Source organism: Trifolium pratense, linkage group LG7 (assembly GCF_020283565.1).
Source record: "Trifolium pratense cultivar HEN17-A07 linkage group LG7, ARS_RC_1.1, whole genome shotgun sequence".
NCBI classification, from domain to species: Eukaryota; Viridiplantae; Streptophyta; class Magnoliopsida; order Fabales; family Fabaceae; genus Trifolium; species Trifolium pratense.
In genome coordinates, this window is record NC_060065.1 from 44,542,138 (window position 1) to 44,685,394 (window position 143,257).

Consider the following 143,257-nt stretch of genomic DNA (forward strand, 5'->3'; position numbering starts at 1 on the left):
GTGGCATGCATATGCCCAGCCTCATTAGCAATAATAGATTTTTTTTTTTAAACCAAAAGTATCTTTCGTGCAACCGTTGAAATTAATCATTTTAAGATAATTGAAATTCATTTAAAGGATTGATTCTTCCGGATAAATATTTTTTCATATGCATTAACTAGAGATATTAGATTTTTATTTTTTTTTTGATGATGAAGAGGGCAAAAGCCCAAGCGAGATATTAGATTTTACATGTTACAGAATCTTGATATATATATATATATAGATAAAAATTAGTAATTAGTTAGAGATATGACCACCCTAATTAAAAAAATGCGTGAACAATTTTATTTGTCATTCTTCTTATAAATTCAACTTAGGAGTTGGTTATGAAGGAAGATAAAAGATGTCTATATTCATAAAAAAGAATAAATCACCTTATTTTAATTAGCAAGCATGAAGAACGTCCCTTGTTAATTGACAACACGCGCCGATAATACCTATTTTTTAAAGAAGTTTAGTGACTATAATTTCACCCTTAAAAAGTGAATAAAATTGAATGTCCAAAGTTCGAAGTTTGAATTCCGAGTACTCTTGTATATGTTTACGATATCCCCAATTGAACTAAATTCATGGAAACACACCGATTCCTACATATATTTTAGTAATACCTACATATTTTCACTTGGATGAGATCGTAAGAAATCTATTCAAGCTTAAGTAGAGGTCTCAAGTTCAAATCCAGCTCTAAAGATGTAGCGATGTTAAATTTTCTTATAAGAAAGCTTTAACATCATTTTCGATTTTATCTGACTTACATGGTTAATCTCTACAGTTATAGGTAGATAAATGATCGATTTTGAACTATAACACTTGAACCGATAGAGATTGACCCAATTAACTCGAACTTAAAAAATCAAAATTAATTTAATTTGTTTTTATTAGATCTTTGGATTCATCGTAACTGTTATGGTTTTTACATTATTGCCAATTAAATATTTTGATGAACAAAGCACATTTTAAAAAAACATAAAAATTCATTATTTGTCAAAAAGAAACATAAAAATTCATTAAAGTTGAAATAATCATTCTGAAATTTCTGCTCTAAATATTAAAAATATTAATTTTGAAAAATAAATTTATTTATTAATTAGTCTTTAATTTTCATCGTTATTTAAATTATTAACGGTAATTAGTAAATCATTAACGGTAACTTGCACTAGAGTTAGAGTAAATTAGAGATATTTTGAAAGCCATGCAGCTTCCAAGAGACAACTAAAAAAAGTAGTACCATCTAAAAGAGAAATATGAGTCAGACATAATAAGAGATTGAAGGTGGCCAACAGAGATATTGTTCGGGTGCGAGGGTGAAGCCATGTGCTTAGGTTAATTAGGTTACATATAAATGTCATAACATTTAATACACGTAAACTATACTTTATAGTACTACTTGCTGGAAAATGCTCATGTGTGAATTGTGATGAATCATGTACAGTACCTTAAATATCCTTCATAATCTTTATATTTATATAAACATACAAGGAATGCTTTGTCTATTGTGTAGACAAGTAGAATGATATTGGCATATTGCATATATGTATGTATGTATTTAATCAATTAATTCTTTTATATCTTATTTGATATGATGATAAATTTCATTGATCTAATGAAAACTAACATGTGTATATATATGATGCAATACATGTTTTACTCATGTACTATAAAGTTTACCTAAACTAAAAAATTGGACTTAAATGGTTAATGAGTTATCTCTAGTATGGATCGTTCGGCAGAATCCGAGTTTGATTTCTAGTAAGAACAATTCGTAGCCAAACTTTTTTAACCTCACGGTCGAACTAATTAGATGTTGGATTTAAGTGTTGATTGATCATGATAGACACTTAAAATGTTATTAGGAATTTTTCATCACTCTAAATGATGAAGGGATTCTAAAAATTTATTTATTACGATTTAATCTTGTTGATGAAATTATTTGGAGATGTGATAATAAAGGAATTAACACTATCAAGTGCTTATATAGAGTTTGTAATGGAAGGTTAGTGAATGGTGATGAGAATAAAATATTTGGAGATTTGCCTAAACATTGGAATTTACTCATTCCTCTCAAGATTAAAATTTTTATGTGGAGACTTGGTAGAGTAATTCTTCCTACGTGACCTAGGTTGAATGTAAGGGTGTGCAATGCCCTTTTAATGATCATTTGTTGTGAACATGATTTATAAAATCTTTGGCACATGTTTCTTGAATGCCATATAACATCCGGTGTTGTTGGCTGTTGTTACAATCTATTATGCATTAGACCGAAGTTTTCTCTAATATTTTTATGTAGGTTTTACATAGTTTCAATGAAATCTCAAGTGTCTATATTGTTCAACATGATAACATAGAGCACATGTCAAAAGAGGGATTTGGATTGATGCAGTCAAAATTGCATGCATTCATGCAATTATAGGATATATTTGTCCGTCTGATGGATCTGCAAAGGAGAATGTGAAGTTGTGGGACAACAACAATGAACCAATGGAAACCACAATTTTACGTGTTTAACATCTACTCAACTCTTGGCAATGTTTTCACCAAGTTAACGATAGCATCCGAGGAACACTTCATCACAACAAGGGAGACAGTGTCCACCGCCTCATGTTCAAATGCAACGTTAATGATGCCACCTTCCAATAACAACAAATGCTCATATATTGGAATGTGCAAGAAATGAGCGAGGAAGATTTGTTATGACTATGACGAATTTGTGACTTTGATACTTCAAACGGTCGAATATGAATCATTGTTGTCGGACAAATTGTTATGACTAGGACGAATTGCTGACTTAGGGTTTGTTTAATGTCTTTTATTCAATCATTGTTGTCGGTCTTCAAGATTTTATCTTTTAACATGATTATAAAATGTTGTAGATGATTTGCTCCGACGCAAAACTATATGGTTAGAGTATAGTTCTATTATTCATGATTATAGAACTATATTATGTAATCACAACAATTTTTAGATTATTTTTACCAGACGACAAACTAATAATAGTGTCCATTCTCTAATAAAGACGTCTATCTGGTATACTCATCAAAGTAATTTTCATTATTCTCCTATTGTATACCTTGGTATAATGAATAAAACAGATGTTTTAGGTAAAAAATGACAAAAATTTAAGTAGTAAAATAACAAAAAATCTACAAAAAAGTAGTAACAAAATTTATTACACCATGAACAAGAAACCCTCTTATAACTATGGTGAAAAGCTAAAAACTGTTGATACTAATCTTTCATCAGATTTCAGATCATCCAACTCTCCCTTCCTGTCACTCTCTAAGCCGCGTTAAATGGACCCCACATATCGTTGAACCCAGCGCAGCACCAAAAAACTATATTCCTTTCCACAAACCATGTTCTTTTGTTTTTCTTTTTCTTATTTTTCTCAAACTTCCATAATACTTTTTTTATTTATCCATAATATATTTTATTTAATAATCTACTTTTTTTTATATCACTCACTTATAGTTTCAAAGATTCCACAAAATCTTCACAACCAGCTGGTTTTGTAAGAATTTGAAGCTTCATTCATAAACCTTTTTTTTTTGTGGGGTCCTCTTTGACAGCCTAATCAACAGCCTGGAAAAGGGTGGTTGCATTGCATTGCAACCACACTAAAAACTTCAACTTGATTCATTTTTCAGTAATGGGTTTCACGTAATATTAATCTTGGTCACACCCTTTTTCTTCAATTCAACAATTTTTTTTTTGTAACAACAAGCACATTTTGCTTCATTCATAGGTAAGTCAAGTGTACTTTTGATTTTAATTATGACCCTTTTTGAGTAAATTTATGTTTATGTTGTGTTGTGATGTGTTGCAGTGTTAGAAGAATCTTTGTGTGTTGTTTTGTTTGGTTTTCTGCATTGAATTTGATAGATCCGAGGTTGTTTTTGTTTTTGTTGCAGGTTTTTTTTTTTTTCATCAAGTTTGTGGCTTTTGGGATTTGAAGTTAAAAGGGTATTGTAATTGCTTAAAATCTGTTTATGGGTTGGTGTTGTTGAAGAAGATTTGAGAGAAACTTACAAACTAACTACAATGGTGATGATGAAACTTGTTTTGGTTGTTGTTACTCTTATTACATTTTTGGTGAATGTGTCATTTGCCTTATACACACCTCATGATAATTACCTAATTGCTTGTGGTTCATCTAAAAGTATCAATTTTCAAGATCGTGTTTTCGTCCCCGATTCACAGCATTCATCACTTGTGTTGAAAACTGGAAATTCAATTGTTGTTGCTAGTTCTAATTCAAGTGTTGTTCCATCTCCAATTTACCAATCAGCTAGGATTTTCAGTGAGAAAGGTTCTTATAGATTTGATGTTCAACAAGGTAGGCATTGGATTAGGTTATATTTTTATCCTATTCCAAACACTAGCCATAATTTGACTTCAGCTTCTATAACAGTTGTTAGTGATGATTTTGTTTTATTAAGCAACTTCACTTTTAGAAACTATAGCGGTTCTTATATGTTTAGGGAGTATGCTATCAATGTGACCTCTGATACTTTGACTGTAACCTTTATTCCTTCGAATGGTTCAGTTGCTTTTGTGAATGCAATTGAAGTTGTGTCGATGCCAGATGACTTGTTTGTCGATCAGGCATTGTCGCTTAGTCCATTAGCCCCTTTTAGTGGCCTTTCGGAACTTGCTTTTGAAACCGTTTACCGATTGAACATAGGAGGAACCTTGCTCACTGCCGAAAACGATACATTGGGAAGAACTTGGGAGAATGATCAGAAGTATCTCCATGTGAACAGCTCGGTTACTAATGTGTCAGCTAGCCCTTCAAGCATTAGGTATCGACCAGGCATTACTGCTGAGACGGCACCTAATTGGGTTTATGCCACTGCTGAAGCAATGGGGGATGCAAATGTTGCCAATTCAAATTTCAACATTACTTGGGTCTTTGATGTGGATCCAAGTTTCTCCTATTTTGTTCGGCTTCACTTTTGCGATATTATTAGCAAGGCAATGAATACGTTAGTTTTCAATGTATTCATAAATACTGATATAGCTATTGGAAGCCTTGACCTATCATCTTTGACTAATGATTTGGCTTTGCCTTACTATAAGGACTTTGTTTCCAATGCCTCATCGGATAACACTTTGACGGTAAGCGTTGGTCCTGATACAATGGCGGACATTACAAATGCAACTATGAATGGATTGGAGATAATGAAAATCAGCAATGCATTGAAGAGCTTGGATGGACTTTCTTCGGTCAAGAGTCTTCTTCCTAGTTCAAAATCAAGCAAGAACAAGATAGGAATCATCGTTGGTTCCGCCGCTGGTGCTTTAGTTGCCTTGGCTTTTATTGGTTTGTGTTTTTGCTTGTTGGCGAGAAGAAATTTGAAATCTCCTCAAGAGGGTGGTCATTCATGGCTGCCATTGCCCTTATATGGAAATTCTCAGACCATGACAAAAATGTCAACAACTTCACAGAAGAGTGGAGGAACTGCAAGCTTCATTTCTTCGACGAATCTTGGGCGGTTCTTCACTTTCCAAGAAATCCTAGACGCAACCAACAAATTTGATGAGAAGCTTCTTCTTGGTGTTGGTGGTTTCGGAAGGGTTTATAGGGGAATCCTTGATGATGGTACCACTGTAGCTGTCAAAAGGGGAAATCCAAGATCTGAACAAGGTCTTGCTGAATTCCGAACGGAAATTGAGATGTTATCGAAGCTTCGGCATCGTCATCTTGTGTCTCTAATTGGTTATTGTGATGAGAGGTCAGAAATGATTCTTGTCTATGAATATATGGCTAATGGTCCCCTCAGGAGTCATTTGTATGGAACTGATCTACCACCTCTATCGTGGAAACAACGGCTCGATATTTGCATCGGAGCAGCAAGAGGACTTCATTATCTCCACACCGGTGCATCGCAAAGCATAATTCATCGAGACGTAAAGACAACAAACATCCTTTTAGATGATAGCTTTGTTGCTAAAGTTGCTGACTTTGGCCTCTCCAAAACCGGTCCCGCGCTTGATCAGACTCACGTGAGCACGGCTGTTAAAGGTAGTTTCGGTTATCTTGATCCAGAATACTTTAGAAGGCAACAACTCACAGAGAAATCAGATGTTTATTCATTTGGAGTAGTTTTAATGGAAGTGCTATGCACAAGACCGGCTTTGAACCCTGTCCTTCCTAGGGAACAGGTTAATATAGCCGAGTGGGCGATGAATTGGCAGAAAAAGGGAATGCTCGATCAAATCATGGATCAACAACTTGTCGGGAAGGTCAATCCTGCTTCGCTCAAGAAGTTCGGGGAGACGGCGGAGAAGTGTTTGGCTGAGTATGGAGTGGATAGGCCATCTATGGGAGATGTTTTATGGAACCTTGAATATGCTTTGCAGCTCCAAGAAACCTCATCAGCACTCACGGAACCAGAAGATAACAGCACGAATCACATTACCGGAATTCAGTTGACACGTCTTGAGAATTTTGATAACAGTGTCAGTATGGTTGATGGAAGCAACTCTGTCACGGACGAAGATGCAGAAGACGCTGCTACAAGTGCAGTGTTCTCACAATTGGTAAATCCACGTGGAAGATGATTTATTTTTCATGTATCCGTCATTCTGGGTATACGCATTTGAGTATAGTGTGGCTGTTCTGGCCTTGGACTAATTGAAAAGTCCTGCTCGATAAATGAAAGGTTATTTTCGGTTTCGTTATCACTTTTGTAATCCTTTTTGATTTATTTTTTTTCCCCTATAAGCACGTTACTATATAATATATTTGAGCAATTAGTTGGTTAGAAATTGTATGTAAGTTATCTATAAAGTTCTGTTGTACTTTGTATAAGGAAATCAAGAGTTCTTTCACTTTACAATAAAAGTTCCTCAGAAAACAAATCAACTATTCAAAAGATACTGCTTCTGATAAGTTAGTTTGCTTTGCTTTTCTCTTTTTTCTAGTAATTCTCAAGAGATATATTCAATATGAAATCCAAGAAATGAAAATGAGAGAAAACTGCTGAGAAGATCTTTAACATGAATTACTGATCTAGAAGCAAAGAAAATGAATTCTAAAGACAAAATCAAGTTTTGAAATAACTTGTGTTCAGTACATTGTTCTCCTAACAATGAAATGTTTGACCTTCGCCCGGAATGTGAGCAAATATATCATGTCAATTGCTCAATCGTACTTTGGCTATCTTACACGTACAATAAGAAATGCTGTAAATAGATAAAGGTTCATGCAATTTTTTCTATCAGCTGTTGGTAGTCTCTCACAAATTGCAATTCAAGGTGTTTTCATAATTTCAAGTTTCAACAATGATTTTGATCTTATGCACTATGAAGCACGGACATAGATACCAGACACAACATTGACACGTCGACACTGATAATAATTTAAGAAAATGACATAATTCAATGTAATCATATATGTCGGTGTTGGACACTCATGTGTGTCCCACACTAGGATGCGCCTAGTCCGAGGAATATTCGTGCTTCATAGCTTATGCATAATATCATAATGTATGAATTTAGGAAACCTTTCATATAATCATCACAATATTCAATCATTTATAAGCAAACAAATTAATACACTTATTCAAAAGGAAATATGGTTACAAAACAATAATTTTTTAGCCACTGAGTAGTGAGTACATTACAGAAATATTTTTTCTTAGTTACAACATTCAATCATTAAAAAAAGGCGAACAATAGAAACTGTCAAATTTATCTTCTGCAAACTATACCGTTACCACTGCTGGCACCACTAGTGCAATCCATCATACCAAATTCTATCTCCATGCCTTCCTGCATTGAATCTTTGGCAGAAGAGAATATACAAGCGTTACAGTCGGCAGAAACAAGCGACGTGGTTCTATACTTGTCTTCCCCGCCAACTACCGGCATTGCCACACCTGGCTTTGCCGGATTTTGAAAATCTGGCTGATAAGTCCTACCAAGAATTCCTTCAACTTTGGACGATAAACCATAGAATTTGAACTGCACCTCCAAATGAGCAAAGCAATCATCATTAGGAATCTGATAGTTATGGATTCTACTGTCTTCCTTGGTCACAGGCACCACATTGACAGATATTTCAGCAACTTCTGGGATGGTAATCATGACACCGTTCTCATTCGATGTTCTCTCGACTCTTAGTTGATTTTCCTCGGATTGCCATGTAGACAGGTGACCTTCTGGAATTACGAGTTCCTTTCCGTCAAAAGAGAGCTTCAAATGGTCAACGTCGTCATCCCAAATTGAAGATGGCGTGGCCTCAACAGAAAAGTTGTGTGAATCAAAGAGGACTCCCAATGCTTGAATCCAAGTATAATCCCTTGGTCTCCCTGTTGGCCTGAGGCCGATAAAACGAGCGTTGATTTGAAGGTTGACATCAGATACCAAGCTGAAATGCTCATTTCTCCTTCCATGGAAATAGAAAACAATGCCATCCGCACCAACGAACCGAGGATCCAAGCATGCAGATCCGCGACCATTACAATTTGGTTTACGACCTGTTCAAATCCAAAATATCATGAATGGTAAACAAAAAAATGGAATCAAAACACCAAAAATATGTTTTTCTTTTATGAAATTCACATGTATCCTATTCAAGGCCAACAGAACAATAAAGATAAGATCTCTCATAATTATCTTGCTAAAATCGCAATGTGATTGTGATTGAGATTGCGTCAGTCGCATTTGACTGTAACTCTCCACAATATCAAGGATCACAACGCGACCGCAACCACTATAAGATATAAGAAAATGTATGTAAATCTTACTTTTGCACTGAGTTTTGCACAAAGGAGAATCACAATCAAGATAGCAAACTTTGTCTCTTGGGTTAACCGGTGATTTTGAAGGACACTGAGCCGGACAAGGCATTTTCTTGAGAAAACAACTGCTCTTTCGGTTGGTGCATGTTTGAGTATCAACATTGATACACATAACACATGATGATACAAATACAAATAAAAACAAAACAAACATTAAACTTTTGTTGCTTAAGACATCCATGATTAATCTTTTGTTTTGTTTGATAGATCAATGAAAGAGATGAATGTGGCCTCTCTTTATATACTATCTTTATGCTAATAGAAAACTCACCAAGTGGTTATTTTTCTAGTGATTTTTAACATGAACGTGAGTAAGATGAATTGCTGGAATTCTTTGTGGCATCTTTTACATTGTCAAAACAATTACAATATAACAAGAAGAGGTAATGGAAGTTGACTTTGTGCTTTAGAATGAGGACAAAGACTTTCATGAGCAGCTTCTATACAGAAAGATTATTATTATTATTGACTTTCACTAAGTTATTCAAGTTCAACCATGAAATGTGGCTTAATATTTTGGTATTAACTCTCTGGTTCCCATGGGAACGATATCCAGGTGATCAGAACTCGGCCGCGAGATAAGTAAAGTCCGGCCAAGAATTGTTCCCATCAATAATGGAACTCGAGTAAATGTGGCTTAATATGATTTTTTGTAATCATGAAATTTTGTATGAGAAAATAAAGTGCAATTATAAAAGTATAGAACATTGAGTATGTAATTTTTGGTGTGGAAAATGTATAAAACATTGAGTTTTCTTTTAAATTTCTTATGAACAATTCAACATACATTCGAACTTATGTGTTAAGTGATGTAGCTGTCAAAATATTTAAAATTAATATTTAGCTAACTTTGGATCCTTGACTACATTGATACGTTAGGGCAAAACGGACAGTGTCAATTTTTTAGATTTTGTGGACCAAAATCTGCGTTTACTAACTTTGTGTCACTTGTAAGTTTTAATTAATTAATTTAATACTAGAGACTAAGGATGTGCTGTTTTTTTTACTTAGTATTTTTATTCTTTTAAGATCAATATGCAAAAGCATATTGATCAAGTAGTTCATACACTATTATCAAGTAGTTTATACATGATCGTATCATATATGATACTCATACTCCAAAGGAAGATGCTATAAGTTTTAGTAATTTAGAGTTTAAGCGCGTAAATAAAATCTAATTAATGAACATTTTAGCTATAGATCAATGTGGATAGCTCTTCTCCAAAGGAAGATGATTTATTAGTGGTTTTCGCGAGACGTTAGTAACTTTGCATTTAGCCTGGTCTTCTCTTGTTAGTGGTTGTTTAAAGCTAAATCGAGATGGTGCAGCGACCAAACACGGTGCCAATTGCAGCTTGTCGAGGTGTGGTTCGTGATCGTGACCATTGATTTATGGAAATTTCATTTTTGGCTATATATGTTGCATCTTTTGGTATTTGTTCCATTATTATGATAGAATTGTTGGTCATTTGCAAGGGGTTGATGATGGGTTTTGATCAATAATGTTTTAGAGCTATAGATGTTAAAAAAAAAATTGAATAGCGAAAGATTTATTAACCAACAATCCGGCGAATCGTCGCACCACACACAATTTCCACCCGTGTCTTGATTAATAATAGCACGGGTGGAAATTGATTAATAGTTGTGTTAGTCATATTTGTCTTTTGATAATGTTCATTATTCATTAATGACTTGAACTTAGTGGTTTAAAAAAAATACAATTGAGAGGGTGGATACTTCTATTGGTTTGATTTAAGAGTTAAAAGGAGTTGGAAGTCTCAAATTTAACATAGGACGACGAAAGGAGAAAAAAATATTAATCTAATAAACTAACTAAATTGAACATTTTAAAAAAATTGACAAATGAAAGTAAATAAATGCATTATCGTCTAAAAAATTTACATTAATATGATAATTATGAATATTTTTTTGTCAAGTAGTCTAGTGGCTAGAATTTCATTTTTTAATATGAATAATTGAGAGTATCAAGATTCGAACATAATCTCTGCATATTACATGGTATGTTCTTACCGATCATTATGATTAATTGATATTAAAAACACATAATATAATTACATAAATTATTGATGTGTTTGTTTTAGCTTTAAAACAAGTGATTTTTTCTTTGTATTTTTAAAAATAATTTTTATGATAAGTCAATTAAAAATAGTAAAAGTTGTTTCGAATTCATCTTTTTATGGTCTGTGAGCTTAGCTCTCAATTGGTAGGACATTGCATTAATTATGCAGGGGGCCGGGTTTCGAACCCCAATCATGAGGGTCATCCCACTTATCCACCTTAAGGATGAAATTTATACAGCTAAACTACTTGACAAAAAAAAATTATCTTTTTATGAATAAAAAATAATTTTGACATTCCATAACTTAAATATTCATTTTAGAGATTTTAACTTAATAAAAATCACAATTTTAAAAAATAGTATCTCTCTAAAATGATTTTTATGAAAAACTATTTAAAATAGCTTGGATTTTAAAGATTTTTTTGAAATTTTGTATCAAAATGTTAAAATACTTTTTTTTGGACACAAATGCAAAAGGGGGTAAACTTGGAGGGCCAAAATGGAGCAATTGAAACTTGGAGGGCTAAAATCGAGTATTGGAGGGCTAAAATCGAGTAATTGTGAAATTTAGAGGATTAAAATCAAGCAATTAAAACCTGGGGGCCAAAATCAAGCAATTGTGAAACTTGATGGCCAAAATTGCATTTAAGCCTAAAATAAAAAGAGGTTGTAAAATATTTTCTTGACTTGGTCGAGTAGTGATTGACACTAAACTTGATAGGGATGACTATAGTCCGATCTGCTGTAACTGCGATGGTAAATGGGCTGAAATCACTTAATGACAGAGCTGACTTCGAATGACATTAGAAAGTTTAGTGAGCCGATAGATAAGGTGAAAAAAAAAATAAAAATAAAAGTATTTGATGGAAATAAAAAGGTAAATATAAAATGGGTTGTGGTCACTATAGTTTGTGTGTGGCATTACAAAGCTGAGACCTGAGAAGTGAGAATCAATCAATCAGACAAACAAATCAGCACCGAAACATGGCGGCGTTGACAGCGGCAGCTCGACAAGCCATCAATATCGGACGCCTCTCCACACCCAAATCTACTTCACTCCTTCATCGCCGTGGCATGGCTGGCTCTGCCGGTATTTTACCCTCTCTGTTCTTCCTTCATTCTATTTTCCTCATAGGGTTTTCTGTTATTATTGTAAATTTCAAATCTTTTGATCCAAAATTTACTCTTCCTAGTAAATTGGGCATTTGATTTGGATTATTAAATTGCTAATTTCAATATTGTTGTTTTTTTAATTAAATTTTGTCATTTTAGTGTGAGATTTGTCAAGAAGATGATTCTTAGATCAATTTTATGTGTAGCTTAATGATCTTCAGAAGTTATACCAATAATTGTGGGAAAAAATGGGATTTTTGTTATACCAATTATTGTGGAAAAAAATGGGATTTTTTAACTTATTTTTAGAGATTGTGCTTAAATAGGGTTGTTTGGAATAACTTATTTGAGCTTATATCGCTGATTGTGAAAATTTTATGTTTGTTCAAATTCTGTTATGCCACATTGTTACACCTCTTCTATGGTTGTTATCGACAACATTTTGTACTAAATCGCATATTCCTGCAAGCGGGTTTGTTATGCCGTGGTTGTCTTCATCTTTAGTTAAAGTATGTGGTAAAATAAATTTGTGGAAAATGGAATTTTTAGTTCATTCATAGAGATTATGTTTACATAAGGTTTTTTTTTCTAGATTACCCTTGAAGAATTGCGGGTAATTTACCCTACAACCAATAAAAATTAGCCACATAAGTAAATATTCAAGGCGAATATATAAGTTAGTTTGTGGGTACCACTTGCAAATTTACTCATGTGGCTAATTATCATTGGTTGTTGAATAAATCCACAAATTTTTAAGGGTAACCTATGCCTCACCATACATAAGGTTGTTTGGAATAACTCATTTGAGCTTATATCATGGATTGCGAAAATTTGTTGTTTGTTCAAATTCTGCTATGCTACTAATACTACGGTATAGCTCTTCTATATTTGTTAATCGACAACACTTTGTACTAAATTGTGTATCACATAGCTGTAGCGGTTTGTTAAAGTTACGATACGCTATAGCATCCTATGTGATAACATTAACACTTGTGTAAATATGTGGAAGAGCTTGTGAAAATAACTTATATGTTTGTAAGTTGTTTGCCATTTATTTTCGTATGCTACTCTATATGGCTCATTCTCAGCTGTTCCGGCTTATGCGGGAATTATTCTTATTTACTTAATCTTTGATTGTAGAATAAGCTTCTACCACTCTTATACAATAAGCATTTAACTAAGTTGTATATTATTCAAATGCTCACATAGTGTCATTTTGCATTAACATGCATTACGGCAGCGTAATCTCTATGTATAAGCTCCTATGAAGATTCAAAATCATTGATACGTAGTTGTTTATAATAAGTTCTGGCATTGTGTTATGTGTTTGAGTGTTTTTTTTTTTTATGTGTTTGAGTGTGGTCATCCTGGCGGTGAGCATTATGTTATATCGAGTTTAATGTTATATTGACTGATATTAAGAATGTTTTTAGTAAAGGTGTTGTAATTTAGGCTCTAGTTTATGCGGTTTGAAAGTTTTAATAAGAATGTGGATTTGCATGATGTTTGGCTATGGAAGTGGAACTTAAAGTTTCAAAAATTGGTTAAATTGAATATAAACTAGTGCTGAAGCTAATGAAGTGTTTGATAAAGTGAAATATTTCCCCTTCTTTCCTTAAGAATTAATTGCCTATATTAACTTGATAATGTTGACATGTTACAGATCATCATGGACCTCCAAGGGTGAACATTTGGCAGGATCCACTCTCCCCATCTAAGTGGAAAGAAGAACATGTGAGTAACTTACGGTTTTTAGAAAGTCTTTCTCATGCTAGTTTAAGATCTCTTCCAGATTGACCACATTTTGATGCTGAGACATTTTAGTATTGACAAAAAAAACCCACCGTGATAGTATCTTCTTAACGGCTTTTTGAGGAATTAGACATGTAACTGAAACCAATCTCTCTGATAATCACTTTTATTTTAATCTTAAACAAACGGGCCCTTAAGGGAACTTGCCTCGTTTAAAACAGCACAGACACAACACACACACACACGTACTCCTAATATAATTATTCATACACAAAAATATGATACAACACATCTGATAATGAACAACATAAACTAGTTTTTCAAGTTGTGTTGAGAGAACTGATTAGCCATTGAACTACTATACCAAGGCAGATGGTTGAGTAATACAATACCACTTGTGAACATTTTGATTGCCTCACTCATGGCGTCATAAACCTGTTTCTCTTTATATTTGGTCATACTAAAATATATTGAATGTTTCACCACCAAGTTTTCTGATGTTGCAGTTTGTGATTGCTTCTTTGACCGGATGGGGTGTACTCATTTACGGTAGTTACAAATTCTTCACTGGAGGCAAGAAGGAAGAGGTACACAACTTTTCCATATAAGAAGTTCAATATGACTGTTATTCATGTATCATCAGAAATTTTTATTTTTTGATATAATTTTTGCACCTTAAGTACTTGATCTGTTCATGAAGCTTTCTTACAAATTATTTGCCATGTCTTACTGCAGAAAGTTGGAGAACCAAACAAGGCCTGAGGCACTACTTGGCTTTTGTCGGAGTTAGTGATTTTTATCTTTATGAAGGGGAAGCCAGTTTTGGGCAGTTTTATTAGTGGTATTTACATAGCACTTAAAGCAATGGTTTAGGATTAATTACATCTATTCTATTGATGTTTTTATGTATTTTATGTGTCTTGGTAATAAGCTATAACACTTTGTGGGATACAAGCCTGCTTGCTGATAAATTGGCTTGCCTGAATTTGGCTTTTAACTTTGAACTTTCTTGTTTTTCTACCACTCAAGTTGTGATATGATTCTATTACTTCCCTTATTAACATGTTAATAGAAGCACAAAATAAAAATGTTAAAACAAATTAAATATGCATCTCTGATCTTCTGTTGCAAATCTCGACCATGGAATTAATTGAACAGTCTAGATATCGGAAACAAACCATCTGCAGTGCGGCCCTCTTGCTGTTTCTCCCGCGCCAGATTTTAAGGATCACAACAGAATTCTCAGCAAACCTAAACCTAATTAAGTGGAACCCTATCTCTCTTTTGATTTCAATCTCACTCTTAAATAAAAAATTAAAAAAATAATCATGAGAGAGTGAGTACAAGGTAAATGTGGACACATGGGTATGATGTTACTTTCATTACACCCCAGAACGTCTGTACATAAATCAAACATTGTTCCGGGTTATTGAAGTTCTGGGTTATTTCTTATTTTATGTACACAATTTGACGTTGACTCTGTTTGGCAAAAATAGCTTATGGCTGATAAGCTAGCTGTAGCTGATAGCTTATGGCTGATGATTGATAATTTTTAACTGATAACCTAATTGAAGTGTGAGTTGTCTGACATATACCCTAACCGATGCAATCTACATTCCTGCTGATTTTGTAACAAAAATAAATAAATTGAAGAAGCATTTTTATAAACCAAAATAATAGTGTGATATCTGAAAGAGAAACATCACTATCAAAACTTATATTACAATTGTAATGCTACTCAGCTCACTATTCCTATCATTTTACAATGTGTTACTCTGCTCACTACACTCTTCTCTCTAATATGTGGCTTCACTCGTTGCGCCTGAAGCACCCAGAAAATGCAAGCCACGACACGTTTAACTGAATGAGACATGACTTCAGTATACTCACCCTGAAAAATGAAATATAAATCTCATTAAGGTATTTGGTGAGTTATTGAAGTAAGAACCACAACATCAACAATATATCTGCTTTATATTAAGGACATACTCAACTGTGACTTAAAATCCAAATGGTTGAATACAAATTACTACCATAATATCAAATTAATATTTAGTCCTAATCACTAAAATGCGCTGATATTCCAGATTCTTCGTAACTGATTTCGGAAATAGTTTCACTTGGTTCACATTACTCCAAAATTAAGCCATGAGGAGATAGCTACATAGGTACGAGCATTGGATAGTTTATAAGAGGAACGAGCGGATAGATTCGTATCATAATGTCACATTGAGAAAAACATGCTTCACATCAGAACTAGAATCCTAAAATTTTAAGTCTGTTTGGCGTGAGAAAATATTATCTATCTTCACTTTTAATTACAAAAATATCAAAGTGTTCTCATTATGTTTGCATAGGAAAAATCTGTTTTTGTTCTATCCTCAAGTGATTGCTAAACATAACTATGAAATTTGCAATTCAGTGAAAGTGTTAGATAAACCATACTCTGTGAAGACTCAATCTGCATCTTTTATTTCGGCTTCAACATCGATTGCTCTACCAGAATCGTTGTCTGCAATAAAAGAAACAAGGACATAATAAAGACTAGGGAGACAGGGAAAATCGATTGCTCTATCATCATCAAAAAATATTAGGGATAATAAAGACTAAAGAGACAGGGAAGAAAGTTTCATTTAAACAAAATGTATATTTAAGGGGGAAGATAACAAGCCTTGTGAAGAATGTTACCATTTCTAGAACGTGAGAAATTGTCGAATGCTTGTCCAAATGTTGTAGATTGGTTTGAAAACTTCACAGATTCCTTTACAAACTCATCGCCATCAACTGAGATCAAAATAAAAGTTCTTCAACAGTGAGAAATATGCATATTTTGATTTTTAAAATGAAACACGTCGAATAATTTTCTAACCGCAGCTAGAAAGAGTTCCTCTTAATACTGATAGAAAGCGAAGGAAAGAAGAACATAAGAAAGACATCCAGTCTTACCAGAAAAAGGCTGACCGCAAAACGGGCACAGCTGCAATTCATCATTCAAAGTGGATCTGTAAAAGAGAATCACTATAAATTATAAAGTAACCATGACTAGTTCGAATTATTTCAAAATAAATCATCTATAAGTAGCTTATTATGAGGTATATAAAACATATCTTACTTGAAAACTTGAAAATCATTTCCACAGTTTGGACACTGCATATACAACATAGACACAACAATATCTAATTAACTAAATCAAATGTAAGAAATATATTCCATAAGTTAAAAAGTGTAAAAGTTGAAAGAGCAAGAAGTTTTTCAAAGCTAGATTTGAAGAATCCTCACAGTGCCTTTCATTATATCTCTTCCTGCCCACCAGATGAAAGCAACAAGACCTACTATCGGTACTAACACTACAAAGATCTGCATGTGAATAAAAGAAAAATGAGAAAAAAAATTCAAAACAGTTAGATGATTGAATTACATGTATAAATTTTGGAGCAATAAATTTACTAAAAGACATTATAAACTAAGGACAAAAAGATATAATTTACGTTGAAGAGGAAGAATTTACATCAGTAAGATGATAGCAAGATGATAACAAGAAGATTTTACATCACACAATTTTCTAGATAAACATTTAAGATGTAACACTTACTTCCCTTGCTGACTGACTGTTCTTCCCCTCCCCTATTCTTTTTATTTAGTTGACACACTGATATTTGTGTTGTTTCTTGCTTTTTTGGATATGTTAGATGAGATTTGGATTCATAACAAGTTTTATCAGAAGATTTAGAATGTTGTAATCAGGAGAAGGGAAGATTCTACAAGTAGTTTAAAATTGTAAACCTATTTGATTAGCTCTAGTTCAGCCAGTTTCTGACATAAACAAGTAATATAATACTCCCTCTGGTCCTTTTTATAAGAGACAAATTGGTCAACAAAAGCCGATGTATTTGGCCCATATTATAAACCAAATACATCAACTTCTGTTGACTCATTTGTCTCTTATAAAAGGACCGGATGTAGTAATTGATTGAGTATTCTCATTTGTTTTTTCTGTTTATCTGCTAATAATCTATCTTGTTGCAAGATGATGGACCTTAATACAACAGTAAGGTTTCTAGCTCTTAAAATTTGGGTTGGGCCTAAATAAACTCTACAAAACCAGCTTCTAAGATGATGAATGTCTTTCAATTCTAATCACTTTTCAGGTCATATCTCATCCAATATGAGACTCTCAACAACACTAGTGAGCTAGAGCTAGTGGTCATTGATTCTAGTTGCAAAAACAGCCTTGATTCATACGGCAAGGCTATCTAAACCACAAATAGTGCGGAGCTTCTTGTACTGTATTGAGAAAAACCCAAGTCTCACATAAAAAAGTGTAAGGGAGCCAATCATCGGGACAATGATTGATGAAGATATTACAATCATTAAGGTGGGGCCAAATGCAGAAAAGGACAAAGAACACATGGCACAATCTCCACAAGGGGTGGAGGTGAGGAAAAGCATGAGGGTCAAGAAGCCCAATCCCAAATATCTTTAAAAAGGGAGGTGTGATGGTTCTTATTGGGTGTGGAATGATTAGTTGAATTCTCTCTTCTCTATCCTTTGGGATAATTTCTCGGTTTTATGTCAATTCCACCATAGCTATTGATTGTACTCTTCTCTTTTGGTACTTAATAATAGCATCTTTTCCCTTATTCCTTTGTACTTCACTCTTACACATTACAACTATCGAAACCCAGCTAACACAACTAACAGAAACCATAAACACTCAAATTCAAATCCAACTTTCTCACCTCACTGAAACCGTTGCAAACCATAGCTCCTCCATCATTGACACCTCTTCTGTGCTTCAATGCATGGAAACTCTACTCCAATCGCTAGCTTCATCTACCATCACCCATGGTCTCCACGCCAAACTACCCCCTTTCACACTCGTAGTGTCCAACTTGCATTTCCCAGATTTGACGGTTCACATGCGCTTGAATGGATTTTCCGTGCGAATCAATTCTTTGAGTATTACGACACACTGGACCCAGAACGTTTGACGATCACTTCTGTTTACTTCTATCAAACAGTGATACCCTGGTATCAAATGCTGAATCGCGCCCACCCAATCCTTTCATTGCACGCGCTTTCTCGAGCCATTGAACTGGAATTTGGTCCATCTGTGTTTGGTCGTCCTCGAACGACTCTGTTTAATCTCTCACAAATGGGTTCCGTGGATGATTACTATCTGGAATTCACGGCGTTGGCCAACCGTTCCACTGGTCTCACACCAGAAGCTTTACTCGATTGTTTTATCAGTGGATTGCAGAAGGAATTAAAACGCGAGGTAATATCTCAAAACCCCCTACTATGGTTCAAGCTGTTGCGATTGCTTGCTTATTTGAAGATAAGTTTTGCTCTAACCCCAAATCTGTCACGTCCACACACCCTCGTTCCAGCTACACCAAAACCATCACCACAAATCAACCACTAAAGCAACCACCCATTTTACCTACTCCCACCACTAAACCATTCAATTCACCTCTCAAATCCAAAACCATCAAAAATATCAGTCCTGCAGAGATGCAACTCCGCAGAGAGAAAGGAATTTGTTACTATTGTGACGAAAAATTTAGCCCTCAACACCGTTGTCCCAACAAACATCTTATGTTGCTTCAATTAGATGATGTTGAATCGGTTGAGTCTGATACGGATTCAGGGGAGCAGTTTTCACCTTCAATTGAGCAAAACTCTGATTCCCTTGATCACAATTTGTCCTTGAATGCTATGAATGGTTGTTCATCATTGGGTACATTGAGATTTACTGGGCAGGTTCTTGGCAAAGATGTGCAGATTTTGGTGGATGGTGGCAGTACTGATAATTTTTTTCAACCTAGGTTGGCCAAATTTTTGAAGCTTCCTATTGAACCAGTTTCCAATTTTAATGTATTGGTGGGGAATGGACACAAAATGGTGGCTGAAGGTAAGATTTCCAATCTCAGTGTGTCAGTTCAAGGTCATGATATGCAAATTCCTGTATTCTTACTGCCTTTTGCTGGTGCTGACTTGATACTTAGTTCATCATGGTTAAGCAACATTAGGGCCTCATGTGGCTGATTATAGTGCTTTAAGCCTTAAGTTTTTCCTCAGTGGTAAATTTGTCACATTACAAGGCACTGCACCGCATTCCCCAGGTCCTGCACAATTCCACCATTTAGCTAGGTTGAATCACACACATGCCATTGCTGAGTTTTATACTATGTTTTGTTTCAACATGGCGACTGAAACTACTCCTCCCTTGGAATTATCTCCCTCTTTACCACCTGATTTGACTGAACTTTTCCTTACTTTTGGTCATCTGTTTCAAAGTCCCACCACCAACCACCACAGAGATTACAAAATCACTCTATTCCTTTGCTTGATGAGTCCAAAATTGTCAAGATTAGACCTTATAGGTACCCCCACAGTCAAAAGGCTCAAATTGAAATCATGGTGGAAGATATGTTAAAACAGGGCATTATTCAACCTAGTACTAGCCCTTTTCCTTCACCAATCATTTTGGTTAAAAAGAAGGATGGCACATGGTGTTTTGGTACTGATTATAGGGCTCTTAATGCTCTCACAATTAAAGATAGCTCTCCCTTACCAACTGTGGATGAACTACTTGATGAGTTATATGGTGCTAAGTTCTTTTCTAAGTTGCATTTAAGGTCGGGATATCATCAAATCCTCATGAATCCTAAGGATAGATACAAAACTGCCTTTAGGACACATCATAGACATTATGAGTGGCTTTTTATGCCTTTTGGATTGTCCAATGCTCCTTCATCCTTTCAGAGCTTGATGAATGAGGTTTTTCAGAAAGTGCTGAGAAAGTTTGTCCTTGTTTTTTTATTATGATATATTGGTGTATAGTTCTACATGGACCAGTCATTTATGTCATCTTGAAACTGTGTTGAAACTGTTGACTCATCGCAAACTTTTTGTTAAACTTTCTAAGTGTTCATTTGGTATGTCTGAAGTGGATTACTTGGGCCACACTGTATCAGGCATGGGCGTGACTATGGATAAGGCTAAGGTTCAGGCAGTTTTACAATGGCCTATTCCTACTACTTTGAAACAACTTAGAGGATTCTTGGGATTGACTGGTTATTACATGAGATTTATCAAATCCTATACAACCATTGCATCTCCATTAACCGATCTTCTCAAAAAAGACAGTTTTCAATGGTCTGATAGTGCAATGAAGGCCTTTAATGCTTTAAAAATGGCTATTACTTCTGCACCTGTACTTATTTTGCCAGATTTCTCTAAACCTTTTGTGTTAGAGACAGATGCTTCTGGCATGGGCATAGGAGATGTACTCGGTCAACACGGTGTAACAGGAAATAATATTAGATTAATAGTTTATTTTAAATAATGGTTTATTTTATGTCATTTTACATTTTTATCCTTTAGGGTTGTATTTAAAGGCATTGTGCCTCACTTTGAAAATCAATCAATGAATGAATGGAAAATTATCTTCTCTCAAAACTCTCTCATTTATGTTTGCATAATCTCATTTGTACCGAATTCTATTCCATTCATTAGAATTCCTACTTTGAGACTTGATTCTATATTGCTTATTTCTCTAGCATAAACAGAACAATTGATATACACACAACCAATACTTCAAGAAAATTATAAGCTCATTAAACTATAGGATTTAATTCATTAAAATTTTCAATGTAAAGATTTTCTACACATTCAATTAATTGTAGTACTAAGTCATATCATTAAAAACACTTGACTTTAATAGTAACAACTTCTAAAATCACGAAACCGGTCAAAATTAAACTCTAAACTAAATATGAGCCAATAAAACCAAATCAAGAGATATAAACATACCCAAATGGAGACAATAGCATCCAAAATCCAACCAAATTGTCCAGTCATTGAAAGATAAGTTAACCCAACAGCCAAAGCAAGATTTCCCAAAATCTTAGCAGTGCCACCATCATCTCTTCCACCACCACCACCACCACCACCACCATTGAAACCAAACCCTTGATTATTTTTCACCAAAACAACTCTCTTTTCCTTCCTGCACCTCTTCTCCTCCAACAAACCCCCATTTTTAAACACTGTATTTCCCAAAAAGGAGCTTCTATTCCTGCATACTCTGATTGCTCTCAGCCTGAAGCTGCCCAGATGAAAAGATGTAAACTTTGGGTGTATATGAGAGAAAGAAAAAGTGGGTTGTGTTTTGTATATACCATGATGGAGGAAATTGAAGTGTGAAAATTTGATTGAGAATTGCATAAGGGTGGACATGGGGAATATTGTATATGGGAGAAATAGAAGCTTAGTGTAATGGTGTTTGAAAAGGTTTAGACATGGCCAATGGAAGCTTGTAGGTGTGTGAAATATCGATTTTTAAGGTTTCAACTTAGAATTAGAAGTGGATAAGACGATTAAGAATTTTAACATTTAATTTTTTTTGAAAATGATAAGGCAATTAAGATTTTAACATTTAAATTTTTTTTAAAAATGTGTGAAGTTAATATATTGAAATTGAAATATTTAATTTTTTTAATAAATAATTTATTAAATAAAAATTTTAAAGAGTTTTTTGGGACAAATAGAGCAATTTTTGGTATTAACCGACTTTAATAAACTAATAACAGACTAATATAAAGACTAATTAAGTGAAATAGAAAGGCTAACTAATTGAAGAAAAATCTAGCTAACTATTTATATTCTTAACATAAACCCCTCTAAAGAAATACTTTTTCTCAAAATATAAGTATTTATGCAATTTATTATGTTATTAACATAACATTTTTTTTTGTAAATTATAGAAAAATAAGCAAGTAAATTAGATGTACGTTGATAAAGAAATAATCAATATAGTTAAAAATTTAAAGAATGTCTTATAAAAAGGCATAAAAAATTCTTAAAAGGGTTTTATATTTAAGACGAAGTAATATTTCTTAATAATATCCCCCTTTCAAATTTGACTTGGGGCTAGTAAATCATAAAATGAGTAAATTTGAGGGGTCAAAATCACATAGTTAAATTATAAGGGGCCGAACTCGTACAATTGATAAATTTGGGGTGTCAAAAGTGCATTTAAGAAAGAAAAAAAATAATTAAGGATAATTTTGTAAATTAATTCATAATTCCAATTTTTCAACTTTTTTTTAAACCTTTTTAAACTTTTCTTTCTCATATTTTCATTTGCTATATATTTGTGGAGGGAGTGAATGTTTTCAAACGAGTGATACTCTTTTAAGCATCCTTCCTCAAACACTCACAAATACATTCCTTTACTTGCTGAGAAAGAAACAAATATGGCCAAAAAGAATAAGAGAAAAAACAAGAACAAGAACGTTGCCGGAGCTCCACCGGAAAACCCCATTTCCAGCTCACCACCACCGTCACCTGTTCCCTCCGAGGAAACCATCATTCCCAACATTGCTGAAGTTGAAAAAGAAGCCTTTGATTTTGCCACTGCCGTTAGTTCCTTATTCATTTCTATATTGTTTTGGATTCTCTTTCTGGGTTTTGCTTTTCATGGTTTCTAGTTTCATAAAGTCTTAATCTTTTCTTCAAATCATTGTTATTGAATTAATCAGGCGTTTAAGAAGCACCGTTTTGACAGAGATGTTGCTGAGGAGATGAAGAATGAGTTTGATAACAGATATGGCCCTACTTGGCATTGCATCGTCGGTCGCGATTTTGGTAATTAATCCTTTCTTTGATTTTTATCACTTGGAGTTAGTTAATCTGTGCTTATCAAGTTAATTAGTTCTTGTTTGTTAGTTAAATTATGATTATGATATTAATTAGTTCTTCTTTATGTTTATGGATGACACATTTAGTTTACAATTGAAATGCATTCATGGACTTTTGCATTTTTTTTGCAGGCTATTTTATAAATCATGAAACAAACTGCTACATTCGTTTCCAAGTGGGTCTGAAAAATGTTTTACTTTTTAAAAGTGGATAAATAGCTATATGAATTTGTGATGATGGTGGCAAAGTTGACAAGAATTGTGATTATGCTGCTGTGTTGGTGTTAGTTAACTTAACTCCATCATCATGTATTAATTGATCCACTAGCTGAAACCTTGCTCTTTGCAGGACATACTTGATTCTTGTGGTTTTGCTTGTATATTTGATTTTGAGATCATGTCATGTAAATAAACTAAGTTTTCAAATATGAAAATGAATCCAAGAGTTATTAGACTGAATAGTTATTCTATGAAGAGAGACACTTTACATTGTGAAACACCACACACAATACTAACTTGTCGACATCGAAAATAATTTGAGAAAACATAATTATTGAATATAATCACATGTGCCGATGTATTGTGTTAGTGTCGAATATCGGGACCCAGATTCCGTGCAGTCGAAGTTTTCGTGCAGTTATGCAGTCGGTCACTTTATGGCCGTCCGATCAAGATTTATTTAAACTGTCTGATCGTGATCGGACGACTATCAAGTGACTATGCTGAAATTCGAATGCACATTCCCGAATATTGACATGTAAATGAATTTGTGATGATTAACTAAGCGTGTGGGCCAAAAAAACCAAAGGTGACAGACAAATTAAATGAAAATGAAATACTAAAAAGAGTCAAAGAGTGAGTGCGGTATGAATTTGCGAATCACTATTTTGTTCCCATTTAATAATAATATTAATAATACTCCTTCCTACTCCAACTCCACTTTCAGAAAGAGAACGCTAAAAGACCAATTTGACCTTCGATCTTCTTCTTCTTCTTCTTCCTCTCTCCGATTTGACTCTTCTTCAATCCATCATCATGAACGGAAAAGCCAACGTTACCAAAGAACTTAACGCAAAGCACAAGAAGGTTTTCTTTTCATTAACCCTTCGATTTCAATCCATCATCGTCAATTTGTTTTCATCGCTAAAATTTCAACTATAACTGTTTCATTTTTTATTTTATTTATAGTTTATAATTATAATATTATGTATTGTAATGTTATATGATTTCACTGGAGGGATAGTTTTTCTGTGAATTTGATCTGCTTTGTTACTCAATTCTGATCATGTTCGTTTATTCATAGTTGATTCATTGATTTATAGTGTTGCTTTCACTTTGTTGGGATTTATCAATCAATTAGGATAGTTTGCAATTTTTTGTCACCGTTAGTTATTTCATCGAAAATAACGAATACCAGTTGGTTCAGTGGTGATTGACGCTGAAATATTCATAAAGTTAGAAAGATCTATTTGAGAGTGTCTTACAGAGTCAACCACTAATTTAGTGGTTTACTCAAGATTATCTGGTTATTGGGATTCTTCAAAATATGTCCTTTTTCCAGATGTTATGAGTTCCACATTCAGGAGTCTCGCCTAATACATTAGGCGTATGTATAAGTCTACGGGGTCTCCTATTTAATGACTAATCTTTTAGGATGGACTCTCTGGGCTTATATATTCATAACACCGGAAAATTCTAAACTGTTTTTTCATATGACCAGATGAATGGTTTTCAGTCATATATATTGATGACAAGAAAGTATAAAACATTGCAAGGATTTTCTGTACTTTTAAAAAATTTGCATTGTTTTGTTTAATTCATAGTTTGAGTGGAAAAGGATTAAACTTTACCTGTATGTATCTTATAAGTTATTCATATTTGGTTTTCCTTACATGAAGATCGATCCAGTTTAATAGGTTGGGAACAAGTTTACCTTGCAGTCACAAATATCTTAATTCTTTATAGTTTATGCATGATTCTGAGTAACATGTATTTGAGATCTTGATTCCTCTCAACATATGCACTACAATGATTTAAATTCTGTCCTTTCATTGAACGTGTTTGTTTTTTAACTTGTCACATCTTCTGTTTCCCTTTTCTCTTTGGCTTACATCTTTTCTCTTTTTACTTAACATATGTAGATACTGGAAGGACTTCTTAAACTACCAGAGAATCGGGAATGTGCTGACTGCAAAGCTAAGTATGTATCTGTCTGGGTCTGAATGATGCTATCCGGATCTCATGTCAGTAGCAACTGTTAAACCAATTACCTAGCAATAGATACAAATTGGTTCATGCAATGTGGATAGCCTTTTTATTTTTTCATTTCCAGGATTTTATTTTTATTATTATTCAGTGTGCACTCAACTTTCTATGATAATTTACTGTGCAGAGCTCCAAGATGGGCTAGTGTAAATCTTGGCATCTTTATATGCATGCAGTGTTCAGGAATACATCGAAGTTTGGGGGTACATATATCAAAGGTGATGCTATGCTCCTTTAGTCCTTGTGGAATGTCTGTCATACTGTGAAATATCAAAAGTGGTGGAGATTTGTGGGTTTACTTATAATGTTGATGCTAAAATAATTTTAGTTAAATCTATAGTAAAAATTTCATAAGTGGGTAATTGTATATTATGGTGATGGTAATGGTGTTTGTAATTATTGTTATGTGTCTAGTTGAATGTGTTGATTTTCATACTTAATAATTTTGATAGGCACTGTAACTTTTGTATCATGCTTATTTAAAACCCTTGCTAGTAACAAGAAACAGATAGTTTGTAAATGTGAGTATCATTTTCCTTCTTTAACAGGAAATTGGCATCTTTTTTTCTTTTTCATCTGTATATTATGAGACAACCCCACCTAGTGAGGGATGACATAGTTATATTGCATATTTATAGGTAAGTTGTGCTTATGAGTCAACTCCACCTAGTGAGGGAAGACATGGTTATTGCATATTTATAGGTAAGTTGTGCTGCTGTAGGGCATTCTCTTGTTAATTTATAGTAGGGCTGTAGGGCATTCACTTATTAATTTATAGTAGTACTGAGGTTATTTTATACTGCGACTCTGGCAGTGTTTATGGAGATTAGTTTTAAGTTTTACTCTGATGAGTAGTAGGCTGACAATAGCTTATTGTTAGAGAAGTTGTTCAATATGGTTTTATTGCTTTTCCATTTAAAATCAAATATTAGTATTGACTTAAGTTGACGTGAGAATTACTGAAGTATGGTATCTTCGTCCTAAATGTTTGCTTTTTATAGTAATTAAAGACTGTTTCTATTAAGTTCCAATTACTTCTGCGATTCCTTTATTGTATATTAACGTAATGGCTTGCCTTTCAGGTTCGTTCTGCAACTCTTGACACTTGGCTTCCGGAGCAAGTTGCATTCATCCAATGTAAGTGAGTTTGAAATTTGAATGGTCATGAATCATGATCTTGTTATTGTAGTTAATTTGAACTTTGTTGATGTATGTTAGTTATATAATCAACTCATTATTTTAGAATTTCTTGTTTTGGTCCCGTTCAGCAATGGGAAACGAGAGAGCAAATAGTTACTGGGAAGCAGAATTACCTCCAAATTACGATAGAGTTGGAATTGAAAATTTCATTCGTGCAAAGTATGTATGATGATAAACACTTAGTTTCAATTACATATACTGTATGCATCTTCTTTTCTACACCTGGTTTCAATTATTGCATTTACTTAAAGGTATGAAGACAAGAGATGGGTTTCAAGGGATGGGAATCCGAAAACACCTTCTGGACTGCGTGAAGATAAATCTCCTTCACATTTGCAGAGGCCTGCGGAAAAAAGTGGGCATAGTTATGCCACTGTTCACGAGAATACTTTTGAGGAAAGGAAGAAAATCCAGCCATCAAATGCAGTTCCTGCTACAAGACGTAGGGTTCCTGCTCCTCGCAAAGTACCGGAGCAGGTAATTGCTTTTTTGCATGTGAACCGTTTTTTTCCTTATTCTGATTTGACATGTATGTTACATTACATGTGTATTTCATTTATAATGCATGTTAATGTCATGAAATACTACTTCTTTTGGCACTAGAATTAATATTGGAGGGGAAAATACAGAGTTTTATATTTAAAATATTTTGCATATGATAGATAAATAATATATTATATTGTTATGAGCAATTGATATTCTAGTTTTTTTATCAAGGAAAACTTCCTCCTTTTTCTACTTGAAATTTTGAGATTATTATAATTTATTGTGGTATGAAATAATCATTTTGTAAACAGGTAACTCCTGCTACCCAACCTCAGCACACTGAGAAAGTGGAACCCGTTGCCCCACAACAACCAGCTGAAACTTCAAAGCCGGCTACAGACACAGCTCAAAGTACCCCTCCCAAAGTAGACTATGCTACAGACCTTTTCAACATGTTATCTATGGATGACCAAAATGAAAATGGCTCCAAAGCAGCTGGTGCTACTACTGATGATATTAACTGGGCAGGTTTTCAGTGTATGTCTGTGTCCTTAAAAACGAAAAGGGAAAAACACACACTCTACTTTAGCACAATAATATTTTGCTCGACATTTTGTTTTGGAAGATTTGGAGATGCCTCTATTGTGTTGTGAAGAACTTGGGCCTGTTTACTTTGAGAATACGCTGTGTTTTCTTTTTTGTATTTAGTTCTAATTTCAAAATGTCACTTTGTTTTCAACCTATTTTCTGTTTTAAAATATTTGTGCATAAAACACTAAATAGAAAAGAAAAGAAAAAAATATACTGTTTTTAGTGTTTCAATACAAATATTTGAAAATAGGAAACAAATTGAAAGCAGTGACAATTTTGTTGTTAAAAATGAAAAAACTAAAATGAAACAAAATATTTTCTTAAAGTTAGTGAACTCAAAGATTGTAATTTTATTATTATAATTGTTTCAGCTGCTGTGGAGGGGTCAACAACCGAGAAGACTGGCCCACCAAACCCAGTTGAGAGTACTCAGTATGCACCTGGAATTGAGGATCTATTTAAAGATTCAATTTCTTTGACACCAAGTTTAGCTCCAGCAAAACCACAGAAAGATGTGAAAAATGATATAATGAGCCTCTTTGAGAAGGTATGAATCAATGTTTCAATAGGTTTGTGTAAGATTGTGGAATTACTTTTTGTTTGAAACTTGGTTTGCTTGTCTTCTTTTTTACGCAAGTCTTATTTATTAAATATATATAAATTCTTCTATTCCTGTTGGATATCTGCAGAGCAATATAGTATCTCCATTTTCAATGCATCAACAACAGCTTGCCATGCTAGCACAGCAGCAGTCTCTTCTGATGGCTGCTGCAGCTAAATCTACTGGTGTGGATCACAAGTATCCAACTGGCATACAACAACCGAGTCCCAATGTTTCTGTTCAAAATTGGCCGGCTACTGGATTGCCGATATCTGGAGTAATGCCCATGGGTGCTCAGGGAGATATGCAGAAACTTATGCAGGTAAATGACTCGAGCAAGCCAGAAATTTATATTGATTCATGATATGTTTCTGTGGCCAGCAACTGACTTATTTCTTACCTCTCTGGATCAGACTAGAAACATGACTCCAGCTATTCCAGCAGGGAACTCTGTTCAATATCCACCATCTGGGTATGTCATTAGTTAGCGTTTTTATAGACAACTAAAACAACTTAATGTCAAATCGGATGACTAAGGAATTTGAATATATTACCTCCACTCCACAGAATTCAGATTAACCCTGGATTGTCAAAAATAGATCGTCGGTCGATCATGATTTTTCATTACTTGCATTTTCATTTCAATTGAATCAAACGCTACTTTTGCTGCTACCACACCACACACGTGCTGATATGATTTTTATTTTTTTTGTGGAGAGGATGTGCTGATATGAAATTAATTTGAAAAGCAAAGATATTTTGTTTGAACAGCTTCCCATTAATTTACCAGATTATAGCTTTTATTAATGAAAACCATCTTATAAACAGGGCATTAATCTACAAACTGCCTGAAAATGACTTGCATCAATTCAACTTATTTAGATGTTATGTTATTATTTGTTCTTCTATCTTGTTACTTCTTTCTACATCATCTCTATTGCATTTTCTGTCCGATAACCTTCCATCTTGATTGTAGTATTAACAAGTTTCCATCTGTTACAGTTTCTATGGTATGGGACAAGTTGGTCCAGTCAATGGTATGATGACAATGGGAGCTAATAAACCTCAATCAACTCCAGTGTCGTCAACCACTTCCAAGTCTGCGAAGGAATATGATTTTTCATCCTTAACACAAGGGATGTTTGCGAAACAATGATCGGTTTGTTGAACATTGCTGGCTGTCATGTAGCATAATAGAAAGATTAGATGAAAATTACAGGAACTGCACTTTCTTTTTCAATTTTTCCCTTGGCCAATCCGTGGGTTGTAAACCATTTGTGTAGAGCTAGTTCAGTTTTTACCACTCCTCTTGGGTGATTTATTCATTCATCTGAAGGTGTATTCACTTTTTACATTAAAAATGATCTTTATTATATAATCCTTTCTTTGCTTTTAACTATATTACTCTAATAGTAGTTCCCTCTTGACCAAAACTATATTAAAATGTTCAAATAAAAAAATTATATATGTTTTTTTGGTCAAGACATCGAAAACAAAAAATTTAAAAGTTTGAAAGCAATTTTTCAATCCTACTAAAAATATAATTTTTAGGAGGATGAACTTAAGTTTAGTTTTTTCTTTTTAAGTCACATACAATATTTTAAGTTCAAAAACAAAAAATTTAGAAGTTTGAAAGCAATTTTTAGTATAGGATTGAAAATAAAAACTGATATATTTAAAAGGACAAAATACATTTAACTCTTTATAGTATTATACTCTCTACGTTCCTTTTTATTTGTTGTTTTAGAAAGAAAATTTTGTTTCGAATTATTTGTCGTTTTGATAATTTAAGGTTATATTTTGTCTATTATAGCCTTCTTTCAGTAAAACTAATTAATGTTATTATGTTATAATTTAATAGTTGAAACAACTCATTCTTCAACATGTTTACGATGATTTAGTATGTTATTAGTATAATTTAATATTTCAGCTTTTAAATTAAGTTAAAATTTTAAATTATTGATGCAGTATAATATTATATAAGTATATATATGTCTTGTATATAAATTTTATATTATTTTAATATATGTCGTGTATATAAATTAACAATAACTTGCATATGAGTCAGTTTTGATTCTGCATAAATCTACTAATCATTCCCTCACTAGTAATATGTTAATCCTCTTAAAAGAATTTTTCAATACACATGTTAATACTCATGAGAAATAGTAAAATTCAAAGGCAATCATATTAATTCTAGAGATAATTGTCCGCCACGTATACATATTAAAACAAATTTAACTTCAAAACCATATAAATTTTAGAAAGGGTTAGTGATACTTATCTCTTTAAATTTTTGTGACAAAGGCAATATCCCATTCTCTTAAAATTTGCAGCACAAATACATCATAAATCGAACTTAAAAATTGTGAGATCTTGTGTTGGGGGAATACTGCAAATGACTTGAAAAAGAAGATGATGAAGAACATGATGAACATTGTATATAAATTCCAAAGAATAATGCTAACAACACACTATTTAACAAACACACTCCAACACACTCTCTTTTATTGGTTGAAATTCACATGGGTCCCATAAAAAAATATGGACCCATATAACTTTTATGGGACCCATATAAATTTTAACCAATAGAAGAGAGTGTGTTAGAGTGTGTTTGTTAAAGAGTGTGTTGCTAGCACTCCTCAAATTCCAAAGTACCCCCACCAGTTTATACAAACCGGATACAAATGGGTTAACCGACAAATCATCTTCAGATACTTTGAAAACTTTGACATGGATTGCACACACATATCAAGTATATCAATAGTTTACAGAATAAAGTTCTTCGATTCCTCTCTGCATTAGACAAATGAAGAAATGACTTAGATATTTTAATTTCCGAAACTCATGATTATATGTCCTTTTCTGCCTCATGTCTCGATCTATTTATAGAAAAACTTATACCAAATAATAAAGGAACACAACTCGAAAGATTTTTAAAAATGTAAATTTGCATTTCAAATTAATCATTGCAATTTTTCAAATATATTTTGGAAATTCTCCGACACAAAGTCACGAGTGCAACGGGTTGGATTTTCAATGATGTATATTCTATCCTTGCATGAATTGTTTTTGAGAGCCCATTCGTCATTGCCTTAATTTGTTGGTAGTATATATCTACTTCTTCACATTTTCAATTTACCAAATCAATACGACAACGATATCTGACTTTGGTGCAATCATATATATGATAAGAGATAAATTTCACAACCATCATCTACGGTCGTGGTCCTTTCTAATATATGCCTTAAGTAACTAAATGTTGAAATATATATTGCCTTAAATTACAAGGTAGTATTTAGTTCTTCGGCACAAAAATTAGGCCACATATGTTATTAGTAAAACTTTTTTTTATCATCATATTAATATGAAGATTTCACCGATCATTACGCTGAACTTAGTTGAGAGGACTATATATGTTTTAATTTTCACAACTGTAATTGAGAGATGACTGGAACTATGTCAGAACCGACCCCAAATCAGATTAGATGATCCAGTAGACCGAATACTGATCATGGTAGGAAAAAAAAACAAAATTCCCACTGCGGATTAGTGATAAATGTTTATCAGAATAATCATACCAATTTAAAATCCATAACCTTTTACACCTTAACATATTTAACCCTTAGATAATCAGTTGAGTTACACATCCTAATTGAGGTTGGTACTTGCTTGATAGTATGCCACAAGTTCAAATGAAATGCAACCACATATATGAAAGTGTGCTTATGTCGGAAATGGATCATGTGCAGTCAATTTTCAATGCAGTCATTTTATAGCCGTCCGATGACAATCTGACGGTTTAGATAAATACAGTTAATAAATACAGTTTTAAATCATGACCGTCTGATCTTGATCGGACGGCTGTAAATCAGGTGACTGCACGACTGCACCAAAAATTTGAATGCATGGAATCCTGGTCCGCTTATGTCGCATTCTATGAATTTTGTTTTGGTTAGTGAAACAGAAAATCTAGTGGACCCTAACTTAATTTGTCAATGGTTGGCGATTGGGATTGTTATTAACCATTCATTATATATACACAATCCCTTTTGAGTTTTGACCGTAGAAAGTACTAGTAGTATCAAACATGTGATCACTTATCACCCTGGACATATTTTTTCAATGCAAGGATATGATTAAGAATGGATTTCGTCGACATTAACATTACGTGTTTAATAACTTATTCGATATATACGGTAAGACTAGTACTAGTATACTAGCTAGCTAAGAACGAACTTAAGTTTTTCATTTTATAATAACATATGCAATATATTGATGGCTTTGGCTAACATGCACAAGTGCACCATATGATGCACGGTGCACAAGTTAGCGTGTTCATTATATCGAATACGAATTTTACAAAATCTATCATTGGATTGAAAGTTTATCATATAGATCATTCAGAAAAAAAATTTGAAAAAATTGAAAATCATTTGATATGTTATTGAGACTCGTCAAAATTAACGGTTTATAAATTTTTATTAAATACCGTTAATCTTTATGAGTCTCAATAACATATCAAATGATTTTTAATTTTTTTAAATTTTTTTACGAATGATCTATATGATATAAACTTTCAATCCAACGGTGGATTTTGTAAAATTCGTATTCGATATAATGAAAACGCTAACTTGTGCACCATGCACCATATGGTGCACTTGTGCATGTTAGAACTTGTGCATGTAATTAATGCATGCAAAACAATTACGTATACTACTAATATTCATCATCATATATTGGAAAATATTGTAAATAGTCAATTGTTTTGAGCTAATTAGGGTTAAAGAAGTGGAAAAGACGTTAAAATATAGGGATTCGAATTAACTTTGATGAAGGAGAAAATGTATTAATATAGGAATGAAGTATTCAAAAAGTTTAATATATCATCATATGATTTTATCTAAGAAAAGTAACTTATATATATGTCATATTATTTTATTTTTTTTCATTTCTTAATTAATTGGTTAGAAAAATCATCGGCGCTCTTCACCAATACATATTTCGTTAAAAATAGCTTATGATCCCTATGCAAACAGCTTATGCAATATAAATTAGATTTTATGTTATTTTATAAGTTCACACTAGTGAAAATTGTATTTTTATAATCTATTTTATCATAAACTACATTGACAAACTTATAATATATAAAAATTGCATAAGTTGTTTGCATCAAGTAGTTCTAATCCCCTCCCAATTACAGTTATGAGAGATCGAACTGTGGTTCTCGTTATCAAGTTAGCGTCAATCATCATTGAATCAATTAAGTTGTAAATTTTAGTGTTAGATTATTATTTCATCTACAGAAAAAGAAAATGACAGAATTAATTTTGGTGGCTAGTGTGTAAATGCAATGGATAATCTCTCACACTAGTCAAACTAGTTCCCATTAAATTCAACTGGTCGGTGCGGTGGGCTTATTAGTAGGCCACATGAAAATCAGGCCCGCAAGAGCTGCAATAGAATCCATCAACTATCCATTTGCTTGCTTTGCTACCGCACCAACTTCAACGGTCATATTCTCTAGCCGTTGCTACCCTCTCACCTAATAAAATAAAGATTAAATGCTTCTCACACACTTACACCATCCAGCTCATTCTCAAAAGGAAAAATATTTTCATCAGTTGATAGGAAGGAACATGGTTCGATCCCTGCAATTACGAACAAGAAATGGCTAAAATCACTTGATACCAGAACTGACTTCGAACTGGATTAAATTGGTGAAAGGGAAAAAAAAGAATATTTCTCATTATTAAACGAGGAAAAAAAACTAAAACATCGAGTTCAAGTTTTAACAAACAATTCTGAATTCAATTTTTTATGAAAATAATTCTTGATTAGATTTTATTTATATAATAAACTAAACTCATACTTGTTCTCATTAGAAATCTAAAATTCCCACGTGAAGTAACTAAAATCTAACTAGAAATTATTCTCGCTAGAAATTAAACTCGAATTCAGGAATTCATAAGCACTTTGTTAACATGCATGAGTCTCTAGATACAAAATTTAATCGATTAAATTAAGATTTTGTTTGGTAGAAGAGAAAAAGATAAATAAAAATACGAAAATCAATGCATGCACTTAGATTAAAATTAGTCCAAATATATAAATTGATTTTCGTATTTTTATTTCTCGGTTCTCTTTTTCCCTCCTATCAAACAAAGAGAATAAATTATTAATGCAGTGATAATTTAGTACGGATTGTGATAAGTATAGTACTATTAATAGAAAGCATGATGATGTGGGTGTTGATTTGATTTTGCTGCGTTCAATGTGGCACCGGTGTCTTTCATCGTCACGTCTCGTGGGAATTTTTTCTATTTTAAAAAGCTTAGCTCCAAAGTTAAGCAAACAACTCAATCAATGAAACCGATCGATTTAATTAACCGTCCCCATGCATTACCTACTTCTAATCTAATTGTTGCAACTAATAGTGATTAGTACTCCAATTTTGTTTTTATTTTTTGGAAAGCCAAATCTAATTTGAATTACCAATATAAATATAAAGGAAAATTATATGGACTTTTCTTAAAAGGTCTTTTGAAATAAGTGGTTCCTTTCAATAACGCTTTAACAATTTTAGATATCAAACGATTTTAGATTTTTGTAAAATTTAACATGGATGATCTATACGATATAAGTTTTCAATCCAACGGTGGATTCTGTAAAATTTGTATTCGTTAAAGCGTTATTGAGCGGTGTAACATTACTCAAATGTTACACCGGTATAATTTGATCCCTCCTATATATATATATATATATATATATATATATATATATTAAAGATATTTTATATTTATTTTAATTTCTACTTCTTTTCTACTTAATCTATTATTATCTTTAGATTTACATAATTGAAATAATGTAACTACATCTCACCCTCATTATGTTTACATTTAGTTCTTCTATGATTTGTTGCATTATATACGAGTGTTGAACTATTTAAAATTTAATTAGTAATTTTTGGATAATGAAGTTTTAAATGGAAACAAAGTTTCAACCTAACCCATAATAACCGATCCGTTTCACCCACCACTTACACGACCAACACCCAAATAAACTGACAATATAGACGGTCAAAAGTGTGTTTTAATTAAATAGTTACGATTTTTATCGAATTGATAATTTTTAACCCGAACTCGACCGAAATCGACCGATGATCATCCCTCCTTGTCATCTTCCTACCAAACTTTAAATTGCTAAAATCCATTTTTTTTTGTTTAAATGAAGGGTTGGCACAAAAGTTAAGGAAACAAAAAAACTTTATTATTTTTGTACTGGCCCTAAAGTGAGACCATACATTTTTGTAACACTTTCTCCCTAATTTTTCCTTTACACGCTTCATCAAACGGTCAAGATTTCTCATCACACTTAGCTTATAAATACCCTTCTCCCTTCTCTCTCAAACCTTCTAACAGTATCACACACCACAGAACTAAGGTAAGTTCAATTCATCACTATTCCAAAAAAACAGAGAAAAAAATAAATAAAAATGAAAATGAATTTTCTATCACTGAAACTGATTCTAATCTCTTCTGCAATTTTATCAACTGCAATGGCGTTGAAACTCACAGTACCAATCGTTTCACATTTCATCCTCAACGAAGCTCCAACTATCTGGAACTTCATCCTTTCTTGCTTCACACCACCTTACCTCTATCTTCTCCTCAACCTCATCATCCTCACAATCGTCGTTACTTCCAAATTTCACAATCACCACCACCATTCCCGCCGGAGGAGCTATCTCCGGTTCAGATCCCTGTACCGGAGCCAGTTCAGATCTCGGAAATAACCACGCTAACGAACTACAACGGCTTCGTTGAAGAAGGATTCGGTTATGAAATGAAAACTGATGAAACAGTTGTTGTAGGTAACGAATCTAACGATTCTGTTGTTTCCGGCGTTGATGAGAATACTCCGACGAAAATAACGGTTGTTGAAGATGAGGATTCTGTTGTTACTCCGATTTTTAAGAAGAACTCGTCGGAGTTTTCGTTTAACGATGAGAACGAGAAACCGCCGGTTTCTTCTAGGTTCAGTCACCGGAAAACCGTTAGATCAAGTCCAGAAGGTACCGTCACGTAACCGTTTCTCTCTCTTCTCTCTCTCTGTCTCTAGTTTTGTAACCGTTTTTTTTGTTTCTAATTTTTGAAATTTGAAAATTATTAATTATTATTTATTAATTAATTGAGGAAAAAGAAAACTGAAATTCGAAATTGTTGTGTTATATTATAGGAGGGAAGGTGAATGCGTTGAGAGTGACGAAGATGAAGAAGCAAGAAACATTGGAGAGTACATGGAAGACGATAACGGAAGGGAGAGCAATGCCGTTAAATCGGCATTTGAAAAAATCCGAGACGTTTGAAACGCAACCGCGTCGTAACGGCGTGCCGTTAGCGGATTTGAACGGTGGATTAGGAGGTGGAGGCGGTGTTCAGGCGATGAAAATATCGGAGACATTTTCCGCAAGGGAGAAGAGTGTTTCTCCGGGATCCGGTGGGAAAATGAGGAAAGAATCGTCACTGAGTCAAGATGAGTTGAATCGGCGAGTTGAAGCGTTTATTAACAAGTTTAATATGGAGATGAGGTTGCAGAGGCAAGAATCGTTGAGACAGTATCGGGAGATGAATGGTAGAGTTTGCTGACGTGGCAGATATGATATGATCCAACGGTCGTATTTTTTTTGGGGAAAAGGGAAAGTTGATGGTGGAATTTGCTGACGTGGCAGATATTATCCAACGGTTCAATTTTCTTGGGAAATGGAATAGTGAATGAACAGTGAACAAAAGTTTTATTTATTTTTGGTAATGTTGCAGTTGGTTTAATGAGAAAAAAATAATTGAAACATATAATAAGGTTTTTTGTTATGTTTTTTGAAGGATATAATTCAATTTCCTTCAACTGGATTTTTTAGTTCTTTATGATGTTAATAGAGTTCTTTGCTTGGTGATGCAATTTTGTGCTACATGATTTTCTTGATAATAGGGTATTCGAATTATTTTCTTGTTTGTAAAAAATACAAAAATGATTTATGATTTTTAATCTATAACAATATATAAAGGGGATAAGGGAGTTTGAGCTGGATTTTTTTTGGTCCATTTTGCCCTTAACTTCCTTTATGGTTTTTTAATTATTCCATAATTGCCCTTAACTTCCTCTTTTTTTTTTTATGGTTTTTTCATTTATATATATTCTATACTATAATCTATAACAATATATAAAGGGGATAAGGGAGTTTCAGAATTGGTATGAGAGAGAGAGTGGACAATCAAATTCGTTTGTTGTCCAACAAATTTAACCTCAAATTTGTATAATGAAAATAAACAGCTTAAATAGTAAGAACAATAGAAGTAAACTTTGAATTCATTATACTATTTTTTTTTATAATAATTCATTATACTATTTAGTAACTATAGAATTTACTTAAGTTTGAGAATCACTTCCTTCCAACATTGTCAAATTTAAGTAACTTTTATCAAGTAAATTTTTTGGTAACATGCATCGAATAAATAAAGTTTAATTTAACATACCAATCATTAATTGATTCAATAGTGATTGACGTTGAACTTGATAAGAAGGACAACGATTCGATCCCTCGTAACTATAATCTAGAAGGTGTTGGAATCACTTGATGTCAGAACTGACCCTCAAACCAGATTATGCGGTCAAGTGACATGGATACTTAAAAAAAAAAATTCAATTTAACATAACTATGATATTGGACTTTAATGAGCCCCTAGAATGTAGCGTTCGCAAGAATTTGAATTCGATTTTTTTTTTTTTTGGCTTTCACCACCAGTTTAATCTGGTTCGGGGATCAGTTCTGGCATCAAGTGGTTTCAGTCCCCTCCCGATCGCAGTTGTGGGGAATCGAACTGCGGTCCTTCCTTCCTACCAAGTTTAGCGTCAATCACCACTGAACCAACTAACGATTAGTTAATTTGAATTCGATTCTTGTCTTTATGTCTAAACTAATGACATTATTGGTGCCAGTTTAATACACGTAACACTTCTGTTGTTTTAATCGAGCTGATTTCAATCAAGTTATTATCTCAATCATAAAAATAAAATTATCTATTAACTTATACTTACAACAACGATATAATTTAAAATTTTAAATTTAAATTTTATCTAAAATACAACTTTTTAAATTTCTAATTTTAAACTCTGACTAAAATTACCAATCTAAAATTGTTGCGCAGAGAATTAGGTGGTTAAAACATTTTTCTCACAAGTACTGCAAAACAAATCAAAACTTTAAAATGTAACCAAAAAAATCAAAACTTGAATGATACTAGTGTTTCGTGGGACAACATTTGTAAAGATATTCTTTTCTCTCTTCACATGTTCCCTCCATTAGCCACTGGTATTGTGGCTAATGTTCCTTCCATATTGAGGGCATATAGTCAAAATTCCTTGTATTGTGGGGGGTTGAAGAAGCTTGTGAATAGTTTCACAGTGAGCGCATATAGTAAAATTTAGACTTTTTTTTTTTTTGGGAAAAGCCAAAAGGAATTTATTAATGATATAAGACATAAGCTATGCCAAATACAAACCAAACAATTTAGTGTCATCTTTAAATAGGCAATAGTTACATTTTACAAATGAATACAAAGCCCAAATTACTTCCAAGGCTACACCTCAGGCGCAGATATAACACCAAAACATTGTAATGTAATTAAGCTCCCACTACAATAATTTCAAGGCTACAGAGCAGATTAAGCCGCATAAAAGAAATCAAGCTGCATTTCTAGTAAAATTTAGAACTAATTAGTAAAATGGTTTCTTAAAGATATTTTTTCTTTTACATTGGTCCCTTAAAAAAAGTCTGAATAGATCTCTTAAAGATAAAAAGATTCGAATAGGTCCCTTAAAGACATATTCGTTAATCAGTTTGGTCATATTCAGACCTTTTTTTAAGGATCAAACTGATTAACGGAGATGTTTTTAAGGGACCTATTCGAATCTTTTTTTCCTTTAAGGGATCAATCTGAAACCAAAAATATTTTTAACGGACCATTTTACTAATTAAGCCTAAAATTTATCATATTATTATGGCTCTACCAGATAATAAATACATTTATGATGATGTCATGTCATATCTTCGAGTAATTTGAGTACTAATCTAACCAAATTGGTCTTATCTACTAGCGTTACATTACAAACATTCTGAGATCATACATAAGACATAATGAATTGCATTTATTTGAGTAGTTGAGGATCATGCTTATTTATGGATGAACTTTGGGGGGATAGAGAGTTATCCAGCAAAATAAAGGACACCTCACAGCATCACCCAACAAGAAACTTGTCATTAGGGAAATTTGTGGTTGGTTTAGATTGATATTGAAGTAACACGTACACGTTCAAACCAAAGATTAAAATAAGCATCCTTATAAAAATCTGATTTTTTATCTATTCATTTAGCGATAATATAAGCATGTGGATGGCTGTGAATTAATTGAACACCCAAAACTAAAAAAACTATAACTTTTCATTTTCAATGAAAATATAATGAACAAAACTCTACCATAAGAATAAGGATGTAACAATATTCGAAGATTCGATCTTAAAAAACACTTGGCCTAAACAAATAACTGAATTTAGGTAAACTAAATTACAAAATGTGTATACTCGCCGCATGCAACATAAAGTATCATATTTTAATCAGTGATGATATGAGCCATCCAGCTAGTTATTTATTCATAGAGTGTTTTGGCAGATAGAACTCTACTTTTTTTGTTGTCATGCTTTGAAACTTTCTCAGCAGACTTCTCATTTGCAGATATAGCCTTTGCAATTTTCTTCATCTTTCGAGCATTTTTTGATCTCTTCATAGGTCTTCCATTCTGCTTCACCTTCCTGTTTCAGAAGAGGTCCATAATAAAAAAGAAGCAATTTAGAACAAGCTGTATTGAAAGCAAAGAAGCTTGTATTTGAAAATGCGGTTAGAATGCAATACTAATCATCATGTAATTTCAATAAGTGTGAGTTGAGAGGAACTTAAGCATTACTATGTATTGCAAATGAATGGAAACAAAAAGCAGGTACGAAGTGTTTTCCCCACTTCAAAGTAGGTACAAAGCATATTACAGATGGGAAATTTCCGGTGATATGTTACAATATTTTGGAAATTCCTGTAATTGAAACTAGATGAACAATTCACAGGCAGTTTGAGGAAACCTGCGATTTCCCATACAACTATTATTTGACAAAAGATGACTTCTCTCGACCAAATTCTCCTATTAACAGACGCCCTACCAACTACTATTCCCCCTATTTTTAACCCTTTATTTGGCTTCCTCCTAACATCTATATCTTGCAACAACAATAAACTAGTTAAAGGGGAGACAGCAAATATTGCTTTAGATAACACTCTAATGGACACAGAAGGCAGAAAGGTTAAGATTTTGTCTTAAATAGTATGCATTACACGCAACTGTAATAAGCAAGAGGGAACCTGAATTTGTCAACAAAAAAAGAAGAGGGAAGCTGAATTGTGCCGAACATGAAAAAGGAATAAACATGATTCAACAGCTCTACATCCGTCAAAATATTGTGTTCACAAAGAATCAAACTCAATAGTCTATGCAAACTCGTGAAATGTCCATATATTTGACTTGTAAGAGTCTATTTAATTCCCAAAAAAATGTTTGAAATTTCTATGTGCTTAATATATTCAACATTCTAAGTTAGTAATAAAAAACAGCCACAACAACAAAGATGGGCGATACAATGGGACCGTACCCAAATACACAAATATTCATGGACAAATTCACAAATCACAGGATAGGTTTGAAACTCCACACACACAAAGTTCATAATCAATGGCTAAATTGATAGATCAAAATTACTAACGTGAAGGATGGCAGAAAGGGTTTCCCTTAATAGCACTATATTCAGATTCATAAGAGCTACTAGTAGGTTTCAAGTTAATAAGAGATTCAGAGTTAGAATCATTCACCCTGCTTCCGTCTGCAACACATCTACAATAGATCTGACCCTTCTCTAGACACCTCTATGGTGCGAGCTTTATAGCACCATGATGCCCTTTATTTAGGGTTATCCATTGTTATTTATTATTTATGTATTTTACGAAATCTTGGAGAATCTTATCTTATTTCAGCTTAGATATAGGAATAACTTATGAAAATGTTAGGCCTTTACGGGTATATTAAAAGCCATTCAGTGTAGTAAACAATGGAGACATTTATATTATTATATCATATAATTTTTCTTCATACAAAGTCTAGATATTTGATTTTGAGCAATACTGTGGTATAAAAGTACTCGAGGTTTATCAGAGGAATCTCTTCCGTAAGGAGTACTCAAATGATCTACATTGAACTCCCTATAAAACAATTGTATCTCATTGAAGATGAGTGCAAATGTAATAAAAAAAATAGTGCTTTTTGAGAAAGAAAAGAATTGTACATTTTGCTACCAAGACCACCAAGTCTTCCTCTGATTAATCATACAAACTGTACGCAAAAGTTATGATTCCCTTATAGTGATAATCGAATCAGATACTTGTTGATATTTGTGAACATTCTCTATCAGTGAAACTACCAAGCACCTCCCCTGTTAAGTGACCTACTTAGATTTGATCTTTCTATCATTCATATTTCAGACTTAAGGCAACAAATGCATTCTTTAAAGAATACACTTCTTTAAGATCTCGACAAACCAAGTAATTGAAAGAGAGTCTAGAAACTAACAACCAGTGCAAAAGTAACTCTGTGATTGAAGATACTGTTGTTTTGTCTTGTTGTTCATGCAAATTTAAAGTACAATGCCATTGCTATAATGGAAAAATGGCAGTAACATGTGAATGGTTGAACACAATTGTAGAAGGGACGAGGATCCAGATTTCCTATACCACGACACGTAGTCAACGGATCTCACCCGTTGGAGGAAGAATGAACAGCTCATATTCTATCTTCACCAGATTGGATTTAAAATAAAACTTAGAATATGGGGAGACATTGAAGGAAAGTTAACATTGATCCAAATCATAGATATGAAGCATAACATATTATTAAAACAACATCGATATTTAATTATTGTAACCGTGTACCTTGAATGCTTGATAAAAGAATCCATGGAGTGAGATTAAGAAGGTTCTTCTACCTCTATTGATGAGCAGTTACATATTTTAGTTTCTGTCAGAGTGTGTATTAACCTAATGGGATGGTTAATATATATGTTCATCAGTGGAGGTAGGGACCTCTCATTGGACTTAACTGAATGGTCCAACCCATCACGGTCAATTCAGAAACAAGAGCCCAATTATATAATTAATCAATATTAAGTGCTTAATAACAATAGACCATAATTTATATTAATAATAATTTCTAATAATTGATTATTGTCAACCCATAATTGATTAATTAAATAATTAATCCAACAATCTCCCACTTGGATGACAATAATCAATTACTAGAAATTATTATTAATATAAATTATGGTCTATTGCTATTAAACACTTAATATTGATGAATTATATAATTGGGCTCTTGTTTCTGAATTGACAGTTGGACCATTCAGTTAAGTCCAATGAAAGATCTCTGCCTCCACTGATGAGCATATATATTAACCATCCCATTAGGTTGATACACACTCTGACAGAAACTAAAATACGCAACTGCTCATCAGTAAGAGGTAGAAACACCTTCTCTGGATTCTTTTATCAAGCATTCAAGGTACACTGTTACAGTCATTAAATATCATGTTGTTAATAATATGCTATGCTTCATATCTATGATTTTGATCTCTGTTAAATTTCCTTCAATGACAATGCCCAAATCACCATCTAAACACAGAATTATTAATTAATATTCAACGACATCCGATAATCACTTGCGTAAATGGACGGTAATTATGTTGCACCAAATCAACCTTATTCCATTACGGGTCTGTTTGGATTGGCTTAACTGAGTTTATCTACTGGCATAAACACTTGTCAAACTGTTTGGAGAACTTACTAAAACAACTCATGACATGTTCATAAGCTTTTATCAGCTTATTTCCATAAGTAGATAGCCTACGAAAACAACTTATAGCTTATACAAAAACAATTTGACTTTATAATAACCTACAAATTAAGTTGTTTATCCAAACAGGGTCTATATTTCAATGATTTGGGAAAATGTTGACATCATTCACAAGTTTCCACCCACCAAAGCATTAAAAACACATAACAATTAACCTAATTATAACTAGGGTTTTAAAAAAATCCGCGACCGGGATTAACCACAATTAAACACCATTTTCTACAATATCAAGTATCACAATGTAATCAATCACCATTTAAAATTTAAAACCTTGCCTAAAACTATAAGGGCAATAAAGTAAACTTACAAATTGGTAGCACCAGCAACCTTGATTTTAGCTACTGATTCTGATGTGTCCATTGCTGCAAATAATAACAAAGTCTCAATCTTAAACCACGCAAAGAACAAAACAAAACAAAATTAAGAACTTCACAAAGTTAATAGTAATAATATAAAAAGCAGAGTGAAATATGAAATAAAAGGAAAATAAATACCTTGAGGTGCTTCCGAAACGACGATGTCGGTTGTGTCCATTGAAACGACACCGTTTTTCTTCTTCTTGTTCCTGTTTTTTGCCATAGTGACTGACGGGGAGAGAAGGAAGAACGGTGAAGCAGCAGAAAGGTTTGAAGCCGCTGCTGCTATTTTCTCAAATATTCATACACGGTGGCATTACTTTACTTTCTAGGGTACATTAAATTAATTAATTTTAATTTAATTGACAAAAAAAAAAAACTATTACTTTTTTTTTTACCAAAAAAACTAGTATTACTATTACTTTCAGTTTATTTATTTGTTTGTTTATTTATGAATTTTTTTTTGATTAAATTTATTTATGAATTAAATAACTTTTTTGTCCCACAAATATATTAAATTTAATTTTAAGTGATTTAAAATATTTCAGTAAATTTTGATTCTCAAAATGTTCTCCGTCAAAAAAAATTGTCTCTATTTTTAACTGAATTTTTATGTGTACTATTTATATTTTTGATAAAACTTTTCATCTAATTTTGAATAACTTTTGTGCCCATATTTATAATATCATAATAGATAACTAGTTATTAAACTTTTTGTTTGAGGTTTTTGATATTATTGAAAGTTACTCTATTGCAAAAACATGTCTTCTTACTTTTGTGTCATCGTAACAATTTAAACACACTCTTTAAACACAATATTACATCATTTAATAAATTATTTTATTATTTTTTCATGTATTATTTCTCTTTGTGTGCGAGACTTACTCTTGCTAATACACTAATTAGTTGAGATTCAAATGAATCTTCCATTTGAATTTCAACCAGTTAAATAGTACATGCTGAGAAGAGTGTGTCGATCTCTACATATAATTCATAATTATGTGATAGAAAATAATTTCTGTGCACCAATCAAATCATAATAAAGCCTTTTCATGTAAATACTTTATATTTATTGTATAGATGTTTATTGAGAATTCATCATTTCTTGATAAATCTCAAAGAATTTAATGCTCAAACATGTATGTATTGCAAAATGATTATTCTTTTTGAAACAACAAAATGATTTTTCTTGATGGTTGTTTATAAATATATGTGAGTTCTCAATCCAGTTAGGAAAAAGCTCGATCTACATTATTTGAAAAAATACTATCAAACTGAATATATAATACAGGATCATATAAGAAAACATAAAAGGGGGGACGGCCGATACAAGAATCCCTGAAAAATTTCAATAATGAAAAAACCCTCCTCAAATTGTAGTTGATGGGACGAAAAATCTTAGGTCGCTAATCAACCTCTCCCAGAGCAGCAGCCAGACACCACATAGGGCTGCAATACAGCAGTATCAAACTCCAGTAATCAGCAAAATTTGACAATGACTATGTTTGCATCCGAAAAATCAATCTAGGCTGATCCTGCAGCAACCTTTTTCCGCACAATCCTTTTCCGACGAGGTTTGGGAACTGAGGGCTCTGCACCAGACACGTCTGCATTCCCTTGTTTAATGCCCAAGAGCCCAAGACCAGACACGACTGCATTCTTTGATATAAACCATTTTGAATCAGATGATGATGACGATGGCGTTTCTACATTTTCAGAAGTCCTATTGTATACTTTCAAGAGCTCATCTGACTGAGCCAATGGATCTGCCTCAACTCCAAGCCAGGCACGCTTGGAAGTCTCTCCTAATTGAACGTTCAATACCCTGTATAAAATTTTGAATAAATCTTCAATAAAACACATAAAAATTCAACAATAGTTTATTCCTATACATATAAAACTATTGGCAACATTCCTTTACATAAAAATCCAACAATAGTTTTTGCCAATATTATAAGCATTGTTTCCTTTCAACAGGATGCAGGGCACACGTTACAAAAACAGACACATAGTATAGCAAAGAATGTCGGATTTATGAGCCATTGAAACAAAAGAGGAAATGTCAAAGTCATGAATAAATGCCAGACAAATACATCCACATAACTCTTGAACAGATTCAGTTCAATCAACAGCTCATTTGGTAGGGGGGAAAGCTTACCTAAATGCTGTGCTGAAGAACAATGCGACTCCAATAACATCAAAATGACGAACCAATCCTCTATCAAATCCACATAGCAGTTGATATCTCAGGTTAGCATAGATTCCAAGAAAAGCACCATAGCCAAGTGCATTACTGCTCACACTTGGGACAGTCACAGATAATCTGCAATGTAATTTATGTGGCATGTTTAAACATAAAATTAGTATGTATCAACCATAGTTTGACCAACACAGGAAAAACTCTGGATCTATTAAAATAAATGAATTGAATACTATTGAACATAAGCTGGGTTTGGACCCTGCACACCTTCCTTCCTTTTTCTTAGCCAAAGTGTTTGACAATGCACCCTGTACTGCACCCGCGCCTAAACCAACCATGCACAACTCAGCAGCCTTGAACAAAAAGCATTGAACTCTCTTTTGCAGGTCGAATTCCCTAAGAGGATAGCTCATTTCAAATATGTTGTTTGGAAGCTTCTGCAATGTATTTTGTAAATCAAATTGAAATGTGTTTCCATATGATCGAGAAGGAGCAAGGGACCAAACAACTACAGCATTGCATGCTGCTGCGGTGAGCACATTGATAAGTGCAAGATCCCACTCTTGCTTTATCCTAGAGTAAAAATAAAGTCAACAATTATTCAAATTATCAACTGAAAACACCAAAAAAACTTCCATATCTTTTAAAAATAGACAGCATACCTATCTTTCCGATTTTTAAACTCCCACCACACAGAGCAGCCTATTGTAGCAACTTCCTCTAATAGAAATCTATACATGAAAGCAGGATCTGCGAGCATCCTGTGCAAAAAAAAAGATTTGTCAGAAAATAGTATATACAACAATACACTCCAGAAAGAAAGTTCATCAATTTCCATGATATTTAAGTTTTGGTGACAAACTAAATTATCAAGTCTTATCAAACACGGGAGTACATCTATTCCATGTTAACAGGATATCCCACAAATCATATTTACGTAACCATGTAAGCAAAATATATATATCCCTGCTATACTTTCAGGATAAAACATAAATGAGAACTCTGATATTTAAACAAAAATGGGAAAATTCATGATTCATTAGCAAGGACATGGGGTTAAAGTTTGAGATACCAAATTGCCAAATTTTCTTATATTTGAAGTCAACCAAAACATAATTAAGATTACCTGCCAATGAAAGATCTTGATAGTCCTTGCGGTAGTTTTCTGGAAATAAGCCTTTCGGCGGTTGGCCTGGCATTCATTGCTAAGAATTTCACCATTTGGGCTGAGCTAACCAAGCCCTAAAAGCATAATTTTAGTCAGTACGCGGCCATATGCTTTACAGCCTAAACAAGCATAACCTGAAAAGTACTGTACCATTTCATAAGCTTGACGGAATCCAGCAGGCAAATCCATGATAGTCCTTTGCCATTCACTCAACACAGCATCCACAAATTTACGGTCAAATAGCTGCCACAAGGAAAAAATGGCTTTCATTCCTTCAGGAGATGTCAAATAAAAGCGACAAAACATAAAGGGAAACAAACCTACTTTTTAATAACATAAATGAGATGTCTAACCTCTTGAAGAAGTATGCGTCTTCTAAACAAGCCACCCTCATCTCCCTCTTCACCATCATCAAAATCATCAAAGTAGTCGTCGTCATCCCCATCATCATCACCTCCATCACCACCACCAAAGCTGATTATCTTTCCAATATCTCCACCACCTCCCCCAGTGGCTAGCTGTCAATAAAGCATAAAGGAATTCATATATACAAACTTCCAAATAATGAAAACATAAAAAAATTAACAAACACTCCAATGGTATTGAGTAGCCACAGGTGTGTAGTACATAGTATGTTACTTGATTAAATCTATAATATATAGGAGATACTGGGTTGATTCACCAGTTGGATTCTTAATACATATAATACATATTAAAATTTTAATTGCTAGGCTTCTGATATAAATCTCTTCAAGAACTGAAAATTTACATACTACTTTGAATTAATACATTTGTCAATTTTAACTTTCGCTTTATTTTCATATTAGCTCACATGTATTGTAAGATATTTTTCCTTCCTAATAAGTAGGTATGCTTCGAAGAGACACTTCCCAGAACTCATTCCACCAAGTATTTCAGTTTTTATACTTCCGGTGCCAAGGGTCCCAAGAGAAACAAAACTGTAAACTTCCTCCACTTCCCCTCTTAAATTGTCCTGTGGACCAGGGGCTATTCCTTCCTCTTCCCCATTCCCTCCCTCTTTCCTCTCTCCCCCTCCCACTTGATGTTCTTTAATTTATATAGCAGCAAAGAGACTAACAGGGACTCTACCTCTAACCCTCTCCTTTCCCTTATTTTATCTGTATTGCAAAAATTGGCCCTCCCTATCGCTTTTCCCTTCACCAAATAAGGCACTGCAAACCGGAAGCAGTGTTGTCACTGACAGACCATGGCGGATAGCCAAAAATCCGACATAACGGACGACATATGGCACCACCATATCCTAGTAAAGCGTCATAGCACCGCCATCCTTCATAAAATTGGCCGTGGCAGAAAGTCAAAAACCCGCCACCGATATCCGCCATGGAGCCGATATTTGACAACATTTACCGGAAGGAACAAGATAGGAGCTCAGCTCACAGTTGTGTCCCATATGTCCGAACACATCTTCCACAAACTAGAACAAAAACGAACCACAAACTGGCATGCACGGTGACACGGACATGGGACACAACTGTCAATTAGTTAAAAAAAAATCATATTGACATTAGTTAACCTTTATAATAATATATTCTTTTCTAAAAAAGAAAAGTATTATTTTGAAATTAATAACTACGTTACTATCTTAAAATCAACTTATACATCAAAATAAAAGATTCAGGACACCGCAACATGCTATTGCTGATGCAGGCTTATTGTCGATGTAGGCATAAAAAACTATTTACCAGGACTTCATATATTCGGCTAGGGAAGCAACACCTCTTACAATAAGTCTTGCTAGATGTATAACTTATTGCATTGATAATGCGCGGGAGCAAATGATTCAATTGAGGTAATTCTTGAGCCATAACATGTGGTTATCTCGCAACAACAAAAATAGCACAAAACGACAACAGAAGTATTAATGCGAAGACCGGTAAATCCGGACATGATACTCCTCACGTGTAATTCCCTAAACAAACAACTTATTTTTTGCATAAAAAACATTCATTCAATTCTCATTTCAGACACGAAACCGGCCAACATCTCAAGTCTTCACAATTAACAAGCAACCACAATTATATGCATCCAAGGCCAACACATTTCAGCACGAACCTGGCCAACATCTTAAGTCTTCACAATTAGCAAGCAACCACAATTATATGCATCCGAGGCAACGCAATTCTGACACGAAACCGGCCAACACCTTAAGTCTTCACAATTACCAACCAACCACAATTATATGCATCCAAGGAAACACACCATGCCCAACGTGTATTCTCCCATAACAATCAACTTAACTTTAGGATAAAATACATTCAATCAAATCCCATTTCAGACGCAAAAAACACCTTCAGTCTTCTCAATTAGCAATACATCACAACTCTTAACGTGTTTTTGTATATGCATCCAATGCAACACATCGAGAAACATGAGTACTAGTATGCACACATTTGCATTTGCACGTGCATACAAACACACAATTAGTTTTTCAAGCACACTTCTTCATCACTACTGATGAAAACAATATGATTGTATTGTATCAGACACAATTAGACGAATGAGAAACGGGAAAAGCCGTAAAAAAATAGTACTCCCCCATCCGATAATAATTGTCATATTTGCAACAAAATTTTGTCCCAAATTTATTATTCTCCAATTTACATTCATTACAATTGAAATAGATAATTTCGTAAAATCACCATTCTCTTTTCTCTTATTTATCATCTTTTCTTAATTCTTTTTTTTGGTCAAGTAACCTAGTGGCTAGAATTCCACAATAAGTGAAATGTTCGTGGTTTGAACCTCGGCCCTGCATATAAAATGTCATGTCCCTACCAACTAAGCTAACCTCATGGGACATCTTTTCTTGATACTTAATATGTGTGAAATGGTCAAATGCGACGACTATTGTGGGATGAAGGGAATACCATTTAGCCATGTTAATTCAATTGTCAAAACCAATCCTCTACAAAATGTTAACTATCATTATCTAAATCTTCCTTCACTCCAGTATTATCACTATGTTAATTTCCCAAGCCATTGAAGTCCAATAATTAATCCAAATTTCAGATACAAGTTCTCCTAGTTGTACCGTAAACATATATACATCATAATTCAAGTATTCAATCATTTGCTAATTTTTCTCTTATTCCTCAATTCAACCACAAATAATCAGAATAAAACTGAAATAAAATTAAAATTAAAACTAAAACCCTAATTGTACGAAAGAAAGAGTGAAAATATCACAAACCTCAGGAGAAGACATTTTAGTTTGCTGTTGCGAAAATTCAACTTTGGATTTCTCAAGCGTAACAGCACCAAACGCACCGTATTTACCTTTCATAACCGGATTAAAATCACGCGAAGCAGAAGGAGCAGACGGCGCAGCCAAACATCGTTCAAAAAGCGAAGAAGCGGATGAAGTATCACTGTTGATGTCGGCGGGGGAAGCGAACGACGCTCGGAGAATTAACTGGCGGCGACGGTTGCGAAGTAAGGGTAGTTTAGGAAGTGGTTTTTTTGGTGTTAAGGTTTTGGCGGAGATATGTGAGTTGATAGGGATAATTTGCGCTGTTTGAAACAGCGCGTGAGATGACATGGTTTGAGAAGGGATGAGAGTAGAGAGAGAAAGTTGAAGATTGTTTAGTTAGAGAAGTGAAGTGTGGAGAAGGTGTGGAAATGGAGGAAGAGGAAAGAAGAAGATGAAGATAGGCCCATCAAAGGGAACAAAGCAACCAACCCAATCCCAAAGAGACTTCTCTATTGCCTGCCGGCCCCCTTATATATTTTGCATTTTTGTTTTTTTTTTTTTTTGACGGATGCATTTTTGTTTTTTTTCTTTTAATATAAAAGCTCAAATTTTTCGGAGAAGGATCTCGATTTAGAATTTGATTTCGAGTAATTAAAGTCAGACAAAAAATTGTTTTATTAGGAATCAAACTAATTTTCTTTTCTCTAACTAATTTGTTCTAAGAGGATCTCGGTCTAGAGTTGAAATTCTGGTTCTCTAAATGATTCATTCTAAAAAAAGTTTCTTAATCATTTGAGTTCAATGTATGTTTTTTTTTTTCCTTAAATTATTTTTGACAAGTTTATTTATTTATTTTTATTTTAATAAAAATAGTTTTTCATTTCTTCATATACTTTTTGTGTTAGTCTTCTTCTACAATTTTGGCTATAAATTTGAAACAATAACAAAGGTTTCTCTAAGTTTTGTAAGGTGTGATGATAACTTAATTTCTAATAATATTTATATTAATAAAAAGATATTGAGTTTTTCTACCAAAAAAAAAATATTGAGTTTTTCTACCAAAAAAAGAAAAAAGATATTGATGTGATAAGAGTAAAAAAACAATGATTTTTAAATTTACATGGACTGAATCCAAAAAAAAAGCTTTAAATTATAAAATGTTATAATTGCATGAATAAACTCATACTTAAACTTTTTTAAAAAAAAAAATAATCACTTTAATATAAATAAAATATAGTATTATTACAAATACTAAATACTAATAGTATGACTAAAATCATATTTAATTTCACCGTAAACATAATTCAGTTGGAAAAAAAATCACATTATATATTCAGGAATTAGTGTTCTAAAATTCTTCGATTATTCACATGTAAATCTTCGGTGCTAAAACTCTTCGATTATCACTTGCTGCTAGCTGCAAGGAATAGCGGGTACGTGGACAGTCTCCATGTTGATGGTCGGTCATTCGCCAAGATCTTTTAGGACTTCTATTTTTCCTTAGGATTATCTAGAAGTTGGTATGTTCGTGTTTCAATGTTCTACGCGCTTATGTGTGGACTTACTGGGTTAGGTTATGTCCCCCAATTTTTGTATATATATTTTTTTTTCTTTTTTTAATATAATAAAGAGATATAGATAAAGAATGAGGGTGAAGCCTGTTTTATCTCCTAATATCTAGACTAGATGCTATTCATCTTATAAAAAAATTAGTACTCCCTCCGTCCCAAAATATAAGCAAAAGTGTGTCAAATAAACTTGATGTACATACATCAAGTTTATTTGACACACTTTTGCTTATATTTTGGGACGGAGGGAGTACTTGACAAGAACCTATTTAATTTATTTTTTAATAATAATAATCACTTTATTTTGTCAAAAAAAAAAATCACTTTATTATAAATAAATAAAAAATATGATCTTTTTTCTTCTTTTTGTGGAACCGGAGAAGGAAAGAAAATGGTTGTGCCTCGACCATTTCTGTCACCGGTTTGCAAAATGGCTCCTTACCCACTTGATATCATTGCCACCGCCGCGTCCCTCCACTTCAGCCACCGTGTCTCCCACCGTCTCCGCCTTGAGTTTCTACTTCGCTCCTGTTTCAAGGTCTCCTTTTTATTTACTCTTTTTGCTACAAATTGCAGAATTTTGGAGTTGGTTTTTTGTTCAAAATTTTCAAATTACATATCTTTTCCTCATTTAGGTTATAAGAATCACTGAAATGAAGGAACTTAGTATCATATGTTGCTTAGTTTATAACAATCATGAATTCCTAGTTGATCATATCATACTTTAGTTAATGCTGATGATGAAAATGGGAATAGGAAGTAGGTCATGTTTGGATAAACGACTTAAGTAAGTGCTTATAGCACAATTTCTTATCATATAAGTGTTTATGTATAAGGTTTGTACAATTTTCATATAAGCTATAAGCTATTTTCATAAGCTATCCTGGAGAGATTATGAAAATAAGCTGAAACAACTCTTTGTAGTAAATAAGCTCAAATAAGCTGAAAACATAAACTCGTTTATGAAATATAAGCACATATGAAAATATAGAATTTTTTAAACAATATGCTAGACATGTCATATGTTGTTTCTATAAGCTCTCCGACCGTCTCACATGTGTCTATGCTAGTAAATAAGCTCAAATAAGTCAATTTCAAATGGACCTATAAGCTATGGTGATTGTGGTGTTGAGATGTATAATGCTCTTTTGTCATGCAATTGTCTTGCTCTGGCAAATAATAAACCATTATGGGGGATGGTAACGGTAGAAGAAGCCTTTTCTTCCGCCTCTACTTTCTTCTATTAGTATTTTTGGTGTCTTTGAAATTGACTAATTGTGTCTCTATCTTTTGGATATTGTGGAAGCTTTCACCGACTCACACGTCCCCCTCTTGTTGAACAGAAACTTGCTCCCGTGTTTAGATTGAAGGATAAATGGTGTCAAAGATACCTTCAACTCAAAGGATTGAATTATCTTAAACTGTCAAGTGATGGTTTGACTTCCACGTGTTCAACTAGTTTCTCGTTCTTTAATGGGGGAAGACCTGAAGCCAGCTTTGGAAATGCTGACTCGAAGATGTCCCAAAAAAGTCCATTTAATGGAAGGAAGTGGACAAATATTCTCCTTGCTGCCAATGTTTTGTGCGTACAAGCATATTCACTTGATTACTGCCATTTTTCTTTCTTTATTTTGCCTAATCTAGTTTTATTAGCTGATGTTACCACTTTTTGCAAATTTACATACCACTTGGCACTCGATGAGAGGGCTTATTAATTATTATTTATTAATTGTTTACACAGATTTTATATTGCGCAACTTGCAACCGAAGGCAAGCTTTTGTCGTGGGGGGCGAAGGTAAGGTTGCAATTAATAATCTGATCTACATATATGTAGGTTACATATATGGATTGTTACATGTTAGTTATGTATGCTACTAGGTAAATAGTCTCATTGACAAAGGACAACTTTGGAGACTTGTTACGTCTTCCTTTCTGCATGCAAACATTGGACACCTTTTGGTAGGATTTGAATTTAATTGCTTGAACTTCGAAGTTTGTTCTGCCATGCCTCTTTTAGTTTGGTACTAAGATTACTACAAATTCTCTGTAGATAAATTGTTATTCCTTAAATTCAGTCGGTCCCACTGTGGAGAGGTTCAGTGGTCCTCGAAGATATCTTGCAGTTTACTTTGTCTCTTCAATTGCAAGTAACCACTTATATTCTTCCTACAATAGCCAATAAAATTACTTAATCCAAGTATTCTAATTCTATAATTCCTAGAATATCAGGTGCAGCTATGAGTTATTGGTTTTGCAAAATGCCTGCAGTAGGTGCTTCAGGAGCAATTTTTGGACTAGTGAGTTCTTTTAATATTTTATTTGTCACAAATTTGCTTCATCATTTCACCTTATGTGCTTCTATCATAAAATTAGTCATACTTCATAAATAATAAGGGACATCGTCCGAGATGTTGGTATTTTTTTCTTCAGTCTTTATTTCTAATGAGCTGTAACGATTCAGGTTGGATCAGTTGCAGTGTTTGTTTTACGGCACAAAGACATTGTAGGAGGTGGTACAAAAGATCTGCAGCACATTGCACAAGTAATTGCCCTCAATATGGTAAGTGTCTCATTCCCTGTGTCACTTCTGATTCTGCTAAGTTGCTACTTTTACAATTTCATTGGATTAAGTTATCACAAAACAGTTAGTGTGTGATACATGCTTCTGATTAGCTAGGACGGAACAGATATCTTACGATAATTTTCTGTGTAATATGTTATATACTTTTTGTTGTCCATCGAGAAATTATAGTTGGGTAGAAGTGTTGTTGGGGTGTTGTTGGTTCATGCAAGGGTTATGTAATTGTAAGGAACTTTTTCTGCTTTTAACTTAGATCATCACTCTATGAATGCGACTTATACAGAGGTTATTGTTTACTTTCATCATTTTGTTGCTCTAATAGTGCAAATATTTCTCTTGTCATGCAGGTTATTGGGTTATCATCGACTGGCATTGACAACTGGGGACATGTAAGTGTAGGAGTTTATCGTCTGTGGATTTGTTTCATTTTCTTAGTTCCTTTAGTTTGTATAAGTTTGTTGGCTATGCAAACATATCCTACATGCTTGTTACTCTATTCTTCACTTTTAAAAAAATGGCATGACCAGAAACAGCTCTTAATTTGGGAATAACTTAATATACTAACCATAACTAAAGCTTTGTATGGATAAACAACATAATTATGCACTTATAATATAAGCACTTTTCACATATACACTTATGCATAAGCACTTATCCCCTATAACAACAAAAGATAAAATAAAGTCAAACTATTTTCATATAAGTTGTAACTGTTTTATAAGCTATCATGAAGAGCTTATGGAAATAAGCTGAAAACAGCTTATGATTTATATGAACATGTCATAAGTTGTTTCCATAAGCTCTCCCAAAATGTGTCACAAGTGCTTATGCCAGTAGATAAGTCAATCCTAACAGGCGCAACAACTATGTAGATCTATAGACATAAGATTCAAAAATAATCCTCAATTTATATTCAATGCATAAGACTGCCCATTTTGTTAGGGATGTAGGCACTGGTGATCTTATGTTCAAGTAAATAATGAAAACAGTGTAACCTGTGCATAGTTTCTTTTTTATTGCTATCCTTTAACATATACATTTTCAGTTTGGAGGTTTGATTGGTGGAATTGCTGCATCATGGCTTATTGGACCTGCATGGAAACATGAATCCACAACTATAGATGGAAGAAGACTTTTCATTGACAATGCACCAATGAATAATCTCTTAAAGATTACAAGAGTCCCTAAACAATGGAAATAGAAACATTATTGACCTATTGGATTACAACCTATAGTAAGTAAACAACAAATAGTTGTTCAATGTGTGTATCTGTATAATGATAATGATGCCTTGTTGTAAGCTTCCCTTAAGAAAATATTTGGATGGTGGTTTCTAATTATTTTGCATTATGTTAAGATTTTCATGGTTTGGGGAAAATGAAGGAGAAGTGCTTAGAAAGTCTTCAAGATAGTAAAAATCATAAGGATTCATATTTTGATAAAAGATGATGAAAATAGTACAATGATAGCTCTTATACAGAGCAATTTGAGGGTAACTAACTAAACTAACTATTAATCAACTCTAACAAACTAAAAACAGACTAATGGAAAAACTAACTAACTAATGGGAGCTTTTGGCTAATTATGAATATTCTTAACACATTACATAAGAGATCATTCAATTATACCTTTCACAGGTCATTTTTTTTCCTCAATGTTTTGGTTTATTTAATGGTCTGAACCAGAATAGGCATCAGTGGTTACACTAGCATTTCCTGATTGTTTTGCAAAGGAGAAATACCCCATAGCAGCCATGTCTAATATTTTCAGAAAAACAATTTTTGTTAAGCAGAAAAAAAAAACTTCAACTTAGTGCCACCTTGGCTCAATCCAACTACTATTCAAGTGTTCTCTCACATGATAGAAAATTCATAACTTGATTTTCAAATGTATGGTAGTTCTTTGTTACTAAAGAATAAAACACAATACTCTGACTTGCTTTTAATGATTTAAAAGAAAGGAATTTTCAAACTTTGATTGATTACAAACCCACTCTTGAGATTGTAAATTTGAGCTTGTGTATATTGTGATTTTACCTTTTGTTTGAGGACAAACAAAGTCCTAAGTTGGGGAGAGTTGATAAGTGCTAAATATTGATAAAATCACTTGTGAAAAATAAGCACTTATTAACTTATTTTGAAAAGAAATTCATGAAAATTCATCCCCTTGGTTTGTAAATATTGTTTTGATTAGAATATGTTAAGTACAATAAAATCCCAATCATTTTGATAGGTTTTGCTGAATAAAGATAAGAAAATTAAGGTTTTGAAGCCTTCGCTCAGCGAGAAGCAGCGAGCTGCAGCGAACCAAGTCAGTGCACTAAGGTTCCATAGCGAGCAGTAGCGAACAAAATCAAGCAATGGTCGCTCAGCGAGCTTCAGCGAGAGGTAGCGAGCAAAGTCAGTGAGTTTTAGTGTGGTGGCGAGCTTCAGCGAGCCTCAGCGAGAAAGTGCCGAGTAAGGCAATTAAAAGGCACGTGTCAGCAAACCCTTCCTATGAAGCAACTTGGTCGCTCAGCGACCCCTCTGTTCGCTCAGCGAACATGTAATTACAGAAAGTCTATAAATAGCCATCAGATTATGTTTTTAGAGGATGAACCATTTTTTGATAAAACTTACACGATATTTACATAGTTTCTAGGGTTTCATAGAGGTTTTCAAGGTGGATCCATCACAACTTGAGAAATTTCTTTCATCTTTCATTTCTTCACTCTTGTAAGTTGATCATGGCTATGAGTAGCTAAATCTTTCTTTGTTGGGATTAGATGTAGTTAATTTATGATCATGTACTTCCTTTAACTTTGCTATATATGTTTTATTCATCAATCAATATGAGTGATATCCTTGTTTACTTGTTTATTTCAAAGATTTGAATGATATAAACATGTGTTGTTTGAATCAAAGATCTAGGATGATCACTTGTTGAATTTCAAAGTTTAGATATAGATTTTGGGTTTAATATTCACTAAAGTATCAAAGCTTAATGCTATTATATCGATTAACGATTCGAGATATCGAGAGTTAATAGATACGATAGATTTCACGGCGTATTCCGGACACGGATATGTCCGAAGAGTGATACGTGATAATATTGATTGGTAAATGAAACATATATATCATTGTTAGAAGTCCCACATTGACTAGAGATATGGTAAAGATAGCCTTTATAAGTGTAGTGCAAACCTCAACTCTCAAGCTAGCTTTTGTGGTTGAGTATAGGCCTCTCAAATTCTAATATGGTATCAGAGCCTATCCTAGATCCATTTGTTGTTTGTTGTGGAGACCTCCCATATTTGGGCCACCCGTTGTTGTTGATTTCACGTTCCAGCTTGTTCAGTTCTGGACGTGAGGGGGTGTGTTAGAAGTCCCACATTGACTAGAGATATGGTAAAGATAGCCTTTATAAGTGTAGTGCAAACCTCAAGTCTCAAGCTAGCTTTTGTGGTTGAGTATAGGCCTCTCAAATTCTAATAATCATTAGTTGGGTGATACATGTAAATGAATTAATAAAGTATAATCCCGGCAATTTCCTTTCTCTGAACTTCTAACAAATTTTATATCGCACTTTTTATGTTTCAAAACTAAAATCATCTAAAAACCCATACCTAAAATCATGGTTATTGTGGATCGACATTTAATATCGCACTAGTCCATGTTGATACGATATATTGAAAATACTTACTTTTAATATTTCATCACACGTGAAGGTTTGCTTAGACCACCTCATCAAAATCCTCATCCGACAATATCACAGTATTTTGCATTGTTTCAGGTAAAACAACATAATATTTGCTTGCGGATTGTACCACTTGCGTCTCAAGCACATCCTTTGAGTCATTTGACCAATCGGAGCAAACTTAAACCTTGTCTTATTGTCCCGCAGAGACCGTGTAACCATTCTCCGTATCTTGCTCATTATGTATGTTGTCAGTTTCACGCTCTTGGTTTTGAACAATAACTTCAGCCTTATCCTTATGAATATCCATGGTAAATGCATTCTCCTTTGTGATCAGGTTATCACGGGGGGCTGCTGTCAGGTCCGAAATTGGACATTGCACGGATACTACAGAAATGGATTTTGTAGTCTTATCAGTTTCTATGTTTGCAGCTAAAACTATTTCAACCTCCGCAGACGGGGGATAGTATTTGTTTCATCACAGATCAATTCTAACTTTTTATGATCATCATTCTCAATTATAATTGGAGTTTCAGAATTACCGTTGGTTTTAGTTGGTTCAGTGGCAATCAGTTGACGTTGTTCTGACGCTCTTGATTCTCTATCGATAGCTTTAATAACATATTCTTTTTTAGTAGCCTTGTGCCCACCTCTCTGTCAAAAGTCATCGATTTAAATTACAAAGAACATCAACGCTAAAAAATAATTTTTTTCACTAATATATAAAAAAACTTTAATGAACAAGACAATGTTTATCGCACACCTCTCTATTTTATAAAACTATAGTATAACAATTAACTATAAATAATCTAAAAAATTTATTCACAATAGAATAATCTCTTTTAGGACCAAAATCTCAAATATTTGAACTGCACAATCCATTATTTATAAAAATTTAAAATGAAAGAAAAATAATTATAGAGTTTTTTTTTTTTTTTTTTGGTTTTCATCCTCTAGTTCCTAGAGGAAGGAGACCCTAATAGTCCAGAGTTCGGGGCGAGTTCTGGCATCAAGTGCTTCCAGTCCCCTCCCAAATGCAATTGCGGGGATCGAATCGTGGTCCTCCCTACCAAATTCAGCGTCAATCACCACTGAACCAATTAATTTTACCATTTTTCGTCTCAGTTTCATCTCATTTGTCAACTATATATAATTATAATCTTTCTATCAAGCATAAGTTCTATTACAAGTACTTAGAAGTAATAATATAGCCTATAAATATATCCATTTCGAATTTTTCATATAAATTAAGAATCTATTTATCCTTTTTTATTTATCATTTGGAAGTTTTTTTTTTCTTTATTTTTCATATAAATTGAGAATCTTATTTTTCCTTTTTTATTTATCATTTGGAAGTTTTTTGATAAATAATTATAGAGTTAACCAAACACTTTTTTTACAAATGCCTAGGAATAAAATGTCTGCCATTATAATCCTGGGAATAGATTTTCTTGGAAAGAATTTGGAATCCGGGAAACAAACGCATATTTATGACTAGAGGGAGTAATGTTAATATGAGAGGCATTTGATTTTTTTAGGAGTGAGAAGTCAAAAGTCGGAAGTCAAAACCCTCCAAACATTGTTTGCGTCGTGCGATGTTGTAGCTAATTCTTCACTCACACTCACAACTCACAACAACACACATTCAAATTCGACTTTCTTCAAACTAATCTGTGAGTTTCTTATTTCAATTCTTCACCTTGATTCTATCATAGCACCTAGGTTTTATAATTTAATTCTTTATTTTTATTTTTATTTTTTAAAAAATGCTCTTTTATTTTTATTTTGTAAAAAATGCTCTTAACCATGCATTAACATGATTAATTTCTTCCTAATTTAGGTTTTTGCATTATGGATTTCAAAGCAAAAAATCTTTGTTACAAGAGAAAATCTCTCACTATCAAACCAACAAACAACAACGTTGTTGTTGTTAGTGACAGAAAATTTCTCATTGATTTCATATTCACAACTTACCTAGGACCTGATGTTAAATCTGATAATCCAAGATGTTCATCACTTCAAAGATTAATCACTGGATTACCACCTTATAATTTCAATGATTTAGGTTCTTCTTATGTTACAATTTCTCTTTTAGAGAAATTGTATTACTATCTAGTTAAAAATGCAGTTCCTGAAGTTATATTAGATCTTAATATGTTTCATATGTATTTAAAGGGAAAATTGGACTTGCCCGGTTCGGAATTTTTAGAGGGTAGTCAACAATTTACTAGCATTTTTCCTTTGGATCTTCATCCACAGATTTGGTATCCTGATAGCTTTAGGATTGTTAAAGGGGTTGTTTTGATTGATGATCCTATTGTATCGTCGTGTGTTAAAGAGGAGGATTTGAATAGGTTTAGGTTGTTAACCGGTGTTGGTAGTTTGAAGTTGGATTTAAGTGAATGTTTGTGTTTTCGGATTGATCCTCGGTTGAGTAAAGAAAGTGATAGTGGTTGTGTTGACAAATTGTTAGAGACTAGTCCAAATGAGAGGTGCAAAGAAAGTGATGGTGATTGTGTTAACAAATTGAGTAAAGAAAGTGAGAGTGATTGTGTTAACAAATTGTTGGAGAGTAGTCCTAATGAGGGGTGCAAAGAAAGTGATGGCGATTGTGTTAACAAATTGAATAAAGAAAGTGATGGTGATTGTGTTAACAAATTATTAGAGACTAGTCCAAATGAGGGGTGCAAAGAAAGTGATAGTGACTGTGTTAACAAATTGAGTAAAGAAAATGATAGTGATTGTGTTAACAAATTGTTGGAGAGTAGTCCTAATGAGGGGTACCAATCGGGGAAGTTTCGAGAAGAGTGTAAGAGAAAGTATGATGATGTTGATGTTGATGATACTCCTTCCATGTCGGAATTTCCACATACTGCTACTACTAATGGAGATCCTTCTTTTAACAAGATGTGTGAATCTGATGGGCCTTCAATGATGCCGCTTTTGTCAATACCTGACATTGACGATTGTGTCCAAGATTCTTCTGTTGTTTTAACAGGGACAGCTAATAGAGGGCTACTTGGTCCGTCTGTTGGTGTTGTGGATATTGGTATTAGTAAAGCGGCGTATCTATTTCGAGTTTCCTTACCTGGTGTCAAGAGAGAGTACAGTATGTTTCTCCTCACTATTTTACTCATGTTTCTTATTCCAGTTTTTTTTATTATCTTTGATTATCTGCTGTGGAAATGTCCCGTTCATGTATTATAGAGCCAATGCTTTTGCTTTTTTTTTGTTTTCATATATCTTGGTAAAAACTCATGAATATTTATTAACAAAGTAACCCTCACTATTTGCCATGTCTGAATCGAATGATTTTATTATATTTATTAGAATTGTTCTGTGTGCAATTGACTCGTTTTTCTTTCGGATGTTTTGATTGGTGTTGAGTGCTGCAAAGAATACTTAGCACCTTCAGTAGTAAAGTGGATAAGTCTAGGGAGTGACGTTCAGATGAGTTATTATATATGTTACTATCTGAGAAGTGAGAACAACTAAGGACATATCTTTGAAAAGAATTCAAAATTTAATGTTATGGCATTTCTTTTAATATATGAGTAACATTTAATAATTGCTAATCTGGCATCGAACAGGACATTCTATTATTGTGACATGCCTCTATTACAGCTCCATTCATTTTATCGTTAATTTCAATGCTTGTTCTGCACAATTGAAATGGTTTTTAAATTTTGAATATGATTTGTTTTTTGTTGTATTGAAAAACCAGACATAGTCAGGTATCTACCGTGTTTATGTTGGTAGAAACCGTTACATGGCTGGGAAATGAAACTGAGAGAGTTTGTTTCAGATGAATTTGGAGTTTCCCATGTTTTCTGATTCATCTCTTTCAATAGGTGTTTATCGTTGCCCAATAATATACTTATTATTATTTGAGCTACATCTGGACTCTACATTACACTCAATTATATACTTTATTATTATTATTTGTTTTCAATTTTGAATATTGATTTTTTGTTATTATATTTCAATTTTCAACATGTTGGGTTTATGGGTGTTATAAACATCCATAAACCTAATATGCATTTTTGAAATCTAAGTAGACAGATTGATGACACAATTAGCCAAATTGGGTCTTCACTCTATTAATAAAAACAGATACACATGATGATCAACAACAAAAATTAGCCCAGACGATGTCAGCTTGATGACTAATTACCCTTACATACAATAATTTGATAATGGATTAATGGTAGAGTAATGGACATACATGATATTAAAAATAATTGGTCCTTTTTTTTTACAGTAAAAATAATTGGTCCTTAAATTGTTGTATATTTGCTATTTCATAATAATTCTTGTGATTGCAAAATTTTATCCATATTCATCTTAGCTGATATTTTTATGGACTATGGACATTTAAGATGGTAAAATTGGTATAAAAAAAATACTGAAAATATTGCTGAAATTGGATTGTTATTTTGCAATTTCAATGATTTTCAATGATTATTTGGTATATAATTTATGGGACTAAGTTGGTAATACCCTGCAATATTAAGTAACTTGATAATTACTCAAAAATGAAGATACTATGGTTTAGATATTAGCATCCACCATTAATTTTATGAGACCTCAGTCTAGGTAAGTTAACCATATCTTTCTCAGTTGGCTTATCCTAGTTGGCTTATCCTTATCAAAGAGTTTGGATTTGAGAAAGTACTTGAGAAGTATTTGGAAAGAAAAGATAGTGGTGTAAGCGCACCCTTTCTCATGTACATGCTGCGTCGTAGTCCTTAAACTAAGATCTGCCTGTATCCCTCGGCACATCCTCTTTCTCCGGTCCTTGTCTTAGAACACACATACAGTTTATCTTCATCAAATGATACATTCATAACTAACTGTCTTAACATGTATATATGTTTTTCACAGATTCTTTCTTACTTGTTTCTTTAAATGAATATTCATCCTACATTTTGCAGATCAGTTCAGTTGTGATATTGAATCTGATGGAAAGGTTGAGATCAAAGGGTTGTTATCTGGTGGAAGAACTATCGAGAAACAGTCTCGTATTTTCCAGATGAAAACTCAGCAGTTATGCTCTCCTGGACCGTTCACAGTTTCATTCAGTCTTCCAGGACCTGTTGATCCAAGACTCTTTGCACCTAACTTTAGATCTGATGGAATTTTCGAAGGAGTTGTAATCAAGCTCTAGTTTTCTGCATCTAGCTTTTGTAAGTAAATCTAAAAGTTCCGAGAACAAATTTTGGTTTCGTTTTTGCTGTATTGCACCAGATGCTAGTCTGTCATCTAAGTTGACATTGAACTAATTTTGTTTATCTAGATTAGTCTGCTACCACAAAGAGCTTTCATGTGTGTTATGTAAAGAATCACTTTTCTTTAACTCATGGTGCCGGGACCAGAATTGGTGAATAGCATCTCTCTCTAACTATTTGGTCTAATACTGTGATGTCTTTTTATTTGCACACGCATCAGACACATATATGATTACTTTACATCATATATCATGGCGTTTGTCTGGCAAATAACTGAATTTATTTTGCTTCCTCTGTTACTGTCCAAATATTTCTGGTCTACACAAAACCTATTAGAAAAATGTAAAGGGTCCCTTTCTGACAAGGCTTTTGTTCACTAAAACATAACTTGCTCAAATTACATAACATGTTTGAAAGGTTGTTTCTTTATTCTTGAGTTATGTTTGCATTGAAAAAGTGTCACCACAGTAAATGTAGGATGTTCATGTGGCAGACAGTATTTCCATACCGACATTATATGCCTTTTGCTTCTTTGAAAAGTAATATTATTGAGGACTTACTTCAATATTCATGTCTCTTTCGTGTGACTCGATTCCTTGAGTCTTATGATAAATAATCAAATGTCTTGTTGCTAACTCAAACAAGGTTGATCTAGATTAGTATGCTAGTCTTAGCGCTAGCAGCTAGTGCAGAGAGATTGCATGTGCGTAAAACATCAGTTTTCTTTGATTAAAGGTGCTTCATATTTTGGGTCAATTTAGAGTTCAACTTGATGAGCTATAAACTAACTATGCATAAAAATCAGATGTCTAAATCATGATTCCTTCCAACTGAATTTTTTATGGACTCTAATGTCAACTAGTGTTATCTGGAGTCCCAAAATGATGCCAGAATTTAGGAATGCAGCGGTGGACAGAGGCAACTCACTAGAGAGGGGTGAGGCACTTGTAAGGACTATAACGCTCAAACCGGTTAGGATTTTAGGAGAGCCTAGAGGTTTAACTGAATGTAAAACATACCTTTCATCAGAGTGTTGACCCATTATACAGGCGGCATGGAAAGGGCTTTGAATCCCAAAATGGTTATGCAGTTGCATGGTATCCAGTACAATTCCCACGTCGTTGTCTAATTGCCATCAGAGATCATAAATTCATAATCTAGCTGTTAGACCTATTCCCATGTATCGTTGGTTATGGTGTGCTTGTGCGGTCACTAATGAGTTATTTGTGGATTCGGCTGCGTTTGCCAAACTGATTGGGCCTTACCCCAGTTCAAAATACAATGCATTTTAACTAGCAATAGGTAAATAAAATACATGTTATGTTGAGGAGGAACATTGTTCGTCATTTGTGACATGACACTTCATGTTACTATTGTTGCCTTGTTGGTCCGACGCTCGCCACTCATGCCAACCCCTATGTTCTCCATTCTTAATTTGTCCGTTTTCATTTTTTTCTATTTCTAAAGCAGTTATACGGTGCTTCCTTGGCGAGAAACGCCGGTAAGATTAGGGACAGCAACAATGAGAGAGGTACACAAAAATATTGTAACATACAGTTATATGGTGCTTCATTGCCATTTTCGAAATACAATTGGGGAGCAATTTTTGCCGCTCCTGTATATCTAATAAACCATGAATGATGTATGTTTTCAGAAGTGTATTTTTGGATATCATATTTTTTGGAACAACTCTTGTTTTATTTTAAAATGTGTACTACATACCTAAAGTGATAATAGAGAGTGATGAAAGCTCATCCTTTTAAATTTTAAAGTCACCCAATTTATCTTCCTACCAACATTGCTACTACATAATGTTAGCGGTCAACACTCGGTGGGATTTAGTCTCACATCGGATAGATAGGACTCTTGAAAAGAGTTTATAAAGAGGAGACAATCCTCACCTTACAAGCCGGTTTTGTAAGGATGAGTTAGACCTCGATATTCGTGACACGGTATCAGAGCCTATCGGGTCTATCGTTGGGCTTCTGACATCGTTCACGCTTCAGGCCCATTTGGCCGGACTGAAGCGTGAGGGGGTGTGTTAGCGTCCAACACTCGGTGGGATTTAGTTCCACATCAGATAGATAGGACTCTTGAGAAGAGTTTATAAAGAGGAGGCAATCCTCACCTTACAAGCCGGTTTTATAAGGATGAGTTAGGCCTTGATATTCGTGACACATAAAATCTCAGGATTTGGATCCTCTTCGGCACTTTCTCTCATGTTCCTCATGCTGTCATAATTTTGACCATTCATTCAATATTTTCTCTCTCTTCTTTTCTTCTTTGTAGTTTAATTAACTACTATCAGATTAGAAAAAGAAGAGAGGGTAACATAACCACAAATGGTTCACTATGTTATTTGATATTAGCTCATTCGACTAAACCCAACACTTATCAAATATTAACACTATATATATTTATCGGATAGAAACATCCTTCTGTGCATGTTTAGTATTACAGTTGATTTATCAAATCACAGTGAATCGCCGTGATATTCAAGCATGCAACAATAATATATACATGTATGTAGGGGTGGCAAAACGGGTCCAACCCGTCGGGCCGACCCGTTTACCCGCCATTTTTGGATTCTCTTCAGCACTTTTTATCATGTTCCTCGTGTTGTCATAATTTTGACAATTCATCCAATATTTTCTCTCTCTTCTTTTCTTCTTTGTAGTTCAATTAACTATTATATTAGGAAAACGAGAGAGGGTAACATAAACACAAATGACTCACTATGTCGTTTGATTTTAGTTCATTCGACTAAACCCAACACCTATCAAATATCAACACTATATTTATCGGATCGAAACATCCTTATGTGCATGTGTAGTATTACAGTCGATTTATCAAATCACAATGAATCGCCATGATATTAAGCATGCAACAATAATATATAACATGCATGGATGCACTATACTAATATTAATATTACTTAATGAGGAATCTTGGTGAACCACGTATGATGATAATTAACCTCACTATAACTATAAAGTATAAATTGATATAGACAATAGCACGTGAGATGAGTGATTCAAAGTGCTACAACTTGGTTATTTATTGATAGGAACTAACAAAGAACATGGCCCGCACATTAAAAATTATAATTGAATTGAGGAAAGGGAACAAAAGCAAATGATTTATGGAAACAATAAAGAAGTGGGCACTCTTTTCTTTTCACTTGATAAACTCACACAATTACATGTCAGAACACGACACCATGCTTGTGGAATATGCTATTGTAATGGCTCTCTTCATTCATTCATATAATTTTGTGTAGGTCCTATACCAACAATTGTACCTAACATTATTTGATGTTTTCCTGGATTTAATGTTTGTTATTTTCACTTTTTAATAATGCATTTGATCAAATGTCATGTTACTAAATCTATTGTAATCCGTTTGAAACCTTTTTTATTTCATCATTGGTTTGAGGCTTGATTTATAATGTGTTGTTTTTGCATAGTCAAAAGATGGATAACATTGCTTTATGAAAAAGATGGATAACATTGTTTATGATATCAGCAGTTTGCAATTTTTGTGAAATTAATTAGCATTTGTTTGTTTTGGTGGTGAAAAATTGACAACCGATGTCACTGGAAAATGTCAATTGATCGCACTGTAAGTGTTACCAACTGACAATACGAATCTTGACTAGTATAAATATCGTAAAAATGAAATTGGACATTAAATCGGTGAAACTTTGATATAATGATTTAATTACTTTAGATTGTTTAAATTGGAATGAAATCGCAGTAGGAGCATTCAAATAATAAAACCACATACAAAGTTGGTTCAAGTTTCAACTAACTTGACCTTCAATTCCGTCTAATCTGGTTCGAGGGTAAGTTCTGGCATCAAGTAGTTTTCAGCCGTCTAATGGTATTAGAGGTTGATTCAAGATCGGTTCAACTACATGATATCATTTTTTTGCTATCAAAACACCACAATTATATACACGTATCAAACTCAATAATGATAGACGTGAGAGATGTGTTAAGAGTTCCACATCATATGCGAGATGACATAAATATGAGTTTATAAATAGAGACAATTCTTACCGTACAATTTTTTTAATAAATATTTTAGAATTTATAGAATATGAATTTAGTTTTCCTTCATCCTAACTTCTTATAAGAAAGAGAGAAAAAGAAATTTATAAATCCATGTCAAAAATGGACTCATAAGTTTATATCGTTATCAATATTTTATGGTATGGTTTAGTGCCACGCACATACGATTAAACAAAAAATTGCCAACTACAGTTCTGCCACGAACCCTCGGTTTCTAACCAATACTAACACACATATATATACACCACACAAATCCTGTCTGAAAAGGACAATTAATCTACCAAAAATTGATGACAATGTATGGAAATTTTGCATTAGCCATAATATTTTACACTATGAAGTATGAAGCACATATATTCTCAGATCAGATGTTTCATGTGGGATACGTGTCGGTGTCGGATACCGATATTTAAATTATGATTACACTAAATTATATTATTTTTTAAAATTATTAATGGTATTGTGATGTGTCAGTGTCCATGTCGTGTCTCATATTCGTATATGTGTCTTCATTAAATTTTACATCATCCAAATTCAAAGTATACAATCATCCCTTTGCACGCTACTTTAATTTTACCCCATGATTTTTTTACATCATCCAAAAGTAACATTTTACATGGTGTTTTAATAATTTTTTCTTTGATTTGTATGAAATTTGAAAGTCTATTCATTTAATGAGAACTTTGAATTGAAAATAGAATTATGTCAATTTTTTTTTTACACAATAATTATGTCAATTTTAATCAAGGAAATACACGTAAGTCTTCCATGTTGGACTTTATGTAATGATATTTTAGTCTATATATTTAAAATGTTTAAAATCAATCTTCTCATTTTTGCAAATCCTTTAATATTGGATGTTCATGAATCATGTGTGTTTGGTTCTGCAATGACAATAATATATCTAATGTGTGTTTGGAATAGTCTTATGTTGAGAGTGAGGACCAAATATTTTATCTCCTTATCACTCAACTTTTGGTGTAAGTCCTAGAGGCCAATTATTCATAATTGCATAATAAATGTATTGAATAATTTACTTATTAAATAAAGGCTTTTCTTTATTATGTTTATGTGTTAAATAATAATAGAGTCCCTAGAATAGTAAGTTCATTGTATGGAACGTTAAGTATGACTTAATCGTGAGATTCCATTAATATAAGAACACTATTCTTAAACATATCCATAGTCGAGCTTTATTGTGAAATGGGATAACGTTAAAGCATAAAGACTATTATGTTGGTAGACTGATGATCATATCTCACTGATCATGGATAATGAGTTATCAAGTCTTCACATAGATATAAATGTTAAGGGTAACTTTATATCGGATTGACCCACCATGAGAATACTACATAGAGTGTTATGAAATGTCATAAGTTTTCTCATAGTGATAAAAGTTGTATTCCACCCTTCGACCTGAAACCACTATGTACCCTAGATGCAGGAGTGTAATACCTTGTTGCCATTCAAACGTTATCCGTAACTGGATAATTAAAAGTTGGTTGATGGGTATCCCACGAATCATGCTGAGGGACATGAGTGACCTAGATGGAATTTGTCCCTCCTACATAACGGGAGATATGTCTATGGGCCCAATATTGAACTAGACAAGGATGACATACTATGCCTTGTGTTCAATATAGACATGAGGACAAAAGGGTAATTGTGCACAAGATATTTATCACGGAAAGGTTAGTCAGATCACGTGACATTCCTGTGACTTGGGTAACAGTGATGTGTTGCTAGATACCGCTCACTGTTTATAATATTTCGATTAATATTATTGCCAACGTCATAAGAACCTACAGGGTCACACATATAAGGACAGTTATGAAGGGAAAAATAAGTAAGACTTATTGTGGGGGTGCAGTTAGTGAAAAACGGTTATTGGGCTTGAGAAGCCCAATTTCGTGTAAACTAAAGACCTCATAAGAAACTCTATAAATAGAGCCTTATGAAGTTCAGTAGTTACGTTTTGAAACCCTAACTGAGTTTAGAAAAATTCTGAATTTCTCTAAACCCTAAACCGCACAAAATTCCCTCAGCCTTCATCCAAGAACAGCTAGCACTGTGAGATCGAAGGTTCCTGTTCGTGTGGACTAAGTGGAGGTGCTGCAAGTGCGGTGCTTGTGATCGACAAAGGCGGCCACAGATTTGTTCTTCAAAGGTAATATTCTAGACCTGATCATGCTCATTCACAAGAATCCATTGATGGGAAATTTTAATTTTAAAATTCCGCTGCGTTTATAAAAGTGTTTTATGAAACGATTTCCCAACATCAACTCCTTATCGTCTATTGATTTTAATAAAAGTAATTTGAATGTGAAGTGTTTTTATACACGTTAAGATAAATTCATGTAAAAATATGTTGAATAATTATTAATGTAACATGTGTTTGTTTCCTCCTCTAATTTCTTTCTCATTTTGTTTATAGACGAAGTAACAAGAATCACTTAAATACAAATGTACACACAACTTCGAGGTACTAAATTCAAACTTAAACAAAGATATCTAACTTTTTTTGTCGGGTAGTCTGATGGTTAGAAATTTCACTCTTAAAGTGGATAAGTGGAGTATTTGGAATTCGAATCCCGACCCCTATATATAAAATGTGACGTTTCTATCAATTGAGTTAAGCTCACATGTACACAAAGATATTTAACTTAATAATTTTAGAATTGTCAATTAAGCTATTACTTACATTTTTTTTCTTTAATTTAATAAATTGAAATAATTAAAGAAATGTCCGGATTGTAGGATGTTTGGTAGCATGAGTGTCCTCATCCTCCATATGTCAATGTGTGAAGTTTAATTCATAGTAGTAATTTAAGGCCATGATTGGTTTACGTGGCCCTCATAATAGGATTATAAAACATTAGACAATGGCTATATTTTCAATTGGTCCTGTCTTTTTCTACAAATCCAACTGCATAAAGTTAATTTTTATATCATTTAAATTAAAGTTCTCCCAAACATAGATCGTAATAACTAATTTTCTCTTTGAGATCATGCAATATTGCAAGGTACTAGTATTTTCTTATCAATTATTGCAATAGAAGGGGCACAACTAATGTCCTCATACCTAAACGTTGATGGCTTGTATTTGGCTACATATATATTAGCACCTTATATTGATGGGATTATATAAGGAAATAAAGTGAATTGGGGGGCACAAGCTATATGTTTGGCTCAACATCTTTGTCTTAATATATTTCGTTGAATATATTAAAAAGGTTAACTTAGATAAGTTTTGTCATATAAATATTTATTTCTTACAAAAAAATTTCCCTATAGGAAGGAAAATGTAGGACACCTGTTCTTTTCAACACAAATTTTTTTGTTTTGTTACTATAACATAACTAAAGAAATACAGTAATATAATAAAATGACGAAATATGATTGAATAAAATGTGAAAAGGTGTGATGTACCAAAAAAAAAAAAAGTGAAAAGGTGTGAAGCCATAAAACAAATTCTTGATTTACCAAGTGTATGAATATTAATATTTTGCTCAAGTGGTTAATGAGCTATCCCTAAAACAAATTTTTGGGAGCATCTGAGTTCGAATCCTGGAAGGAACAATTCTTGATCAATTTTTTTTAACTTTGCAGCTGAATTTTGGATTACTATGGCCTCCTTCCCCTGAGAATTAGAGGACCAACACAAAAAAAAAAAGTGCATGAACATGCTATTGACCAAATCACATAATTTTTAAATAAATTATAGTAATAATTTATTTATGTTTCGAACTATGCATCTGAGAATTGAACTGTGTTACCAGATCCACATTTAAGCAAAGCGGACCATACAGTAGACATGCTCTATAAAGGGAAAACGAAAGTGAGCGTTAGCACACCCGCTGAAAAAGCCCATTCCCCTAACTCTAACTTCACCTCTCTCCAACCAGTCGAGCGTCAACCCTAGTGCATCAGTTTTCTTGCTCCTTAGCACAAGCACTAAGTAAGCCCGTGATTGTGAAGGATGAAAACAGACATTTTTTGCTTGACAGAGACATGTGGTCCACCCGATCACACCTCCTTACCATCAGCAACACATGTCATATCATAATTACAGGTGCACACAGATGAATGTATAATATGACATTGTAAAAAAAAAGTTAATATTGCAATAGTGATGGTTAAATTATGAAATGGGTTGTATTGTATTACAAATGTAACAAAATTATTAATTAGTCATACTCTATTGATTGCTACTAGTAGTTATAGTATAACTCAATTAAATGTGTTTGACACTTGACCCCATTGGTCCTTGTTGTTTTTGTATTCTTATCCAATTTTCCTTTTGAACCAGGCAATTTCCTTTTCCTTTTCAGCCATGGAATGGAATTTCCCATTTTGTACTTGTGGCAAAGGGAACACAATAGTGCATGATCGATCTTGGGTTTTGCCTCACTTCACGTTAAAGTTAAAGCAAATATCATTATAGATTGGAGAGTAAGGAAATAAAATCTTGGATTTCCCTCAACTTAATTCAATTTGTTGGTATATTCTATTATATATATAAAAGTTGAATTTCATTTTCCTTTTACTCAACTGTGGAATATCTTGAATTTTTACTCAGAATTAGCGATTATGACCTTCGAAGAAATTTTTAACGATTTTTAAGTGTAATTTACCCGTAAAAATTACATGTCACTAAACTAACACTTTTAGCAAGGACTAATTTCTTTTTTGGAATGTTTATAATGACTACAATTAAAAAATCATTCTGTTGTATGTTTATAATGACTACAATTAAAAAATATTTTTACAATAATTAAAATCGAGATACTTCATATTTATAATGTATATTTTATATATAATCCTAATATATACAGAGTATCATTTTGCAATGTTAGAAATATATTTTTTCTATTATTCAACTGAAAAATTTTATGTACAATATATTTAGAAAAAAAATGATAAATTACCCACAAGTGGCTTTATTTCCCCGTGAACTTAGCTCGGTTGACAAAGACATCACACTTTATATATATGAGCTGAAGTTCAAACTCTGAACACTCCACTTATTCACATTTAAGGTGGATTTTCTAGCCACTAGACTACTCGGCAAAAAAAAGGTAGCTTCATATTAGTTAAGAATAATGCTAGCAACACACTCTTTAACAAACACACTTCAACACACTCTCTTTTATTGGTTGAAATTCACATGGGTCCCATAAAAAAATGTGGACCCATATAACTTTTATGTGACCCATATAAATTTTAACCAATAAAAAAGAGTGTGTTAGAGTGTGTTTGTTAAAGAGTGTGTTGCTAACACTCCTCTATTAGTTAATCCAAGAGCTAGGGTCCGTTTGAATTAGCTTATTTTTAAGCTTATGCAAACAACTTATACAATATGAATTATGTTTTAAGCTATTTTATAAGTACACACTAGTGAAAATTGTATTTTTATAACTTATTTTTCTTAGTAAGATTTTTATAAACTATTTTATCATATATTATCTTTAGAAACTTATAATAATGGACAAAACTTATATGCATTTCTTTAGATGCTGTTTTTCTTGTTCCTCTCACAAAAAGGTAGTTATTTATATTTTTTAAATAAAAAAAGGAAAATAAAAATGTTTTTAAATAAAAATAACTTCCCCATGTATCTAGCACAGTAAAAACTGTGTACATGGAATTGTACATAAGTTTGGTCCTATAATAATATATAAAAATTACTTGAACCTAAAAAAAACTAATTACACACGGCCTAAAACTAAAAGGCAGACCATTTCAGTAATTTTCCTCATCAGTTCATACAGTCTCACACCCTTTCTTGAATATCCATGTCATTTCAAAATTCACAACGATCCTCACATTAAAAAAATTCAAAATTATTCATTTTTAATTAAATAAATAAAATCATAATCACTGTACAGTGTCCATGTCCCAGAGAGATCCAAACCAAACGGTTTTTTGAAGAAACGAATTTTGTTCCTTCCTTTGCCAACTCAACCTGACAAATTTTTCAAATTTCTAAACCCAAAAAATTAAATAAATAAAAAAATAACCATCTTCATCATCATCACCACCAAACACTTTCAAACTCAGAAAAAAAAAAAACATTAAATTTTGCAAAAACACAACAACATCATTAACAAAACCCACTTCAACAACAACAACAAAAATTTCCCATTTTTTAGGTTTGTTGTTTGTTAATTTGTTATCATAATCATCATAATTTTCTCTCTCTTTTTTTCTGAGGGAGGTTGTTTTTTACAACAACCTCAACCTCCTCGCTTCAAACCTCGTAACTTTCGTTTTCAGTAACAATGAAATTATTACAAACACCAAAATTTTCTTCTCGATTTGTCAAATGCACTTCTGGAATTTGTTTTACGAGATTGGCTTGATTTCTTACAACGAGGTTCTCACACCAAAACCTTATCGTTGTTTTTTTCTTTTTCAAACCATAACAAAAAAAGAAACAATTTTTCATTTTTCCCACAATAAATCTCAAATGGGTTCTTCATTTTTCATAATTTTGATGCAAAATTAGAACATGGGTTGGTGAAATCTTGACTTGGGCATGTCAATTTGAACAAAAAGTTTCAAAATTTGTTTGAATTTTCATAAAATAAATTCAATTTGATTTCAAATTTTCAATTTTGTTGTTGTATTGTACCATACCAAGATGATGTTATCACCTTCACCATCTGCTATTGCAAGAAGCTCTTTAGAAGAGATGCTTGATTCGCTTCGTCGGAGAGACGAAGAGGAGAAGCCTAAAGACCTACCGCCGGCATTGCCATCAAGGCCTATGTCTAGAGGCCGGGTGCCGTCGGCGAGAAGGTCTTTGCCTAAAAGCTTTAAGGTTGATGAAGAAAATGAAAAGGAAAAATTGGGGCATAAAAGGAAAGGAAGTTTTGGAAGCAAGAAGTTAATGTTGGATGTGGAATCTCCTTATGTTGTTGTTACAGAAGAGCATACTGTTGTTACTAGTGAACAACAATCTTCACCTGGTCCTGTTTCTTCAATTCCTGTTGATGATTCTTCTGTTGCTCCACTTTCTCAGGAATTGGTAGATGACAATGTTTCTTATTTCATCAAAAAGGTAACTAAGGACTTTAACTTTTTGTGGCAACTTTTGCAATGGTGACTAGGTTTTAGTTTAAGTGTTAACAGTGGTTTCTTAGTGTTAATCTGTTTTTTGTTTTTTTTTTGTATTATTATAATATTTTATAGTTCATGAATGATGAGGTTTTGATGTTTGGATTAGATGAAAAGCAATTAGCTTGAGTAAAATAGATATGTTTGTGACACTGCATGCATCATTACCTTTTCAGAATTGCAAATAAAGACACACTCTACACATGTTAATTAGAGTAGGGTTTAGCTAAACTGTTCCTGAAGTTAAGGAGTCAACAATTAGATGTTTTCAATGTACCAAAAAATGTTCCAATAAGCAAATTTGATTTTCTTGGTAAATTGAAAAGATGATGTATTTCGTATAATATGGACCAAATACATCACTTTTTCAATGGACCAAAATGTCAAACTTCATGGATATATCAGTTCAGAGCCTTTATTTGGTTGATATTTCATACTGGCACGAGTTCTTTCGTAGGTTGATTGTTAGGCATAGATAACTTGTTTGTGGCATGCATACTTTTAGTCTAATTTTCTTTCCGATTCTGTTGTTTCCTCAAAACCTTCCTATTGCTTGATTATATAATTGAACTACATTGAAGTTACTTTTAATGTGCCACCTAAGAAGAAGGTTTGTTTGCGATTATTATCTATTTATTAATTAGTGATGTATCAGTGTTATGTTTTTTAAATTTCCTTTCTGTTTTTGGTGTTTCCACAGAAACTTCATGTTTGGTGTAAGCAACCAAAAGGGAAGTGGGGACTGGGAACAATACAGTCAACTTCGGGAGAACAAGCATCTGTTTCACTCTCAAATGGAAATGTAAACTTCTAAACTTTTCGTGGTCTTTATAAGATAAGAACTCAATGCTGAATATGCAAGATAACATGCTATTTGTGTCGATGTGTTGTTGCTGCAGGTTATGGAAGTGGCCAGAACAGAACTCCTACCAGCTAATCCTGATATTTTAGAGGGTGTGGATGATCTTATACAGCTCAGCTATTTGAATGAGCCCTCGGTTCTTCACAATCTTCAGTTTAGATATTCTCAAGATTTGATTTATGTATGTAGAATGCTATGACCTTTTTTCCCCCCCTACTCAGATGATTATCTATGTATTCTCATATGTTGCTTGTGCTTTCTGTATGCAGAGTAAAGCTGGGCCGATTTTAATTGCGCTCAATCCCTTCAAAGATGTACCGGTTTACGGAAACGAATATGTCACTGCTTATAGGAATAAATCTCTTGATAGTCCTCACGTTTATGCAATGGTAGATGCAGCTTATAATGAGATGATAGGAGGTAAATGAATTTGCACTTTCTTTCTCCTCTTTTTAAATCCTTAGAATGTAGTTGTATGATTTATATGACATATTTACGAAGGTTTTCTGTTTACGTGTTGTTCATTGCAGAAGATGTAAATCAGTCCATTATCATAAGGTCAGAACTCAATTAAAGGCTCTTTTTCTATATGTTCCTGAAATTGTTAGCATCAAATTTTCATTGTAATACTTGTTAATATTAATAATCACTGGTGCAAATTCGTTTACAGTGGCGAGAGTGGAGCTGGGAAGACAGAAACAGCAAAAATTGCGATGCAATACTTAGCTGCTCTTGGTGGTGGCAGTTGTGGGATAGAAAATGAAGTTCTTCAGACAAATGTTATACTAGAAGCTTTTGGCAATGCAAAAACATCTCGGAATGATAACTCTAGTAGATTTGTGAGTTTGCGTTTCTTTTCATTATGGTGAAACTTACTCCAGTTGTTGATTTAGTACAAATTTATATATTTTCTATCAATATTTCCATAACAGACTGCAATTTTAATCATCCTTTTAATCTTCCATTTTCAATTTGACGCAGGGGAAGTTGATTGAAATTCATTTCAGCGCAACGGGTAAAATGTGTGGGGCTAAAATTCAAACCTGTAAGCATGTTCAAGTGAAATTCCTCGTAAAGTTTTGTTCTTTTGTGATATCCAATAGTTTTTTAATCTACTGACTTGACTTGACGGTTTTGTGTTTTTCATATGTCGATTCCCAAATGCTACATAAACAGTTCTACTAGAAAAGGTAACTTGTGATTCTTATTTGAACATAAATGTCGAACTGAAATATTTATCTTTCTCCATTTCTTATACCATTGTGTCTTTTGTCGGCAGTCAAGAGTTGTTCAACTGGCTGATGGCGAGAGGTCTTATCACATATTTTATCAACTTTGTGCTGGATCTTCAACTAGTCTTAAAGGTGTATTTTCTAGGCGACTTATCAATTAGTTGGCATACTTATATACTTCTATATCATCTTTGAGATCTCAATGACCATCTTTGAGATAATTCTTTTATATATGACTTTCGAGTTGGATTCTCCCAATATAATTAGTGTAGATCTCCTCTGCTGTTTAATTTTATGTACAAATTGTCATTTTTTACACGGAAGTTCATTGGCACCGATTTCAACATGCGAAGGCATAAATTACATGTTCCTTTTGATTTCTTCATCAGCTTAATTGAGCTCGTACATATTATTACTTAAAATCATATTCTTTTCCTGTGCAGAGAAACTAAATCTTAGAGCGGCCAGCGAATATAAATATCTTAATCAAAGCGACTGCATGACGATTGATGGTGTCGATGATGCTAAAAAGTTTCATAAGCTGAAGGTATATTGTTTGAAAATTCATTTGTTGAACAATAACTTCAATTATCTTTATGGCCTCCCAAGGTATCATTTTTTTTTTTAACTTTTGGCATATGTATATTTTTCCAGAAAGCCTTGGATGTCGTTCAAATGAGCAAAGAAGAGCAAGAACGTGTCTTTAAGATGCTCGCTGCGATATTATGGCTGGGAAATATATCTTTCGAAGTTAAAGATAATGAAAATCACATTGAAGTGGTGAACGATGAAGGTAGCATTCATAATTATGCATTATCATTTTACATGGGCTATTTGCACCTTATTATGTTTAATGTGTTCTAATTTGGTGGCCGGATTACTTAAACTTTGATCGGGCGTACTCTGATTGTGATCATTGGCATATGCCATAAAGAAACAAGTATATGCTATTTTGATTTGTTTTGGACAAGGTTCTTCGATGGTTCATATTTACAGTGGCTAAGAAGATAGTAACATAGAGGGTATATTATGAAAATTTATGTTAAATCGTAAAAGTGACGTTTATTTATATTTACTTTTGGCAGCTGTAACCAGTGCTGCTTCGCTGATGGGTTGCAGTCCTGAGGGACTAATGACAGTATTATCTACTCATAAAATCAAAGCTGGCAAGGATACTATCACCAAAACATTGACATTGCGGCAGGTCTGTTTATTACTTAAACAATTAAGTTAGGGCCAGTTTGTTATGGTCTTTTTTATTTTAATAAAAAATACTCATTTTTTAGAACAAATAATCACTTTTAGGAGTTTTTATCCAATTGGTACAACTTTTAAAAGAATGAGAATCTGAAAAGAAAAAAAAAGAATCTAAAAACTGCTTACATTGGAAAGCTGTTTTGAGTAACTTAGTTTAAAAATCAATTTTGATAGGTGATTTTCTTATAAAAATTATTTTTATCATATTAAACAAACACAAAATAGCTTCTGTTTCTCATGAAAATCTCTAATAAATAATATGGAAATTTTTGAATGTCAAACTCTTATTTTACTGCTCGTAGTTGAATTATATTAAGTCTAATCTTTATATTCCTTATTCAGGCGATTGATGCAAGAGATGCATTAGCAAAATTTATCCATGCAAGCTTGTTTGACTGGCTAGTAGATCAAGTTAACAAGTCGCTTGAAGTGGGTAAACGACGTACCGGAAGATCCATAAGTATCCTCGATATTTACGGTTTTGAGTCATTCCAGGTTTGCAATTTCTATTAATGTGTTTATTTTCCTTCTTAGACTATCATTATGTGTTCTGATAATTTTTTTTGTTCTTCTATTGTAGAAAAACAGCTTTGAACAGTTATGCATAAACTATGCCAATGAGAGGCTTCAACAACATTTCAATCGGCATCTGTTTAAACTGGAGCAGCAGGTCAGTGACTATGTTTAGCTTCAATTTAAATGAAAAATTATTATGAATATATGATACAATTCATATATAAATAGTCCATCAGAATATTGTTTATTTCTACAGCAACATCACAATTTATAATATCTTGTTTCAGGACTACGAAATAGACGGCGTTGATTGGACCAAAGTAGATTTTGAGGACAATCAAGAGTGTTTGGATCTCATTGAGAAGGTAAATTGGCCGTTGATTGTGTTTTTGTTTGCATCCATTTACGGACATTATGCAATTCTGCAAAGCGAATTATTTTTCAAAAATATTATGTCTTGGTCTATATCTTGGAGCTCACATTAACATTATTCTTTGACTTAGTATACTCATTATATTATATATTGTTATAAATGTGCAGAAGCCTATAGGGCTACTCTCTCTGTTGGACGAAGAATCAAATTTTCCGAGGGCCACTGATCTAACACTTGCCAACAAACTCAAACAGCACCTGCAAACTAATCCTTGCTTCAAAGGGGACTGGGGAAGAGGTTTCAGTGTTTGTCATTATGCAGGCGAGGTTAGTAGCTTCTCGGTATTTAAGGAGCTTTGTAATTTGGTTGCTTGAACAATTTTTTGGCTTTTTTTTTAAAGTCAAATTGACCTTTCCATTTAGATGCTGCCGACGAACCTTGGAAGTTTGTTTTTGATCATTCTAATGTTGTCCTCGATCAGGTTTTGTATGATACAAGTGGCTTTCTAGAAAAGAACAGAGATCCAATGCCTTCCGATTCCATTCAGCTACTATCATCATGTAGTTGCGAACTGCTGCAATCGTTCTCCAAGACGCTTAACCACCAGTCTCAGAAGCAATCAAATTCACAGCACGCAGGGGCTTCTGATTCGCAAAAGCAGAGTGTTGGTACAAAGTTCAAGGTATTCTTAAGCATTATTTGCCTAGCTCTACATCTTCAATATTTCCAAATAAATGATTTTACGTTATTGAGTTGTCGGTTATTATTGTGGATGATGAACTTAGATAAATGACACTAAGAAATAAACAAGATGGCATAATTTGAGGTGAATTAGGACCTATGTAGTACCAAACACTTTAGAATGAATGTGTTTCTGTTGTCTGACACATGCAGTTAAATTCCAACACTTCTATTTTCATAAATTATTATCGATGTCTACATGTTGATATCAATGTCGTGTTCATGTCTGAGTCGGCGCTTTATTTATCGATTAGGACTGACTCTTTCTTTCTATTAGGGTCAATTATTCAAGTTAATGCATCAGTTGGAGAGCACGACGCCTCACTTTATTCGTTGTATAAAGCCAAACGCAAAGCAACATCCTGGAATGTATGATGAAGATCTTGTTCTCCAGCAACTCAAGTGTTGTGGAGTTTTGGAGGTTGTTAGAATTTCAAGGGCCGGATATCCTACTCGAATGACACATCAAGAGTTTGCCAGAAGGTAGTGGAGAAAACAACTATATTTTTGGATTATCTTGAGTAATATGCTGATATATACATTCCTGCATATATTTAGGTATGGGTTTCTGCTCTATGAAGCCTACACATCTCAAGATCCATTGAGTGTCTCGGTTGCTGTTTTGCAACAGTTTAATATCCTTCCTGAAATGTACCAAGTTGGCTTCACCAAACTGTATCTTCGAACAGGGCAGGTATGTCTGCGTAGCTTCATGTTTTAACGATCTATAGTGCAAACAACCGTGGTATTGATGGATGGTTTGTGGTTACATTGGCAGTTAAGTTCATTACGGGATTAACCATCCATATCTAAGCCACATTAACATATACTTTAATATCCAATTTTATCAATAGGTTTTGGTTCTGAACTATGAATTTGTTTGCTTGGCAAAATATCAATAGGCTAGTATATTACTTCAATAGTTTTGTTTTAGCTGGTTTTTATATCAATTCATAGAGTGGTTTTTCTAACGCAATCATTCTTGTGCTTTGGTTGACTTTTGTAGGTTGGTGCACTCGAAGATAAGAGAAAACTGGTTTTGCAGGGAATACTTGGGGTTCAAAAATGCGTTCGCAGTCATCAAGCTCGCAGTCATTTCAATAAACTTAAGAATGGAGTGACCATTTTACAATCATGTAATGTCTGGCTACCAATTTTAGTTTATTTGTGTCAAAAGTTCCCAGCTGGTTCTTTGTTTAATGAACTTTTCTCTTTTTTGTGCATAATTTAGTTGTTCGTGGGGAAATTGCAAGAAGGAAATATGGTGTTATGGTGAAGTCTTCTATAACTATTTCTTCTGAAAATATCGAGGAGATACAGGCTATCATAACACTACAATCTGGTTAGCGTGTTTTCATTTTGTAAAGTTTACCGTAGTACATGTATGACGTATGATTTTCTTAATATGTATTTCCTTTTTATGTAGTAATTCGTGGATGGTTGGTTCGAAAGCATCATAGTAGCTTGAATAAGTTGAAGAAACATCCTGAGAATGGAAAATCTAGGCGAAGGTCACGTTCGAAGATGTCATTCGACAAGGTACTTTACTATGCATTTTTTAATTTGGAAAAAAAAAGTAATATAATCTTAGATTCATTATGCTGTAATAGTTTTAATTTAGATAACTCAATGAAAAGATTCATTATGCTGTAATAGATTTATATAATTAGTTTGCATATAAAAAAAACACAATGTTTCGCAAACTTTTCACCATACTTTTATTATGTATCGATCCACACATACGCACAAGCACTCTTATGTTTTAATCGGCAATAATCAGAGGTGTTTGTTAAGTGATATCAACATCTCGCTAACTGTTCTGCTAGCGTTTAGCACTCAAATGCAAGATTTCACAAAGATTTCTTTTACCTTAGTTCTTGTAATTATTATCCTAAACTTTATACCAACTTTCTAGTACAAACATTTCCAAATACTTATCTGCATAACAATGTGGTCGAAAACTTGAAATCTGTCTCACCCTTAATGCATATCTGTCTCATTACTGAGCTTTTCTCAAGGTCCTATGATGCTAAGTTACACGGCATTGTTGAAGTTCACAACTTTTCAATGTGATAACTCTCTTGTTCTTTTTTTAACAGGATGCGAAAGATCGGGTCCAAAATCTGCCTTCGGCTTTAGCAGAACTCCAAAGGCGGGTTATCAAGGCCGAAGCAACTATAGAGCAAAAAGAAGAGGAAAATGCTGAGTTGAGGGAACAGCTAAAACAGTTTGAGAAAAGGTGGATTGAATACGAGAAAAAGATGAAAACAATGGAGGAAATGTGGCAAAGACAAATGTCATCTCTGCAAGTATGTTTTCATATCGTGATTTTTTTAACATGCTCTTTGAACATTCTCTGATTGCATTTGAAACCTAAATTTTTTATGGAAGATTCTGATTGCAATTTCAATGCAGATGAGTCTTGCTGCTGCTAAAACCAGCCTTGCTTCTGAGAATGCCAATGGTCAACCTTCAAGACATGATGTATCATTACCATCGAATTTCTGTTATGATTCCGAGGACACTATTTCGATGGGAGCTCGAACACCTCGAACACCCGGGAGCAGCACACCTTTGAAGTATTCTACTAGTCTATCTGAAGTCAGAGCAGCGAGAGACGGTAACGGTACAATTAACAATCTGATGAAAGAGTTCGAGCAGCGCAGACAGACATTCGAAGAGGATGCAAGAGCTTTGGTTGAAGTTAGACCAACAGCGCAATCTGCAAATCCGAATAACATTGATGACCTGAGAAAACTCAAACACAAGTTTGAAGGGTGGAAGAAAGAATACAAGACGCGGTTAAGGGAGACGAAAGCAAGAATTAAGTTAGGGAATTCAGAAATGGAGAGAAACCGGCGAAAATGGTGGGGGAAATTGAGTTCTAGAATACAATAACATTACAAAATGTTTTCTTTGCCAAAACAAGTGTATAAAAGGTGAAGGATCAAACACAAAATTTGAAAATGATTGTTGTGTCATGAAAGTGTTTTTTCCTTTTGAGGGAACATTTTTTGGCATGTGTTGCACTATTGTACTAGTTGGTGAAGGGAAAATGAATTGTAAATCTACCAATTTTTGTTACATGGTGGAAGTTGTTTGTATAGTTTTAGTATTTTAGGTTTTCATAGTTGTATTGAGTAGTATAGTTTTACTATATGTACATTTTGTTGTTATATATAAAAAAAAATAGTAGGTGATGATTTAATTTGAGACAAAGAGACGAGTCAACTTATAAATTTTGGTTTAAATGTATTTATATTAGAATGTGATTCATTTTAATGTGATTCATTTTATCTTTAGAAAGTATTGAAACGGGAAGCCACTAAGTTTGGTCTAATAGTGTGAGGTATTTGAGTAGTATGCATGAGGTTTTAAGTTCGATTCTCATTGACAACATTATAAACCAAAAAAAGAAAGTGTTGGAATGCCTTATCATGAGACCAACATGGGCTTGTGTCGAAAAATATAAATGTCCGATGAGTTTATAGTAAGTAATGATTAGATTTTGAAGAAAATTCCCTCTTCATGTACCAAAAAAAAAAAAGATTTTGAAGAAAATTAGCATGTTAAGATATAAGTTATAGTTAGAGTATATTAGCTTAAGATTTTTAGCAAAAAAAAAAAATAGAGAGTAGAGTAGAGTAGAGTAGTTAATTAAAAATGTTCAAATAGATTAGGTACTTGATAAATTAGAGTAGTTAATTTTGAGAACATGATTATCTAATTTCAGGTAATTGTTAAGGATGTATTGTTGTGGTTAATCATGCTACTCAATGCTTTGATTTTGTGATAGATATTATTGAGAAGAGTTACCTAGCTTGGGAGTGGTTATAGTGATACTTTGGTTGTGAAGTACTTAGCTAGTGAGAAGATTTAATTGTACACACATTTTATGATGGGGTCTTACCCCTTTCATTTACATAGAAAAATCTAGAACTTATATTAATCCAATCATAATTATATGTTTTTAATTATTATTACTCTTAATATTAAAGTGGAATATTACATCTCCAAACAACAACGGAAAAAATAACAAAATGGCTAGAAGTGTTGGGGCAACCTTATAACACTCGTTCTAAAGGTGATCCCTTCATTTGTCGTTATCGAGTTTTCACAATTGAAGTAGGTCTCCCGTGTTAAAGTGGAATAACAGTGATGTGTGTTGTAGTTGTGTTGGTTTTTTTTTTTTTGTGGTATTTGTTTTTTTTTTTGTCTAGCCTAGTGGCTAGAATTTCACTTTTTAAAGGTGAATAAGTGGGAATATCGGGGTTCGAACTTCAATCCCTACAATAATTTGTAATGTCCCTGCCGATTGAGTTATGCTCACCGGAACAACTTAACAATATCTTTATTTACACAATTTGTTGCTTTATAGCTAAAAATATTGGGTTCAAATTAAACCTATTCAATGTTTTCATCACTGCATTTTCATATTATTTGTCGTAAGATTTACCTCTTGAAGTTATACTGCTTCATTTTTTAGAACGACAGTAACCTCTTAATATTGGGTGTTGAACTAATTTAATCTTAAAGATTGTCTGTTTAAAAACATAAACATTTAAGAAAAGTTCCAAATGTGTCATATAATTAGAGATATTGAGATTTTAATTAATGGAAAATGCATGTAGTTGGTTTATGATGTTCAAAATACATTTATTTCAAAATGCATTATTGAAAATACACTTTAGGTGAGCCCCGTATATTTTTTATGAGAGTATTGAGATTTATATTAATGGAAAATGCATGTAGTTGGTTTATGATGTTCTTGGTAATTGATGAGGTGTGTAACTCACCTGGTTTGAATTAAGGATGAAGGATTTAAGGTGTAAAAGTCAAAGTTTAAGTTCCGACAAGGTGAAAAAACACTATTAACAACTAATTACCAACTTTGACTATTTAAAAAATCAAATAGGTCATTCATTTCAAAACGAAGAAAGTACTTAACGGAGAATTCTTCTAATCACAAATCTAATGAATTGAGACTGTATATATCAATCTCATAGATCAAATTTCATTTTGAAGTACTCCTAAATAGTAGTAAGATTAATGATCCGTTTGATCTGCAAAATATTAATACTGGACAGAACAGTACAAGACAGAACAACACATGACAAACGTTTAAGGTATTGAACAAACTTTGTGTTGTACGATGTTTGGTAGATAAAAGGTTATTTTGGTATTTTAGACAACTTGTGCTGAGGTGAGGACAAAAAGTTGTCCCGTGGTTTTGTGGGGGACAAGAATTTCAAGTTTTGTCTTGTCCATTGGCCCCTAGTTTGTCTAGTACCAGAAACAGCTTTAAAATCAAACACAGTACAGCAGAAGTTGTCTTGTCCAATCCCTTATTTTTTAGCATATCAAACACACCCTAAGATACAAACATTGTCTCCGGTACTTTAGCTCAATTAGTAGGAACATCACATATATTATGTAGGAGTCGAAGTTTGAATTCCGAACACTCTACTTATTCACATTTAAGGTGAAAATTCTAGCTATTAAGTTAATAAAAAAAAGAGGTTAAAATACAAACCGTACTATCTTTTAACAGAAAATTTTATTAAAAAATAAAATACAAGTTTTGAATTATTTTTATCAAGAAGAATCACCTGTATACATTGTTTGTTTTGTGACTTGTCTATTATTTAATCTATCTATTTCCAAAAACATTTTACCACCAACTAACAATACTTGAATGCTTGATTTTTTTATAAGATTTTAAGAAACGATTTTTTTTTTTTATAAGAACTAAATGCTTGATTCTAAAATCATAACACCATTGATCGTTAGTTAATATTGTGATGAGTGACGCTGAATTTGATAGGGAGGACCATAGTTCGATCCCTCAAAGCTACAATCAAGGAGGGGCTGAAACAATTAATGTTATAACTAATCTCCGAACCAGATTAAACTGATAGTGAAATCAAAAAATAAAATAAAATAATTCTGAACAAAATATTTATGAAAAAAACCGGTGACTCTGCCGTAAAAAAAAACCAGTGTCTCGATGGTTTCTCTAAGTGGGCCGGGTCAAATACTTATTAGAAGAGAAAAACCATAAAATAATAAAACACGAGTTGTTTACTTGATTGAGAGAGCATAAACCCTCTCCGTTTATTTCGCGCCGCCATAAACCTCAGTCAGCCACCGCTGTCAAATCTTCTCCGGCAGCTTCTCATCCACAACACCGTCTCTCTCTCTCTTTCTCTCCGTCTGTAATTGAATCAACAATGGCGACTCGTGATGGCGGTATCAAATCAACATCAATAAACGGTGTAAAAGTGTATACAATAGCTTCACAACAACCTTCAGTTGCTTCATGGCTTCCAACTAAGAAGCAACAATCTCATCGTTCTATCAAGAGTATAATTCTCTTCACCTTTTTCATTGTTCTCTCTGTTTTCGTTTTCTCTTATTTATTGTTTTTGTTTTTTATTTTCTGTTATTAGGTTATACACAAAATGTGCAATTGATTGAAGATTTGAGGTTCACTACTGCAACAACAAAGATTAAAGCAACTCCTGATGGTGAATACATCATAGCTTCAGGTACACCAATAAGGGCCTGTTTGGATGAACTTATTCGAGCTTATTTACTGATATAAGTTTTGTGAGATTGTTTGGCGGAATTTATGAAAACAGCTTATGACATTTTTCATGAGCTTTTTTCAGCTTATTTTTATAAGTTACGCAAGATAGCTTATGAAAACAGCTTATAGCATATGCAAAAACATTTAACTTTATTTGATGCTATAAAAATAGTTTATGTAAGCTTTATCATGATAAGAGATTGTACTGTAAGCTAGTACAGGCCAAACAGGGCCTAATTAATTTGGCATAGTGTTAATAAGACCCTCCAACAAAGTTAACTATATTAAGCAAAGTGTACTAATAAATACCAATGGATAATTGATTCAGTGGTGATTGGCGTTGAACTTGGTTGGGAGGACCACAGTTAAAAAAATTGTCGTGTAATAAGGGACAGAAAAAAAGTGTAAAAGGGTCTTATAATTAGGGAGTAGGGACAAAGGGAGTACTTGATTTTATGTAGGATGGAGAAGGTTGATATGTATTATACAAACTTTAGATGGAAAAATTAAAATATTGATGTTTGATGTTTTAGTGTAGTGTCCAGTCTTCACTATTTGAGACCACTACATTTGGCATCAACATTTTTCATAAAAATAATCAACACTTCTTCTTGGTAGTTACCAAGGCTTTAAATTGTAGTTGCGTCTGCATTGTGATTTTTTATATTTCGGCCAAATATTGCATCTGTGGTAGTTGCCTAGGTAGTTAGATGTCAAACAAGCCACAATGTGCAGAGAAAAATCACGTTTTAGGTTTCCACAACTAGCAGGAAACACAAATTTGGATTACTAGAAATTCTTGATTTTATTTGTAGTGACCAGTTTTGAATTCCTCTTTGAAAAAAATTATAGAGAATTTGTAGCTGCGTAAGTTAAAATGTGGCCGGTCATGTGTTGTAAAAGATAGGAGGTTTTCCTCCCAATAAGATGCATTTGATGAGAGCATAGAGAATCTGGCAAGGAATGATATTATATTAATTCAAGAGTCATGACATTCACGTTGATTCAATGTTGAAGGTATATATCCACCACAAGTAAAAGTGTACGAGGTCAGGGAGCTGGGATTAAAGTTTGAAAGACATTTGGATTCAGAAATCATTGATTATCAGGTACTTTAGTTGAAAATAATTGACGAATTGATTCCTGTGGCCATAGTTGCCATCTCTTCATTGATGTGTTTTTTTTATCTGAGCTGCTTGTGATGCAAATAATTTTTTCTTTCTTTAGCTGGAGACAATTTACTTACAAATTAAGTGAAACTCATTTATGTGATTTGCTTAGAAAGTTTCCAATATCAACTTTATAAAGTTTGTTATCTCCATTCACTTTTTCCTTCTCCTTATATGGTTTAATGTATATCAGGCGTGAGTCCTATAATCATTCTTCTATGTAGTTGTTTTTAATAACTATGGTGTTACATGTTCTATTCAAAAGTTAGTATGATGCCATTTTGATGCTATCTCTCTTTTTTTTTTTTTTAAAAAAAAAATTTTAGGCAGAGTCTTTAAGTTTTCACAGTCAAGTAAAATTATATTCCAATTGTTTTTGAGCTTCATTTCATTTATGTTGATATTGATATTAATATTTGATTTGTGTCAGTAGGAAATCCTTTACAAATGAATTAGGCAGTTGACTTGAGTTTACCTAGTTGACTTGAGTTTACCTATATATATCTGTAATCTTCTTATTTGATAAATATATATATATATATATTTTTTCTGTTGTAGGTTTTATCTGATGACTATTCAAAACTTGCATTTTTATGTGCTGATCGCTCAATAAATCTACATGCAAAATATGGAAAGCACTACAGTTTGCGAATACCAAGGTTTCTTCTTTAGGCTTTATATATATTGTTCTTGAAATGTAAAGTTTGTTTTATGCCAAAAACAAAGGAGTTAACTATCACATTGATGTGTTTTGCGGAGCATCTAGGTTTCATATACATTAAAAATATTAATATTGAAGTCAATTACCATAGAATATTGAAGTATTTTTTTGTACTGAACCTGGCCGTTATAGACTAAAGGGATGAATTAGTTTGTTCTTGATTCTTTTATTTGTGTTGTTATTAACCGATTTTTTTTTTTTTGACAAATTAACCGACTTTTTCATATGTTCTTCTTTTGTTTCTAACTTAAATAAGAATTTCAACTTCTCATCACCACACATCCCATATTTCGTGAAATTGGGGTTGAACTCAGACTAGTTCTTCTTGACTTGGTTTATAAAAAATTTCGGTTTGTGTTTAGTAAATTTAATTTATATTAAACAATTAAAGCCTTAGGAAGATTGAGAAGGAAAGGATCCTATTTTGTGAAAACTTGAATAGATTTCTGTTGTTAATCTCAAATAGCGGTGTGGAGCTGCGGATGACTCTAAAACTGTCAAAGCAGTTTAGTGGAAAGCTGCCAGGCTAATATATTTTTTATATTTATTAAATAATAAATACTATAAATAATTTTCTTTTCTGTTGTAATTTTTTATTTATTAGCATGTTAGAGTATTTTTATTTCAGTTGTTTTCTTAACAATTTGTTTAGGTAGTGTTGGATATTCCGCCTTCATTGCGGTCCGCCCCTATCCGCCTAATTGCGGCATTTGAGTTGCCTTCATTGCAGCCCCCAACACCTTCATTGTGTTGGGTGTGAAGGGGTGGATTTAGTCCCACATTGCTAAGAGATATGGCCTGTGTAGCGTTTATATAGCTTTGGCAACCCTCACCTTACAAGCCGGTTTTGTGAGGATGAGTTAGGCCCAATATAAAATTTGACATGGTATCAGAGCCTATCCTAGATCTATTGTTGGGCTTCCCGCATCGTCCACGCTTCAGGCCCATTGGGCCTGAGCGTGAGGGGGGGTGTTGGATATTCCGCCTTCATTGCGGTCCGCCCCCATCCGCCTAATTGCGGCATTTGAGTTGCCTTCATTGCAGCCCCCAACACCTTCATTGTGTTGGGTGTGAAGGGGTGGATTTAGTCCCACATTGCTAAGAGATATGGCCTGTGTAGCGTTTATATAGCTTTGGCAACCCTCACCTTACAAGCCGGTTTTGTGAGGATGAGTTAGGCCCAATATAAAATTTGACAGGTAGGGTTACACTCTTTTGTCTAATTGCTTGGCCCATTATTGGGTCTTTATACTGCTACCAACTCTGAAAGATTTATTAGTCATTAGGAAAGTAGATGGCCCATTGCCTAGTTTATGTGTCTGTGTATATATATATAGAGAGAGTTGTCATTTGGATGTTATATTTTGGTAATTGGTTGTGAATTGTGTTTGTTCTTCTGATATGCAAGTTGTATATAATAATATCTTCCTTCTGGATTATGATTTATTGTCCAGAATTTTTCCTATGCTGTGGATCCAATTATAGAATTGTAGAAAAATATAAAGTCATGGATTAATTTTGTTATCCTTTTATGCAAGATTAGAAAGTACTTAGTTAGAAGCTTGGTCTACTGCGAGGTGTATGTTTATTCTGCAGTAGTAAGTAGTTACTTTGCAATTTTAGCTATGATCATTTGAGTAGAAATCAATTCCTCATCATATAATGATTTTGGTTCTGCTGTGCTGCATTACTGATTATCAGCTGGAAACTTTGTACGTTCAAAATTGTTCATATTATGGAGTAGTTACTATATTGCTGTTAACTTATGTTACCTGACTTTAAAAATCATTCAATAGAAATTATTATCCCATACTTTCAAAATAATTTTTTTTTACCTAAATTCATATATGAATATATATTCATGATAATTACATATGAATGGAAGGTAGACGCGCAACAAGGTGCGCTGCTAAATCTTTTGTAATACTTGGTCAATGCATTTCTTATGTATTTCCAGTTTCCTTATGCGTAGCTGCAATATATTCTTTGGATGAACATGCATGTTACTTCACCCAACCCTGATATAATCAGATTCCTTTGGGGTCAACTTTTACAAGCATGGTAATGCGACTTGTTGTTCTCTTATGACAGGATGGGAAGGGATATTACTTATGACGACTGGTCTTGTGACTTGCTTTGTGCTGCCTCTTCTCCGGAACTGTACAGAATTAACTTAGAGCAGGTGTTTAGCTTTTAACTTGCCGTTATATAGCATCATCATTAGCATACAAATGTCTTTCCAGATTTGTTGAATTTTGTCGAAAAAGTAATTATTAAATATGGAAAGCTGTTGGATAGCTATCCTTAAAATGTAATTCCATGTTTAAATTATCTTTCAATTATTTTCATTGATGATTTGGAATTTTGGAGAGCTGTTTTGGTTGAATTTGGGAATTTTAAAGAAAATATTAAAAACGGAAAGCTGTTGTATAAATTATCATTCAAATCTAATTACATTTTAAATATTTTTAATTAATTTTATTGGTCATTTGGAGTAGAGCGTTACTAAGCTTTTTTTATTAGCTCTTGGTATCCCATATCTGGTATATTGAATTTGGGAATTTTAAAGAAAATATTAAAAACGGAAAGCTGTTGTATAAATTATCATTCAAATCTAACTACATTTTAAATATTTTTAATTAATTTTATTGGTCATTTGGAGTAGAGCGTTACTAAGCTTTTTTTATTAGCTCTTGGTATCCCATATCTGGTATATATATGACAGTGTTTGCCTACTTTTCTTGTCAGGGGCGATTTCTCTCATCCTTTAACACACAATCCCCGGCATTGAACGTAGTTTGTCGAAGGTAAGCAGTGGAACTTAAATACCGATTTACCTGTCGTTATTTTCTTCATTTATAAAAGTTTTGCATATTTGTTTATGTACCCTGTATTGAATTAATGGAACTTGAATTTTACCTGAATTCCAGCAAGCTTCATGGGTTAGTTGCCTGTGGTGGTGAAGATGGTGCTGTGGAATGCTTTGACACGCGTGTGAGATCTTCAGTTGGTAGAATTGATGCTGTCGGACCTAGTGGCGATGTTGATCAGGTAGCATTTATTCTCTTTCACAGTAGACTATCTTTGAGCCTACGATGTTGATCCCGGATAGCAGCACAGAGCAGCCGGCTGCAAATCTAGGGGTTGCGGTTTAGCGTGTAGACTATCTTGGGGACTGCAAATCTAATAATAATAATATTATTATTATTATTATTATATATTCACGATTGAATAATTCATACTATGGTTGCATTTGGCCCTACTTTTTTAAGACTTAAAAGCTACTTTAAGAATAAAGTTGAAAATAAGAAATTTAAAGTTGAAGTTGTTTGGTATTTTATTATTTTTTTCAACTTAATTATCACTTTTAAGTTAAAATCTGTTTGGTAAAATAATTTTATAAAAGTTTTGATATTTTAAAACAAATTTATAATAAATAATAGGCTTATGCAATTCATGTTTTTTTAATAAAAAAATATTATACTACGTAGAGACGTGATTTTTAAAAGATAATTATCTTAATGATAATAAATTTAAAAAGCTATGTAAACAATATTTGGATAAACATCTGGAAAAAAAATAATAACAAAGACCAAAAAAGATAATAACAGATAATTATCCTAATAATAACAAACTTAAAAAAAGATAATAACAACTTAAAAATGATAATTATCATAAATTTTTTTTTTAAAAAAAATCACTTATATTTTGTTTTCTTCATTACAAAAAAGACACTTCTTATTTTAAGAAATTTTCAAAATTGTGTTTGGCCCCACTTCTCCTTAAAAGAAGTAGAGAAATAGAAAATAAGTAGGGCCAAACACAACCTAAATATAGTAAAAAAATTATATTAAATTATTTCGTTTAAGTAATTTATATTCAATGTAGAAAAGATATGATAATATGATTTATTATACTGGAACTGCTGAAACTGTTTTAAGTTATAAGGCAAATATGATGGATCACAATCTTGTCTACATTTATGTGCTTTTAGAAGTTCCATTTTGTCTGGAAACTTATATCTTTCCTCTCATTTACATGTCATAATTTTCTTTCATTTACATGCCATAATTTTCTTTCATTTACATGTCATAATTGAATCTGAGGTTTTAAATTTCTTTGTAAATTTTGTTTTGTAATTGACATCTTTATTGTTTAACTTTCTATATTTGTAGGAGGTCACAGCATTGGAGTTTGATGGTGACGGGCTCAAAATGGCTGTTGGAAGTAGTGCAGGAAAGGTGCGGTCCTATTTTCGTTGCAGTATATTATAATTCTATAGCCAAAGTGAAATGTAGATAATGGTGTGATAGAAAAAGAAAGTTTTGTATGAGAAGATTGAAGAGAGGGAAATCAAGATAAAGTGATAAGATGAGAAGGAAAGTTCTGTTAGTTCAGTTCAGAGTTCTAAGAAAACTCAAGGTGGGTAAATCAAGGAGAATCATAAATCACCGAGTTTGTCACAAACGTCACCAAACCTGTATAAGATTGTTTTGATTAGTGCGAGCTTACCAAACTTGAGCTGGGATGTGACCTTTCGAGCGACACCTTTTCCCATGTGTTCCCTAGACCTTGCTTTGGTGTCATAGCCCGACAAATACAAATTCTGTCATTAGTAGCACAACATTTGTATTCTTTACCAGTGAAGGGATGCCTCATGAATTCATACTTGGAACCTATAACCCAATTTATGTTGGTGTCAAGTTAGAGTTAGTAGCATGCACAACCAAACGCCTACAGGAAGTTGGTGAGAGGAAGTGCAAGAAAATGCTGAGAATTTACCGAGCTTGACCGTTCTTTTACTGTAAATTAACCCAATTAATTGATATAGTTTATAGGTTTGCTACCAAACAACCCAATCATGGTATTCTAAATTGCGATCCAGGTCGTAGAATCATACGCTTCCACGATCTTGCAGGTCTTGGCCAAATTCGTTGATATGCAGAATCGGAAATTGGTAGGCACGTGTGGAATCGCTGTGAAAAAGTGTAAACTCGTGAGATCGGTGAAGTTTTGCGACCCTCGAGAAGGGTACAGGGCAACCGGCTTCATTTGCTTAAAAACTCTATCCTTATTTGACTCTGTCTCACAAACCTGCACTTACCCTCATCCATTCCATCGGCATAGTTGTTTTTTTATTATTTATTTATTGAAAAGACCTGTTCTTCCTTTATTTATTTATTGAAAAGATTGCCCGATTTCCAAAGAGTCTTCTTTTTCTCATTAGTTAGCACAGGAAAAGTTGTTATTGGGAAAAGAAAAAGACCCTTTCAGTTGATGCTTCGTTCTTTTAGGATAATTTATTTTCTTTTCATAATAACAATTAAATATATGATATACTATATATTAAAATATTGATGGTAAAATAACTATAAAAAAATTATCTATATATTCTTTCAGAAAATATATTTAAGTTTGATACTATTAATTAATTAATTAATTATATTATCATATATTTATATTAAAATATATTTTAATACTTCTGGTAGGATCTACAATTCTGTTGAAAAAACATGGCCACAAGAAAACATCTTAGTGAAGTGTGCAGCTTAGAAGTTACCCTCTACCATCATGCCACACTCCCCGTTATACAAGAGCTTTCGGGCTTGAAGTATGAATAGTGCATAAGCAGCAAGCCTACTCTTCCTTATGCTGAAATTTAATTATTAGCTGTTGGGGACCAAGCATTAAAAACTTGACCATTTGATATTTAGAAACTTCAATACCCATCACTGTGTCCAGGGCTAAGTCTTCTGAAACCTGGAGTCGTTGGTTGGAGGTCAAGATGCCTTTATATCTCTAACAGGAGGTATATTGTTAGGTACAAATGTTGGTTGAATTTCAAAGAGGGAACTCACAAAGTCAGACAAGATAAGTTGTTACATCTTGCACAACCCATAAATTCATGATATTTTGTTCAGAAATGATAAGGATACTCTGTGCAGACATAGCTGATTTAAGTTCTGAACACAAAATGGAGATGGGAATCAGGATAACTTCTCGTGGCAGGATAGAAGATGGAAAAGTTTTCTGTATTTTTTCTAATTGGTATTTGTAATTGTTGCAGGATCACAGATTCACAATGTCACTAGTTAAACTAAATCTTTCCCCTTCAACATGGATAATATTTACATTTAATATTGTATATGCAGGTTCTCATCTATGACATGCGCTTGTCACGTCCTTTACGAATAGAGGATCATATGTAAGTTGGTGTCCTCATTTTAGAGATTTGTTTGTGATTAATTTGTATCACATATATTATTGATTTGTTGGTTAAAAACTGTCATACAGGTATGGCAGTCCCATATTGGACATTAAGTGGCATCATACTCTTAACTTCGAACGACCAATGTTGATTACTAGTGATAATCATGTCGTTAGAATATGGGATCCTGTCACGGTAGGTGAATTGGTTCCTGCTCTCATATTTTCTGATTAACAGTTCAATATATCCAAATTTATCTCTACCCCTCAGGCCTGATTGTTTTCATTCTTTAAGTTTGCACGTTCTAGTGTCTGTTTTTATTAGTCATATGAGCGACATTCTATTAGTAGGGCGAAAAATCAATGCTGAAAGACATGATGAATACTTCTATTAAAAGAATTAATATATATTATAAGTTTTCACATTTTATAAACGTTGAATGGCTTTCTTTTTTTTAAAATGTAGTGATAGTGGGAGATAGGCTGCAGTAGGCTAAAAAAGAGATGATGAGATGTTTGAAATCTGAAGAGAAAATGGAAATTGTGAGCAAAAGATATTAAGCTAGGATAAGAACAAAAAGAAAAACAATTAAATGAACTAAAAATTAAAAGTCAGTAATTAATAAAGATGATTATTTTTGGAAATAGATAATAGGTTTGAGTTAATTGACTAATAGACAAAATAAAGTGATGTGTAGAATAAATAGGCAGAAATGAGGACCAAAACGTTGAGTATCATCAGAAGTTATACTTCCGGATGTTGAGGAAATTAATAAAAATAATACCTGTAATATTTTGAAAAAAAGAAATTAGAGTAGATAAATCCCTGCATTCAATGAGGCATGTTTGGAATGTCTACCATACCACATCCTATCTTTTGGAGATGGTTGTTGGAACATGTCAGACTGTAAAAACATGATCTTAACATGTTGTTTTGTGCAAATTTTATTAACCGGCGTTAAAAATGAAGAATCACGGAGAAAGTGCTGGAAACCATGAGAAAATGAATGTAAAGAAAGGAGAAATTTAACTGCTGAACAGCTGACAAGTTAAATTTGACTGCTGAACATATGCTACTAGGTGTTTACTGAGCTATTATCAATAGTAATACGAAAATCCTTTTTGAAAGATTAAAATACTTATACTCAAGTCAGTACCTTCTTCATATTGTAGTTTGCTTGTCACTTGTTACTTGCAACATATTTTTATAAATAACGTGTTTGTGATATCTCTATTAAATTGTAAGTTCATGCGTGTTATGTTTAGTCCGGCTTGGAATGCGATTAGTATCTAAACACCTGGGAAACCCTCCCTTAAAAGTTAGCTTACAAAGGGGAAGAACCAGGCCATTTAAATACCCCACAGAGCATCCCATACTACTCAAAATACCAAATTCCCTATCAGAATGCCTTCCTAAACGTAATTGCAGCATTTATATTGTGCGTTCATCAGCATTGGTTGTCATATGACCGATTGTAATCTGTTTTCAGGGAGAAGGCTTAACCAGCATTGAACCAACAACAGGAGCAATAAATGACGTGTGTACATTTCCTGGTAGTGGTTTGATCCTGTTGGCCTTGGACAGTAGCCAAATACCATCTTACTTCATTCCATCCCTTGGACCTGCTCCCAAGTGGTGTTCTTCTCTGGAAAACTTCACGGTATGATTGCAATTACTTCGGCATTACTATTACATTATGTAGTCTTTCTTTTGTTTATTGACATCAGATCTATTTTTACAGGAGGAACTAGAGATGGGTGGACAAACAACTATTTATGATCATTTCAAATTTTTGACAAAGGAGGAGCTTGACAGGTTAAATTTGACCCACCTGATTGGAACCAATGTACTCAGAGCCTACATGCATGGCTTCTTTATTAATTATGCATTATACAAAAAGGTAAATTGTGTTTGACATATTTTCTTATTCATTTAGATGTATTTCATAAGTTACTGAAATGCTGAGAACTTTTTTTTTTCCTTTCTATTTTGAATTTCCTATTTTTAAGCATCTTCAGTCTTTCAATATTTGTATCAAATGAAGTTGATAAAAAGTATTTACAAGCGTAATGGAAAATAATATTGTTAGGACTTAGGACAGTTAATAATGAGCATAGCAAAAAAACCTTTGCTTGTTTATCATAGAAGGAATATGATTTATCTACCTTTTGAGTTAGTTAGGTGGTTATATATTTTCTGTTTTTAGTTATATTAGTTAGTTAATCCCTATCTTGGTTGTATCTAGGTTGTTAAGGGAGTTAGTAACCTATAAATAAAGGTTTCCTTTCCTTAGAAGGGATTTTTAGGTTTTGTTTAGTTTTGATTGGAATATTTTCTATAGTGGAGTGTATCTTCCTTGCTGTATCTTATACTTTTCTTTCAATAAGACTATACGGACAAATGAACTCCCTTTCTCAAGTGTTCTTGCTAAAAAGAACCAGAGCAAATATGTTAGATTGTCATTTCATGCAACGGTGGTTGATGAGTTGTACCAGTTAGTAACATTGAGGAAAGTTGCAAGTTTAGAAAGAAAACAGATATCAGTGGTAGAGTATTGCCCACTAGGCTCCTTTTTGCAATATTCACCCTTGGATTTTCCTCATTTTTCATGATGATATTTTTAGAAACTAGTATTATGTGAACGACACTGGAAACCTGCCCAGACTTTTCCCTGAAATTCTATAGAAACTGCTGTTAATTTTCCATGAGAGTCCTTTGCATCCCCTGTTTAAATGAGATTGGGCAACAAGAGGAAGAGTTTTTAAATGAGAAGTGTTCAGGAATAGTTGGAGTTTTTTACTGTTTATGGTGTCGTGCAAGTTAACTTCTAAAGTTGAATTCAACAACCCTATCATATGATGAAAGACTTGTACTTTTTCCTTGCCATTATGGAGTAATATGTAAAGTTGGTCTGGATACCTTGCATCCTTGAGTGTTGATCACATCACAATAACAGTTCTTAGCCAGAGTTTTCTACCCATTTTTTCTAATGTAGGATTAGTTAGTTTTTTAAATTTTATTCAGTCTGTTTTATTTATACTTGTGTTTTACTATACATCAAATGAGTTTTGAACGACATTTAGACTTTATTTGGGATGTGTGAAATGTTGGGCTAGGAATGGTGACGGTAAATAGTGTGCTTTAGTAACAATATAGAAGACTAGATTTTTTTTTTCCCTCGTCTTCATTGTGTTTTTTATGATTAGGAGGATATCAGATGGATCCACTGCTTTGTTATACTCTCTCTCCTGTCACTTCAATATATCTTTACTTTTATAAACAATCTATTGTATCTTGTTTGATTACGATAGTTCCATAATGGCTGTTTCTTAGATATTACCATATCTAAAGTCTGCTTTTGTTTTCTTATATGGTGTATTTGTTCTTGTAGGCAAAAGCGTTGGCGGATCCTTTTGAATTTGAAGAATATTTTGAGCAGCAGAAGCGAGAAAAATTTGAAAAGGAACGGGAATCAAGAATTACGGTTGAGTGCTTTACTAGGCATTGTAGTTTCCTATGCATATTTTACCTCGTTATGGGTGATTAAGTAGTTTATTAAGAAATATTAATCCATGTTAATGCATCAATCACCTGCCTTGCAGATCAAGAGAAAATTACCCAAAGTTAATCGGGACTTGGCAAGTCGCCTCCTTGAAACTGAAGATACTGAAAATGAGAAGAGAGATGCTGTTGAAGATGATAAAACTAAAAAGCCATCTAAGAAAAAGAAAGGCATTAGCATGCAAGATCTTGAAGATGATAGATTTAAAGATATATTTACAAATAAGGTACTGTGATCTGAAATGTCAGGCTTTCTAGCCTTTTTAATGACTTGGTGCTATCCCATCAGCCCTTTTCTATCCTGAAAAATGAAAGTTCAAAACACTCCTGATTGCCTACATTTTAACATTGTAACTTCCCACTTTTCTACTTTTCCTATAGGCTGGATGGGATTTGATTTAAATCTCATGTAGTCCCAATTAGTGATCTATTGAAACTTTCGCATTGAAAAATATCATGTTTTTCTGTGGTTGATTTTTCCTCAGCTTTGCTTTATGTTTCTTACAGATGCATGATGTAAATTTTTGCTTCCAATAAGTTTTGTTACAAAAAAAATCAGATTTAACTGCAGCATAAAAATATTTGAATGAAATTTTGTTGTGTTGCTATGATTGCATTGTCTTTAAATGAGATGTTTTTCTCTAACAATTTTTCCTTATCTGGCTTCAGGAGTTTGAGATTAAGGAGGACTCTGAAGAATATCTGGCTTTGCATCCCATGGGTGCTAAAAAGCAAACATCCTTGTTAAATGAACACTTTGAACCTGTCATGTCTGATGACGATCAAAGTCTAGGTGAAGATGATGCTGATGCATCATCTGAAGATGAACCTGCAACTAAAAAAAGGTGAGAATCTGTTACCAATTTGTATGGTTCCTTTTCCTTTTATGGGAGATAAATGTGTTGCTTCATGATATTATTAGGCACAATTTAATAGAATTTCTGGAATCAGGGACACTGCTTTTGTTATATCTGGGAGAGTTTGTAGATTATTTTCTGCATGCTAAAAATGAAATAATATGGAGTATCTTAATTTTGTTTTTATCTTTTGCGTGTTGGTTTCTGAAACATTGTCACACACTATGTAGGATGTATGAAATTAAGAATGAGGAGCATGCAGAGGCATTCTGGAGCCGAAAATCAATTGCAGATGAGGAATCACTTCCTATGGGAGATAGAGTGTTAGCTCTCAAAGATGACCGACAATCCTCTCGTCTTCCTCGTGGCGTTAAGCAGGGTCCTGGAGGATCACGGGAAATAACCTTCACTTCGAGAAACAGAGCAACCTACAAGGAAGACGATGAAGATAAAGAAGTGGAACCCCGGAAAAAGAGGGGAGTTCAATCCTTGGGGCTCAAGTCACAGGGACCAGTGTTTAATGGCCGTGGTCGCGGTCGCGGTCGTGGCCGTGGGAGAGGGAACCGTGGCCGTGGTCGCGGTCGTGGTCGCGGTCATTAGTGACTTCATACACAAATGTAAATTGCATTCGATTTCGCAGATCTTACTCAGTCTATACAGTGACGTGGGTTGAAGGCCGACATGGTTGCATAGCTTCATGACCTCTGATGTATCATTTATAGCCTATCATCTTATGTGTTAAACTTATTTTTGTTCTTCTCCCCCTTTATTTTGGATTCTTTATCAAGATAAATCTTGTTTCATGCGAAACTTACCTGACTTCTTAACTCGTTAAGGGAAAAGGGGAGGGGGTTTTAAGTTATCACATCACATGCTAAATATAGGATAGGAGCATGTAATCTCAATTTTGTTTTTATTATGTATTATTACCCATTTCAGATAAATTTTCACCCTTAATTTTTTTGGGTCTTAAAATTTTCATTTTACCTGAATGCATAAAGTCTGCCTCCTTCATAAAGGAAAAGCTCCATGAACTTCTACTTAATATCAATTTAGTATGATAAAGAAATGCCATTACACATTGGTTGATGATTTTTCTGTTGATTTGTTTTGTTTATATATATTCCATGTAATAGAGAAAAGTTTTGAATCTGTAATGAGACTTGGTTGATGATTTCCTGATGGTTTGTTTTGTTTGAATATACTCCCTGCATTGAACATTCAAATGAAGCTTATGTAATTCCATGCTCGATTATAGTTTAGTTGTTAAGAAAAATTAATATAAGTATGAAGCTAATTAATGATATTCACTTAGTCAACATTGCTCTAATATTGGTATTCAAAACTTAAGTGCAGTTCTTTGTGCTGTTTTACCGTTCTTTATTCACAAATCAAATCAATAACAAGCACAAAATATATTAACAAGAGATCTTTCATGTTTAAAATGAAGCTTGGTCCTTAAGAACCAAAAACAAGTACACTAATCCAATACTCATTAAGATCATAATCTACACATAAATGCCATGTCTCATCATTCACACAAAGGCAATCATAGATAACATTAATGTTTAAGCACCAGGTACAAACTTGGTAGCATAAACCCAAGCATTGTTAGCAACAGGGTTATCAAGGTGATCCAAAAGATTCTCCAAAGGTCCTTTACCAGTAACAATAGCTTGAACAAAGAAACCAAACATTGAAAACATAGCCAATCTTCCATTCTTGATTTCCTTCACTTTAAGTTCGGCGAAAGTAACGGGATCGTCAGCAAGTCCAAGAGGGTCAAAGTATTGGCCACCAGGGTAAAGATTGTTGCCATCTCCAACACCAGGAAGACCGTTGATGCGGAATCCTTCGACAAGTCCCATTAGAACAACTTGGAAACCTAGTACTGCTAAGATGCTTTGTGCATGAACAAGGTTTGGGTTTCCTAAGTAGTCAAGTCCACCTTCTGAGAATATTTGTGATCCTGCTTTGAACCAAACTGGTTCTTTGAAGTCAACTCTCACCCATTTTTCAAGTACTTCTGGTGTGATGCATCCTAGTGCTCCTAGCATAGCCCATCTTCCATGAATCACCTTCATTATTCAACATAGTTTAGTATCATTATTTATTGGTCTTATAAAACCTCATCATGAAGGAAAAACATTATTTTTTTAAAAGAGAAAATTGAAGTTTAAGCCTTAATTTTTTTTTGTATTTGAGCATTTTTAAGTATGAAAATTAACCTCAAGAGCCCTGTTCTTGGCAAATGCTTCTGGATCAGCAGATAATCCAGCAGTGTCCCATCCATAATCACCGGGGAATTCTCCGGTTAAGTATGAAGGAGTCTGAGCTGAAAACGGTCCCAAATATTTCACTCTGTCTGGTCCATACCACAATTCATTTCCCTTCACAATCACAAACACAATGCATGTATAAGACACACACACTAACTAACACTATAAAGTTGTTCTTAGGATAGTATTTTTTTTCAAAAATAAAATAAAATTGGAGAATGACAATATAATTATTAATTATGAATGATACTAATAACAATTTTATAATCGGCTCTAAAAATTTGATTCATTAAATAACTTGTGTATCTGATTTATAATATTAGATCAAATATATTAGTTATTCCATGAACATAAAAAGTCAACTGTTTCCTATAAAAACGACATAAGGTAGTATTTAACAACATTACTAATAAGTGTTATAGAAAAGGAAAGTGAAGAAAAAAGGGTTATTGGTGAATACCATAGTGACTTTTGAAGTTCCCATGGCGACGACATCTCTAAGAGGATTGGCACCCTTCCTTTGACCAAGGAAAGGGGTTTGCTTAACAACAGTTGCTGAGCTTGCTGCCATCAATGCCATGACTTGTTCCAAAGCTTTCAAGTGCTTCCTCTTGTTGAGTTGAAACCTTAGTTTACTCAAAAACGGTTACTAGAAATGTGTGGAAAGAGAGGGTGAGAGTAACAGCATATGTAGGGAAAGAAAATCAGAGGAATGTGTGGTTAGAAACACAAGTTGAAATTGGTGGTGGAAATGGTGTGGTTTGAAGTAACCAATGAGAAAGCTTTAAAGGATTTTATGTATATCTTACTCATATCTTTCTATCCACATTTTATCCTTGTTTTTTTTTTTTTTTGAAGGAACATTTTATCCTTGTTGTCTAATCATATAGATTTTCTGTTAATTTAAGGGGTCTTGATTTCTCCATCTCTAATTTTTCTAAAAAGAATCTTTCATTTTTATGTATATGGTTTATAAGTCTAAATATCAATTTATTTTTGTTTGTTAATAAGGATGAGAATAGGTAGGGTACTATAATCCGCATATCCACAGTTTGAAAAATATTCGTACCCATCCTCATATCTGCGTGGGTAACAACCTTTGTACCTATCCTCATACCCTATGGGTACTTAAGTACCCATACCCGTTACCCGCATTTTTGCTAAAAATAAATCGATAAATTATGAAATATCATATAATTTTAATATAATTAATTTTTTTAGAAAAATTTAATATTTACTCATGAAAATTATAAACAAAAATTTTACTATCCTCATGTTAAAGTTCATTTCTTTGTTGACATATTCACATTATATTTGTATTATATTATAAATAAACATTTTTATTAAAAATGTGTAATAGTTTAATAGTGTTGTATTTTTTTAAATTCATACATATGTTATTATATAATAATAATATATATAAAATAAACAAATATATATTAAGTGGGTATGGGGCGGGGTGGGTACCGTACCCGCACTCATACTCGTTAATTTTTGCGGGTAATTACCCATGCCCGTACCCAAAATGTGGATTTTTACCCTACCCATTATGGTATTATTTGCGGGTACCCGTTGACTATGAGTTAAATTGTCATCCCTATTTGTTAAAGAAAAAAAATCCTTTGTGTGAAGCGTAATATTTATCTATAATATTCTCTATATCTTAAAATGAATATCATTTAATTTTTTTTTACACACATTAAGAAATGTAATAAGAAGAAAGAAAATAACTATTTTACTACGAATTATCTCTATTATCAAAATGCAAAGTAAAATGAATACTTTTGGATGAGTAGAGTATATATACTTAGTTTTTTCTTTTACACATATAATACTTAGTTTATTTTTTTTGAGTAAAAGGTAGTACAATTGAAAATAAATAATTAATATTGTATTGGAAACGGAAAGTAGCTTTCATATTGAAAAAAAATGGCCAGTCTAAAATAAATAAATATGCATGAGTTTCATCATTAACATATTACATCGGTTTCTTCTTTTCACGATATAATAACGTTTTATTATATCACTTGGCACGCGCGCAGTAACATGTAATATTCGCTTTAACAATGAAAAAACAAAAAAATGAAATGCGGTGAGCGTGGATCGAACACGCGACCTTCAGATCTTCAGTCTGACGCTCTCCCAACTGAGCTATCCCCGCAACCATGCTATATTTGAATCGTTATTGTATTTAAAGCATATACGTTTGTGTACCCATATCCTAACTCATCAGTAGTTTGAGGGACTTGATTGTCTTAAGTTTTTTCTTTACTTTGTGGCATAATCTACTATCACTTGATTCATTATATTATTTAATTGCTTACTTAATTTCAAAATTTTCTTTAGCAATGCTAAATGATTTTTGATGTTGAAGTTATTATTTTCATTATGGTACGGTACAAAATGTTGTAGATGACAGGCAAATGTTCTTGTGATAGCAATGGTTAAAAACATCAACAATGGTTAATGATAATAGAAAACAACTAGGGGTCGTAAATCCACTATTATAGCTCTAGCAATTCCAAACATACACTTAGTTATTAAGATAAGGTTATTAAACTCTTTATTTAAGCTATAATTGAGATCTCAATCTCCTATTGTTTCATAAAACATTTTTGTATGCCTGAAAAATTGGAATCTCAAAGGATAAAACTATTAAGTGTTGACAAGTCTCAATGAGTATAGTTCACTTGACGACACACTCAACTTGTAGTTGGAAGGTTGGAATTTGATCTCTACAAAACACACCATCTTTGAAGAGAAATAAAGAACTTTAAATATAACTAAGGCTCTGTTTGAATTGGACGGTCACTGTTAGTTTAGAAATTTCTATATGAAATTTCTAGTCCTCCGAGATTTTAGTGCTTTTCAAACACACTAAACAAAAGAGAATGGTGTCACGTACAAGTTATCGATACTTTTAGGGACACACGAAAGAGATTGGTCATATTATCTATTTACAATAAAATCAAATGTGGAAATGCTTCAAAAGAGCCAAATGTTGAAGTTATTTGATAATAAAAGTGTGGACAATAAATTTTCAACTTGAAAGCTAAACAAATTTTTAGAATGGTCTGTGACAAAGTTTGATCTTTGCTACTAACAATTTATTTCTCTCCTAACAAACTAGCCACTAACATTTAACCAAAAAATAATATTGGATCAAGTCTCAAATATAATTTTGTTTAGAATTTCAAATTTTCTAACTAAGGATTCTCAATAGGACAAGGGCCCCATTTGGATTAGCTTATTTTTGAGTTTATGCAAATAGCTTATGCAATATAAATTAGGTTTTATGCTATTTTATAAGTTCACACTAGTGAAAATTGTATTTTTATAAGTTATTTTATCATAAACTACCTTGACAAACTTATAATAATACATAAAAAATGGATAAGCCATTTGCATAAGCTCAAAAATAAGCTAATCAAACATTGAACATAAGTCCACTAGAATGTAAAATATCTTTGCTAGCCATACCTATGGGTTAATTTTCTAGATCATTTTTGCCATAACATAAGCACTTGGGCAATCATGTTTTGCAGAAGAACACAGGCTTGTGTAAATATAGTAAACGAAAGAAAGCAATCACATGCTTCCATCTCTATCACTTTTACACAACAATCACTGCTAATTGAATGGATTTCATGATCCCCAAACCCATAAAATGTGGAAAATGAAATAAAAGAGCATATTGAGCATTAGACAAACAGGGTGGCTGTCGAGCTGAATGACTGATTCTCGAGTAAGAAACAGGGTTCTGTTTTGTCTTCATACCAGGCTCCTGTCTGCCATTGTTTCTTGCACTCTGCTAAACCAGTTTATCTATGAATCCAAGGCAAAACGTTACAAACTAGTTAAGAGACTCTTCCGATGTTTTTTTTTGTACAAGCTAATGGAGCTAAATTCATCATATGACAGTAATTATCTTGTCAGCAAGTCCTGTTGAAAACGTCAAATAGAACAGAGTTTTCATCTTCTTAGAGCTCCATAGTTTCTGGGCGCCTAAAAACAAGAAAAATGGTTTAGTTTCATGAAACCACACAACTCCAAAGAAGTTATGAATCAAAAAGTTCCACACTTCCACTATCAACCAGTGTTATCAATAGATGATGACAAATTTATGACGGCGAGCAAAAATTGCCATATAAAAATGGTGTTCTGGCCTATGGTGGAAACATGGCGAATCCGATTTTAATAGGTGTTGCGGCTTGCACAAAATCCGCCATGTCATAGCACCATGCCACAACTTAATAAAACTGACCACAACTGCATGTTATATTTGCTAGAACTATATCAAGGATGAACAGATCATGGCAATATGATGATAAAATGTACAAGCAAAAGGATAGGAGATCAAAGTCAGCAATCAATTCTATTCAAATAATCTTAACATTGATTATTTACGTAATAAGTAAATTAATTTAAGCATCACCAGAAAAAATTTATTTGCAAATGCCAAATGCAGAAATTTAAGAGAATCGTGCAGATATTTTCAAAAAAAAAAAAAAAAGAGAATCGTGCAGATTTCAAGGCGATCTATCAAAAGTATCCCGAACAACATTTTTGTGACATTTCATTTGGTATATCTTGGTGTCTATGCCACCCAAGCATAAATAAAATTCTCCTGTTCTGCTGGCTATAATTATTAATTACTATGGGTAATGACTCGTAAATGTATAAGAACACAAAATTTCAAATATGCATTTTGCATTAGTAATATATATCCTATCAGAAACAAATGACGAATTGAAAGGGAGCACAAACCCGAGGTTGAGACGGATTTAATCTCTTTCGAAGATTGTCATCGTCGTCGTCATCGTCGTCGTCATCATTGTTCATGAGCATTCTATGGATTGAAGAGTTATCTGATTTCCTCCCCCGTTTAGAAGACTGTGTAGAACCTCTACCTCTTCCCTTTGGAGCAGCCCTTTTCCGTGCCAGTAGATTGGATTCATCGTCCTATGGAAATATAAGATGCCACAGATTACTTAATAATTGAGAATGTAAAGGATATTTCATGACAAATTACAGTCCAATGCACACAAAAGTCAACACTGTCAGGTTGCTCAAAGAAAATGGACTATCACTGAACCAAAGAAGCTAATACACTTCGTATTTGAAGGAACTGTAAACAATGGAATGCAAAGCATAAGGAATTGACATTAATCCATACCGAACTGTCATCAATCTCTTCGGCTGCATTTCCTTTGGCATCGTCACTTGAAGCATAATCATCAGCACCACTTTGGATGGAAGTTGCTGCAGCAACTGATGCAGACCTGCATTAAGTCAATGAAACTATGTTGGATAAATATACACAGTCAATGCACCATCAAGGGAATATCTGAATGACTTTATCTATACCCTAAAATGGCAAAAATATTCCTACTTTAGATTATTTTCATGCATGTAATCTAAATAGTGCTTTATCCACGCTGGCCAAAGCAACAGGGATGCATGAAGCAGCTAAGCATCAGAATCATAACTCTAACAATAATATAAATAAACTGAAATGGGATAAATATATTCTAACTGTAAAGACATATTTGTTCAATTGGAAAGTGTTGAACATTAAATAAAAATGAACGTCAATCTTTTGGGGGGTAAGGGAGGAGCTCATTTTTTAGTCGTCACCACTTGGATTTACTAAAATGATTTATTTCTTAGCAAATGCAACCTTTGAGAAGAGCGAAACCCTAAAGCTCCATCAAGGGTTGTCTGCTTCAAGGTGGTGGAATCCTTGCCTCTGCCCCTACCCCTGCCCCTGCCCCTTCCTCTGGTTGTGGTTTGAGATGCAGATGATCCTTTCCGACCTCTGGTGCTTGGTTTTGAGCTCGATGTTGGCATGGCATCTTCATCATCACTGAAGGAAACTGCACTATCAGCTCCAGCAGCACTTCTGCCTTGAAAATCCTGTATGGAATAAAGAGAGAAGCTGTGAATGAAGGTCATAAATAATATCACCTGCCCAAAACCGTGCTTTTCCATCATTTGGCAAATTGCAATAGCAAGCATCAATGTAAAATATTATTTGTTGGGTTTACCTCAAAGGACTGAGCACCAGGTGTGAACTGTGTAGATCCTTTGGGGCGAGTCGATCGTTCCTTAACACGTTCCTAGAACAAAAAGGAGAACGATAACAGTCACTGACGACACTTACATGTATGTTCTGTTCATTAAATAATTGTGATTTGTGATCACAATGACCTAATAAAATAATCACAAAGGCCCAATAATTGCAACAAAAAAAAGGTGATTGATGAAGGTCAAAAGGACATAGGCAACTGTAGTACTAGTACCTAGATTATCTGCAACCACTATAATGCTATTTCATGTAAGCCCTAGTAATAAAGGCCTTCCAAATAAGGTAAAGTGAATTTTAAACCTAAATTCAATGGAGAATAATTGGTTCCTAAACTAATGAAAAACAGTGATGAAACTTCTAACCTCAAAGCACTCTCCAACTTTAACAACTAAATCTTCCTCGTCAAACTTCTGCTCATTTGAATCCTTAGCAATTTTATTCTGCGCAAGCATAAAAGTTAGTTATCACGGGAAGAGGAAGGAATATGACATTAACATAACACAAACAAGAATATGAAGAAACAATGTACTCATTCTTAGTAAATATGGTGTGGAATACAATATGTACTAGATGTTCCAGCATATCAGTAACACAGACGAAGGCATACAGTTGATAAATGCCATAAAGAATCTCACCCGCGTTTCATCAATATTGTACTGTACACAAGAGTAAAACGCCATTTTATCATCCTTGTTCACAAAATTGTGTAAAGCAATATCCAAATCATTGACTGGGAGTATCTCCATTTTCTGCAAACCCATTAAGAATTAGATACATTCAAAGATAAAAAAAATAGTAGCATCTTTTTACATTTATATTACTTACCCTCAACAAAATTAAAGTCAATCTAGAATTCCAGATGCTAATTAAGTTTTCCAGTAAAAGGTGGACATCCCTAAGGTTGAGTTAGGCCCAACCCAAGTTCTAATAGTTCCCAAGGTACAAGAAGACAACAGCTTAATATATAATATACTACTTATATAATACATAGCACCAGAGGAACAAGAAGACAATAGCTTAAATCTTGAATTACTGATTGGTTAGGATTATTTCATCTTTTTAAACTTCTGTTGATTAGGATTATTTTTTAAACTTCTGTTGATTAGGATTATTTGATCTCTGATAAATTATGCTTTTAATGTTTTTAATCTTGATAGGATTTTGCATAACAGAACTTTTATCATCAGCAGTAGATAATTTTTTATCTTGATAAGATTCCGCATAACAGGTCCTTCCTTATCAGTGAGTCACATAAACCTATGTGTTTGTTCATTGTTGAAACAGGAAATATCCATAAAGCCATATATAGAAAGACTAAAGGATTGAAGTACTAAATGAATAAAATACCAGATTATTTTCAGCAACCAAAGCCTCTATGTTCTGTTGATTTAATTCTTCTGGACGAAGTCGTTCTGAATCTTCAATTTTGCCTACAACCAAAGTAATAGCACAACTTAATCAACATGGTATTTTTGCCATTAAAAAAAACACAAAAATACCATGTGGTATTTTTTCAACAGAGATTGCATATGTCTTGTACACAATTATTAATATGTCCAATAATATTCCTTCAACATGACCTTAATGTTTATTCTTCTAAATTTCTAATCATAACAACAAAACACAAAAAGGAGGAGTAATGCAGGGAAATAAAACAAATGTTTAAATGTGCATATGGATGTGAATTAAAGGATTTGAATCTTGTGAATTATATAATTTGGGTCACTAATATGGATGTGTAATATTCTATACAGATATTGCAGGAGTTAAGGCAGGGGAAACTGGTGCTTAAAATAAATCACAAGGGGCCACATCATATTCAAAATACAGTGTCAAAGGTGGGAGTGAACAAGATTAAATTGAACTTTAGAATAAATAGATAAACCTGCAAAAGAAATGTACTTTGCAACCTAAAAAGCGAAACAGAGATAAACTATATCAAGATTCAGCAAGAGAACTAATAAAAGATGTCCGCTTTGGATATTGTAACTGGAAAATACTGTGTTGGTAATGTCAAATGAACCGGTATAGAAAGTTAAACAAATATAATTTTAAATTACCTACACCCTTCTCCAATTTTGACGCCTTTGAAAATATAAGAATGTCTTGCGGGTTTGCAACCTAATAATATAAGGATGATCAATCAACAATAGAAAACAAACTCCAAGTAAAATTAGCATTAGCACACTAATTTAGGAAAGAGTGATAGGATGAAATTACCTTTCCTACATATTTCTGCCCAAATCTTTGAGGATTAATAGTCATAAATCCAGAGTAATCCACCTGTAAATTAAGTTTTATTAGTTGGACTTGGAGACTTAGAGTCATGCCAGAAAACATTATGTAATATCTAATGAAAATAGATGTCCATTAAAGCCAATACACAAAATGTCTTTTGAGGGGTTTGTAAATCCTACTCCATGCACTATGGATAGAGTTTAATTGGTTTGGTATAATGAAAATTGCTATCTTTTCTAAAAGACAAGTGTCAGATCAAAACCAATAAGATTATAGAATCATGAATAGCAGAACAAACTTCCTGCAAAGTGAAATGCTAAAAAGGAGGAAGTGCCCTCAAATATAGAAGTGATTTTCAAAAGTCATGTTCTAGAGATTACCTTGATACGTACTAGTGGAAGCTTAAGTTCTGCTCGTTGCACAACATTCTTACTAGATTTTTCTAGAAGCTTCTCGACCTGTACAAACATCTATTATCAAAATAACGATACACATGATCACAAATATACTACAAAAACCAAGTTTTATTACCCCACTAGGTAAGGTCAGCTACATGGGTGAAACAGTGCAATACTTTTTTTTATCATAAATAAATCATGTCTATAGCCAAATCATTGGCCCCTAAAACTTGAGAAAAGAAACCTAGGTGATACTCTCCTCCAAAACTAATTAACAAAAAGCGCACAGCAGATTATACGGTATAAGAATAGAATTCAATATAAAGAAACCCACACATACCACTTTGTCGAGATGTTCAAGAATAGAATTCTGATCATTGGAATCAATATCAGGCATATCTTTCAGTACTATCTGCATTTTAAAGATTTAAATGGTTATTGAAAAACCATAAGATGGATGTAAATGTCATGAATTTGAGAAATGAATTTTGTTGTACTTAATTGATATTCCATCTCTTTATAAAGTTGATACAAGACTATTTTGAGAAATTATTTGCCCCTTTTTATTAGATACCCTCCAAATTGTCTCTTGCATTAATTGTTCTCTTTTTTACCAAAATACCATGATTACTTACTTTGTCATCTCTCTCTCTTGAGCATTGGAGAAAGAGGTGGAGTGATGAGTCCCAATACAAATTAAGTTGAAAGAGTGATATGTTAAGTCCCAACATTTTTTAGTGTAATTTTGGAAAATTATTACAAATTATTAACAAATTTAATGCTACAAACTAAATTAACCAACTTTCTTAATTCTTTTCTTAGTTCAAAGAGTCTTATATAAAGAGATGGAGGGAGTGATTACAAATTAAAACAAAATAATATCACCTGACCTCTGTATACTCAAAAGGCCGCACAGATGTTAAAGGTATCTTAGTAGGGCGATACTGATTTCCCTGTTAAGAATCATTAATTCAATAACTTATATAGAATATATATAGATATGACAATAGTTGCATCTGTGAAAGAGTCAATAAGTTACTCATTATATAGACAACCTTAATTTCTAAAAGAAGTACATGCTTTGGCTTCGATTCTCCGTCAATAAGTGATGTTGCAACCGACGACCCTGGTTGTGAAATATGAAATCCCATCCCTGGAACTTCCTGAAGAAAATTAAAATCCATATTAAGTTCGCAGAACACAACATGTGTCTATCTGGGCCCATGTAATAGATGTTTAAACAGCATACCTGAGGGTCAATCAAACATTCATGCTCATGCCCCCACACAATGAAGTCTAGAAATCGTGGCAGGAAGTGCTCATTTATAGCATTTTTTGGATTTGTTTTCACTCTGTGTACCATCGTTCAAAAATATCAATTGTCACGTTGATTAAAATCTAAATCTCACACACTGAACACCATTTACCCGACAGATAATTTTTAAATGTGTAGATCTTGGGTTAATCAACACATTAATGTGATATTAAACACAATCTTTCAAAAAAGTTGGAGACACAGATAGACAACCTGTTCTGATGAAGTACCAGCATGTTGAACCAATCAGAAACTTCACACCTTTCCTGAGATTCAGGTCGCATCCACTGCACAGCATGTGGCGTCTGAAAAAGAATAAAAGAATATACCACATCCATATTTTAGTGGACTTAAATTTATCAATGAACTACTTGAGACTTGAAAGTAAAGTTTATCAGTTACATACTTGAAACATCCTATTAAGTCTTTCATCTCTAATGTTCCCCAGACCATATAGAGCTACAGCTGTTGAACCCTGCAATGCAATTCATAAAAATACATCTCAGGACAAAATGAGATTTATGACCATCCTGTTTTTCTCATATCCCCTACCCATACACATACACCATTTTAGTGTCTGGATCAGTTTAACAGTACTCAACAACAAACCTTCTTTATAAGAATAGGGTTGATAGTGATCTGACCAACACCAGAACCCCCAAGGACCGTTTTCCCAAAGTAGTTGACTAGATTACATGCTGAGAGAATATCAACTACAGAAAGGTTGTCCTGTCATAATCATTCGACAACATATTAAGTCGGGCAAGTATATATCTAACTAAAATAGAGTGAAATAAAATCAGTTCCCTTAGAATGTAAATGAAATATTTTACCGCATATATCAATGGGAAACTAATATAAATAAATGGATTGGAAACAACGCAAAAAGCCAATCTTTATTGTAAAAAAACCCACTTCAGACTCGGTATCTAGATGATACAGAAACACAGATCAAGAATGTACTACAGAAACTCTCTTCTCTAATCTCCATTTGTTCGAGAGACCTGGTTCTCTCCCTCCTCTCAATTAATTTCACTCCGACAAGGTGTCACACGTTATTCCCTTAATTACCTTATAACAACTACCCCCGTACAAATCCCACCAAAACTGAAAAGGATGTTATTATTCGGCTATTAATGATTATTTCTATTTTTATTAATAGTCACTAAGGTTCTAAATCCCTTGTTCCCCCTTCTATTCTTCCTAGTGTAAACCCACCTATTTGAAGGTCCTCTCTCAGAAACATGAAACTTAACTAGTAAAATAAATAAATATAAAAAGATCATCAAACTTTCAGCATTACACACAAAATAGGCATAATATTAAGAATCCCCTGTGTATGCAATGCTACTCTGAACTTTTCTTGCTGCAATGCAGAGTATAGGGCAAACAACTCTAGCCATAGTTAAAATTTGAAAACATAATTTCCGAGCAAATATCCATTAGCAATATTAACAACCAGTCAAAAAACACTTGTGTTCTCTAAGTCCACGGAAAATATTATTATATTAACCCTTTTTGTGATCTCTACCACCCACCCAACCCCAAGTTAAAGAGAAAATATCCCCCCTCCCATCTTTGACAGTCTCTTCAAGCTCCTAGTGCATAATTGATGCTCTTGTTCCAACGAAACATAGAAATTCTTGAAACAGTATTTCTTCATATCATCTTTCTTCTTGATTGACCAGGTTTAAATGAAGCAATGAACAACCAACTCAATTCCATTGGATTTATTTACATACTGAACAAGTTATAGTGGTCGATTTGTCTCCTCTAAACTGAACTAAGTAGTGTAATTTGAGGTGAAAAATTATAACCACTAATTGGATTATGACAAAATACATACATGCGAATAACAAACTACAACATTGTTAAAACTTCAAATGTAAAGCTTCGAATCTTCGATTTTCCAATAAACGGATATAACTCAACAGTTTACCCATCTAAAGTGAACCCTCACCTTATAGAATTCAAATTCTATATCCTAATATAAAGACTCCACCGATAACAAATTTGATTAGCACCAACTATATAAGGCCCTGTTTGGATAAACAACTTAATTAGACGCTTTTAGCATAAGTGTCTATCATACACATGCATATGTATAAGCTATTTCTATAATAAAAGGTAAAATTAAATAAAACTGTTTTCATATAAACTATAAGGTCTGTCGCTAAGTTATCCTAGGGAGCTTACGGAAATAAGTTATAGACATGTCATCAGTTTGTTTCTATAAACTCTCCCAAACAACCTCACAAATGCTTATGACAGTAAATAAGCTCAAATAAGCCCCATCTAAACAGCCCTAAGTAAGTAGTGCAAGAAATTAAAGCAAAACACAAGTAAACATGACAACCATTTAAGAAAACAACAAAAACAAGACCAATAAAACACTATATATAGATAACTAGGGTTTCATTTCATGGATATGCTATGTCCGTGTAAATTAATTTTACACTGACATCAATAGAAATAAAGTATTCTGCCATGTCATATAATTGGACGACAATGTAAAATTAGTTTACAATTATCCTATTTTATTTTTTTATAGTTAGAAGAAATGGCAAGCCATTGGAAACTCACACACAAAGTGGAGAGACCGGAGTTCGAACCACGGTCATGGCGTCCGACCTAACAATTTCAGCATTTTTGCCAATTGAGCTAGGATTTATGGACTGTATCCTATTTTATATTATAACAAACAATAGCAAATGTGCAAGTGACTCATACCACTCCAGCAGGATCATCGTGATTTCCATGAATAGTAAATACAGGCAAACCAACATTGAAATGAGGATCTTCATAATTTACATGACCAAACCTGTAAAAAAAATTAAAATACAATTACTATAACAGTAACACATTAAATTAAAAAAATATAAATTATTATAATTATTGAATGAAAGAACATTACGTATTCTGAAAATTAAGAGTCTGGTCGCTAACAACTTGAAAAGGAACAGGACGATCATTAAGGCAATAACGACGAAGAATCTCAATAGCTTTGACTAAAGTTGACCTAGAAGGTTTATTTTCATGGAAAAGATCACCACCAAGTAGCATGAAATCGACATTCTTTTTTTCGGCTATGGAACAAATTTCTTCAAATGCTTGGAATGAATCGTGGCGTCGAACTTCGTCTTTTTCCATGTAACCTAAATGGCAATCCGTTGCTATTAGGATTCGAACTGTGTTTTCTTCGCCGTCTTCCATTTCATGAAGCTGTTGCTATTGCTATTGCTATTGCTGCAACCACAATTGTGAGAGTGAGTGAGAGGAATTTTTGTGTGTTGTTTTCTAGGAGGAGAGAAACGGTGTCGTATCGCCTCTGAGAAGAGCGGGGCCGGGACCTTCTTTCATCATTTTCATTTTTGTTTTCTTATTTTTTAATTTTCATAAATTTACTTCTAATATAATAATATTTAATATATTAAAACCGATTACCACTAAATTTATTGATTTATTCTTATTAGTTTTAATTACGGTGATGTTTTAAAAAGGGGGAGAAATCGTGTGGTGCGTGCGGTACCACGATGATTCTGAAGCTCAGAGGAGTATCAGGACACATTTAAATAGGTTCAGTATCAAGAAAATGTTAATTTCTTCTATCGGGACTGCGGAAGCTAGATGTAGCATTGCAGTATCAGTATCAAGACTTGTTTGACATTTTTTCAATTGAAATTTGGGGGATCAAAATCTTACAATTCTAAAACTTGGGGGGCAAAACTGCGATTAAGCCATAAAATTATTATTATTAGGCATGATAATGGGGGCAAAGGGGGATTTTTCCCTCCAAACTAAAACTCAAAAAGTTTGAGTATCCTCACACCGATTTCAATTTTTAACAGGATGAAAAGTAGAACAATAAACCTATATATCTGACGGTATTCGGATATCTTCAATGGTGTTCGAATATTTTCATCCCTCCCCACTTTCACATGAACTTGGATTATATTTTAGTATTTTTTTTATTAAAAACCTAAAACTATTTTGTTTTAACAATATAGTTTTTTTAAACAAAGAAAAAATAGAGAAAATTGCTTGTTTAATACTCATCTTAAAAATAAAAATATAATTTATGAATATAATTTTTTTTTTGGTTAGTATTTTGCTCACTGAATCGCCTTATCTAGTTCGGGGTCGATTCTGACATCAAGTGCTTTCAACTCCCTCCCAATTACAGTCGTGGAAAATTGAACTGTGGTCCTCCTACCAAGTCCCACGTCAATCTGCATACATGATGAATTTGTGAATGCATCATTTGTTGGTTACTTATGGTTTGGGATATATGGTTAATCTTTGGCTTTTAGCTATGAATTTCTATATATGGTTCATAGTGTACAAACCAGAAACGTCCATTTAAGGAAGTAACAAGACAAGTGAATCACACAGCAAATCTTAGTGCCCTCGCATTCATAAGATGTGGTGGGTGGGTTGGCTTGGCTTGTATAATTGTATTCTAGTTCTTGACAAGTATTTATTGGTTCATTATGGTGAACTAAAAAAAATCATTAATTTAATAAAAACAAATAAATTTTGACTATTGCATTTTTATTTATTATTAAATTAATAATTATTTTTGAGTTCACTAAATATAATTCACCATGTTTTTAACCTTCATTTCATTAATAGTTATAATTTCCTATGCTTTGCCTCTATTACTTTCTTAGTTTTTATATGGGTGAATTATTGGAAAAGTTTAATTTTTTTTACTGAAAGTATTTCTATATTTATTTTTAAAAAATGTGTTTACATTAAATTGATAATAGAAAAATGTCAGTCATGAACCAAAAAAAGAAGAAAATATATGTGAATTTCTTGAAGTAAATTATTTTGATGGAAAAAAATATAAAAGTCTAGCTAGGCAATATGTATTTTTAGAAACATATAAAAAAAACAATTCTTTTGGTATTTTTATTGTTTCTGAAAAATGTAGGCAATTGTTCACTTAATTAATTAGTCTTTTATCTCCTTGTTAGTAGCAAGTAAAACTAACAAAAAAAAAATATATAAAATTGAAATAAAAATGTTTTCCCAAAGTAATTGGGCTGTTAATTTTTATTTTTTAGAGGTTTTATTTTTTCATAGGTTTATTTCGCTAGAGATAAATCTTATTCATAACATGTCAAACAATAAATTTGAGTATTATATTTCTCCTAATCAGGATTCATATTATTATGAAATTTTAGACTCTTCCACTCAACTTTTGTTTGTACATTTCTTAGAGATATTATATAAACAAGGTTTACGAAACTTGAACACAATTTACACAAAGGGTGAAACTAGGAATTAAATATCGGGGTGACCAAGACTAAGACCCGTTTGGATTAGCTTATTTTTGAGCTTATGTAAATAACTTATGCAATATAAATTAGCTTTTATGTTATTTTATAAGTTCACATTAGTGAAAATTGTATTTTTATAAGCTATTTTATTATAAACTACCTTGACAAACTTATAATAATACATAAAAATTGCATAAGCTGTTTGCATAAGCTCAAAAATAAGCTAATCCAAAAGAGGCCTAAAAGAATAATTTAATAAAGAAAAGGTAAAATTTTAAATTCACAATGCATATAAAAAATTTAAGAAAATTATATGTATGCTAAAGAGAAGGTCATGCATGTATCGAAGTCAAGTTGGACCAATAAGTTGAAAAAGGTAAACATCCACTATAAAAAAAAAAGTGTTCTTAGAGCCCAAATTAAAAAAACCACTATAAAAATTGTGCTTGTATTTAACTTTTTTGAAGTTTAAGAACTGTCATTTTTATTGCAAAATTGCTATTTTTAATTTTTAAATCAGTGCATTTAGGATTTTTTTTGTATTAATTAACCTTTTGGCCAAGAGAAAGAGGTACTCCGATAATTCAGAGTTCGGCTGCGAGGTTAAGAAAGTTTGGCAAAAAATTGACCTGATTATATAAAAAATCGAACTCGAATTTTTTCAAACGATCCATCTTAAAAGGAGTTCATTAACCACTCGTACTCGACTTCAAAATCATTAATCGAGAGAAGAGGAAGGCTCTCTATCACATAATATGATATTGTATAGACTAGTAAGATATATAATCATATATATGTCATCTCACGTCATATATATTTGTTGTGAATTCAGATTGAATCACACCAATAAAATAATTGATGTGTGGAGCAAATAACGATTAAGCAATCAAATAATGAGATCGACAATAATAATCACAAATCAAAAAATAAAGCGATAAAGAAAAAAGGAACACAAGAGAATTGTTTACCTAGTTCAGTCAATGTGACATACTCTAGGGGAGAGAGCAGCTCTCCGATCCACTATCAAATGATGTTCTTGATTACAATGAAATCTCACAATAGAGTTACAAGAATTAGCCTTGATCCTAATTCTACCCTAAGCCCGAATTTCTTCCTGTGACCAAGAAATTCAATATGAAAGTGTTTCCCAAGATGATAGAGTGATTCCCCAACCCTAGAGTCTTTCCAAGATGATCTATTTTAACCCTAGCCGTATTGCTGGCCTTAGAAACCCTAAAATCCTTGTACAAATATCAGAAAACGTGTTATATTTATAAACCTGCGCAATTTTCCGCTTGAGGCACGAGATTTTCCGCCTGGGGCGCAATTTCTGCCTGAGGCACCAGTTTTTCCGCTTGGGGCGCAGAAGCAGAAACCAGCCCCTTTTCCTGCTGTACAATTTCGCCCGGGGCACCAGAATTTCGCCCAAGACGCCAAAACAGCAGTTTTTGCTGTTTTTCCACGTTTTCAAGGCAATTTGTAACAATATTTTTCTTGGTTTCATCTCACGTCTTATTATTATAATAACGAAATCATTTGGGATTTATATATTTGAGAGTTCAAACAACACCAAAGATTTGAAATGCCAACTACCAACTTACGATATTCAAGTTAAGGACAAAACAAAATCAAAATTAAGAGTATATATATATATATGGATAATAACAATATGTTGCACAAAATATTTTGTTACAAAAATGGACCACATAGATTGTTTCAATTTTAACGTCACGTTTGTTTTTTTATGTTTATACTTATATAGTATGATATGAAATACGGTAAATACATATAGAAAATTGTAATAAAATTGATGAGCAAACAAACAAAGGATGAAATTGCTCCGAACCTCAACTGCTCAAATTTATTTGCTAATTATTCATGTGTTTCAACATAAACCACTACTCTGCATCGCTAATTTCATACATATGTTTTATATATGATGTTATTCTAATAACATAATAATACAATAGTACAAGAAATAATTAAGAATCAAGAATGAGTACCTTTTCTTGTGAAATAATCTAGAATGTGTACCTTAATATATAATCCATGATAATCAAATTAGGATTGGTAGAGAATGAGAGTGGACTACACCCTCTTCAATGTTTAGGTTTTCAATCATATGGTTAATCGTATGAATATTTCTCTTCCTTTCAAGACTGTTTTCTTCCCTCAAAGAAGACTTTTTGGCACTTTTTTTTGAACAAGACACTTTTTTTGACACTTATATGATAATTTTTTGAAACCATTGCCCAAAGTCAGTAATTAATTATGAATGTCAGTATTTTTCTCCTTCACCATAACTTAAATCCGATTTCTTTTACATCTTAACATATTTAACTCTTAGTTCAAACTAGTTGAGCTACCCATCCCACGACATTTCACTCGCTAGCTACTTATATGATATTTAACATGTGCATAAATGATATAAAGCCCAAGATGCAGCGTCGGGCCCAAGTGTTTGTTGCATGGGGCCCTTCAGCAGGGGCGTTTGATTTTGACAAGGTGAAGAACCTACCTTCAACCATGTTGGCTGTTGAGCGGCAGGACACTGGCAAAGGAGGCTGCAGCATGCAGGTTCACTTCAAATGTCTTGTCTGAAAATGTTGGAGAATATATCGATCACAATCCATGCCAATATAAATTTCAAACAGTTCATGCTATACAACAGCTCCTTTACATACATACACACTGATTAAGTATCAAATTCTCTGACTTGCTACCAATTTCTAGGAGGATTAATACAATGGAACAACTCTCAAATGGGTGCCGTGGTTGATTGTCAAGTCCTACAACGCCCAGTTTCTTAAACAAAAAAAGAGGTTAAAAATTAGCTATTGGAGAAGTCTCACATCGCTTAGAGTGGTAAAGCAAGAGGGAAACCAAAGCTATATATTGGACCTCTTAACGTTTGGTGTCTCCCTCTCTTTGAGATCACAGAGCTTTGACCTATTGTTTCTTCTTAGCTCCCTCGGACTTTCCAACAAGTGGGTATCAGAGCCGTGGTTCGGTTTGGTGAGAGAGCGGGAGGGGATCCTGGTATTGGATCAACTATAGGATGCGAGAACTCACACTTGGGGTGGGGAATGTTGGATTTCAAGTGTGAGTAGTCAAGTCTCACATCAACTATCTATGAGAAGAATGTTGAATTTATAAGAGAGATGACTCATTAACCTAATTCCTTAAGGTTTTGTTGGCTGGAGATATGGTGTCTTCCTCTCTTTGAAATCATGGAGCATTGACCCATTGTTTCTTCCGAGCTCTCCCGAACTTTCCAACATAGTTGAGTCCAACATTTATTGTATATAAATGTTAGTAGTATCTAATCTCTTCAACACATTAGTCATTTTAACTTTTTAATAATTTTTATTTTAAATATAAATGACTAAATGCTGTATAAAATAATGTTTTAAAAATCAGACCGAAAGTCGAACTAATATAACCTCTAAATTATGGCTTCAACCGGTTGTACCGATATACAACTATATATTTGGTGCTAATAAGTTCTAAAATATATATTTTGTCTTAATAAAAGACACAAAATTCGAGTCTTAGACCTCTTAAATAGGTGATCAAATGTTCGATTTTTAACTCTCGTGTATAGAAAAAATTCGGTTATAGAGAAAAAATTTCACCTTTTATGCCCCGCAGATTCTCCAACAAAGATAATAGAAATACAATTAAGTCCAAAATTCTTGTATCATATTATTTTATCATAAGATACTTTTTAATAAAAGGATATATTTTGGGTAAGAAATCAAAATAAAAGTATATGCTTGGTACTCTCTTTATTTTGTTACAAAGAGAAAATATATCATCAATCGTTAGTTGGTTCAGTGATGATTGACGCTGAACTTGGTAGGAAGGACCACGGTTCGATCCCTCACAACTACGATTGAGAGGGGGCTGAAACCACTTGATCTAAAAACTGATCCCTGAACTAGATTAAACCGATGGTAAAAAAAAAAAAAAATATCAAACTAAAAATTGAAATGTTTATTAGTGAAAATGTGAAACCTACTCCAAATCCAAATCCACGCAGTGTACACATAAGTGGAGTGAGAGTAGAGGCATAGCAACGTCATTATATTCCAAAAGCTAGCTATCTTCCAACAATTTCCTCTCAAACTTCTCTCTTCCCACCTCACTCTCACCCTTTGCATGCACTCCATTTCCCTTAATATAAGCAATACCCCCAACTCCAATTATTGTCCTTATTATCACTAATTTCCTCTATATACATACATCCATCTTCAATATATAGCTATAACACACTTCAAAAGCAAAATCCAAAGATCTCTCTAGCTTTTTCATCCTCCATCCATGGCACCCTCACACATGCAAAACTACTACTACAACACCACCGACGACGAAAACGACGTTGTTAACTACTACAACAATGTCGTGTACGAGGACGAAAGCGAGGACGAGTATCAGGAAGACGAAAAAGAAGAAATTGAGGCCAAAACCAAAACCAGAACCAAAAACAACGACATTGTTTTCAATGGTTCATCTTCATCACGTTGTTCATCATTTTCATTGAGTAGGGTAATACTTGACCCGAGAGGAAAATGGATTGAAGAATGGAACCGGATATTTCTATTGGTATGTGCAATGGGTTTATTTGTGGATCCATTATTTTTCTACACGTTGTCTATAAGTGACACGTGTATGTGTCTGTTTATTGACGGTTGGTTACTAGTTACCGTCACCGTTATCCGTTGCATGACGGACGCGTTACATCTATGGAATATTTGGTTACAGTTGTATATTGAGAAACGCTCCTCTTTTGGATTTGTTCATCGTACTACTCGTCCTCGTACTTCTTCTACACATGTTTTTCCTTACTTCAAATCTAATAAGGGGTTTTTCTTTGATATCTTTGTCATCCTCCCTCTTCCTCAGGTAATTATTTATTTATTACATCATAATATGAATATAAATTTGTACTTCCTTCACTTTAAAATGAATATCGTTTAAGATTTTTGCTTGCAGATTACAAAATGCAATTATGTAATAAGAAAATATGATTTTTCTTTGTCACATAGTTTATTGACTAGAAATTTCATCCTTGAATAAATGGGTGTCTCAGGGGCGGAGCCAATTTTTTTAGAATTTTAGGAGTTATTTTAGGACAAAATTAAAATTTTTAAGAATTAATTTAGGACAAAACTGAGATATTTTATTCAAAACTAAATTTTTTTAGTGCAAAACTGAGATTTTGCCTATACTTTAAAAGATTTCTGGTTCTGCCACTGGGGTGTCTGAGGTTCAAATTTTGTTCCTTACTAACTGAGCTAAGCTGATTCGATCACAAACATATTTTTTTTTCAGTTTGTTTTCTTTTTGAAAATGTTCCGCTCAAATAGTACTTTGTCATGTTGCATAATTCTGAGCTGGCAAATAAAGGAGACGACAAGCATGAAAACGTCTTGTTTTTATACATGCAGATTGTGGTGCTAACCTTACCTGCATCACACACACCGTGACACACATAACTTCATGAATCATATGATCATGCATACCTTTTATGTGCTTTGGATCTAATATATGTATTTTGGGTATATTATAGTGAATACTTGTTGTGATGGAGTATAGCTTAATGATGATTAAGAATTTACAGACTTGTGAAAATATATTATTGACCACTAAATCACTATAATACATTGCGGCCATTAGTGTGTGCATTTCATATGATAAAAAAATAAATTTGCCCATAAATATAGTCAGTTTTTAAATTACTAGATACATAATTACTATTATTTTTATAAAAATGCTTTTAATTAATTTTTTTTTATACAAAATAGAAAAATTTAATATACAACATAATTTTCTTAACATATGTGAAATTATTAAAATGTCACTGTTTTGTAGATTGTGTTATGGGTGACAATTCCGTCTATGTTAAAAGAAGGATCAATTACGCGGGTGATGACTGTATTGTTGACGATGTTCCTCTTTCAATACCTTCCTAAAATTTTTCACTCTGTCAACTTTGTGCGTCGCAAACTCGCAGCTGGTTACATTTTTGGAACAATTTGGTGGGGATTCGCTCTCAACATGATCGCTTATTTTGTTGCTTCCCATGTAAGTCTCTATAATACTCTGTTCTTTCTTTAATATAAATCCCCATTGCAAATTTGACATATATTATTTAAAAAGTTGTTAGTGTAATTAATGTAACTATTTTGTAATTCAGTTAGTTTTAGTTTTAATAGTGAGATCGTATAACCTCCTAACGGACTTCAATATGTGAGGATCCAAATTCGTAGACTACAAAATGTGTAGTCGAAAAAAAAAAGTGCTATGCTTTACTTGTTGGTAAACATGAGTCTAAAATAGGAACAAATTCTATCATGTCCAATTTTGATCATGCTACATTTGTTAATAAAAAATATTAAATATTAATTTTTTAAAACATTCACTAATATTTATGTAATTAATATTAAGTTTTTGTTATAATTATAATGTTTTCCAAACTTAGACAACAAGATATATAACATACTTCACCTATGGTTGCTTCTTCTAAAAAAAACATAGTTAACTATGCAATTTTGTGTATATATGGTAAAACAGGCAGCAGGGGCATGTTGGTATTTATTGGGACTTCAAAGGGGAATGAAGTGTTTAGGAGAGCAATGTGAGACAACAACAGGTTGTGGTTTAAGAACAATGTGTTGCAAAGAACCAATATATTATGGAAGCTATAGCATGATGAAGAAATTAGAGAAAACAAGGTTGATATGGGCACATAACAAAGATGCAAGGTTTACATGTTTAGATACTGCTGATAACTATGAATATGGAGTTTATGAATGGAGTGTTCAACTTTTAACAAATAATAGTCGATTGGAAAAGATACTCCTCCCTATCTTTTGGGGCTTAATGACTCTTAGGTAATTTTTCATAACATACACTTCATGTTTTTTTTTTTTTGAATCAATACTCTTAGGTAATTTTGCAGCATATTTTTTGTCTAGTAGCTAGTGACTAAACTTACTTGTGTGGAAAAATGTGGAATTCATGATTCGAACACATGTCCCTCCTCCAATAATATCCCTAGTAGTTACCAACTGAGTTACCTTAACGGAACTGTTTCAAATTTTTATATTACGATAAAATATGGATAAATATTAGAGCCATTTTTTTTCTTCCCTAAATAGTCCAATTGCAATGACTAGAATTTCGGCCCTTTTAAGTTATTGATGCTTCACAATTTGGTTGAAGTTACTTTTATTTTTTGGTCAAGTAGCCTAGTTGCTAGAATTTCATCTTTTAAGGCGAATAAGTGGGAGTACCGGGTTCGAACCCTAGTCCCTATAATAATTTGCAATGTCCTTATTAATTGAGCTACGTACGAGGACAACTTGGTTGAAGTTATTGATGCTTCATATGCACTATATCTAATTATCACAATTTTGTTGTTGACATGATCAGCACTTTTGGGAACCTCCAGAGCACAACAGAAAGGATGGAAACCGTTTTCAATATTATTGTGTTGACCAGTGGCCTCCTTCTAGTCACTATGCTAATCGGAAACATCAAGGTATGTACATAATAGAATACACTCAATTTGGGGTCACATATATAACAAAAATATTTCAACACTTTTTTACTTGTGTAAATATACACACCATTTTGTTTTGGAAGATTAGTTCTATTTTGGTGACATAAATTGCTTTTTTTAGCCCTTCAATTCTTAAGAAAAAAAGACTTTTGATAATTCAAAATTCTGCCAGAAGTTAAAGTCTTTCTTTTTTTCTTTCATTTTTTTAATAATTTTTTAAGTCAGAGATCAAATTCAAGTACTTCCGAGTTTCGATAGATTCAAACAAAAATAAGTAATTTATTATTTAATTTTTATATGGTGAATGTTAGGTATTTTTACATGCTACAACATCCAAGAAACGAGAGATGAAATTGAAGATGAAGAACATTGAATGGTGGATGAACAAAAGACGCTTACCACAAGGACTCCGACAACGTGTTCGTAACTACGAGAGACAATGTTGGGCTGCGATGCGCGGGGTTGATGAATGCCAATTGATCAAAAACCTCCCCGAGGGTTTGAGAAGGGACATCAAATACCATCTTTGTTTGGGTTTGGTGAGACAGGTAATGTTACCAAATTTTGATTACCTCTTTTTGCTTATGATTTTAGATTAAAGGTGGCAATGATCACTTTCACATGAGGGGAAAAAGACTTGAATGTTAATGCTTCAATATTTTGTTTTAGGTGCCATTATTTCAGCATATGGATGAATTGGTGCTAGAGAACATTTGTGACCGTGTCAAGTCCCTTGTATTCACAAAGGGAGAAACAGTAAGTTCTAAATTCAATTTGCCACGGTAACCGTCTAATCTAGATCGAAAGGTCAAGATTCAAGCTCACCATTTTTAGATTATTAAATAAAATTTAAAATCATTTTTTTCTGGATCATTTGATCATGATCGGATGGTTACCGACTCCCTAAATGTGCGACTGCATGAAAACAACGACTACAATGGATCTAATTTGATCATTCTAATGCTAATAGCATATATATATATATATATATTGCATATACTACTATGTATTAATGCATTAACCAATATCTCACGGTCAACAAATCATAATCATCGTATTATTAAAAAAATTTAACCTGTATTATAATAATTTCTAAAATTACACATACTAATTGGTTATAATTGGTTAACATTGTAATTTTTTTACACCTACATTGCATCAAAAATTAAACTAGAAACATGGATTATGTATGGTTAATTATGTTATACATACAGCTAACAAGAGAAGGAGATCCAGTTCAAAGAATGCTATTTGTAGTAAGGGGTCATCTTCAAAGTACCCAAGTCCTAAGAGATGGAGTAAAAAGTTGTTGCATGTTAGGGCCAGGAAACTTTAGTGGTGATGAGCTTCTATCATGGTGTTTAAGAAGGCCATTTATACCGCGCCTTCCGACATCATCATCAACCTTGGTCACACTTGAAACAACAGAGGTATTTGGACTTGAAGCTGAGGATGTCAAATATGTGACACAACATTTTAGGTATATAGTACTTCTTTTAATCATGTTATTGGCGTGAAAAAATAAAAAAAAAATTAATCACAAAATTATCAAATATCAATTATTATTTTTTATATAATTTGTGATAAATGGCTCATGGTTTCTTATGGCAAACCATATTTTAGGTACACATTTACAAAGGAAAATGTTAGGAGAAGTGTTAGATATTACTCACCTGGTTGGAGAACTTGGGCTGCTGTGGCAATTCAGTTGGCTTGGAGAAGATACAGACATAGATTGACTTTGACTTCGTTATCTTTTATTAGGCCTCGTAGACCTTTATCAAGGTCTACATCTATGGAAGAGGATAGACTTCGTCTGTATACAGCTTTGTTAACCTCACCAAAGCCTAATCAAGATGATTTTGACTCTTCATAATATCATGTTTGTGGAAATGATTAATGTATAGTAGTGATGTATATGTAGAGTTTTGGTACAATGGTTATTTTTATTTACTCTTTACATTATTGTACTTTTGAACTTTATTTTAACCATGAGCTGACACATTAAGTGTTTATATGACACTCAACATATGCAATCAGATTTGTGGTACGTGATATGGGTTCAATTGAAGTATTGAATTTTTTTCGTGTTTGACATCCAAAGTCAAATTCCTAATCTTCTTTCCCATTCTAAACAAATCCGCAATCTTCTTCCCAGCCCATTCCAAACAAAACTATATTATTCTACCTCATTCATACCAATCAAATTGAGAGGGGAACACAAGGGGTTATTAGAATTTAAGAGGCCTATATAGTTATACCAACCACAAAAACTAGCTTAAGAGTTGAGGTTTGTACTACACTTATAAAAACTATTTATGCCATATTTCTAGCCAATGTGGGACTTCTAACACACCCCTCACGTCCAGGACTGAGCAAGCTGGAACGTGGAATCAACAACAACGGGTGGCCCGAATTCAGGAGGTCTTCACAACAAACAACAAATGAATCTAGGATAAGCTCTGATACCATATTAGAATTTGATAGGCCTTTACTCAACCACAAAAACTAGCTTGAGAGTTGAGGTTTGCACTGCACTTATAAAAGCTATCTATGTCATATCTCTAGGCAATATGAGACTTCTAACAGAGATTATAGTGTTCAGGTTGATTGTAATATAAGTACAACATTACTATTGAAAAAAAAAATCAACGAAATTATATTGGAGAAGTCTCGCATTGCTTAGAGAAGTGAAGGGTGTGGAGGAGCTCAATGCTATATATAGAGACTTCGAGTTCCTTTTTTCAACGCACCAGTCAGTAGCACTATAAACTTATATCTGACTTAGTTTAAATATTTGCTTTGGAGAGTGTGAGTATATTGGGGGCCGTGGGATGGTTGGGAGGGTAGTCCATGCGCTGTAACAATTTTCTCTATGCCTATGCATGTTATTTTTCCCAACAACTGATATATCAGAGCTTTTAGTTTTTATTCTGGGAGAGGGAGTTCTTTATTCGCTATAAAGTTTATACTAAAGAAAATTGATGAAAGAATCACGTTTGCCTTGAGGAACCATGACGATACTACTTTGAGCATTTGGAGATTAAAGAATATTAGTATATTACTATGTTTAAGCACTCTTGTTAGGTTGCATGAACTGAGACATTAATTACCTATATGGCAATCCACATACACTTGAGGCGTTGTTTCAAATGGTCAAAGTTTAATATTATAAACACTCTTGGATTGATTTATTTTTGAACTTATGCGAAACAACTTATGTAAATAAATAAGCTTTTATATATTATTATAAGTTTTTCAAGGTATTTTATGAGAAAATAGCTTATAAAGATACAATTTGTTAGTGAAAACTAATGAATTAACATAAAAATTTATTTATTTGCAGCATAAGCTATTTTCATAAGCTCAAAAATAAGTCAAATTCAACGGGATTAATAAAAAAAATTCCACTCTCAAATTTCATTTTAAAAAAATATGGCACTCCAAAAAAATTCCACTCTCAAATTTCATTTTTAAAAAATATGGCACTCCACATATGCAATCAAATTTCTAACACACTATATGAACCAAATTAAAGATTGAATTATTTAGGTCTTTCTCATCTAAAGCCAAATTCCTAATCTTCCTCTCCGTTCCAACCAAATCCCCAATCTTCCTCATCCCAAACAAAACTTTACTCCATCTCCATATATATATATATATATATATATATATATATATATATATATATATATATATATATATATATATATATATATATATATATATATATATATATATATATATATATATATTCCTTTTAAAATGTGGTTTTAGATTACTACACACATGTTATCGTACGATTTTGATCGTTAATGTCTTTAATTATCTATTATAAAAAATTATGAAAATATTATATTTTAAAAATACTCGTCGAGACAAATTCAACAATATCTTATACACTAATATTTATTTTTATATATTAATAAAAATTATGGTCAAAGCAAATAATGTGAATATATAGTGCATAATTGTCAAAAGTGACACTCAAAAAGAAAATAATGAACTAGTAAAAAATGTATCATAAAAATGTTAACAGAGAAAAAGAATGTATTATTTCTTAATTAAATTAAACTTATACATAATTCAAATATTACATACGAAATAGATTTGTCTTAAACCTTCCTTGAATTTTGCAACACAAGGGGAGATCAGGACAACATAATATTGGAGGAGCATGCCTATCCTCATTTACACTCTTAATCGACTGTGCACTTTCTATCGGTTGTCTGCTACCAATCTCTTGTGTGTTATGCACCTCTTGTGCATAGGATAACTGAATACTCACAATAGCAACCAGTAGCATCACCAACTTCACCACCATCTTCAATGACATCTTCATCATATGCAAACTTACTTCTAAAGAATACTCAAGTGTTTAGTTTCTTGAGATGTATGTTAAGAAAATGTACTTATTTATATGCATAATGAAAACATTAAAAAAAATAATATAATTGGATTTATAAGATAATGTCTAAATAAAAAATTATTTGTCTTTTTTATCATATTTATAAGTGATTATTTTATTCATTAATATTTGACCATTTTTTTGACCAATTATTATTATTTTCTTTCTTTTTCTTTTGCAAAGGAATTTCTATTTTAAAAAAGAAACTTTTGACCAATTATTCATTTGAATTTCCACCTAACAAAATTTCTTTCATACATATGTAAAAAATTAATAATTTATTGTACAAAAAAATGGAGTTTATTATAAATTTAAATTATTGAAATGATATCTATTAAAATTATAATTATAATTTAATTCAAAATACTATTTTATATATATATATATATATATATATATATATATTTTACTTCACCACAAGTATCCGAGCCACAACCCACTGTACAACCTAATATGATTTGGAGGTCAGTTCTGACATCAAGTAGTTTCATCGTCCTCTCGACCGCAGTTTCGGGGATCGAACCGTGGTCCTCCCTATTATGTTCAGCGTCAATTACCATTAAACCAACTAACAATTGGTGTCCTTATATAATATTAATAAGTTGTATGATATTACCTTTTTTTTGGGCTCTGCCCTCTTTTTGTAAAAAAAAAAAAAAATACCTATTTTTAAAAAAAAGTTGTAAGATATGAAAAGCTATCAAAATATTTTAGAAAGTCAATCAATATCTGCATAATTATGTTTGGTCAAAAAAAATAATAGCAAAATTATTGCAAGTTTTTTAAAGCAAAAAAAAAAAAAAAAAAAACACGAAAGTACCTATATTGGGGCAAAAATCTGACCTAGGAAATCAACATAAAAGTGTTGATCAACTCAAATATAATACAGACAAAAAAATAACACAAATGAAATATCTATAATCAATCCTAACAAACGAGCACCTTTCATAATTATTGTAATTAAAACAATATGATTAAACAAATGAAATATATACATCATATATTACTATTATTTTTATTATTATTATTATTATCAATTTTTAATCTAAAATTTACTAACAATAATTTTTTTTTCCTAGAAAACTATAATATATTAATCCCTCCATTTCAAATTACTTGTCATTTTTAAAAAAATACGATAAATTAAGAAAGTGTATTTTTGCACCTTATCTTACTATTATATTCTTATTTTAATTCACCAATTTTTTTTTGTGATAACAGTCAATTATATGATGTTTTTAGTAGTAATTTAGGGTAGTTTTAATAGCATTTGAAGCTCAAAAGCAATTAAATATCGGGAAAACTGAAGTTAATTGGCCGATAAGCAAGAAAAGTGGAAAAAACAGCAAAAAGGGCAAAAACGTAATAAACAGCGCAATCCATCGTACCTACGATGAGATCCAGCGTGACGCGATGAGAAGACAGTTTAAATTGAAGAAAATTTGCAACAAATCCTTCCCACCTTACCACGATGACTTGTAATGCACGATGAAATACGGTTAAAGAAAATAGAAAATCTAGAGAAGATCTCCCATCGTACCACGATATGATCCATCGTGGCCACGATGGGTGCGATGGACACGGAGAAAAAGCTCAAACCCAGCTGAAGAACTTTAAATAGAGTCTTCCTCCTTCACTATTATTCATTCAGAAATATTGGAGCATATTCAATATTCACTCTAGAGTTAGGAGAACTCTAAGGAGGTGGCAAAGAGGGTCAATGAACTCCAAGACCAATAAGGTTCTTTTCTTTATTGTCTTTGTAATTTATTTTTTCTAGGTTAGGTGGAGTCGATGAACTCCCTTACGAATGCTTGGCTTTGTATAATTTGGGTTTAAATTCAATTGTTCCTATTGAAACTCTTTTATTGTCCGGTTTTTATTCTTTATTTTAATACCGATCACATTAGAAAAAACTCTAAGGAAATTAGTGGATATCAGATAGGAAACGAAGCTAATTATCCAGATCAAAGGACGGTACGCTAGAGCTTATATGAGACCATTAAATTCAGTATCTGCGGTTTTAGTGTAGGACTAAAGCTAAGTTAAGAACGATAAATTCTACCTGAAGTTAGAGTTTAGACTAGTTTAGGCACACGTGACAGCTTGTGACATCATTGAGCCTTAAGGGTAAGGATACCTAAGTTTAAACAAAAAAATGGAACCGACTGGGGCGAAGATACATATAAGCAGAGTAAAGACAACCTAAACTAGGCTCTAACCAGTTTGTAATAGAAATATGCAAAGAGTGCTTCTGAACCTATTTTATAAGACTAATCCTAATAGAGGGGAACAAGGGAAATTAACCACCAAGCAGGAGTAAGGGAGGGATTCAAAAACACTTAACCACCCCGTGTGGACACACACGCACCACTTTACTTTTATCTGTCATTTACTTTCCTGCCATTTATTTTTATCAGCACAACTATCTCTAAACAACAAAGCGAATACAAAACTATCTAAATTCCTAAGCGAAACTAGTAATTTTGGCACAATCTCTGTGGAGAACGATAACTTATCACTTTATTAATTGGTTGCGATTCTGTGGACTTGCCTCTTTCCAGTAAATTTAATATATATAAAACAAACTTTAGTTTTCCAAATATATATTAAATCTTTTACGGTTTCAACAACTACTCCTAAATATTTGGAATTTCCATATAGATATAATAGACAAAATATAACCTTAATTTATCAAAACGACAAGTAATTTGAAACAATTTTTTCTTTCTTTCTAAAATGACAAGTAATTTGAAATGGATTACTCCATCCGTTCCTTTTTATAACATTTGACCATCGTTCGCACTATTCATATAACCTATTTTGACCATATTTTTTTATTGATATATAAAAAAACAAATGTTATAGCATATAATATTGTTCAATTTGTCTCGATGATTATTCTCTAAATATAAAATTACAATTTTTTATAATATATAATTAAAGATATTAGTGATTTAAGTTGTGCATTGACATGTGTGCCAACGACAAGTAAAAAGGAACGGAAGGAGTAATAAACATAGATATAACACCCCATATATTGATTTATCTAGAATATCGGTAGAAGCATACATAACTGAATTGGAAAACATTAATTTTCATTACATAAAGATCAAATACATGAATAGGATTACAATCATCCACTAAATGCATACATTGAGCTAACTACTGAACATAAAGTAACTGAATCTTATGCAATGATAAGATTAACATGTTGTCAGCTCCATATCGTAATCCACCTATCCGAATCTTCATGCTTTCTGACCACGATATCTCGATCAACCTGCTTATCTAAAAAAATTTGATAACCGTGGGGTGAGATTACTAAGCCTCTGTGGATTCCGACTAATGGTGACTACACCCGAGAAACTGATGAACTAATAGTTTCTTGATCCTGATTGTCAGTCTCTAACATAATATCATAACACTATTTCATAAACATAATAATATAAAGGTGTATCACATATTAATTATCTTGTTCGTTTTAACTTTCGAAGGACACTCTGAGGTGAGCCGGTCTCAGAGGCCTGACATATCGGTCTTGGATGATTATACGCATCGACACGACATGAAGCTCACAATCGTAACATGATTGAATTCCTCGAATCCCATAATGTGGTACATAAGTTATGAAACCAGTACCACAACGACCGTATTATTATTATTATTATTATTATTATTATTATTATTATAATTTTGAATCTAAAATTTACTACCAATAATATTTCTTTTTTCCTAGAAAACTATAATATATTAAATGTTACTCCATCCGTTCATTTTTACTTGTCATTTGACCATCGTTCGCACTATTCATATAGGTCAAATGTTTGGAAGCTGAATATTTTTGTAAAAGTTGTTTGGCAATTTATTTTCAAAGTTGAATATTTCTTTTAAAAGTTGTTTGACAATTTATTTTGAAGTATTTATTTTTTACCCTAAAAATTGTGTTTGATCTGCCAAAAAATAAAGAACTGGACAACATAACTTTAGCTGTACTATGTTTAATGTCAAAACTATTCCTGGGACTGAATAAACCGGGTGCCAAGGAACTGGACAAAAACTAAAATTCTTGTCCTCCAGTGAATCACATGTCAACTTTTTATCCTATGCACAAGTTGTTTATCAAAATAATATTTTGTCCATTAAACATCTTACAAGATAAAATTTGATCAACATTTTAAACTTTGTCATGTGTTGTTTTGTTTTGTACTCTCGTGTATTATTCTGTTCAGTACTTATATTTTGCAGATCAAACATATGTAGTATAATGTTCACCTTGCCTTAAAAAAAATGATAAACTAGTAAAAAGATGTATCATAAGATGTTAACAACAATAGAGAAAATGATGTATTATTTCTTAATTAAATTAAACTTATACATAATTCAAATATTACATATGCAATAGATTTGTCTTAAACCTACACTGATTTAGGGCAACAAAAGGGGAATTTTTTTTCGAAGATGATGGCAACACCATGGGAATCCGGGGCAACACCAGCGATCCTCATGTGCACTCTTAATCGATTGTGCATTTTCTATCACTTGTCCACTACCAATCTCTTGTGCATATCCTGGCTAAATACTCACAATAACAACCAGTAACACCACCAACTTCACCACCATCTTCAACGACAACTTCATCATATGCAAATTTAATTTCCAAAGAATACTCGAGTGTTTAGATTCTTGAGGTGTATGTTAAAAAAATGTAATTTTTATAAGAGAAATCCATTTTTTAGATTCATTGCAAATTTGATGTATTTGATTTATATTTTAGCCCAGATACATTAATTATTGAATGAATCTAAAAAGTCAACTATCTTTTATAAAAAGGACCGAAGGGAGTATTACTTATATGCATAATGAAAATATTAAAAAAATAATATAATTGGATTTATAAATTAATGTCTAAATCAAGAAATTATTTGTCTTTTTGACCATATTTATAAGTGATTATTTTATTCATTTTTTTCTGACCATTTTTTGACCAATTATTATTATTATTATTTTATTTTTTAGCAAAGGAAATTCAATATTTAAAAGAGAAATTTGACGGATTATTCCTTTGAATTTCCACCTAATTAACAAAATTTCTTTCATACACCTGTCAACAAATATTAATTTCTTAAGTCACTATGGTTAGTTTAGTGGTAAGAGATTTATGTAGTATGTTAGAGGACTTAAGTTCGATCCTCAGTTCTGTTGTAAACAAAAAAAAATATTAATTATATAATTAGGTTAGATCTTTAGCTCCATTGTAAACCAAAAAAATTAAAATATAATTCAATTCAAAATACTCTTATATTTTTATTGATTGTGGTTAATCATTAATGCGTATGTGAGTATTCACTTAAGAATTTCTCATTAATAAGTTGTAACATATTAGCCCGTTTGGATTTGCTTATTTTTGAACTTATGCAAAACAGCTTATGTAAATTAATAATTTTTTATGTATTATTATAAGTTTGTCAAGGTAATTTATGATAAAATAGTTTATAAAAATATAATTTTCACTAGTGGAAACTTGTAAAATAACATAAAACCTAATTTATATTGCATAAGTTGTTTGCATAAGCTCAAAAATAAGTTAATCCAAACGAGCCCTAAAAGATATCAAATATTTTACAAAGTTCAATCAATATCTGCATAATTATATTTGGTAAAAAAAAGTCTAAATAATTATTGTAAGATTTTTTTAAGCAAATTAAAAAAATTAGATAAAATAAAAAATAAAAAAAGTACAAATATTGAGGGCAAAAAGCTAACCCAGAAAATTCACACAAAAATGCAAATCAACCCAAACAGATAATATTTACAAAAAAAGTAACATAAACGAAACTAACTCTAATCAATCCTAACAAACGAGCATCCATCATAATTATTGTAAGTTTTTTTTTTATATATAAGCAATGAGCCTCTAGACATCAGGAAATAAAATAGACATTCTATTTATATCGGCACCCCTAAAATTGAAAATATACACATTAATTAACTTGGTTCATTTTATAACTCACGAACACTTCAAGGTGAGCAAGTTTCGAAGGCCAGACTGTAATCCCTAATATTAAATATAGATCAGAGTACCACCTCAGCTCAAAATTTAAATAAACTGATTCTCAGTAGTAATGGAGAATCCTTCCTCGCAAAGTTAGTTTCATCGCCAAAGGCTAGATAAAGTTGTGGTTTAGAATTAACCACGTCATGATCAATTCTTCTAAAGTATTAGTCTACTTGTACCACCCATTCCATGGAACTATGTAGTTAGTAACTAAGTATTATGTATACCTCTTCCCATTGTACTTTCTTTAACCTGTTTTGTATTGTTAAACAATGCTAAAAATCATGGGCAATAGTCGTGAATTATACTAGTATGAATCGGGGATCATTAGGACCTTAAAAATGTAGTTTTTTCCTCACTTATATGCGGTATCAATCGATTAATTATATCAGAAACAGTTTGTCAATCAATTGACCTACTGTATAATTTTGCCAAAAAAAAAAAAAAATTCAGCATTAGAAGGTCGGTAAATCGATTGGTCTGTGCATGGATCGATTGATGCTGCAAAAAATGAGTTTTTACCTGAAAATTAAGTTTTCGAACCAAAGTTTAATATCCCCTATTCATCCTCAATTTAATAGCCCGAACAAGTTTCCGAACCACAGTCCATAGCCATCATCAAACATGTTTTTAGCATAAGTCTAAACATTTGGATAATGGAAAAATAGCTAATAACAGCATACAATTTCATGAATTTCTAGTTAGCCTTTCTTGATAAGCGTTTATCTTTCTTCTTTTGTTATTTCGACATAACGGTTTATCTCCTTTAGCCATAGTTGCCCATGCTTTCTTAACCACCTCAGGCCAGTTCACATCTGGATCAACATGTTCAAGTTGAGTTTCAGGAACCTCTTGTTGACTCATGTCTTCTGCAATACAGTCGGTACCTCAATGTTTAAAGCATCATCAAACGAATCTTGACACGATACTCATACGATATCGGTACGGTGGCACTGGAAAATTTTCAAAATTCTCGATATGATACGGCTGAGATACATATTTAAAATTTAAATTTAAAATTAAATATATAAATGCACAATATATAAACATAATTAAAATCGATAAAGATAAAAAATTAACATTCAAATCCTTTATATATTAAAATAGAATACAGTGCTAACAACAATTAGCGCCTAAACGTTTTCAACATATCCCGCCCAAATTCCCTCCACACATCCTTGATATTCTCAATTTTCACTAATTAATAGTATAATAATAATAATAATAATAATAATAATAATAATAATAATAATAATAATAATAATAATAATAACTACTCTGCCCAAATTCCCTTCACACATCCTTGATATTCTCAATTTTCACTAATTAATAGTATAATAATAATAATAATAATAATAATAATAATAATAATAATAATAACTACTCTGTCAAAATAATAACTACTATTCAGTTTTCATTCACCTTCATCGTAAAAAAACTTCCTCTCTTCCCAAGATACTACATTATTATTACTTTGTAATTATATTTCATCATAAATGGTGACGTTTCTTCTTCTTGAGAACCCTTTTTTCCCTCTCCTCCATTTTGCAAACAAACAACTCTGCTTTTTTTCCTCCATTTTTGTTCTACATCATCATACATGGGATTTTTTTGGACATTTTTTACATTATCATATACATGTGTAGCAAGTTGAAATTTTATTCGCTATTAGAATCCACTATTTATTTTTGAAAGAATTCTTTATGGATGGGTTGAATTTTTTGGGGGTCTTTCTTTTTTGACAGCGCTATGTCTCTCCATTTTCTATTTTTATCTCTTCCACATGAATTTCTTCTCTCTATTTTTATTCTTCAAATTTCTTTTTCTTTCATTCATGTTGCCTGGTATAACAAGTCTATACGCATAACCAATGTGACTGTATTTTGAGATGGAAATGGTGCAAGCAATTTATAATGGTAATTGGTATGTTGATGCTTAGATAATGGTAATTGGTATGTTGATGCATCATTTTCATTTATGCACTATGATAAATATTTAATTGTATTATACATTTTTGTTTTGAGTGTGGTTCTTTTTTGTACATCTATTTTATTGTATTGAAGATAGAGTTTAATTGTTGTGCACTGTCGGTGTAAATCTTTTTTACACATACATTCAATAATGCATTGCCACATCATTTAATGAATGTGACACATCATGTGTTTTTAATGACCATACATGATGTGTCGGTATATTATTGGACGCATGTGCAAAATAACTTTACACTGACAGTGCATATAAATTAAATTCTTGAAGATAAAGTTCATGTGTACCGTCGGGTAAAATAATTAATTAAACTCACATTATTGGATGCATGTGTAAAATAATTAATTAAACTCGCATTATTGGATGCATGTGTAAAATAACTTTACATCGACGGTGTACAATAATTAAACTCGCATTATTGGATGATGCATGTGTAAAATAACTTTACACCGACGCTGTAAAATAATTAATTAAACTCACATTATTGGATGATACATGTGTAAAATAACTTTACACCGACGGTGTAAAATAATTAATTAAACTCACATTATTGTATGATGCATGTGTAATAACTTTATACCGACGGTGTAAAATAATTAATGCATGTGTAAAATAACTTTACACCGACGGTGTAAATATTAAACTCACATTATTGGATGATGCATGTGTAAAATAACTTTACACCGACAGTGTAAAATAATTAATGCATGTGTAAAATAACTTTACGCTGACGGTGTAAAATAATTAATGCATGTGTAAAATAACTTTACACCGACGGTGTAAAATAATTAATTAAACTCACATTATTGGATGATGCATGTGTAAAATAACTTTACACCGACGGTGTAAAATAATTAATGCATGTGTAAAATAACTTTACACTGACGGTGTAAAATAATTAATGCATGTGTAAAATAACTTTACACCGACGGTGTAAAATAATTAATTAAACTCACATTATTGGATGATGCATGTGTAAAATAACTTTACACCGACAGTGTAAAATAATTAATGCATGTGTAAATAACTTTACACCGACGGTGTAAAATAATTAATGCATGTGTAAAATAACTTTACACCGACGGTGTAAAATAATTAATTAAACTCACATTATTGGATGATGCGTGTAAAATAACTTTACACCGACGGTGTAAAATAATTAATTAAACTCACATTATTGGATGATGCATGTGTAAAATAACTTTACACCGACGGTGTAAAATAATTAATGCATATGTAAATAACTTTACACCGATGGTGTAAAATAATTAATGCATGTGTAAAAATAACTTTACACCGACGGTGTAAAATAATTAATTAAACTCACATTATTGGATGATGCATGTGTAAAATAACTTTACACCGACGGTGTAAAATAATTAATGCATATGTAAATAACTTTACGCCGACGGTGTAAAATAATTAATGCATGTGTAAAAATAACTTTACACCGACGGTGTAAAATAATTAATTAAACTCACATTATTGGATGATGCATGTGTAAAATAACTTTACACCGACGGTGTAAAATAATTAATTAAACTCAAATTATTGGACGATGCATGTGTAAAATAACTTTACACCGATAGTGTAAAATAATTAATGCATGTGTAAATAACTTTACACCGCCGGTGTAAAATAATTAAGGCATGTGTAAAATAACTTTACACCGACGGTGTAAAATAATTAATTAAACTCACATTATTGGATGATGCATGTGTAAAATAACTTTACACCAACAGTATAAAATAATTAATTAAACTCACATTATTGGATGAGAAATTTAATGGGATGAGAAACAATGTATGTATTCGTAGATTAGCTTTATACTTTGTGGTCTGATTTGTATTTGTAGAATGATGCAGGAAAATTGGCTGTTAAAATATTACATGGATTATGGAATCTTGCATTTTTTTTTGTTATTTGATTGATGTGCGGTTTCAAAGGTATATGAATTAAAATTGAAGTGGTTTGGTAGCTGCTTATATATATATATATATATATATATATATATATATATATATATATATATATATATATATATATATATATATATATATATATATGTAGTATATACTGTATATAGATTATTTTTCATATTAGTACTCTTCATGAATATTGAATTAGATCGATAATAACTAAAATCTAATTTCTATGAAAATAAAAAATTGTTTATTGCTTACTTTTGATAGTTGCATGGGCCAAATTTGATCGATAATAACAAAAACTTACCGTAGTATTTGAGTTTTAGTTGGTATCATGTCTTTGAAATTCTAAAGGAATATTCATGATGTTCTTGCAGCGACGTGTATTCTTCTTTTTCTGTTTTAGACAATTTTTTGATAATTTTCTCTCTTATACTTACATTATATTCTTATTTTCTCTCTTTCTTTATATCTCCCTATTATTTTTATCCAATTAATAAAAAAAGTTATCTCAAAATTATATAAAAAAGTTGTTCAAATAACAAATGTGTAGTTTGATGGTGTCTTATCTATTGTCTTTCTACTAAGTATCCCAAAAATTCTACTAGAGTTTATTGACATTAAATTACTAATGTATGAAGTTATGGAAGTGTGTTTAGATTACTATTCATGTTCTAGAATTTCACTTATTTTTTTCTCCTAATAAAGCTATCATATTTCTAGGCATGTTTTAATCAATTTATTGAGTTATGTTCGGAGTACTCCTTTTCTTATTTTTTTTCCCACTTATTGTATAAGTTTAACAATAGAATGCGAGACAGTTGAGGGAACACGGAAGGCAAGAGTCTATTTCACAAGATAAAAAAATTAGCTTATAGCTTATGTCTTATAGTTAAAAACATGTTTGGTAATAATCTTTTTAAAAAGAGCCATCAACCATAAGCTATAAGCTATTAGCTAGCTTATCAGTCATCCGTTAATTTTGCCAAACACAGCCTAAGAGAGAATGGTGATGAAATTTTCCGGCTATGTTTTGAGTTTGCTTTTAGAACATCTTCAATAGTAATACCACTTTGAGTTTCATACATTACTAACAAATGGTCTCTATAATGCTTATGCAAGTCACAATGGTACAAAAATAAGCAACTCATACTTCTATTTTTTTATAAAAGTTATTTAAATTGACCCATCATATTAAATAAGGCAACATGTACCAAAAAAAAAGTCAAATTTTAGGAAAAAACTAACAAAAAAATAAAATGACCAAAGATTAGAGACATATTAAATATGTTTAGGAGAAAACTTAGGTAAAATACCATCCATTCTTTTTGTCTGTTTTCCACTTAAAATTGACACATAAACAATTTTTTCATGTCAGTTTTTAATAAATTAACACTAAAAATGGAAACATAGGATGCGTGGTAAAAAAATTGTTGATGTGTCAAATTTTAAGTCTTATACAATATATATTTAAATATTTACATAATTATTTACTTTATTTTTTTTGACACTTACATAATTATTTACTTAAAAAATATTTTATTCTTCTTCATAGTCATTTTTTTAAGAAAATTATTGTAATATATAACTCCTCCAAAATTCGTCCGTGCATCGCACGGGTAGAAGAACTAGTTACTCAAAAAGAACAAACGAGTGACAATTACATATCTAAAGTTAAGTACTACCCAAAAAGGACAATCAGTACTATCCCAAAAAACATCATTAATACTATCCAAAAAAGACATAGTTGGTTATCCATAGAATGAACACTATACTCTAACATGCATTACTTAAGAGGAAACACGAATTGTATCGGTCTCCTCTCCTCTGTTTCCATCATCAAAGAGCATTAATTGTCGGAGTATCCGACACGTTTCGGTTATATTTTTTTAAAAAAATAAAATTAATTGCTGATACTTCTTCGATACGCGTATCGAAAGTATCGGACGAGTATCGTATACGTATCAGACATGATACTTTGTCATTTTTAGAGTATCGGGACTTCATTATGACTTTTGTCTTAGGGTGTGATTGTTTCGGATATTAAAATTATAATCCAAGAAATATTATTCTCGGGAACATTATTACCATATTATTCCTATCAACGGTAAATAAATAAATAAATTTTCCTCGAAAGATGTTATACGTTTCTGTATCATAGTCTTTTTTACAGAATACTCCTATTACAAGAGCATGAATACATATATGTTTTAACTTTTAAGAGCTTACACATATTTTAAGAGAAAATGTACCTATTTACTTTAACATTATTTGTAATATATAAACACAATATCAGTTATTTTAACATGATTTCCTCTTCAAAATAAATTGTTCCCTTAAAAATAACTAGATCCAATAAAAGTGGATTGAGTTTTGAATAATTTGATGTATGTGTCTGATCATAACAAAGATACACAACAAAAAATGACATGATCATATCTGTTATTTCAACGTTATTTCACAAGGATTGTAGTGAAGACTAGCATTTATTTTACAAACAACCAAACTCTACTATATACAGGTATGACTTTTCTTCCAAAGAACCAGAATTTTTTGACAATAATCTCAATGGACTGTTATATCTTGAATTGCATCCTAGGTTGATGGCGACAAATCGACATCAATAACATCTTGGTTCATTTTACTCTGAAGAAAAGCACTAGCTGGAAGAACAAATTGCACTTTACACTGAATCTACTGCTTGAACTTGTTGCCGAGCCAGGTACTTTTCCCTTCTTTCTTTCTATAAACATTTGGAGACAATTTAGGACTTAAAAGTGATCAAACATAATATATTTAAACTGAAAACATTGAAATGAACAAATTACATACTAAACATTTAACTTACCCATTCATCGATGACAAGACCTTCAGCAGCAACTCGAGGACCTGTCTCCGCGGGAGGCTTCTTCCGAGCTTCAACTGCAGCATCAGCTTCAGCCAACTGTCTTTTCAGTTTTTCCAAAGCCTAAAAACACCACATATCCAATTATTAGAATCAAACGTCTAGAACTTTATTAAGACAATTTGCAGAAAATTTGACTTACGGGACTTGGCCGTTCTGGATCTAAAAACACAACCCCCAAGACTCGTTCCACTGTAACTAGATCCTTTTGTTCATCAAACTTCAGGACAGAAGGCCAAAGATAAAAAAAAAAAAAATAGTTAACCATTAATTAATTGCGCACCACGAAAGTATTGTCAACTGTCAAGAGATGACTAAATAAAACAAGTGATAATGAACATAACAAAAGTTGACACAACAAGAAATATTCTGCAGACAATTATTTATGGAAACAACAATTCTTATACAGAATTTGGAGTTCTGTTTTCTTGGCATATATGATAATATGAATGCCATTAACAATACCAGGATTTGAAATGCACTGGCTAGACTGTACTTTTTGTTTATTCAGTTGAAGTCATCATGATTAAACTACGTCAAAAAATCACAAGGAAAATTGAAACATAGACTTGCTTCAGGCATAAACAAGAAACTGAATAACCGACATTATTCTCAACCCTTGCCATGGGGCAATTAAAAATATTGATAATGATAAAATTAGGTGATAATTGGGCAATTAATCCAATACAATATCACAATAGTCCATGGAACAATCTCGTAACAGACAAAAAGAAGCAGGCTGGTACTACCATGCAACCCATAGAATCCTAGCCACCACTTATAAGAAGCAGGCTGGTAATCGTATAACCATGCAACCCCAAGTTTTGCATCAATTGTAGCTGCCGTAAAGAAAAACAATCCATGCTTTACACATGGCCTCAAGGGAGAGTACATAATCTGAGTTTTTGGCCACTAGGCAATCCAGATTCGATGTCACAATATGAATTTACTGGTTTTTAGCAGCTATTGCACAATTTTCTTTTTTATACAATATGGTTAACATATTAGCCAACAGAATAAACAGAAAGCACAAATGAGCCGATGCTATCCCTCTCCGTCTCTCATGCAAACAATATATACCAGAAGTACCAGACATACCAGCTCAGGGACATAGTCCACCCCTTCTTTCACTTTGAGACTCATGATTTTGAACTTGACCTTGTTCTTCTGGTCCGACAACTTTTCATTGTTTTCAGGTTGTTCCACAAATTTAAACACTGAACGCCGCATTTGAAAAGGGATATATTAATATAATGCAAAGAAGAAGAAAACACTAACAAAATAGATAATGAACAAAATTTATAAAAATCAGTTTAATGAAAAAACTACCAGTTGCAATCACACTTTCTCCAGGAGCAAGAATTCCACCAGGGGGCCGCATGTAACAACTCTTTGGTGCCGTAGTTTGAAACTGAAACAACAAAAGCAAAGTTATTAAAGAAGTCATCAAGGAAAGTGCAAGCAATTAAGCATACACAAGGACCATGACAATGAGTGTATTCATTTTACATCAAACTCTCACATCAAAACATACACTATTAAAAGAGAACTGCACTGTTAAATTAACATGACAAGACAAACCCCCAACGACGTTTCTTCTTTAGGAATAAATATGAAATGTAATAATGAATAAGCACTCAATTCAATCCATAAATTATCGCTCCCTCACCAACTTAGTCCATAAATTATATTAAAATAATAAATAAACTCTTAATTATATGAAATCTCCCACTTTAGCCCTTATATTTGAAGAGCTCCACCCAAAACTTTAAGACATTATGTATATGGGTCCCCTCTCTTATATATCTAACATTTTGTCCA

The 143,257-nt window shown here is 32.8% G+C and overlaps 15 protein-coding genes, 1 non-coding gene and 1 pseudogene across 18 annotated transcripts in view; 9 read left to right on the top strand and 8 right to left on the bottom strand.

Annotated features, from left to right (window-relative positions):
• Positions 1-3,241: 3,241 nt before the first annotated feature.
• LOC123895220 (receptor-like protein kinase THESEUS 1) lies at positions 3,242-6,917 on the top strand. Its single transcript, XM_045945455.1, has 2 exons — positions 3,242-3,784; positions 3,951-6,917. The coding sequence occupies exon 2, from the start codon at positions 4,081-4,083 to the stop codon at positions 6,601-6,603; it is 2,523 nt and encodes an 840-aa protein (XP_045801411.1). The 5' UTR covers positions 3,242-3,784; positions 3,951-4,080; the 3' UTR covers positions 6,604-6,917.
• Positions 6,918-7,562: 645 nt separating this feature from the next.
• On the bottom strand, positions 7,563-9,167 carry LOC123895221. Its single transcript, XM_045945456.1, has 2 exons — positions 8,793-9,167; positions 7,563-8,522 (listed from the first exon to the last, which is right to left on the bottom strand). Exons 1-2 carry the CDS (start codon positions 9,025-9,027, stop codon positions 7,735-7,737), a joined length of 1,023 nt encoding a protein of 340 aa, XP_045801412.1. The 5' UTR covers positions 9,028-9,167; the 3' UTR covers positions 7,563-7,734.
• Positions 9,168-11,824: 2,657 nt separating this feature from the next.
• Positions 11,825-14,814, top strand: LOC123895222. Its single transcript, XM_045945457.1, has 4 exons — positions 11,825-12,016; positions 13,703-13,773; positions 14,298-14,378; positions 14,527-14,814. Exons 1-4 carry the CDS (start codon positions 11,911-11,913, stop codon positions 14,551-14,553), a joined length of 285 nt encoding a protein of 94 aa, XP_045801413.1. The 5' UTR covers positions 11,825-11,910; the 3' UTR covers positions 14,554-14,814.
• Positions 14,815-15,434: 620 nt separating this feature from the next.
• Positions 15,435-22,160, bottom strand: LOC123895223. Its single transcript, XM_045945458.1, has 7 exons — positions 21,610-22,160; positions 17,071-17,148; positions 16,904-16,938; positions 16,738-16,793; positions 16,480-16,575; positions 16,237-16,303; positions 15,435-15,682 (listed from the first exon to the last, which is right to left on the bottom strand). The coding sequence occupies exons 1-6, from the start codon at positions 22,033-22,035 to the stop codon at positions 16,248-16,250; spliced, it is 747 nt and encodes a 248-aa protein (XP_045801414.1). The 5' UTR covers positions 22,036-22,160; the 3' UTR covers positions 15,435-15,682; positions 16,237-16,247.
• Positions 22,161-24,280: 2,120 nt separating this feature from the next.
• LOC123895224 (ADP-ribosylation factor GTPase-activating protein AGD5-like) lies at positions 24,281-30,014 on the top strand. Of its 2 annotated transcripts, XM_045945459.1 has the most exons (11): positions 24,281-24,584; positions 25,640-25,698; positions 25,891-25,981; positions 26,846-26,900; positions 27,032-27,122; positions 27,215-27,440; positions 27,761-27,986; positions 28,412-28,587; positions 28,730-28,963; positions 29,055-29,113; positions 29,644-30,014. In XM_045945459.1, the coding sequence occupies exons 1-11, from the start codon at positions 24,534-24,536 to the stop codon at positions 29,795-29,797; spliced, it is 1,422 nt and encodes a 473-aa protein (XP_045801415.1). In that variant the 5' UTR covers positions 24,281-24,533; the 3' UTR covers positions 29,798-30,014. The 2 variants fall into 2 exon arrangements, with proteins under 2 accessions (XP_045801415.1, XP_045801416.1); XM_045945460.1 differs by lacking the exon at positions 24,281-24,584 and having other exon boundaries at positions 25,646-25,741.
• A 6,020-nt stretch (positions 30,015-36,034) lies between these two features.
• On the top strand, positions 36,035-37,609 carry LOC123895226 (annotated as a pseudogene).
• A 2,541-nt stretch (positions 37,610-40,150) lies between these two features.
• LOC123895227 lies at positions 40,151-44,372 on the bottom strand. The gene is made up of 3 exons (XM_045945461.1): positions 44,192-44,372; positions 44,005-44,059; positions 40,151-40,506 (listed from the first exon to the last, which is right to left on the bottom strand). The coding sequence occupies exons 1-3, from the start codon at positions 44,274-44,276 to the stop codon at positions 40,344-40,346; spliced, it is 303 nt and encodes a 100-aa protein (XP_045801417.1). The 5' UTR covers positions 44,277-44,372; the 3' UTR covers positions 40,151-40,343.
• Positions 44,373-45,228: 856 nt separating this feature from the next.
• Positions 45,229-51,187, bottom strand: LOC123895228 (protein RETICULATA-RELATED 1, chloroplastic). Its single transcript, XM_045945462.1, has 8 exons — positions 50,654-51,187; positions 47,775-47,939; positions 47,572-47,664; positions 47,380-47,495; positions 46,916-47,014; positions 46,521-46,826; positions 46,212-46,376; positions 45,229-45,878 (listed from the first exon to the last, which is right to left on the bottom strand). The coding sequence occupies exons 1-8, from the start codon at positions 50,999-51,001 to the stop codon at positions 45,578-45,580; spliced, it is 1,593 nt and encodes a 530-aa protein (XP_045801418.1). The 5' UTR covers positions 51,002-51,187; the 3' UTR covers positions 45,229-45,577.
• Positions 51,188-52,579: 1,392 nt separating this feature from the next.
• LOC123895229 (RHOMBOID-like protein 10, chloroplastic) lies at positions 52,580-56,159 on the top strand. The gene is made up of 9 exons (XM_045945463.1): positions 52,580-52,759; positions 53,565-53,803; positions 53,963-54,017; positions 54,101-54,181; positions 54,273-54,369; positions 54,452-54,519; positions 54,684-54,782; positions 55,151-55,192; positions 55,849-56,159. Exons 1-9 carry the CDS (start codon positions 52,613-52,615, stop codon positions 56,002-56,004), a joined length of 984 nt encoding a protein of 327 aa, XP_045801419.1. The 5' UTR covers positions 52,580-52,612; the 3' UTR covers positions 56,005-56,159.
• Positions 56,160-59,852: 3,693 nt separating this feature from the next.
• LOC123895230 (increased DNA methylation 3) lies at positions 59,853-63,879 on the top strand. 2 transcript variants are annotated; one of them, XM_045945465.1, is made up of 4 exons: positions 59,880-60,151; positions 60,319-61,174; positions 61,211-61,587; positions 63,413-63,879. In XM_045945465.1, exons 2-4 carry the CDS (start codon positions 60,330-60,332, stop codon positions 63,643-63,645), a joined length of 1,455 nt encoding a protein of 484 aa, XP_045801421.1. In that variant the 5' UTR covers positions 59,880-60,151; positions 60,319-60,329; the 3' UTR covers positions 63,646-63,879. The 2 variants fall into 2 exon arrangements, with proteins under 2 accessions (XP_045801420.1, XP_045801421.1); XM_045945464.1 differs by having other exon boundaries at positions 59,853-60,151; positions 60,319-61,587.
• Positions 63,880-73,777: 9,898 nt separating this feature from the next.
• Positions 73,778-83,098, top strand: LOC123895231 (myosin-2-like). The gene is made up of 24 exons (XM_045945466.1): positions 73,778-74,842; positions 75,599-75,700; positions 75,798-75,941; positions 76,030-76,180; positions 76,291-76,318; positions 76,431-76,599; positions 76,742-76,805; positions 76,937-76,950; positions 77,040-77,124; positions 77,436-77,539; positions 77,647-77,785; positions 78,078-78,196; positions 78,592-78,744; positions 78,830-78,919; positions 79,053-79,130; positions 79,306-79,464; positions 79,620-79,820; positions 80,157-80,362; positions 80,438-80,573; positions 80,886-81,015; positions 81,111-81,221; positions 81,306-81,418; positions 81,979-82,188; positions 82,295-83,098. The coding sequence occupies exons 1-24, from the start codon at positions 74,423-74,425 to the stop codon at positions 82,775-82,777; spliced, it is 3,609 nt and encodes a 1,202-aa protein (XP_045801422.1). The 5' UTR covers positions 73,778-74,422; the 3' UTR covers positions 82,778-83,098.
• Positions 83,099-85,933: 2,835 nt separating this feature from the next.
• On the top strand, positions 85,934-99,938 carry LOC123895232 (nucleolar protein 10). Its single transcript, XM_045945467.1, has 16 exons — positions 85,934-86,242; positions 86,329-86,427; positions 87,486-87,577; positions 88,196-88,296; positions 90,450-90,540; positions 91,107-91,165; positions 91,289-91,409; positions 92,534-92,599; positions 94,511-94,563; positions 94,653-94,761; positions 96,056-96,226; positions 96,308-96,466; positions 97,958-98,050; positions 98,169-98,354; positions 98,797-98,972; positions 99,215-99,938. The coding sequence occupies exons 1-16, from the start codon at positions 86,110-86,112 to the stop codon at positions 99,582-99,584; spliced, it is 2,079 nt and encodes a 692-aa protein (XP_045801423.1). The 5' UTR covers positions 85,934-86,109; the 3' UTR covers positions 99,585-99,938.
• A 462-nt stretch (positions 99,939-100,400) lies between these two features.
• Positions 100,401-102,016, bottom strand: LOC123895233 (chlorophyll a-b binding protein 13, chloroplastic). The gene is made up of 3 exons (XM_045945468.1): positions 101,724-102,016; positions 101,213-101,374; positions 100,401-101,062 (listed from the first exon to the last, which is right to left on the bottom strand). Exons 1-3 carry the CDS (start codon positions 101,841-101,843, stop codon positions 100,553-100,555), a joined length of 792 nt encoding a protein of 263 aa, XP_045801424.1. The 5' UTR covers positions 101,844-102,016; the 3' UTR covers positions 100,401-100,552.
• A 1,335-nt stretch (positions 102,017-103,351) lies between these two features.
• TRNAF-GAA lies at positions 103,352-103,424 on the bottom strand. The gene has a single exon. It is a non-coding gene; the product is annotated as a tRNA-Phe (tRNA).
• A 1,320-nt stretch (positions 103,425-104,744) lies between these two features.
• LOC123895234 (double-strand break repair protein MRE11) lies at positions 104,745-114,699 on the bottom strand. Its single transcript, XM_045945469.1, has 20 exons — positions 114,217-114,699; positions 114,033-114,123; positions 111,912-112,031; positions 111,709-111,777; positions 111,516-111,607; positions 111,237-111,339; positions 111,043-111,150; positions 110,878-110,940; positions 110,328-110,399; positions 109,970-110,047; positions 109,572-109,634; positions 109,412-109,472; positions 108,699-108,781; positions 107,987-108,100; positions 107,714-107,791; positions 107,311-107,382; positions 106,944-107,179; positions 106,440-106,545; positions 106,031-106,225; positions 104,745-105,268 (listed from the first exon to the last, which is right to left on the bottom strand). The coding sequence occupies exons 1-20, from the start codon at positions 114,513-114,515 to the stop codon at positions 105,236-105,238; spliced, it is 2,136 nt and encodes a 711-aa protein (XP_045801425.1). The 5' UTR covers positions 114,516-114,699; the 3' UTR covers positions 104,745-105,235.
• Positions 114,700-120,806: 6,107 nt separating this feature from the next.
• Positions 120,807-126,146, top strand: LOC123895235 (cyclic nucleotide-gated ion channel 4-like). Its single transcript, XM_045945470.1, has 8 exons — positions 120,807-121,492; positions 122,462-122,674; positions 123,164-123,483; positions 124,025-124,133; positions 124,466-124,702; positions 124,824-124,910; positions 125,369-125,634; positions 125,778-126,146. Exons 1-8 carry the CDS (start codon positions 120,911-120,913, stop codon positions 126,028-126,030), a joined length of 2,067 nt encoding a protein of 688 aa, XP_045801426.1. The 5' UTR covers positions 120,807-120,910; the 3' UTR covers positions 126,031-126,146.
• Positions 126,147-140,882: 14,736 nt separating this feature from the next.
• Positions 140,883-143,257, bottom strand: part of LOC123895236 (vesicle-associated protein 4-1) — a 3,929-nt gene continuing 1,554 nt past the window's right edge. Inside the window, exons 3-7 of the mRNA XM_045945471.1 lie at positions 142,766-142,847; positions 142,535-142,653; positions 141,579-141,656; positions 141,380-141,499; positions 140,883-141,274 (exon numbers count right to left, since the gene is read on the bottom strand). Coding sequence (XP_045801427.1) covers positions 141,215-141,274; positions 141,380-141,499; positions 141,579-141,656; positions 142,535-142,653; positions 142,766-142,847 — 459 coding nt within the window. The 3' untranslated portion in view covers positions 140,883-141,214. The remainder of the gene's footprint in view (positions 141,275-141,379; positions 141,500-141,578; positions 141,657-142,534; positions 142,654-142,765; positions 142,848-143,257) is intronic.

Coding starts and splice junctions, on each gene's coding strand:
- LOC123895235 (XM_045945470.1), top strand. CDS start 120,911: ATGGCACCCTCACACATGCAAAACTACTACTACAACACCACCGACGAC. Junction 121,493..122,461: donor TCATCCTCCCTCTTCCTCAG/GTAATTATTTAT, acceptor ACTGTTTTGTAG/ATTGTGTTATGGGTGACAAT. Junction 124,134..124,465: donor TGCTAATCGGAAACATCAAG/GTATGTACATAA, acceptor GGTGAATGTTAG/GTATTTTTACATGCTACAAC.
- LOC123895230 (XM_045945464.1), top strand. CDS start 60,330: ATGGATTTCAAAGCAAAAAATCTTTGTTACAAGAGAAAATCTCTCACT. Junction 61,588..63,412: donor TGGTGTCAAGAGAGAGTACA/GTATGTTTCTCC, acceptor TACATTTTGCAG/ATCAGTTCAGTTGTGATATT.
- LOC123895223 (XM_045945458.1), bottom strand. CDS start 22,035: ATGTCCACCCTTATGCAATTCTCAATCAAATTTTCACACTTCAATTTC. Junction 16,939..17,070: donor GAGATATAATGAAAGGCACT/GTGAGGATTCTT, acceptor TTGTATATGCAG/TGTCCAAACTGTGGAAATGA. Junction 16,576..16,737: donor TTGCGGTCAGCCTTTTTCTG/GTAAGACTGGAT, acceptor TTTTGATCTCAG/TTGATGGCGATGAGTTTGTA.
- LOC123895224 (XM_045945459.1), top strand. CDS start 24,534: ATGAACGGAAAAGCCAACGTTACCAAAGAACTTAACGCAAAGCACAAG. Junction 24,585..25,639: donor TTAACGCAAAGCACAAGAAG/GTTTTCTTTTCA, acceptor TAACATATGTAG/ATACTGGAAGGACTTCTTAA. Junction 25,982..26,845: donor TGGGGGTACATATATCAAAG/GTGATGCTATGC, acceptor CTTGCCTTTCAG/GTTCGTTCTGCAACTCTTGA.
- LOC123895227 (XM_045945461.1), bottom strand. CDS start 44,276: ATGGCAAAAAACAGGAACAAGAAGAAGAAAAACGGTGTCGTTTCAATG. Junction 44,060..44,191: donor CGTTTCGGAAGCACCTCAAG/GTATTTATTTTC, acceptor TATTATTTGCAG/CAATGGACACATCAGAATCA. Junction 40,507..44,004: donor GTTGCTGGTGCTACCAATTT/GTAAGTTTACTT, acceptor CTTCTGAAACAG/GAAGGTGAAGCAGAATGGAA.
- LOC123895221 (XM_045945456.1), bottom strand. CDS start 9,027: ATGGATGTCTTAAGCAACAAAAGTTTAATGTTTGTTTTGTTTTTATTT. Junction 8,523..8,792: donor GTGCAAAACTCAGTGCAAAA/GTAAGATTTACA, acceptor GGATTTGAACAG/GTCGTAAACCAAATTGTAAT.
- LOC123895222 (XM_045945457.1), top strand. CDS start 11,911: ATGGCGGCGTTGACAGCGGCAGCTCGACAAGCCATCAATATCGGACGC. Junction 12,017..13,702: donor TGGCATGGCTGGCTCTGCCG/GTATTTTACCCT, acceptor GACATGTTACAG/ATCATCATGGACCTCCAAGG. Junction 13,774..14,297: donor CTAAGTGGAAAGAAGAACAT/GTGAGTAACTTA, acceptor CTGATGTTGCAG/TTTGTGATTGCTTCTTTGAC.
- LOC123895232 (XM_045945467.1), top strand. CDS start 86,110: ATGGCGACTCGTGATGGCGGTATCAAATCAACATCAATAAACGGTGTA. Junction 94,762..96,055: donor GAATATGGGATCCTGTCACG/GTAGGTGAATTG, acceptor ATCTGTTTTCAG/GGAGAAGGCTTAACCAGCAT. Junction 98,051..98,168: donor AACGGGAATCAAGAATTACG/GTTGAGTGCTTT, acceptor CCTGCCTTGCAG/ATCAAGAGAAAATTACCCAA.
- LOC123895228 (XM_045945462.1), bottom strand. CDS start 51,001: ATGTCATCTCACGCGCTGTTTCAAACAGCGCAAATTATCCCTATCAAC. Junction 47,940..50,653: donor CTAAAATGTCTTCTCCTGAG/GTTTGTGATATT, acceptor CTTTATTGACAG/CTAGCCACTGGGGGAGGTGG. Junction 47,496..47,571: donor TCCGTCAAGCTTATGAAATG/GTACAGTACTTT, acceptor TTATGCTTTTAG/GGCTTGGTTAGCTCAGCCCA.
- LOC123895234 (XM_045945469.1), bottom strand. CDS start 114,515: ATGGAAGACGGCGAAGAAAACACAGTTCGAATCCTAATAGCAACGGAT. Junction 110,048..110,327: donor TTGAACATCTCGACAAAGTG/GTATGTGTGGGT, acceptor ATGTTTGTACAG/GTCGAGAAGCTTCTAGAAAA. Junction 105,269..106,030: donor TAAATCCGTCTCAACCTCGG/GTTTGTGCTCCC, acceptor TCTTGTTTTTAG/GCGCCCAGAAACTATGGAGC.
- LOC123895231 (XM_045945466.1), top strand. CDS start 74,423: ATGATGTTATCACCTTCACCATCTGCTATTGCAAGAAGCTCTTTAGAA. Junction 75,942..76,029: donor ATTCTCAAGATTTGATTTAT/GTATGTAGAATG, acceptor TTCTGTATGCAG/AGTAAAGCTGGGCCGATTTT. Junction 81,419..81,978: donor CGAAGATGTCATTCGACAAG/GTACTTTACTAT, acceptor TTTTTTTAACAG/GATGCGAAAGATCGGGTCCA.
- LOC123895229 (XM_045945463.1), top strand. CDS start 52,613: ATGGTTGTGCCTCGACCATTTCTGTCACCGGTTTGCAAAATGGCTCCT. Junction 54,182..54,272: donor CAAACATTGGACACCTTTTG/GTAGGATTTGAA, acceptor AATTCTCTGTAG/ATAAATTGTTATTCCTTAAA. Junction 55,193..55,848: donor GCATTGACAACTGGGGACAT/GTAAGTGTAGGA, acceptor ATACATTTTCAG/TTTGGAGGTTTGATTGGTGG.
- LOC123895233 (XM_045945468.1), bottom strand. CDS start 101,843: ATGGCATTGATGGCAGCAAGCTCAGCAACTGTTGTTAAGCAAACCCCT. Junction 101,375..101,723: donor GAACTTCAAAAGTCACTATG/GTATTCACCAAT, acceptor GTGATTGTGAAG/GGAAATGAATTGTGGTATGG. Junction 101,063..101,212: donor CCAAGAACAGGGCTCTTGAG/GTTAATTTTCAT, acceptor TGAATAATGAAG/GTGATTCATGGAAGATGGGC.
- LOC123895220 (XM_045945455.1), top strand. CDS start 4,081: ATGGTGATGATGAAACTTGTTTTGGTTGTTGTTACTCTTATTACATTT.